Here is a 144179-nt window from a genome sequence, read left to right as displayed (position 1 = left end):
CTTGATCGTGGTGCACTATCTTTTTAATATGTTTTTGTATGCGATTTGCTAAAATTTTGTTGAGAATTTTTGCGTCGATGTTCATTAAGGATATTGGTCTGAAATTTTCTTTCCTCAATGTGTCTCTGTCTGGTTTAGGTATCAGGGTAATATTGGCTTCATAGAATGAGTTTGGGAGGGTTCCCTCCTCTTCTATTTTATGGAATACTTTGAGAAGTATTGGAATGAGCTCTTCTTTAAAAGTTTTGTAGAACTGGGCTGAGAACCCATCTGGTCCTGGACTTTTCTTTGTTGGTAGGCTTTTGATGACCTCTTCTATTTCATTACTTGAAATTGGTCTATTTAAATTGTGTATGTCCTCCTCGTTTAGTTTAGGCAATTCATATGTCTCTAGAAACCTGTTGATGTCTTCAAAATTTTCTATTTTGTTGGAGTATAGATTTTCAAAATAGCTTCTAATTATGTTTTGTATTTCAGTCGTGTCTGTTGTGATAGTTCCTTGTTCATTCCGAATTTTAGTGATTTGGGTTTTCTCTCGTCTTCTCTTTGTTAGTGTGGCTAAAGGTTTATCAATTTTGTTTATTTTTTCGAAGAACCAACTATTTATTTTGTCAATTTTTTGTATTTTTTCTTTTGTTTCAATTTCATTGATTTCAGCTCTGAGTTTGACTATTTCCTGTCTTCTACTACTTTTGGTGTTGGTCTGTTCTTCTTTTTCTAGGGCTTTGAGCTGTAGTGTTAGGTCATTTATTTTTTGAGTTTTACTTCTTTTATTAAATGCGCTCCATGAAATAAATCTTCCTCTAAGTACTGCTTTCATAGTGTCCCAGAGATTTTGATATGATGTTTCTTGTTCTCGTTTACTTCTAAGAATTTTTTATTTCCCTCCTGATGTCTTCTGTTATCCATTCATCATATAATAGCATATTGTTTAATCTCCAGATGTTGGAGTAGTTTCTGTTTTTTACTCTTTCATTTATTTCTAACTTCAATCCATTATGATCTGATAGAATACAAGGTAGTGTCTCTTTCTTCTTGTATTTGCTGACATTAGCTTTGTGGCATAATATATGGTCTATTTTAGAGAAGGATCCATGTGCTGCTGAGAAGAAAGTGTATTCGCTCTTGGTTGGATGGTATATTCTATAAATGTCTGTTAAATCTAAATTATTGATTGTGTTATTGAGATCTATGGTTTCTTTGTTCAATTTTTGTTTGGAAGATCTGCCCAGTGGTGAGAGAGGCGTGTTAAAATCACCTAGTATTATTGTGTTATGGTCTATTTGGTTTCTAAAATTGAGAAGGATTTGTTTAACATACATGGATGAGCCCTGTTTGGGGCATAGATGTTTATGATTGTTATATCTTGCTGATTTATGCTTCCCTTAAGCAGTATGAAATGTCCTTCCTTATCCCTTCTGACTGACATTGGCTTGAAGTCCACATTATCTGAAATGAGGATGGATACTCCAGCTTTTTTGCTGAGTCCATGTGCATGGTATGTTTTTCCCCATCCTTTCACCTTTAGTCTATGGGTATCTCTTTCTATGAGGTGAGTCTCTTGCAGGCAACATATTGTTGGATCTTTCTTTTTAATCCAATCCGCCAGTCTATGTCTTTTGATTGATGAATTCAGGCCATTAACATTCAGGGTTATTATTGAGATATGATTTGTATTCCCGGTCATTTGGTTCATAGTTAAAATTTTATTTATTTATTTATTTATTTTTTGACACATCTTGGTTCCTCCTTTATTTGACAGTTCTTTTAGGATAATTCCTCCCTTTGCTGATTTGCTTCTTTGTTTTTTATTTCTTCCTCATGAAATATTTTGTCGAGAATGTTCTGTAATGCTGGCTTTCTTTTTGTAAATTCTTTTAGCTTTTGTTTATCATGGAAAGATTTTATTTCATCGTCAAATTTGAAGATAAGCTTTGCTGGGTATAAGATTCTTGGTTGGCATCCATTTTCTTTCAGAGCTTGAAAAATGTTGTTCCAGGCCCTTCTAGCTTTTAGGGTCTGGATTGAAAAATCTGCTGATATCCGTATTGGTTTCCCCCTGAATGTAATTTGGTTCTTTTCTCTCACAGCCTTTAAAATTCCGTCTTTATTTTGTATGTTCGGTATTTTCATTATAATGTGCCTTGGTGTGGGTCTGTTGTAATTTTGTGTATTTGGAGTCCTATAAGCCTCTTGGACTTGATTTTCCATTTCATTCTTCAGATTTGGGAAATTTTCTGATATTATTTCATTGAATAGATTGTTCATTCCTTTGGTTTGTTTTTCTAAGCCTTCCTCAATCCCAATAATTCTCAAATTTGGCCTTTTCATGATATCCCATAGTTCTTGCAGATTCTGTTCATGATTTCTTACCATCTTCTCTGTTTGTTCAACTTTGTTTTCGAGGTTAAATATTTTGTCTTCAATATCTGAAGTTCTGTCTTCCAGGTGTTCTATCCTATTGGTTATGCTTTCTATGGAGTTCTTAATTTGGTTTATTGTTTCCTTCATTTCAAGGATTTCTGTTTGGTTTTTTTTCAATATCTCTAACTCTTTATTGAAATGATCTTTTGCTTCCTGAATTTGCTCTGTTAACTGTCGATTGGTGCGATCATTCAATGCCTGCATTTGCTCTTTCATCTCATCATTCAATGCCTGCATTTGCTCTTTCATCTCATTGTTTGCTTCCCTAATCATTTTAATTATGTACATTCTGAACTCCCTTTCTGTCATTTCTTCTGCCATGCTGTCGTTGGATTCTATTGATGTAACATGTAGATTTGTTTGGGGCATTTCTTCCCTTGTTTTCTCATATTGTTCAGGAATGAGTGGATCATTAAGATATTGCAGATTTCCTCTATCGACTTACAATGTCCCTGAAGATTGCTAGTATATCCCCTCTTATCCTTCAATAGCCTGAAGTCTTGGAGGAAGTTGATAATGCAGAGCTCCACGAAGAAGCTACCTCTCTAGGGGTGGTGACCTCAGGTGGGGATATTCCCTGCTAGTGGGCAGAGGTGTCTCCACTTGTTGACCAATGGTCATCCAACAGGGAACTAGGCTGTGGGCTGAGGCAAGGCCTATTTGTGCCTGTGTCTCTGGTTTAACCGTCCCTGTGGGAAAACCTCTCCCAGTAGGGAAGACTCACTCGGTGGGAACATCTCGCTGGTCAGTTCCCCTCTAGAGGTTCCCCTCAATCTACAACTACCACCTGGGCTGGGCTGTCTTCCTCTGCAACGTTCCCAGGGGCCCGGACCTACCTCCTGGGCCTGGGAGCCTCACCCTTCACAGGCGAGTCTCCTGAAGCTGCCTCTCCCAGATAATCTGCCCGCAGTCCTGGAAACTTCACTCCGCCCCTAGGCGTGTCTCTGTGTGGCTCTTCCAGCAAGAAGCCACCTAGCTCCTGGGACCCTACTCTGCACCTAATTGCCTGGCTATGCGGCCCCTCCTCTGAGCCGCCACCTGGAGCCCCGTACAATAGCTCCGATACCCAGAGACCCGCCACACACCTCCCCCACTGGACAGCAGCCCGGTTTCTGACGCAGTCACTAGGAGTCCAAGCAACTCACTTCGCGTTTCCTCCTCCCGCCAACCTCCAGTAGCCCTAGGCAGTCACTCCAAGCCCAAGTGACCCGCCCTGTTCCTCCTCCTCCCCCTCAGGGTAGCCCCCCGGGTGTTTAGGGGCAGTGACTCCGAGACCAAGTGACCCACCGAGCTCCTCCTCCAGGCAGGCCACCAGTGTTCAGGAGCGGTCGCTTTGAGTGCAATCAGCTCACCACTTGCCTCCTCCTCTGGCAACCGCCTGTGGCTCTGATGCAGTCACTCCTAGACTAAGCGACCCGCCGCGCTTCTGCTCTTCCTCCGGGCAACCCCCCGGTGTTCAGAAGCGATTACTCTGAGTCTAAACAGCTCGCCACGCAGCTCCTCCTCAGGCAGCCGCCCGGAGCCCCAGTGGTTGCTCGAGTCCAAGCGCTGTGCTCAGCCGCCTCCTCTACGATGATCCCAGTTGTCCGAGTTTACCGCTCCAGCGGGGGGAGGGGCGTCTCGCCGAGCAACTCTACTTCACAAAGTTCCCTGCGTTCTGGGGCTACCGCCCCATCCGGGACGCCTCCCCAATGGGAGAGACTCACCCAGCGGCTTTGAGTTGGTCCCAAGTCTCTCACTATCTCCTCTTTTGAATCCTGCGTCCTGGAGCAACGTGAAATGCAGCCGCCCTCTAGGCCGCCATCTTGAAACTCCGAGATACAATATTTATGTAGCTTTTATTATAGTGCATTATTATTGTTCTAATTTATCATTAGTTATTATTAATCTCTTACTCTGTTCCATTTATAAAATAAACTTTATCATATAAGTTTGCATGTGTAGAAGAAACAGTATATATAGAATTTAATACTTCCTGCAGTTTCAGGCAAATACTGGGAATCTGATAAGGGGGGAATACAGAATAATTAAAATTATTTGCATTAATTATAATTTAGGATATGTTCTTGCAGACTTGCAGTCATATATTTATTAAACACAAGGCTTATCATGGGGGAATTAAAAAGATTGAGGAATAACAGATTAAAGAGGTAAGGGCATGGAGACAAAATAGAGATGCAGAAACGGAAGAAACATAGCAGCCCTGAAAGGAAATAAAAATGGAGGTGGGTACTTAGACCAATGTTCATAAATTAAGAACTATTTCTGCATGTGGAAAAAATTGTCTATATAGTACCGTGTTCTATATATAAAGCCCATACAAAGTAAACAAAGAGAAGAGAGCTGGTCTTTGTTTAGTGTTGTTCTGGGTGTCTCAGCAGACACTTTGCAAATGGCCCAGAGACCTTTGGGATCCAACCCTGAACAAGCCTTCTCTGAACTGAAGGCCCTACCTCCTGGGTGTCACAGGCTGAGATGCGAGCCATGGCTGGTATCAGCCACTAGTCACATTGTGTTTATGTCGTCTCTGTCCCTATGGTCTGCTCACAATCTGAAAAACTAAAGGAGGAATTGGATCATGACTCAGTGACACTGTACAAACTCACACACACTCTTCTTTCTTACTGTTGTCTGAGAATTGTAAAATAACAGGATAATGATGTTGGATGCTGTTGGACCTGAGCAGAATAGTCTTTTTCCTTGACCTCTTTTTATTAATCAATTAATTTAATTTGTTTTTGGATATGGGAGTCTCACCATATCACCTAGATTGGACTTGTAGTCCTCAAGCCTCAGCGTCCTAAGTAGCTGGGCGCATGTCACTACTCCTGCCTGATCACTTTTGTTCAATATCATAAGGAACTAGGAACCTTAAGCCTGAGGCTCTGAATGAGTTGTGATTGCTTAGAGAAATATGAGGGCAATGGTGATTTTTCTTTTTGATTTGAAGCTTTTAAAGACTTTAGTCACTTAGTAGGTAATTTCAAGGCCATGTTTCAGTCAAAACCCCTTAATTAACAGGCTGGGATGGAAGGTACCCTAGTGCTGTGATGACAATGGAAATAAATATTACATGTCACCGTCCTGTGTGCTCTTTCTCCATCCCTACTCTTGGGAAGACTTTGCATTCTACAGAGAAGATTGCGTGGATGAGCATTTTTAACTGCCAGTTTGTCTGTTTAGCTACTGGGTTTGGGAGAAACTGTCAGTTAAATACACAGACAGAAATTTCTGTGCATTATTATCTCTGACAAGCTTAATATTAGAACTGAAAGCAGTTTCTTGAGGCTAATAGAAATTCATCAGACCAAATAATTTTGCTATATTACAAACAAAATAATTGATAATGGATTATAGCAAAATACCAACTTTGCAAATAAGGGACCAGTGCAGTTGTATGATTAGAACACTTTAAATCAAAATAATGGAGTTAATATTTTCTGCTTATTCAGTGAAGAACATGATTAAGTCTTTTTGTGAAATTTTAAAAAAAGGTGAATTCACTTTTATAAGGCACTATTAAACTAGTTTCAGCCATAGGTTGGAGGAAATAATGCTGTAGAGGACACAGGTTTAGTGTTGTAGGAATCATTTGGTGTAAGGGCACTTGCAATGTGCTGTATATAGAGAATGATTGAATGTCAGTGTGTGCTAGTTTAAAATCTAGATAATAGTTTTTGTCTCCAAACTGTTGGGTTTTCTTATTTGGGTGAGGCTTAAGGTTATGTTATTTATTTATTTATTCATATCAGAATTGAAACATACAAATAAGCATGGTTTCATTCAAGGTAGTCACTGGGAAATGATTCTAATGATGATGTTACTACTCAAAATTTTGGAATAAATATTTTGTTTTTAGAGTTTAATAATAATATTTTAAGCATTCGCACTGGTGACTGATCTTAATTCCTTGAGATGTTTTGCTTTTGAGAAAAAGTGAAAAACTAAAGCCAATTCTAAGGGAATAAAATGAGCATTCAGCATACAACAAAGGTAATGAGACCCTGAGTTTCTTGCATCACCTGTACACCTTGTTTTTCTCAAGTAAGACTATAAGAATTGCTTGTGTAGGAGAGATTTTTGGGCTGAATGTTTGGTGTTTCCTAAATTCATGTTGATATTCTAAGTTCCAAAGTGGTGGTATCACCAGATGAGGTCTTTGGGAAGTAATTAGGCCATAACCATGGAACCTTCATGACTGAGATTAGTGCCCTCATAAAAAGGACTCAGAGAGCTAGCTAGATTTCTGCCTTGTGAGGACATAGTGAGGAGCTATCTGCAGCCTATATTAGGCTCTTGTCAGAACCTGACCATGCTGGCCTTCTGAGTTTGGTCTTTCAACCTCCAGAGCTGTGAGAAATAAAGTTTCATTGTTTCTAAACTATTCAATCTATAGGTAAAAGTAGTCCAAACTGATTAAGACAGGAATATTTTTAGATTAATGTTATAGGATGTCTAAACCTACTTATGTGGAATTGTAAGGATATGATTTTTTTAAAGCATAGAGTGTTATGGTTGTGATTTGAACTAAATACATCTTAGTAAAATGGTTTCCTATGAGCAAAAATATAATAACTACAAACCTCTGTAAATAGCAGTTGATTACTAATCTTATATTCCAACTCTTACAAAACGTCTGTAAATGTACACATTGACTACAGAACCCTCTTTGTACTGTGGTGTGTACATTCAACATACAAAAACTATAATTCTACCTCATCAATTTTGACTTGCAACTAATATGGCAAATTTATAGCAACTACCACCATAAACGAATGTTATTCATAAGAAATTTCTGGAATGCTTTTTCTGAATTAGGAATTCTAATAAAGGTTTCTTGGAAGTTTAAACCAAAGCCATTTTTTTCTTAAAATAACCTTCCATGCAGCCAGCTATCATTCAAAATTATTGCATTGATTTTGGACCCATTTTACTAAAAATAGCTTGCAATTTCTCCGCACTTATTCCAGAAGGTAATGGTCTTTCCTTTATTAATAAACTATCAAATGGATAAAGATGACTGAAAATGAAAAAAAAAAAAGGTTTATTTTAAACAACTTGGAATGAAGTGGCACATGTTGAAATCTACCTGAATAACTTCTGTGGCAGTCACTTCTGAAGGATTTCACTCATTTGCTGCATTCATATGTTCTAGTATATTTGTTAAATCACTGTCATTATCACATAGTCACACCTCATCAATAGTTGAACTTGATGTCAAAAACTGCATAATCTCCCACAACTATAGTTAAGAATACTTTTTCTCTCCACCTACATACTACTGTATAATGATGTCCACATTTGCGTTTTCAAAGTTTCTGCTGTGACCACTGGCAAAAACAGCATAGCAGACCAGATGGTCTGTTGATTTGAGTAGAGAAATTCTTTGGCCCTTTTTTAATTCAGTAGTTCTAGTCAATCTGCTCAGGAGAGTCTAATGAGAGAACATAAGGATGCTGCTGTTAAGATGAGGTACATTGGCAACATTTACGTATTGTCCACCCTTGGCTGGGCATTGCTGTTAGTTTTCTTTTCTTTATGAAACCATTAAATGAACCACTTAAGTTATAAAGCCTTTTTCCATGTGGCATGGTATTTTAAAGAGGTGGCTGTAGGTTTTAAGTCCTGTTACCTATAAAGAGTTTAAGAAAAGTGGAAACACAGATTTACCTGTTAACAATTGATGAGAAGTTGACCATTCCATTTGGCTTAAGTATTTTGATGATCATCAGAGTTTTAATGTGGAAGGACAGGAATGAATGGGTTGGAAGGCCTAAAGGAGTGCAGGGATTCTCTTCAGAATTGGATTTTTATTTCAGAAATTGCCGTGACCAACACCACCTTTGAAAAGGTCATTCTGTGCTCTGCAAGTATGTGGACTGCAGGGATTTTCCCCACCCCCATGTAGCATTTTTACTTCTGTGAGAAAAGTTTTATGTCTAGTGTGATTTTTCTTTCCAATTGGCTCCTATATCTAGGGTGAAAATTGCTTAGGAGGGTAATCTTAAATGTCAGTTTCTGATTGGTAAGGTTTGTAGACTCTGGGGAAAATAAAAATGAGTGAAGATCTTTGTCTTGGACTCCTTATTGGAATTTAAACTAATTAAATTCCATCATTTCCTTTATTGGCAATAATGTTGTTAGTCTGCAGTATGAGATTTGGCAGATATACACAATCAAACTTTATGTCAATATCTGTATTAAAGATAATTCCCTATTTTAAAGACAATTACTATAGAGACATTGCAGTTGAACATGTTTGGGGAATATAACTCTCCAATAAACTGATTTTAAAAAATACTAACTCAAGGACTCCTCTCTTATGCAGAGAAACTGTCTTGGACAGAGTAATCCACCTGAGATAGTGAGTGCCTAGCACAGTGGCTGAAGTAGAGTGTGTTCATTAGTGATGGACTCTTTTTTTATAAGAATGTCTTCACTTGACTCTCACTTTTGTTTAATTATTTGGCTGGATATAGGATCCTCGGCTAAAAATAATTTTATTCCCAGAACTCTGAAGATATGAGTTCACTGTCATCCAGTATCTAGTTTTGCAGATAAAAAGTTTGTAATCCGATTCCTGCTTGTTTTGTTTATTAGTTTTTAATCTTCTCTTTGGAAGATCTGCTGTTTTTCTCTGTTGGTATTATGATGTTTCACTATAATATGTTAAAAATTATCTTATAAAAACCAAAACTATTCCTAGTTTGTACTTGGTAGGCTCATTTAATCTCAAACCTACATCCTTTTTTATTCAGCTAACAGAACATTTTGTGTTTCATTATTTTCTCTCTTCTGTTTTCCCCTTCTGGGTTCAAATTTTGCCAAGCATTATGTCAGCCTTGTGGTTTTGAGCAAGTTAACCTCTAACATTTTTGATCATCAATTGCATTATTATAAAGTGGAAATTATAACCCCAGGGACGCCAGTGCCCAATATGGTAATTATTTTCTCTTCTTCAGATGCTTTGCTTCTGTAAGCTTATCATTTTGATCAAAGGACTTGAATCTAAATATAGCCTTCTGGCTCTTAAAGTGATGGCTAGGCTGTTTTCAGCATGAAGGTTATTGAACAAGACTCTGGTCTTCCCCAAGGTAGCACCGGCTCATTTCTGAAACTTTCTTTGGATACTGTAGCCTGTGTGTTAAATGGTAAATACGGAGGTCAGCACCTAAAAATGGGTCAGAGTATATGTGGAAATGGAGATGGAATATTACATAAAAGGGTGACTCTTAGAGTTTACCTTAAGATAGAAGTCTGTGAAAGAAAACAGTGGCATCTACAATATTTCTATGTGGTTTAATCTGATGAATGACTTCCAAGTTAATCTTCCCAGAAAAATAGTTCTAGTCCTATCACACTACTTTTAAAAAATCTTCGGTGGATCCCAATGGTTAAAAAGTTAATGTCACATTCTTCAGCTTAATTTTCAAGTTGTTCAAAAGATTAGCTCCAGTTAAACTTTCCAACATTGTATCCCCTTCTCTACATACTCCTACAGTCTAATCCAAATATATTATTCTGTTTCTCAGATGTATCTCACACTGTTGCCTTAGACTGGAATTTTCCCTACCTCCTATTTACAACAGAAACATTCTTCTAAGGCCCAACTCCATGGCCTCTTCTTTTACAAAGCCTTTGCCAATCTGTCACTCCATATTCTACCTTTTTTTATGCCCTAAAGCACATGATTTGTGCATCTCTTATAGCAACTAACCTAACCCATTTAAGTGACATTAGGCAGGACCAGTGTCACACTCCTCTGTGAACTCCAAGACTTAGTAGTACCACATGTGTAAGCTGTGCTCAGTGAATATGGTTGAACGAATAAGGGAATGGACATCTTTCAGTCATTGCTGCATTATAGTGGTAAAGTAAATTTAGAATTGTTTTTGTTTTTTAATGGAGCTGACTGGTAATCCAAGTTACTTTGTTGACATTCTTGACTTTAAAGGTTTTTTTAACATTATAGTCACTTTCTGATATTTATTGTTTTCCTCTTTGCTGGGGCATAATTAACAAAAATTATATACACTTAAGGTATACAACATGATGTTTTTGTAAGTATTTATGGTGACATGTTTGTTACAACCAAGCTAATCCCATCATGTCACATAGTTATTATTTTTTTGTGTGTGACAGGAACCCTTAAAACCTCCTCTCTCAGCAGATTTTAAGTATTGATTTTTATGAATAACTATAAGAACTTGATAATGATACAGGATTACTGCCAGATATTTGGGAAATATTTGCTCAGCTTTCAGTCCTTTTCCTATCAAGTGTTAATATGAAACAAACAAACTGAAAAATCAAATACAATGCTGCTTGTTACTGAAAATATTGTGCATTTTGATGAAATTTCTTATACCATCTAACTTGTTATGCCCTGGGAAATAATTTGAAAATAAAGTGATATCACTCAGAATTGAAGGTAATAAATCTGAGAGTCAAGATCTGTTTCACAGTGTGTTGTCTATTCTACTTCTTTCCCACTGATGAAATGGAAGACACCAAAAGATCCAGTCTCTAAGTTGCAGAATTCCTGGTTAGGAAACATGTAGTTTTTATAAAGGCACTGGAAGTTTCTTGGTAGGTATGAAGAAGACTAGGACAAGACATTGCATGAAGGTTTGTTATGTGTGACTTTTAATATGTAAGAGAAGATCAGTCATAATTTTTTGTCTTCAGTCAGCAGTCTGACATTGATTTGGAGCCATTCAGTACATTCCTTTGTATTTTTGCAATGATGATGACATTTAAGAGAGTGGTACTTAAGCCCTCCCTCTGAAAAGAACTTTTTAAATTGTAGGGACTTACTGCCAGTCATCTGTCTATTAAATATACAAATATGTTCATTTCTTTCAGGAAATGAATGTCTTTTCAAGTTTAGATTAATTATTTATCCCCTTGTACATAGAAAAATTCTTAAAGATCATCTCATATAAAAACCCATGTTTTAGATAAGGAAGTCCTGAGAGTATAGGACCTGGGATCAAATTCAGTCTTCCCAAGTTAATACTAATAATAATAACAACATCAGTAATATGATACTAGCAGTTGGTTAGAGAGAGAGAGAGAGAGAGAGAGAGAGAGAGAAAGAGAGAGAGAGAGAGAGAAAGAAAGGTATTTTAACTTTTTAACTGAAGGGTAATTTTAGTGTTTTTTGTTTTGTTTTTAAATTGTGAGGCTTACATATGTTTAAATGCCAATGTGAGGAATCTTACTGGGAAAAGGTTAAATATTCAGAAGAGAGAAGACATCCTAAAGTGAAGCTTGCAAGAAGTAGGAAGGAAAAGGAGATATATCGTTTTCTACTGCTACTGTAACAAATTACAATAAATTTAGTAGTCCAAAACCACACATTTTTTTTTTTAATCTTAAATTTTGAAGGCCAGAAATGTTGCATCAGTTCACTTGGCTAAAAACGAGGGATTAGCAGGGCTTCCTCATTCATTCTGGCAGCTTTGGGTACTTGGTAGAGTGAGGGAGATTCATTCCTTTTCTCTTTCCCATATCTCTTCCAGCATCAGGAGGCTGCCTTTATTCCTTGGCTCTTGGTTCTAAATCACTCTGAGCTCTGCTTCCGTATCTACCTCTTTCCTTCTCTCTGTGTCCAGTGGTACATTGCCTTCTCTGACTCTTATCTTCCTCTCTGCCCCACCTCCTTTTAAGGATCCTTGTAATTACCTTGGGACTACTTGGAAAATTTGAGATAATCTTCCCTTATCAAATCCTTCACTTAATTATACCTGCAGAGATCCCAGGGAAGATAACATATTCACAGCTTCCAGGAATCAGGGCAAAGACATTAGGGTGGGGGTGTTACTCAGCCTGCTACAAGGACCAAGCACAATTGGAGGGATAGTCCTTGTGTTAAACAGTTTTGTTGTTGTTGCTGTGACCAAAAGACCTGACAAGATCAGTTTAGAGGAGGAAAGGTTTCTTTTGGCTTAAGGTTTCAGAGATTTAGTCCATGGTGATCCATTGCTGTGGGTCCAAGATAAGTTAGATCATCATGGCAAAAGGGCATCATGGTAGAAGAAAGCAGCTTAGAACCTGGCAACCAGAAAGCAGAGAAAGCTTCATTCACAGGGACAAAATATAAACCCCAAAGGCACACCTCCACTAACTTCCTCCATCCACACCGTACGATCAGGCAGTTACCACCCAGTAATCCATTCAAATGATCAATCTATCAAGTGGATTAATTCACTGATTAGGTTACAACTCTCATATTTTAATCATTCCTCCTCAGACCATTCCTGCATCATCTCACACATGAACTGTTGGAGGATACTTCATATCCAAATCTTAACAGTCATAGAAAGAAGGAGGGAAATCTTTCTAACTTAACTGGTAAGAAGAAAGGTGGAAGACATACAAAATAAGATGGCACTATTTCTGGTAATGCAAAGAAAATGTTTTTACTATTGCCTCTTTAAAATAGAGTTTTCTTCAGTTTCTTGAAGAAGTAGGCACAAGTAGGAGATTCACAGGAGAAAGAGCACACCTTTATCTAGCCAATGGAAGAGCCGCCATGTGCCAAGAACCCAGTGGTTACAGGGTACAAAGATCTCCAGCACAAGGCCATAGTTAACCTTTCTATTACTGGAAGTTTTCAAGGCATGTCAAATGGCCTTTTGACAGTTTAGGGAGTATGCAGTTTGGATACACAATTACATGAGAGGACTTATAAACAATTCTCTTATTTGTCAATTGTACAGGTGCTGCTTCTTTTGTAAATAGAAACATTTTTTAAAAAAAATGAGTACCATAGAATACTTTAAATGCCAATACCATAGGTAATTGTTTGGAAGCAAAGACTACAGTGAGAATTCCTAAGAGGTCATTGTTGATCATTTAGCAGTCAGAGCTCATGGAACTCTACTTTTATTAAGTACTTACCTTTTAACTTGCATAATCTTTAAACTTTTTAAAATTCAATTTTTCCATGAATAATAAATGACATAAAAATTATAAAAGTGAAAATAGATACATTAAATATATATATATATATCATGATCTTATCTTTTCTCAATCTCACTTTTTTCCCTAGGGATCAAGATTGTTAAAACTTGGTATGGATTCTACTAGCTGTTTTTCTATGGACTTATCTACACTTTTTGTATATATAAAAATATACAGTGTTTTGATTTTGCACCAATGATGTAATAATAACTATTCCTAATAATACATTTGATGCTCTTTTCTGTTAGTCTATCCTTAAATCCCTGAATTATCACCTAATATCCCACAGTTGGAGTGTTGTACATTTTATTGACATGTGCCTATTTTTAATATATTTGTTATTGCTAAATTTTTCTTCTGTAAACAATGATATGGAGAACATTATTTATTCCAGATACTTTTCTAAATATGATTGTTAGTGGGTTGATAAGAGAATCAGATAGAGTGGTAACATGAAAGGGCAGGGCTTCTCAAGATACAATACAGTTGCTGCCAAATTTCCTTCCATAATGTCTGTTGTAAACTTTTTATCAGTTTTGAAGAATACCATTGGCAGTTGGCACTTGGACTAGCTTTTAACATTATCAGTCATTTAACTTTAGTGCTAACTAGTAAAGATGCCTTATAATTAACATGCTTTTATCTTGTTACTAGTAAAATTATCTTTTCATGTGCATGTGTTTGGTGATGTATTGTGCGCGTGCTTGTGTGTGTGTGTGTGTGTGAGAGAGAGAGAGAGAGAGAGAGAGAGAGAGAGAGAGAGAGAGAAAGAGATAGATATTTGTCTGTTTATTGTCCATCCATTTTCCTTTTGGGTTAATTTTTTTCTGCACATTCCTAGGAATGTGTATATATTCTGATTATTAGTTCTTTTATGATCTGCTTTGCATTTGAATTTTATGTTTGGGATTTTTAATATTGTATACATTAAAATATTTATGAGTTAAGTTTTTGATTTTTAAAATATTTTTTAGATCTTAGATAAAGTGGGTAAGGATTTTCCCACTTTAAAATTATCAAAGAATCTTGAGTTGTTTCTTCTAACATGTTTATGAATTAGTTAATTTTTAGAAATTTCATTATAGTTTTCAAATATTGGAGACTGTTTTAAGTGTTTAGTGATAGGTGAAGAGTCTACAGCTTTTGCTTACTCAAATGGATACAGTCAGACTTTCTAGAATGTTTTATCATTTTTCCATTAATTTTCAGTACCAACTGTTGAGCTTATGTGTACACACACACACACACACACACAAACACACACATATACACTTCCCCCTCATCAACTTCCCCCTCACCACCACCACACAAGTCTGTCAGTAACTTTATTTTATTTTTTAAATATTTTAAATATTTTGATTGATCTCACTGACAAATTAAATTATACTTACCATGTGCATCATAATGTTTTAAACTATATATTTAAGACATCATGACTAAATCTAGCTAGCTAATTGACAATGTATTCTTTCATGTAACTATCATTTTTACTTAGAACACTTTACATCCATTCTATTAGCATTTATCAAGGATGCAGTGTACTAATTAACTCTCACTGTGTTGTAAGTAGAACTCTTGCCCTTTGATACCTATGGAATTACAATTTTGTAGACTTTGACCAACATTACATCTACACCCAACCAGCACAGCCCTGGTAACCATCAATTTACTCTCTCCATCTCTGAGGTCACCTTTTTCAGATTTTTCCTATGAATGAGATAAAGTAGTCAGTGATGCTTTGTCTGCCTTATAGCACTTAATGTAAACTCCTGTGTGTTCATCCATGTTAGTTTAAAAGACAAGCTCTTCTATTTTCTTTCCATCAACAAGAACTCATTTAGAGAGGATGTGAGGTGAAGTAGAAGAGTATGTATTCATTTCGTAATTGTGTAAATGGGTGCACTTTTCATTAAAAACAGGAGAAAAGGCAAATGTGAAAGCAATTCTTATTGGGTTACATTCTTTTGTTTTTCTAAAGTTTAATCTTAGTATGCTAATTGCTGATTGCTTTTTATTGGTGCATATTGATATACAGAGCAGTGGGTTTTACTGTGGTATATTATACTTGCATGTGACATAATTGATCATTTTCACTCACCATTACCACCCTTTTCTTCCCCTTCCTCGGCCCTCTTCCTCTCCCCTAATGATCTCCCTTCTACTTTCATTCTGTCCTCCACCCACCCACACACACAGCTTCCACATATAAACAGGATACTTGTCTTTCTGAGTCTGGCTTATTTCACTTGATCTGATTATCTACAGTTCCATTCTTTTTCCTACAAATGACATAATTTTGTTTTTCTTTATGACTGAATATTACTCCTTGTGTAAGTATAGCACATTTTCTTTATCTATTCATTTGTGATGCCTAGGATGATTACGTAACTTGGATATTGTGAATTGTGCCATGACTTACATGGATATGCTAGTATCTTTATAGTACTCTGACTTTAATTTTTGCAGCTAAATACTGAGTGGTTTAGTGGGATCATATAGTAGTTCAATTTTTAGTTTTTTGGGGGAACCTCTGTACTCATTTCTGTAGTGATTGTACTAATATGCATTACCCTGCATTCTCTCCAGCTTTAACTCTTTGTATTCTTGATGATTGCCATTTTGACTGGGGTGAGATGGAAATTCAATATAGTTTTGATTTGCATTTCCCTAATGATTAGATTATGGATAGTTTTCATATAATTGATGGGCATTTGTACTTTTTATTTTTACTTTACTTTTTTATACCTTTGTTTTATTTTATTAATTAATTTATTTTTATGTGGTGCTGAGGTTTGAACCCAGTGCCTCGCACATGCTAGGCAAGCACTCTACCACTAAGCCACAACCTCAGCCCTGTACTTTTTATTTTTTAAAATTGTTTTAGTAGTGCATTATAGTTATGCATAATATTGGGGTTCATTTTGACATAATCATGTGTGTATGGAATATTATTTGCTCCATTTGAGTCCCTAATACTTCCTCTTTTCCTCCCTTTCTCCCTCCCATTGTTCTTCCTCTACTCTACTGGTCTATTTATTGATTGTTTTTTTAATTGGTACTTTATAGATATTCATAAAGGTGAAATTCACTGTGGTATAGTCATGTATGTACATGGCATGATTTGGTCATTTTCATTCTGTGGTTCCTCCTTTATCCTGTCCCTCCCCTCTCCCACTTAAAGCAATTAATTGAATGACTACAGTCTCACTATATATTAAGCACATCAGGTAGGGAAATGCTTTTCTTATTGACCTTGCTTATCTAACTTTCTTGGTTATAATTGAACATTTTCTTTGCTTTGAAACAGTTTGGTATTGAAATTATCCGTTTCTTAAGGCTATGTGAAATTTCTTTGTAAATTAAACTGTTTGGACTGTGCTACTTTTGAGGGAAGAATCTCTTTGTCAATTTTCTCTGTATTTCTTCTATGGTAATTGGTGTCTTTGAATTTTCTGCTTTCTGGAATTGATGTGTATAAATTATATTGTCATGGAGATATCCATTTCATCAGGTTTTATTTGCATAAAGTTGGGGGTAGTAGTGTCTTATGATTCTTTTAGCTTCATTTCTTTGGTTATTTCTCATTTTGCATATTGGCACTTTCTCCCTTTCTAGGCCTCAGAGTTGTTGCAATACTTATCTGTTTTATTCTTTTCCCTAAAAAGGAAGTCTGAGATTTATTAGTTTTACTATTTTGCTTTTTTTCCTAAGTTTTAATTTTTATTTATACCCATAATTTCTTCCTTTTGTTGTCTTTAAGTTTAATATAATGATATTCTCTTAATTTTGGAAATAAATGGATTTATTTTCATTGTTGTTTAATAGATATGTATTTAAGGTTTTTAAAAATTATAGTTTTAGAACCATTTTAGCCATATAAAATATGATACATAGTGTTTGCATTATACTGTTTATTACATGAATATTTTATAATTTCTGTTTTCATGAACAGAACAGTTATTCAGGTCTTAAAATTTTCAGATGCAAGGAGCTTCCTAACTCCAGATTTTCTCAGTAAGTTTTCTTTAATTGCTTTGTATTTAGAAACTGTAGTAGCCTGCAATACTTTCGCTAGTAGAATTTACTGAGATTTTCTTTCACCTCAAATGAGACTAAGGTTTTTTTTCCCTTCCTTAAACTGATTTCTTAAAAAAGAAGGTATATTTTATGATTTCACCTTATAGTTCAATGTATATCAATTAAATCTATTTTATTATGTTAGCCTATTTATGTTTTTAATATTTTTTATCTACCTTTTTATCCCCTTGTGATTCATGCTTTGAGAGGCTTGGATAATAGTCGATCAATAATGTGTTACCATTTGAATCTCTTTCTACCTTCTCTGGAATTTGCCTTACAAATGTGTTTTCTTCTTTGCTTGTTTACTTCTTTTTATCCCGAGTTCAATATTGCATGATCTAGAATATGCCAGCCTCCCTCTCTTCCTCCCTTCCTCTCTTCTTCCTTTCTTCCTCCCTTCTTCCTTCATCTCTTCTTTATCCCATGTCTTTTTTGCCTATCCTTTTGTTTTCAAATTTCAAAAATCAGGTGATTATAGGGGTTTCTCCTTCCCTTAGAATAGAGTGGAATCTTCTTTGTGATGCAGCTGAGTGTGTTTCCTTTCAGTGGGTGAGTTGGGCTCTAACATTCTGAACAATAGAAGTTTGGTATTAGTACTTTATTTTAAATTCCATTCTCCAGTTCATAGATATTTCAACATTTCACAGGGCGTTCTGCTTTCTTAGTTCTGTATTTGCTTTCTTTTTTATTAGAATAGTCTCTATTTCCATTATAACTGTGGGGACTGTTTTAAGTGTAACTGTAGGAAAACAATCTCCTTATTGCTTTACAGATCATGCATTTTTCCTCACTGATGATCAATAATAAAACTAATATTTTCCACTTCATTTCCCCTTTTCTGCCAGCTGACGTATTAGCATTATAAAACAAGTTGTTTGAAATTTTCCTGTGATTTATCAGATTTAAATATCTTTGGTCTTAGTTACCAAGGGAGTCATCTTATATGCTGTATTCTGCAGACCATGTTTTTGCTCCTTCAGCTTTCCTGTTTTTTAGTAAGTTTTATCATTTCCACATTGTTATAGCTTAAATTACCTACATTTTTTTATAGCAACATAATTACACACTTGATTGGAATTTAGTACCATAATTAGTTTCAGTTTTTATTCCAGTCTTCCACTCATTGCTAGTGTTTATTTCAGCCATCTCTGGGATGACTGAAGTTTATCTTTTAGTAATTTACTAAAGAAGATACCATGAGAACAAGATTTTATACTTATATAATTTTGAACATTGTCTGTTGCCTTTACAGTTAGTGAGTTTGGCTGGGTTTTAAAATATCATTTGTATTTTCTTCCTCCCAGGATTTCATGAACATTCCTTCATCCAGTGGAGTAACTGAAAGGTGGTGGCGTCCACTGAATCCTGTTGTTGAGTGTTGCTTTAGATAAATGCAAAACAGACAATTTCCCTTCTGACCCATATGTTACTAGAACTCTTTTGTGCCTTGCTGTTCAAAGAGTTCTAGTAACTTTAATAGGACATGTCTTACTTTGACAGTTCCTATGGGGAACTGTGTGACCTTTCAGCTGGTCTTCTGCTGCAAAAGTTTTCTTTTGTTTTATCCTATATATTTCTTCTTTTCCAATGTTTTGGTTTTCTTCTATGATTCCAGTGACATGCACCTAGATCTTCTTTACTTGTTTTTAGATTTCTCAGTTATATCTAATGGATCTTAAATTGGAAGCAGTTTTTCTTTTTGTTTTAGTTTCTGTCTTATTTCTTGTATATATGCACCTTAGTTGGGATTTCCCTATAGAATTCAGTGTATGGTGAATGAATCTTTTGCTCTCTGCTTGCTGATGTTTCATTTTCTCTTTTGTCTTTTATTTACCAATCCAGGACTGCTATTTTAGCCTTTCAGAGTGTCTTTTTTGGAGGTCCTGGGTTCCCTTGGTCTCTGCATTCCTATTATTCTCTTCCTATAAGGCACCCTGTGATTGTTTTTAGAGAGGGGTTCAAGGGGACAGGAGAGGGTAGGGGGTATTCCTGCCCCCACCTCTCTGTCCTCCTCCTCCTTGTGCGGGTCTCTGTCATGGCCTGCCTCCCATGCAGGTTCTCTGGACCTGTCTTCACCATCATTTCTCACAGGTACAGGTTCCAGCTGTTATTCCACATATTTTTTTTTATATCAATCTAATCCCCATAACTTTCTAGTTTCTAGAAATTTTTTAAATTTATGGTCTACTCAGAGTATCTATTTTATCCCAGTCCAAAAGTAAAAGATGAGTTATCTTCTCTTTTACCAACGAAATGATTTCTTCTCCACCTCCTATTTCTTCCTTTTTTCTTCATGCTATTTTAAGTTTTGGTTAGGGGACATGAGGAAGGCAGGCACTTGTTTTGCTTGTTCTTTTGATCTAGTTTCTCTAAAATTTCAGACAATTTTTCTAAAGAATAGCCTTTAAGTAAATGAAATTTGAAGATTGAGAAGGCAGGATGTTTATATTTTTCTGGCTTTTGTGTTTATTAGTTACACTTTGTTTTGCAAGCTCACGATACTGGGATAACAAACCAATGACTTTTGTGTATATTTGACCACTTGATCCTGCTGCTTCCCCCTCCCTAACATTTTTGAAAGTTTGTCTTCCTGATCTGGTAATTTCCATTTCTCTTAGACCCTTCTCTGTGTTGCTGATCATTCTTGTTTCTATTCAGCATTCCTAGAAACAGCATGAATATCTTCTGCACTGAAATAAAATTCATCCCTTATCAAGTATCTCTACCCTCCAGGGCAAGGTCAAACTCTTCAGCATGAGGGAGAGTGACCTTGCACATCTTACCTCTTTCTCCATGTTTTGCCAGACTCTTTTTTGTACATAGCTCTGTTTGTTTTCTTTGTTTCTAATCGCCTTCATTCCTGAAACCTTTGTCCATTTGGAACACATATCTGATATCAATGGCAAAGTTAAGTTCTTTCTTTTTTTAGGGTTAGTTACAGAACTTAACATATTGTCGTAAGTATTTTTTAAGTATGCACCTGTCCTAGACAGTATCTACCATGCCTTAGTACTTCCTTGAAAGGCAGGCAAACAACTTCCAGTGTAGAACAGGTAGGCACATTTTAAAACAATTGAATGATATTGAATATATTGGTGATATCTATTGGTGATATCTATCTATTGAATATATCACCAATATATTGGTGATATCTATCATTACTGTGACTTAAAAATTATTCAGTAATTTCTCAGAAAGAAGATTAGATGTTAAATTGTTGAGATGTTCTAGACATTCTTGATGAAAGAAATACCATTAGGGTGAAGGGGAGAATGGAATAGCAGTGGATAACATCGTCATGTGAAGACCTACTTCATGCTGCGTTCTCAGGGAAGTAAAGTGTCTTAATAGAGTGACAGGAACTGGCAGAAACTACAGATTCTGAGTTTATATCTAATGATTTAGACTATATGTTAATTGCCACGACAATCTATTTTAAGTTTTTTTCTGAAACTGGTGATCTCAGGATATGTGATTTAGCGTTCATAGTAGTGACCACTCAATGAACTATGTCAGGTAGCAAAATAATATTCAAAACTTCCTGTAAAGAAGACCATGTACTTTTGTTCAGAATAAATCATAAGACTAATAGTTGTTAAGATGAGAAAGAAGGCTTGTCCGCTGTGTAACCGGAGTGACTAGTCTTTCCACATTGATTGTACATGAGCATAATGCCTACTGTGTACAGAGGGCTCTCTGCTAGGTGTTCTGGGAGAAGCAGAGGAAACAAGAGCCTGGGTTCCACCCTGAAGGATCATGTTCTTCTAGAGCAGAAAAACCAGGACCTCTCAAAGCACAATGTGGTAGTAAGTAGAGGTCAAAACATGAGAAACATAAAAGTTTCAGTCCCCCAAAAAGTATAAAACAGGGCATGATATAATTTAGATGAAAGGATGACTTCTTGATGGAGTGAATTTTGATCTGGGTGTTGGTTGGAGATGATGAATCTGGTAGCTTCCTCAGATGGGTAACGTAACACACTGCACAGGGATAGATGAAAAGACAGAGCAAGTTGTGTTTTGTGTAAGACAGCAATTGGTTTGCTAAAAAAATATTTGTAAGATTTGGTAAAAAGCATTCTTCTGCCTTATAACTTTTTTTTTTATATATAAAAGTCACTAAATAGAGAGTTTGATGGGTATAGAAGTTAGACATGTCCCCTACTCTCAATGAACCACATTCAAAATGACATAAAGGACCCACACAAGGGATAGCCACTAAAGTTCAAGTATGATGTATGATAAGGAGTAAAACAATAGTTGAGAAAGAACAGAGATGATTTGAATGTTAAATGATACCTACTCTGCAGGCTTGTTAAAATACAATGAAATCGCATCTGCGTAGTGCCTAGCTCTTCAGGGTCAGTGGACATCAGTTTGTTGTCTTTCCCTCCCTCTAGACACCTTTTAGTTCTCAGATTGCTGTGGAAAGGAGAGACCCTTGAAGTATGCATGAAAAATGAAACTTTCAGAAGAGTTGTGACTTGACTTGAGCCATGAAAGGTTTGTGGTGATCATTACAAACAGATGGGGATACAGGATGTGTTTGGGGGAACTGTAGGAAGCTTGCGTTGAACTCAGGTGGGTGAAGCAACTTGAAAGGTGGGCTTGGAATCAGAGATTGGCTGTGAATGTTCCTCATCTGTGGAGATCCCACCTGGAACCCTACTTTGGCTAATTGTTTACTATCACTATGTCAGATACTGTGGTAAACAGGAGTTAGGAGTTGAATAATTGAATTTCTCATAGCAAATAGCAAGGGTGCTTTGTACATATTAAGGCCCTCAATACATACTTGTTTAGCAGGTTAATGAAACAATTGCATAAGGCTGGATGGCATTTTATGCCAGAGTTGTATCTACTTATGTGGACAATATGAGGCTGAATATTGTGGAGGGGTAGATTGGAGTGTCTTGGAGAGAGGAGGCTGTCACCCTGGCTAATTGGCTTATAGACTTCAAGGACATAGGCAACATCTTTTGCAGTATGTGCTGAGCTCTGACACCATTTCTTAGCAGTCTTAGTTTCATCATTTATTAAATTGTCAGTGCCTACCTCATAACTGTGAGGATTAAATGAAAAATAACTCAGTGCCTGGCACATATTAGATACTCACATACATGTTAGTAATAATCAAAATAATGGTTATTTTTGTTTTTCTAAATTGAAACATCAATATGCATTTGAGTGACAAAATTTATTCTCATCCTATCAAAATATTGAACAAAACTCAAAATAATGAACAGTGCTATTGTACATACTTGGTAATTGACTGCATTGTATTAAACCCTTATTATGTCAAAACTTCATTTTTGGAGCGAAAAGACTGTCTAAAAGACTTTTAATCTATCTCTGTACTAAGAGTTTGAACATTTTTTTAGCACCTTCTTAGTCTCTTGTACTAACTTGATTTCCTTGATCTTTAAAAAAGTGTTGACCATAAGTTTTTTATCCTTTTTTTGGAGCTGAGGAAATTAAGGCTCAGGTGACAAGGCTAGTGAGTGACAAAGTTATTTATAATTAATAATGATTAAAAGGATAGGATGAGGTTTAATTTTGAATTTCCAAGTCAAAAATAACTTGGAAGTAAGGTAAAGCACACGTCAGTCAGTATGAGCACCTGAAAAGGATTACTGAAAAATGAGACTGCACTGGTTTTAACCATGTGGCCATGCCCTTAGTCTTGCAGTATGCAGAATAGCAAACTGTACATGTCAGTTTCATCTTTCAAAGAGTTACCTTTCTGGTAACATAGAGTTACAAAACACCAAATGTTCTTTGTGGTTTTCTCTGAAGATTTAGAAGCACCAGTTTTCAGTGGCTGCAGAGAGGACCTCTCACTCTTCAGAATTTAGTTGTCTGTCATCAGATGTTTTTAAAATCCTTAGAGAGCAGGTACGTTGCACCATAATGAATATGGGACCTGGGTGCTGTTTTGATATGAAGGATTCATTTTAGCGTTTAGCAGGTCCTAGAGTACAACATACAACAGCATTTCCAACTTCTCAATCACCCAGACTTTAAACCTTGGAGTCAGCTTTGAGACCTTCACTCTGTATACACATCAAGTTCTGCACATTCTTTCTCTCTAATCTACTTTTTCAAAGAAAATATAATTTTTTTTTCTTGAAGACTGCCTGGATCTTACCCTAATGTGTAGTTGTGTCTTCCTTGTGCACCCCTGGTAGTTGGCATTTGATCACTATCAATCTTTCAGCCTGAAAGAATGTGAATTTTTAATTTAACACTAATATTTTGCTATGACAAAACAGCCATATTTCATTCAACAGTATGATCTTACCATCTAACATAGGATGTGGCACTGAGTGGGTTCTTTGCTTAATGATTTAATGAAATGAATGATTTGTTTAGGGTGGAACCCCAATAAGATTTTGAGACCAGAGAAACCCTTAGTAATATTCAATCCTAAATGAGAAAGAAAAGAGAACAGAAAAAGTCAAACATTATGGTGGTAATTTTGTAGTTTACTGTGAGCTTCATCACTATTGACTGACAGTTAGACCACAGTCTTACTTCACAAATGGTAAACTCCATCCTTGTATGAGTAGATATTGTTGGTAATTTTCTTTTAAAAGGTCATGATAACCCTAATGGGATAAGGATCACTTTAATATCCCTGAAGTAGATCTTCTGTGACTGTTCATATTAAGCACATCCCACAGAACCACCATACTGAGGAAGAAATTGAAATTCTAAGTAGGGAACCAGGAGTTGACCTGTCTCTTTCCTCTGAGAAATGTGAGCACACCATGCATATAAAACACACTGAAGCGTAAAACAGTAAAATCAGCCCTGCCTAGTGCAGTATGGGTAACAAAATGGAAAGTTTGTGTCTGGGTTGCCCAGAATCTTCCTTTTCCCTTGTTACTACAACAATCACGCTATTCTCTAGAACTTGCAGGGAGTGCCTATCCTGCTGAAGCCTGGGACCATTCATGGGGTCAGGCTTGAGAAGCACTGAGTAGTTTCAGTAAAACTTGTCAAGGTGTCTATCCAGAAGGGATGTTACAATAGTAAAAACTCAGCTTAATTTTAACATGCATTATTTTTTGGTCATTTCTCAGTATTTTTTTTATTTAGAATTTATTGAAAATTTTCTTGCAGTGATCAATATGTTTAATTGTGAACTTCATATAATCCCCCCGTACTAGAATAAAAATTTTAGTGTAAGAAAAAATACAAAATGGTTATTAAAGGTTTAAGATACCATTGAACAGTGGCTTTTTTTTTTTTAACACTGGCTATTTTTAAGTGCTTTTAATAGAATGAAATATGTTAAATTACACAGATCTCTGCTTTTTAAAAACACATGCTTAAAAAAACACATGCTTAAGATTTACTGTACTTTAATGACCCCTTTATATCAAATTAAATAAAATTGATCTTTATTATCTAGTTTATTAAGATAATATTGAATAGGCAATATTTAATAGTGTGTGACCTTCAGGATGCTGAAGTGTTCATAATATAAAAATTTTAGCTACCTAAGACATGAAATGTATCAATATTTATTAAAAATCTTATAACATCTAAATTAATACTTTGTACCAATTCTAACTTCAGGATTATTTATTGTACCTCATACAGTGTTCCAGTTGATCCATTCATCAATTTTGTGAATAGCATAACTAAATTTATCTCACTTACATATTTATATACTTTAAATAGACCAATGTAAACAATTTCTTATCTGCCATATGTTGAAATGCTTTAGTGAAAACATAACTGCCTAGTCAACAAAGATGGCATTGAATTGCACTGTTTTGGAAAAAAACGTTAAGTGAACTAGATGCCTGTTAATCTGGTTCTTTAAATATCATAAACAAAAGTATCAGAATGTGTTTCCAAGGACAAAGGCAGAGTTTTCTCGGCTTTGATTGGTTGCTGCCCTGTCCTGTCCCGCAGCCATCCTTAATTGGCTTTGGGTAGATTGGAATCACATAAGCAGGGTGACATTTATTACTTCCCTGGTTGTTTCTTTGCACTGAGCCTTGAGATTCCCAAGGAGTAACCGTTAAAGATTTCTTTCATTTTGTTCATGATCTGCAAGAGGGGCTCCTTCTAGGAAGAGCAGGCATGAGTTTGAGTGCAAGAAGAGTCACTCTGCCTGCAATAACGCCAATCGTTCTGCAGAAAAGGGTACGTGGACTTCTCACTTTTTCTTTATTTTTCTTTATTTTTTTTTTTTTTTCCTGTTACTTTGTTAACTAATATGTCGGACACTTAGGTATTCTTAAGATAGACTGTGATTCATTGAGACTATTGGTAATTAAAGAACATGCTATTGGAATTCAACTGAAGGGAAAAAATGTTGTGCCAGAGCTTCGCTATAGTAAAACTACCTCTATGTGAAAACCTAGGTCTCAATTTAAGGTTGTTGTGATTTAGAGACTGTACTGAAGCTTTTCTTTCTCTTCTACTGTAACTTCAGGCCTTTTAATCTTTAATTAAATAGGAAATCTGCTGCTAACTATTACTTCTTATATTTGTTTACTAAGGAACAGTTTCTTTGTTCTCATATAATTCATAACGCATCCATCTTCATTGTTCAATGGATTATACTTGTTTTACTGTTTAAACATGTGGTACCAGTTTGTTACCAAGTTTCTACCCATTTCTGTTTGCTTAAGAAAAACTTTCCATTAAATTCTCCTCTGAAAGGGCTTTTCGTTAATTATTAACGCAGTTGATTCCATGTATGAAAATATTAGTTTTTGTAAAGACCACTTTCGTGTATTACTTGCAGTATTGCATTTTATAAGGCGAAATACACACCACATAATGTAGCCATATTAAACTGCTTTTGTAAATACACAAAATAAGGTGGATTGCACTAAACTCCTGAAAGAATTAAATCTGCTGCATTGAAAAGGAAAATACTAGAAAAGGAAAGCACATTTTTGGCAGTATGCTTTCTGAATGGTTTTGGTGACACTACAAACTGTAATGTTTGTTTCTCTGTACTTGAATTTTAACAGTTAACTGTTAACTATTAAGCCCTTTCCATTAAGTCAAAGGTCATGTTTTAATTTCTTTGAGACATGAGAGATCAAACATTTAAGATGCTTTATTTTTCAAGTGTCTCTTTTTTATTGCTTTTAATTTTTAGGTTTTCAATTTATTTTCTTATCCAGTTGACTAGTTACTTAACAGGGACATTTTATTTCACAATGAAAAAGCTATCTGGTAATTTTTGCAACATGTATTCTCTTTCTTGATGTCTTTCACTTGTCTTAAGTAAATGTAGTTGGAAATATTTTGCTTTGAGTTCCACTGATTTTGTTGAGTTGGATTTAACAGTGCATTAGTAATGACAATATAGGCCATCTGACTGGTAATGTAAAAAGGTATGTTAGCATGTATCAGATCTGTGTTTCTATGTTAGAGTTCTTCTTTATCCAGTTAGTTTTTGAAATTTAGTTTGAGCAAGAGAGTGTTATCATGTGGTTTGTTTTTGATGATACATTGGTATGAGGGAAAGCATACCTTCTGGACTTGCCATTTACCAGCTGTGTGACCTTGGACAAATTACTTAAACTCTCAGATTCTTCACATTCTAACTCGTGCAGAAATAACTGAGGAGTTTTCAGTAAATGATCTCTTCAGTAGTATTTGTGTCTGTAATTCTGTGAATCAGATAATACATTTTCTATTTTCATGGTCATAAAAAAAACTTAAATAATTTCTTGTGTTTTTTTTTTTTTTTTTTTTAATGCCATCGTTTTCAGGGACTTTGAGCAGTTATTTTCAGGGTTGAGCAGTTAGCCTAGGAGAAATTGGTATGAGTAAACATTGGCTGGGAAAGAGCTTCTGGTTCAGATTGGTAAGGAGAAAAACAAGATTACTTTGGAAAGCTGTGATTATCATCATTTATGTTAGATCTGAACTACCAATGGACACATCGTTATGATTTCTCTTATTTTCTTAATAATAAATTTCTTGTCAGATTTCCATTAGAATAATTATATAAGTCAGAATTCCCTAAGCTCACCTCCAAGTTGTTCCTCTTTGGTGAGTATACCATGAAATATTTATATAATTTAGCACGTTATTGTTTGCTTAAAGTACTTATGCTGCTTCTTTCTCTTGACATTTTAACCCTCAAATGACCCATTTGTCTATTCATTTTTTTCTGAATATCTTAATAGCTTTTATTTTAGGAATTGCATATTTTTCTGACTAAACTCTTTTTATGTCTACAATTTTTTTTTCTTTCGTGATAGGAAATTATTCCACAATTATAATTAACTTGTCATTTTCTGTATGTACCATAATTTAAAATGATCTTACAAATGCTAGCCTTTCTCAGAGTATTTGGGTGCTATGTATTTTCTTCCCAGGGAGGCAAATGCTTTTCTCAAAGATTTGGCATAAAGATCACTCATCCTGAATGAGTGACTCTTGCAAGGTAATTTGCCAATTGCAGTCTTAATCATTTAAAAGACCAAAAGCATTTTTGAAAATGCTCAATAGCAGTAGGGAGCAATTTTCTTATCAGCTGGTGTCTGATCAAAATGATTGTAAGATTCTCTTGGGAGTGATCAGAAAGGTGAATTTTAAACATTGTATTTAACATGGTTTGGGTCTTCTTTGTGGAAGACCAAGTTTGATCTTTGAGGAACAGAGTATTTTGGAAGTCTCTGTCAAGTAAATTGTAAATAATTTTTAACTTCATCTAATTCTATTAGGATCTGATTTCTTGGATTCCAGTGAATAGTGAATCAGAGTTTTAGTGAAGAAGGTTTCATCATATCCCTCACCAAAACACTCTGAATGAATCTGTTACTCCACAGCATTTTTTGAGATAACTGCTAGGTTCTAGCTTTTTCTTTTCTTTCTTCTTCTTTCTTCTTCTTCTTTTTTTTTTTTTTTTTAAACGAGAAGACTAAATCTCTTGGGTGTTGAGTGACTTATGCAAGGTCACCAAGAAGGTCAATGGCATAGCTAGAAATAGAATCTAGGTCTTGTGACTTCCAGTGTGTTTCTCCTAGATACATGTTACCTCCTGAAATTAATATGTTAATGAAATTGCCTTATGGTGTGAATAATTACCAACTTCAAGTCTGGAATTTGCTTAGGCAAATCCTTTCATCTTCCTCTGCATGTCCACCAACTCCCATATGCTCTAGTGTAGAAAACATTTTATGTAGAAAGCAATGGTGTGTAACTCTGTGTGTGTGTGTGTGTGTGTGTGTGTGTGTGTGTGTGTTTGAGAGAGAGAGAGAGAGGTGGGGTGCTTGTGGGTGAGTAAAATAGATCTGGGAAGACAATTTATACCTGGAACTCCAGATTGGCACATATTTTCAAGAAAACATTTTAAGGTCCCAGAGTTAACAACAAAAGATTCAAACACTGCAAAGTTTAAATTAAATACATTTTAAAATTCATATTCTTTTGTAGAACAAGTTCAGAAGGCCAGATGTCCATATCTTGATTCTGTGGGTAACCATGTTCCATGCCTCTATTATATTAACATTGTTTTGAAAATTATTTGCAAGCATATTTATGTTCTTTATCCACACTACATTTACACAAGATGGTCATAAGCACACAAGATCCTTAAGTATCTTCAGAAATCTAAGAGAAAAAAGTCAAATTTTTTATAGTAGATATTTTCTTAATATTTAAGTCCTTTTGAAAATCATATAATGCAGTGCCATTTATGAGATCTAATTCCCCATTCATATAAGGAAAATAGTTTATAACTATTTTCTTCAAATGATCAGAGTCAATGCTATAATTTTTCAAAAATCATTTTGAAGAGGAAAGAATACAGATCATCATATCACTCTTCTGCCCAGAAAATTTTAAGTAGGCACAAAATCTGTTCAAACCTGCTTAGTGCACATTGTGGGGCCCAAATGCCCCTCAGCCTGCCCAGCTTTATGTGGAGTCTCCACTTCACAGTTTTCCACTTGGCACTTCAAAACATTTAGCATTTGTGTCTCTAATTCTGATCCCAGGGCTGTACTCTGTGACCTATAGCTACTTCAGGCTCCTGTTTGCTTTTCCAAATGCTGTTATTAAACTGCAATTATCTAAGTCCATCTCAGGCTCTGATCTCATCCTAAAGTTTTCTAAGAGTCTTTTCACATTTGTCTTCGCAGTGTTTTAATTCAGAGTCAATGGACATGTCTTTGTTACTCATTTGCCAATTTAGGAACTACCTCCCTTGGGCACCAATTGTTAATATTACCTTTTATAATATTTGAATCTTATTTACCATCTCTGGGTGTGTATGTTATGCTCCTTGGCTTTTCACATTTGGCTTTCAGTATTCTCTGTGTATCTTGTTTAATTTTGTATGCTTTGCAATATTTGTTTTTCAAAACTTTTTTTTTTCACAATTACATTTTACTGTTTTTAAGGGAACAGAGCTCTAAATAAAGAGCTGTCAGTTATAGGCAGAATTTAATTTCATTTAACCAGAAAAGTAAAAGGACAGTAGATTAAACAAGGAAGAGATTTTTCTTTCACTTTACAAGAAGGATCAGGCCAAAGCTAATATAGCCGTTCCATAGTGTCCTTAGGCAACCAGGTTCCTTCTTGCTTTCTATTGTTTCTTTCCTAGTTTAGGTTCTTTTACGTTTTATAGTTAAATAGATGTATATCTCCCATCATCCTGTACACAGTCTTTGCATAAAGAATGGGAAGGAGTAAGGGTAGACTGGCTCGTTGTATTCCATGTTAATGTGATTCTCTGGAATAACCAGGAGCTTCTGCTTACATCTGGGATGTATCACACAGGGAACTCTGGCATGAAGGGAAGTCAGGAGATGTAGGCCTGAGTCCAGGACACAGCTGTCCTCAGCAGAATCAAGATTCAATAGGAAGGAAAAGGGAAGGGAGGCTGCTGTAGGCAACTAGCCATCCCCACTACAAGTGTCTTGGACATCTCATCTCTTGGATTTTAAAATCGTGATGCCCAGTATAGAATATGATTATGCTTTTGAACAAATGCCCTCCATTACTTGTATGGGAACAATAGGTGTGGTCAGGGGGAAGAGCAGATTTCCTGGGTGGAGGAGGTAATGGAAGTCCACAGGTTGAGTTTAGATGGTGTGCTTGCTTAGTAGGTGGTGGTGAAGGTTACTGAGCGTCATTACTGCTCTTCCTCCAGGGTTCTCATTCTTTCCTTGATTTCTTTCCTTCCCTAGGGAAGCCTAGTTGAGAATTTTCCCAGGAAGACTGCTGTTCAGTACTGTTTTTGTTCTTCACAAACTGTTTCCTTTCCTGAGAAGTGAGTTTTAGGAAGGGGGCCTTAGCGGGGATTGTGTTGTTGTGAGTTAGAAAGCCTCAGTTTGAGCTCAGCTCTGTCACAAATCTGTGCTGTGACTTTGAGCGTGCTCTTTTAAACCTTTCTAAGAATCAGTTTCTCCATCTTTAGAATAATCATGCATCCTCACAGAACACCTGAAGGGATGAAAGATGAATATGGAATTGTACTTGAGAAGCCCTCAAAGTGTGAATTCCTTCTTTCCTTCCACCTATGTAGTGGCATGTTTTTCTTATTTTGTAAACAGCTAATAGAACTCCCTATCACTAAGAATTTAAAATGTCCATGCCCTGTCCTGCAAAAGTTGATATCCAAAAGTTTTCTTGTAGCAAATGAATACAACAAAAAGTGGTCGTCTTTCATTTAATGCCACCACAGAAAGAAAGAAAGTGTAGTTTTCAAATGCTCATTCCCACTACTCCCTTTCTTTAACTTGAGACTCTAATATTCAGTCTAATTAATATATGCCGAGGAGTATTTATTTTTTAAATCAGTATGAGAGGTGGCTAGATTATTCCTCCTTCCAATATCCTGGGAAGTATTAGGGACTTCTAGGTTGTATACTTGGAGGAGAGAAAAATGTGCCTGGCATGAAGACTTGCTTCAGCAGACAAGAGGTGATATTAGAAGGTGAGCTTTTTGACAGTGGGGGCTGTATCATTTTTGGTCATTGATGGACCCAAGTGTCTAGCACTGAGAAGGCACAGAATTGATACAGCATCCCTAATCTGAAAATCCCAAATCCAAATGCTCCCAAATACGAAACATTTTGAGAACCAACATGATGCCACAAGTGGAAAATCCACACCTGACTTTATATGATGGGTCACAATCAAGACACAGGTGCATTAAAAATATTATACAAAATTACCTTGAGGCTATGTGTTTGTGTGTGTGTGAATTACAGATGAATTTTGTGTTTAGACTTGGGTCCCATCCCCAAGACATTTCCTAATGTATACACAGATTCTCCAAATTAAAAAGAAATCCTAATTCTGTATCATTTCAGTACTCTAGCATTTTGGACAAGGTATACTCAACTTGTTATAACCATTAGTTAAATAAAAACAGTTTTTGTGAAAACATGATTGGGCTCTTGAGATACTGACCTGCTATTGGCATATCCTTCTCAACATCTGTTTCCCTGTTGCTTTTCCTTCATTTTTCCCCTGAGTTTTATCCTTGGGGTAAAAAGCCGCCCACTCAGGTCTTTCCATCACCTTTATCCAGCTCTAGCTTGCTGCTGTGGGCAATTTGGTCCACTTACTGTGCTCCACATAGACCAATAAAAATGACAACAGCTACAGTCTGTGCAGGACTGATTGTACACTCTCTTTCATCCTCATAAGCTCCATACAAAGTCTGTGGCCAAACCCGCTTTGGATGAGGAAAATTGGCTTGGAGAAGTTGAGTGTCTTCCCTTTAAGCTTCCGTTAGTAAGTGGCAGAGGCAGAACTGGGATCCAGGTCTCTGGCTCACTAGCACAGGAGTCACCTGGCAGAGCTGTAGTAGTCACAGATGCCCCCCTCCGCAGTGTGCCTGTCATGCCTCCTTCTCTACCTGTGCCCTACTTGTGGGGCCAGCCTCACCTCTCCTGCAGTCTGCCTTTTGCCTTCCTGTTTACTTTTCCTTACCATGCCCTCAATATTGCCTCAAAGACATTGTGACTGAACCGATATATCAGTGTCTTAGAACAAAATGTATCTATAAGTGGTCTCTTGGAACTTACTCATAACTGCCTTATTTTGTTTTCAAAAATTTATCATAATTATCCCTAACATTGAATTTTATCAGTTTTCCAGTGTTTTTTCCCACTTTGCACTATGAGGAATCTAAGACTCCCCTCCCAGCTGATAATAAATCTGTGGTCTAGGATCGGATCACAGAGTAGACTCCAGAGGCTCCCAGCCACCATGGGCACCTAGACTGTACTCCATGAAAACAGGCACTGGGTCTCATATTATTTTGTAAACTAAAATGCCCATGCTTGGCAATGAAGGCAGATTAAAAATAGCTGGGCTGATGAACAGTCTCAGACTCTTGCTTGGGGCAGTCTGTGGGGCTGGCTTTCCTGGCCATGTCCCAGCACCCTAAGCCAAATCTTAAAAATAAGAATCTCTTTTTGGCAGAAGAAAGAAGCAAGACTTTTGGTAATTTCAGAAACTAAACTCCCCCAAAGGGTAAAGATTTCTACCCCGCTACAATAGTAAAAATGCTTATACTCTTAACACAGTTCCAAAAGAGAATTCAAAAATTGTTTTGGTGAAAACTGCATTGTCAGAAAGTAATTATTGCCTCCTCATTATTTGGATATGATATAGTCTCCTGCACATTTTTTCATACACATTCAACTGTATTTGAGAAAATATTAGGAATGTTATTTTTTATTTTCTAAAATAAAATCAGCTAATATAGTTCTTTCAAGATTTGAAAAAAAATTAGACATCACCATTCTAAATCCCAGGAGAACCTTGAGTTTTAGTCCTGGAAATGATTCCTGGTGAGGACACACACACACACACACACACACACACACACACAGAGACATAAATGTGTGTGATTCTATAAACATAAACTACATTATATACATGTTATACATATCAAAAATACTTATAAAAGTTTAAGGTGTGGAAATCATTTATCTTAAAAAGTCAACAAGCTAAGAATTTTTAAAAATATATTTCAACTTTGTTATAAGCTTGTGATTATATCAAACAGGAACTCCATAGGGTTAACAATTTTATGATTAAAATGTTCAAAACATTATATTCATTCTTTATTTGCACCAACTGAGAATAAAACCTCCCTCTGCTGGTTGTTTCAGTATTTGCAATTTTTCTGGCAAGATGCTGAAAAAAAGTGAAAAAACAAAGAAAAACTGCTTTTATTTTTAAGCATACCCCAAATTAAGTACTAAGGGACATACATGCATATTTATATTCTAGTGCTTAGTTATCTAATACTTTTACCCAAGATGCTGTGTAGAAGCAGCAACTTAAAGCAGCATAAACGTTACTGAGCAGAGTAGAAAGAGCATAGCGTCAGGTCAAAGTATTGAGGCCACGTTCCCTGGGGGCTATGCAGAGACCAGCTGGAGGTCCTTGGGCAAAGTGGACCCTCTCCAGCCTCAGCTTCTTTATTTATAAAATGGGAGGATTTCAGTGGATGTTCTGCAAGAAGTCTTCTAACCATTAAGGTTTTATGATTCTGAAAATATTGTTTCCCTTTCTTTTATAGGACTATACTCTATACATGTTTTGAAGTGATATAAAATAAATATTTGGAAAAATAAAGACTAAAATTACAAAATGTGCCTATTGCTATCACAACATGGTAGTGTTATTTACTGTGATAAACTTAGCAAGTAATACCCTCAAATGTCACAGAGACTGAACTTATTTAGCATGTTTGATTGGATACAACCTTAAATTACAACAAACATCTTTATTTTACAGTCTTCTGATTGAAGTGTAACATATGGTCGATAGCAAGTTATATCCAAATTTCAGAGAGGTTAAATGTGAAAAAATAGATCTTTAAAAAAATCAATTAAAAAAATAGTTCCGGAAAGTGCCACCATTGATGCCAGACAGCTCAATAATTGCAATCATCTGATGTGTCTTGGACAATTATAAATAGTACTTTTCCCTCTTCATGTTTTCCCCTTCTCTTGGCTAAACACTTTTCCCTCCACCCTTCCAATTTGTTCTTTTTCAGTTTTTGAACCCGTTCTTAACTTTTTCTCTTAGATGTATCTTATGGTTATTCTGGGAATAAACAATTGCTTAAAAGTTGAAATGAGATACTGGAATAACATTGCGTCCAACATAAGCAGGACCATTGGTTTTCTGCTTTAAATATGAATAAGCATTAGCACTTGTAAAGTTTTTTTTTTTTTTTTTCATTTCAAAGATGAATTAGTCAGCACTGGCATCTCAGCAGGAATTGCCTAAGTTTTAAAAACATTGATGCTTCAGAGAGCACTTCTTGATGAAGTCACCAGGAACATTAGTGCTGGATTTGTAATTTGACCTCTTTGTTCATATTGAATCTAGATACTTAAAAATTAGTGTGTGTGTGTGTGTGTGTGTGTGTTAGCACAGGATAATTTTTAACTTAGTTTTTAATATTTGCTTTTTTTAATAATGAAATTGGATCCGTTTCTTTTGAACTTAAAAAAAAAACATTTTTGGTTGTAGATGGACACAATACCTTTATTTGATTTATTTATTTTCATGTGGTGCTGAGGATTGAACCCAGTGCTTAGCATATGGTAGGCAAGTGCTCTGCCACTGAGCCACAACCCCAATTCCCCCTTTTTCGTTGTTGTTGCATAATAGAGCAAACTGAAAGGGCTTCCAGTTACTCTGTAAAACTGAATGCCCATTTGAGTTACGGTCTCTCTACCTCTTTCAGGGGACAATTCCAAGGAAGCAGCCCTCACCAGGGATCCCACCTGAGATAAGGAGATCAGAAAAGGCAAAGAGTACAGCAGAAAGAGGAAATTGAGTGGAGGGACTTTAAGGAGCTATTCTGAATAATTCCCATGACACCTCTGTAAAACCTTTGGCCTAGTATTTATTTGCATGTTCCTGTGTTTCAATAGGAAAAATACAAGGCATGCCTGGATAAGGAGCTATTCTGAGCCTCTACTTGCTTGCAGGCTTTCTTTCCTGGTTGGAAGCCTAGATGTGCCATGATTCTGCAGTGTCACTGACCCAAGCTGTCTGCTGTGGCAATACTAAATCCCTTTCCATGCCAAGTTTAGGGAATTTCCAGCAGTGAGGTTATACTGGAATCTTTAGCCTGATGCTGGATGGCAAACTAATAGTACACAATAAAACTCCGTCATTGCATTTGGAATTTATATCCAGAACTCCTGGAAACTCTCCACAGAGAGAGTTCCAGTTCTGAATCAGTTCATCTCTTTATCCAGGCATGCCTTGTAGTTTTCCTATTGAAACATAGTAACATGCAAATGAATGCTAGGCTGAAGTTTTTACAGAGGTGTCATGGGAATTATCCATCTGGTGACTTTAAGAATAAGAGGTTCAGGGAAAAACATAAAGAACCCTGATTAGTGGGAGCTACATGGACTTGCCTAACTAAACTCTGAGCTGTCTGCCTCTGCTTTCAAATGTGAGGAGAGATGAAAACAATTCAATCTGGTTAACCCAGGGTAGGGTAGACTTTCTTTTGCTTATAGCGAAGCCCTTTCCTAAATGATTAACATAAGATTATTTATCCTTATTCTCTTTCCACTTTGTAATCATATTCATGTAAAACTGTTATTTTAAAATTTAATTCTACATTGCCAACTGTTTTTAAAATGTACCCTGTAATTTTCTCATCTTAACAATGATCCCCTCCTGTGGCAGCCCCCTCACCAGTTTGTGCTGATGGAAACCAGTGTGCCCAACTCTGGGTGAAGGCCCTTAGGGCTGCTGACCCTGCACCTCCTCACCTGTTCTTGGTAACACAGTCCTCCCCACATCAGCAAAGTGGGCTGTTAACTCTTCCTGACACAATCGTTTTTCCTTTCTTCCTTGATATCTTTGCTCTTTATATTTGCCATGCTCAGATGTTTTCCTGCCTTCTTTTTAATTGTCATAGGATCCAAGACTTAATAGAGGTCACATAAGTCACCCAATTCACCCTTATTTGGTTCACAAATTTTATGAACAAGTCTTTGTTTTCTCTTTGGACAACATGTATCTTTTCTCCCCTAGCAGTTTTGAAGCCTTGAGGTTTCAATGCAGCTATTTTGGGAACCTTAGTATTGTTTCACCCAGGGTTATACATGATGATTTCTTTCCACACTGGAGCAATATTTTGCTTTCCAGTGTGTATTCCATGTTGTGCTAACTGCTGGGGATATCACAGGAAGCAACACTGCCCTGGTGTACTGCAGCACTCTGAAGAACAAGGGTCATGGATGGTAATTACGTGGTTGTACATGTGTGAACATGGGTGGGCCGAGATCTACACTTGGAGGGTCATTGAAAGCTCTCCCACAGATATAATGGTTTGTCTGAGATCTGAGGGAGGAGAAGTAGAAGGCAGGGAGATAGTGTTTTAGGCAGAAGTAGTTGCATATGCAAGGGCCCTATGTTGGGATGGAACATAGGTCTTTCAGAAAACAGAAAAAGAAGTGTGATTGGAGTGAGAGAATAAGGAAGAAATTGTAGGGAATAAAGTTGAAGGGTAGTCTAAGACTGTGAACCTGCTGTGTCAATCAATTCCTGTAATCCTGACACTGGTCACAGTATCAGTTTTGAATCAACTACTTACACAGGTTTTGTGCATGCTCAAGTAAAATGTGTTGTTGAGTATCTTCCTTGAAAGAGTGGATTTAGAACTTTCCTTGCTACCTGATTGTTCTAAACTATGTACTGTTTTGCTCTTAGTAAATATTTGACAGCTAACAAAATAATACAGAATGGCAATAAGAAAGCAACAGCTTTTCTTGAGCTATTAGGGTCTTTTGGAACAGTCTTTGTTTCTAAAATATAACATTTAAAAAACACTGTTAGAGATTTGGAATAAGTAATAAATGAATATATTACTTCCCATGCCGTTCAAGAGAACACACTGAATTGCTTAATTCAAAATATCTAAGAATGTCTCCTCTTATCTTAAGACACTGCATTCCTTATTTAGAAAAATATAAACATCCAGGGCTACTCTGACCTGGTTATAAAAATATTTCACGTTTTAGGTACATTGCCTGTCTGTTAAAAACAATAACAAAACAATATTGAAACATTAGAGTCCTACTTTATAATCCCACTTTAGTTGGATGATGAACTTTTAAGGAATAATAGAAAGCTCCACTTTGGAGCCTAGTGCATAGAAAGTTTCTGTGGGACTTGTTTCTAATTTTAAATTTTCTATTAATTATGTGTTGATAGTAAATATTAATAGGTATAAGAAATAATTAATAAAATTATGTTTTTGCTTAAAATATATACTTTTCAATATAATATCATATGTAAATGGTTTTAACATTATTTTACTCCAAATCTTAATTAATTAATATTAATTTAGCTTAAAATTAAATTTAAATTTTCCTAAAATGGAAACTTTGACACAAAGGATAAATAGAGCCGATCATGACCCAATCTTTTTCCTTCACTTTTGCTCTTTATTTTTTCTTTTCCTTCATTTCATCATATGGATTCTTACTCATTTTTTTCATGGTTAACCTACACTTATTTATTTATATTTTTTCCCTGCTGAATGATAGTGGGTTCCTGTTCTCTCCATTCTCCTCTGAAGAAAGAAGGATAATAGCAAACCTATGGATTATTAATTACTTTCCAGTTGTGGCAGGTCTGAAGCCCCCTTGTTGCTCCATGACATTGTTGAATGACCAACTGAGAACCCTGAGTTCATTGCAAATGTTCCAGAATGAACCCAGATTAACAGAGAGCTGCCTATCCCATTTCATATGGGAGTCATCAGGGAGGAGAAGAAAGCCTGATTGCTTAGTCTTTAATCATCTTTTCCTTACAGCTTCCCAAACAATCTGTTCTTGGAGTCAAAATTTCAGGACATTGTTTGTTACAGAGAGATACTGAGTATGCTTTGGGAGTAAGCCTTTGCTTATTGAATTGACTTTCAATTTCTCTTTTGCTTATTTTTAAATATTTTTTAAAGAAATGGCCTATGACTTACATTGTAAATATTTTGTGTTTTTAATCTAGAGGCTTTAGGGTCCTCAAACTTTTCACTGAACATTATAATCCCTTGTCTTCCACCTGTATGGTAATATTGTTGTCTTCTACTTTAAAAATAGGTTCACTTTTTTGTTTTTTAATATGGAATGCTTCACAAATTTGCATTTCATCCACATGCAGGTGTCACGCTAATCTTCTCTGTTTCGTTCAAATTTTAGTATATATGCTGCCAAAGTGAGCACAAATAGGTCCACTTTTGAGTCTTTTCCTCTACTTACTTTTTATGGAGGGCAGTCCAGGGGAGAAGTTGGTGTGTAAAATTCATAAAGATGCCTCAGTAGGATGTGTGCCCAAACGCAGATGAGTTCCACCCGTGTTCCAGCATATCCCTCAGGGGTTCCTGTGGCTATTAAATTTTTATTGCTACATGCCCCATGCTCCTAGAGCAAGTTTTGAAGTTGTAAACTACTCTGCAGGCCAGGATTGTCTTGATTGTAGCAAAACAGTGGCACAGAAGAATTTCTGAACATAGTTGATGTGTACCCTCCAGGCTTCCTTGGGCACCCTGTCTGTGTGCTGGTGGGATGTGATAAACATCTTACCGAGCTGTACGTCCCTTGTTAGTCACTCTTCACCATTGATGAAACAAAGTTCATTCTAGTTGTTATTTTGGGGCCAGGAGCATTTTCTTCCTGTTGGTATGCAGTTTCAAATGGTCTTATAGGTAAATTGACAAGAGTAGTATTCTCATCCCCCCAACACTTTATAAAGCAAACTGGGAATTTGAACTACTGAACTGGAAATATATAATGTCCCTTTATTAAATAGCATGATTATGTAAACTTAAATTTTTTTTTCTCTCTCAGTATGTGGAGGCAACGGTACACCCTACTTCGTTCTAAGAATTCTTATGAACAGGTCTTTGGTTTTTACATGATCATGAAAGTTAGGGTTAATACATATTAGTCACATAGCTTTTCTGATGAGTTGGCTTTTTTCCTAAAACAGAAAGGTTTAGCATGGTAATACTTTGTGCAAGAGGCATATTCAACTCTGCTAGAGACTTAAGACCTAAATTACTTTTTCTTTTTTCATATATTTAAGGGAGAAATGAATAGAAATAAAATAGTTTTTAACAGTGGTACTCCATTGTTAGTGTAAAAGGTCTTCATAATTACTGAATAGATCTCAGAGATGACAGGGGTTTATTCCTGTGAAATATTAACCAAGGTATAATTTCACCATTCATAGACAAATGTGTATTTTGGATAAACATCAGCATTAAGTAGGATTTTAAAAATAAGGGTTTGAAATGGAGTTCAAACAAAAGTCTTAAGTTTTTCTCTCAGTAGATTTTATTTATTATAAAAATGATTATGTGCACTTTTGCCAGAAGTGTAAGTTGGCCAAGGCCTTCTAAATTTGTGTCTCTCAATTCTTGGCAATTTGTTTTTTTTCAAATTTGCAGTAACATAGTCTGAACAAAATAATGGCATTTCCTGATTGGTTAGTTAAATTTTTCATTTTCTCCAATTTTACCTCCTTCTCTGTTTTTATTCTCTTTTCTATTCTGGCTGAGGCTTCAGAATGTCCTAGTTTTACATTTTCTTAGTTTCTTTAAAGTATAAGACAGAGCATGCAAATTAAGAGGCATGCTTCTGTGATTGCAGGTGATGAGCGTTTCCTGCAAGAGAACACATGGGCATAGTGAGGAGGTAAAGGGAACCTTTCCAGTAGCCTCTGGTCATTCCTGACCTGGCATGTGCAGCAAGGAGCTACAGTAGTGACTCACCATTGCTCCACCTAAAGGAACAGTCCAGAGTGGGAGCCTATTGTGGGCATCTTTGCATTGCTTTTGCCAGAAGCACCCACCATGCTTGGTTCAGTCAGTTGTGATCACAGTAGCATGAATATATAATGGGAGCTTACCTTACAGTGCTACCAGTTGTCTAGCACAGATACAATACTTGCAAACATAGTCTGCCCAGGTGTAAACGTGGGAGATGCTAAGACTACAGAAAGATCTTGACATCATAATGAACTACATGTGTTAGGTAAAAAATGAATGCAGAGATCTGAGATGGTGAACTAGAGGGAGGTTGCATTCCTTGTCGCTCCGTAACTTGGGTTTCAAGCAGAGGATAATCTGTTTCTCTGTGAGGCAATCTTTGCTGCTCATGGATCCCCTGCTGTTTACCCCATTTGTCCACCTCGATCACCTGTAGTCTGCCAGCATATTGACTTCTTTTTGAGTGCAGATCGCTCACTGACTGCCACCTATCATCCGCCATTTGCCCATTTGCCTGCCTCTTGCCTGCCTGTCGCCTGCCTTTCACCTGCTCATCACCCACAGCCCGAAGTCCACCTGCCAATCATCAGCTGGTAGCCTGCAGATCGCCAGCTGCCTGTTGTTGCCTGGAAGTCCACTGTCACAGTACCTGCAGGTTTGGTTACACGTGGCTACCGCCATTTTGGGTCAACAGCCAGGAACTCCAGAATCCCTCAGCCTGACCGACCCCGTCCTGCCTCCAGGACCCTCGGCTTGACTGACCGCACCCCACACAGACTCCATGCCCATACCCCGCAGCTCCCTATTGCCAACACGTTTGGAAGGCAGTGCAGTCATCTTGGATTATCTTGGAAGCAGAAGCTGCCATCGTTTGGTGGGGGCCAGTCCCATCCTGAAACGCCTGTTGGGACAGGAAGTTCCTTGTCAGGTACCTCTCATGCATCAGGCTACTGAAGACTGGGAGGTTTGAATAGTACGTGACTGTTATAGTGTAGATTTTTTTTTTCCTTTTTGAAAATTTTAAAAGTTTTTATTTCTTAATTTTTCTCTATTTTCCTTTTGTTTATCTGTGTCCTCAGAGTCTCTTTCTCCCTTTTCTCATGCTAACAACCAATTTCTTTTGATTCCGCTTTCACTCTTCCTACGATCTAGTACTTCTTTATACTCTTTTCTTACCCCATTAACATTTACTTCTGGCACCCCTCTCCATCCTCTTTGTCCACCACTAGAAATTGTAGACCTCATTGCAAATCTATTGTTACACTGTAGATAATAATTGAACTCATCCTCTCTGTTTATTATGACAATATTCTTAACGTCTTTATAGGGGCTATTTGGTTTAAGGCTGCATATTGTCTGTACTGGGTGCTGCTAATATTGATCTCCCCCTTAAAGAAGAGTTTTTGGAAACCTGCAGGGTCACTATAAGCCTATAGGGGGGACACTGCAATACCCCAGATCCGCACTGCTGGAGGGGAAGATACACAAACAACATGAAAAAACAGGGGAAGAAAGTATTCCTAACAAACTACGATTTGATATTAATAGAATCCAGTGACAACATGGTAGAAGAAATGTCATAAAGGGAGTTCAGAATATACTTAATTAAAATGGTTCACAAAGCAAAGGATGAGATAAAAGCAAATGCAGGCAATGAATCATCACTCCAATAAACAGTTGAAAGAGCAACTGAAGGAAGCAAAAGATCATTTCAACAAAGAGATAGAGATTCTGGGAAAAAAATAAAAACCAAACAGAAGTTCTTGAAATGAAGGAAACAATAAACCAAATAAAAAAACTCAATGGAAAGCATCACCAACAGACTAGATCACTTGGAAGACAGAAGCTCAGATAATGAAGACAAAATATTTAATCTTGAAAATAAAGTTGACCAAATAGAGAGGATGGTAAGAAATCATGAACAGAACCTCCAAAAACTATGGGATATCATGAAAAGACCAAATTTAAGAATTATCAGGATTGAGGAATGCACAGAGATACAAACCAAAGGAGTGAACAACCTATTCAATGAAAGAGTATCAAAAAATTTCCCAAACGTGAAGAATGAAATGGAAAATCAACCACAAGAGGGCACAGAACACCAGATGCACAAAATTACAACAGATCACACCAAGGCACATTATAATGAAAATTCCCAACATACAAAATAAAGACAGAATTTTAGAGGCTTGGAGAGAAAAGTATCAGATTACATATAGGGGGAACCAATACAGATATCAGCAGATTTCTCCGCCTAGACCCTAAAAGCTAGAAGGGCCCAGAACAGTGTATTTCAAGCTCTGAAAGAACATGGTTGCCAACCAAGAATCTTATACCCACCAAAACTAACCTTCAGATTTGAAGATGAAATAAAATCCTTCCATGATAAACAAAAGTTAAAAGAATTTACAGATAGAAAGCCTGCGCTACAGAACATTCTCAGCAAGAAATTCCATGAGGAGGAAATGAAAAACAACAATGTAGGTCAGCAAAGGGAAGAACTACCCCAAAGGAAAAACCAGTCAAAGGAGAAACCACATCAAGTTAGAAACCAAAAATAAGCCACAATGACTGGGAATACAAATCATATCTCATTAATAACCCTGATTGTTAATGGCCTAAACTCATCAATCAAAATTTTTCCATGTTTTGAAAGGGTTATGATTTTGTCAATCTACATGTTAGGAAAGATAGCTCTTTGTGATATGAGCTGTAAATATCTCCATTAGTTGTCTTTTTTAAAAGTTTGTTTTTGATGCTTCTTTCCATAAAAAAATTGATTTTTATGTAACAAAAGTACCAGTGAAATAATTTATGACTTGGGGATTTGAGTCATGAAAGGTTAGATAGTTCTTACTAACTCCAGGTTTGTAAAGAAAAAAATTCCAAGTTTTCTTCTTATTATTTAATGGTTGTGTTATTTAAAAAAATCTTTGGTACATATGGAATTTATGATGGTATATGAGGTAAGGCAGGGATATTACTTTACTTACCCTATAATATTTATTAACTACTTCTTTTTCCCAGTGATTTGAGATGTCCTCTGTATATATTCAATTTCTTGTATCTGAGTGTACTTACTGTTTTGCTAATAGACCAGTATGATATTATTAAATTATTTAGACTTTTAAAAATGCCTTAATGTGTTTTAGTGCTGGTCCCACTTCTATGTTTACCTTTTTCACTAAATTTAGCATCAGGTGATAGAGCTTAAAACTGTTAAGTTTTCATTGAGGTTTTGTTAAATTTACAAATTAATTTACATAATAATATGGTCCTTCTATTGTAGAAAGACTCTTTTTTTGCCTTCAGTGTTATTTTATTTTTAATAGGTCTCACATTTTTATTGACAAATATATTAATATATTTTTGTTACTATTATATATGAAATCTTTTCTTCCATTGAATTTTCCAAAAGATTGTTTGAATATATGTGAACAACTGATTTTTGTATGTTGATTTTGTACTTGGTAATCTAATTGAGCTATCTTACTGTTGTAAGATACTGTTGTAATAGCTGTTAATATGCATAAAAGGAGTTCTTGAAGAAAATGCAAACAAGAGAACAAAACAGATTTAAAAAACCATATTTCAATTACTTGTGCCTTAAATTGAAAACAAGATATGATCACTTAAAAAATAAATGCAGATTCAGAGACAATCATAACTGGCTTCAAAAGTGTATTTTCATGATGTTTTTCATATACTTTATGGCCATCTCAAAGACTTTAAAACCCAGAATTGTGACATTGAGTCAGTTTTTACCTGGAATTTTTTTTTTCCTGGAATTTTTTTTATGATGAAAAATTGCATGTCTCTTTCTTCTTGAGAAGAATTTTAATTTTCTAAGCATAGAAATTTCAAATAAAAATTACATATTCATGACAAATTTTTTTTTTTTTTTTTTTTTTTTTTTTTTTTTTTGCGAGGCTGGGGATCGAACCCAGGGCCCTGTGCTTATAAGGCAAGCACTTTATCAACTGAGCTATCTCCCCAGCCCATGACAAAATATTTTTAAAGTAAATGTTTTAAGTAGGTTTTGAGTACTTGTTATGGGCAAAATACTGACAGGTTTGCAGTGAGTACAAAGTTCATTCACTCTGCAGATTTTTTTTAAGGCAGTATTGCCCAGGCTAGTTCCCTTTGAGATGATCATATATGATGAATAAATGAAGATTTTCCTTGAAGGAGCTTGTTAGCGTGGCTGGGGAGAAAGATACGCAGACAGGTAATTACAAAATGAAATTACTTAAAAGGGCATATTACAAAACCCTGGGTAGTCAGGGTGGACTTTTTGGAAGGGATTGTATTGGAACTGTGGTCAAGGGTTAGTAGGAATTGGCCAAAGGAAGCACATTGTTGCTGGTGGGAACATTGAAGTTTATTCCAGGTGAAGGATATCACATGTGCAACCAAGAAGGAATGGGTTGCAAGTGTTTGTCAGAGTGACCTATTCCATAAGACACTAATCCCATCTAGGAGGGGCTCCACCCTCATGACCTCATCACTCCCAAAGGTCCACCTCCAAATACCTTCACGCTGGGATTAGAGTTTCAACACAAGAATCTGGGGTGGCACAGGCATTTAATTTTTTGCAGTGTGGTTTACATACCAAGAATGACGGTCATAGCTTCGGCCTATATCTGCCCAGGCTTACGCCCAGTAGAAAAGAGAGCCTGTTCTGTGGTTATGGAACAGATATCTTGATTGACTCTGGCTTTGAGTGCGTCATGTGCCTCTCTGCAAAATAAAAAATGCTGTCCGGGGGTTCTGGGTACTGATTGGTTGAACTGAGTAACACCTTCCACCATGGAGCAGAGACTGGAGCAGAGGCAGTTATGCACTGATAAACTAGTTTTAAAAAACAGGGGAAAAAAAGTTTTTGAAAAGCCTTATACTAAGGCTTCGCATCGTTTATTAGTTTCTTTAGTATGAATACTTCCATCATGGCTAATTTCAAGATGCCTGGCTTACACGATTCCTGAATGTTTACCAATCAGCTCCTGTTGGCCATTTCTAGCAGCTGCAGCAAACTGAGTTGAAGGAAGAGCTGCCAGAATCACAAGAACAGCAGGTGAGGGAGGGTGTGGTGCTCTAAAAGGAAATCAGAGTGCTGTCTTAAGAGGGGTGGGTGCCTGGTAGCAAAAGTCAACAAGTAAGTTCGTACTATCCCACTTAAGAATTTGCACACATTCTTAGGCAATTTCTTTTTCTTTTCTTTTTTTTTTTTTACAGTCTTTTTTTTTTTTATTGTATACAAATGGGATACATGTTGTTTCTCTATTTGTACATAGAGTCAAGGCATACCATTTGTGTAATCATATGTTTACATAGGGCAATGATGTTTATTTTTTTTTCCTTCCCCCCCACCCCTCACACCCCTCTTTTCCCTCTATACAGTCCTTCTTTCCTTCATTCTTACCGCTCTCCTTATCCCTAACCCTAAACCTAACCCTAAACCTAATGCTAACCCCTCCCACCCCCGATTATATGTCCTCATCTGCTTATCAGCGAGATCATTCGTCCTTTAGTTTTTGAGATTGGCTTATCTCACTTAGCATGATATTCTCCAATTTCATCCATTTGCCTACAAATGCCATAATTTTATCATTCTTCATTGTGGAGTAATATTCCATTGTATATATATGCCACAGTTTCTTTATCCATTCATCAACTGAAGGGCATCTAGGTTGGTTCCACAATCTGGCTATGGTGAATTGAGCAGCAATGAACATTGATGTGGCTGTATCTCTGTAGTATGCTGACTTTAAGTCCTTTGGGTATAGGCCAAGGAGTGGGATAGCTGGGTCAAATGGTGTTTCCATTCCAAGCTTTCTGAGGAATCTCCACACTGCTTTCCAGAGTGGCTGCACTAATTTGCAACCCCACCAGCAATGTATGAGTGTTCTTTTTTCACCACATCCTCGCCAACACCTATTGTTGCTTGTATTCTTGATAATCACCATTCTAATTGGGGTGAGATGAAATCTTAGGGTAGTTTTGATTTGCATTTCCCTTATTACTAGGGATGTTGAACATTTTTTCATATATCTGTTGATTACTTGTACATCTTCTTCTGTGAAATGTCTGTTCATTTCCTTAGCCCATTTGTTGATTGGATTATTTGTATTCTTGGTGTAGAGTTTTTTGAGTTCTTTATAGATTCTGGAAATTAGCGCTCTATCTGAGGTATGGTTGGCAAAGATATTCTCCCACTCTGTAGGCTCTCTCTTCACATTTCTGATAGTTTCCTTTGCTGAGAGAAAGCTTTTAGTTTGAATCTATCCCAGTTGTTGATTCTTGCTTTTATTTCTTGTGCTATGGGAGTCCTGTTGAGGAAGTCTGATCCTAAGCCAACAAGTTGAAGATTTGGACCTACTTTTTCTTCTATAAGATGCAGGGTCTCTGGTCTGATTTCGAGGTCCTTGATCCATTTTGAGTTGAGTTTTGTGTAGGGTGAGAGATAGGGGTTTATTTTCTTTCTGTTGCATATGGTTTTCCAGTTTTCCCAGCACCATTTGTTGAAGAGGCTATCTTTTCTCCATTGCATATTTTTGGCCCCTTTGTCTAGTATGAGAAACTTGTATTTATTTGGGTTTGTGTCCATGTCCTCTATTCTGTACCATTGATCTACCTGTCTATTTTGGTACCAATACCATGCCATTTTTGTTACTATTGCTTTGTAGTAGAGTTGAAGATCTGGTATTGCAAAACCCCCTGCTTCGCTCTTGCTACTGAGGATTGCTTTAGCTATTCTAGGTTTTTTATTCTTCCAGATGAATTTCATAATTGCTTGCTCTATTTCTGCAAGGTTCATCATTGGGATTTTAATTGGAATTGCATTGAATCTGTATAGCACTTTAGGTAGTATAGCCATTTTGACAATATTAATTCTGCCTATCCAGGAACATGGGAGATCTTTCCATCTTCTAAGGTTTTCTTTAATTTCTTTCTTTAGTGTTCTGTAGTTCTCATTGTAGAGGTCTTTCACCTCTTTTGTGAGATTGATTCCCAAGTATTTTATTTTTTTTGATGCTATTGTGAATGGGGTAGTTTTCCTAATTTCTCTTTCTGAAGATTCATCACTTATGTATAAAAATGCATTGGATTTATGAGCATTGATCTTGTAACCTGCTACTTTACTAAATTCACTTATGAGTTCTAAAAGTTTTCTAGTGGAATTTCCAGGTTCCTCTAAATATATAATCATGTCATCAGCGAACAGGGATAGTTTGAGTTCTTCTTTTCCTATTCGTATCCCTTTAATTTCTTTGGTTTGTCTGATTGCTCTGGCTAGAGTCTCAAGGACGATGTTGAATAGAAGCGGTGAAAGAGGACATCCCTGCCTTGTTCCAGTTTTTAGGGGGAACGCTTTCAGTTTTTCACCATTTAGAATGATATTAGCCATGGGCTTAGCGTAGATGGCCTTTATAATGTTAAGGAATGTTCCCACTACCCCAATTTTTTCTAGTGTTTTGAGCATGAAGGGATGCTGTATTTTATCGAATGTTTTTTCTGCATCTATTGAAATAATCATGTGATTCTTAACTTTAAGTCTGTTGATATGGTGAATGACATTTATTGATTCCGAATGTTGAACCAACCTTGCATCCCTGGGATAAAACCCACTTGATCGTGGTGCACTATCTTTTTAATATATATTTGTATGCGATTTGCTAAAATTTTGTTGAGAATTTTGCATCGATGTTCATTAAGCATATTGGTCTGAAATTTTCTTTCCTCGATGTGTCTCTGTCTGGTTTAGGTATCAGGGTGATATTGGCTTCATAGAATGAGTTTGGGAGGGTTCCCTCCTCTTCTATTTCATGGAATACTTTGAGGAGTATTGGAATGAGCTCTTCTTTAAAGGTTTTGTAGAACTCGGCTGAGACCCATCTGGTCCTGGACTTTTCTTTGTTGGTAGGCTTTTGATGACTTCTTCTATTTCATTGCTTGAAATTGGTTTATTTAAGTTGTGTATGTCCTCCTCGTTCAGTTTAGGTAATTCATATGTCTCTAGAAATTTGTTGATGTCTTCGAGGTTTTCTGTTTTGTTGGAGTATAGATTTTCGAAATAGCTTCTAATGATGTTTTGTATTTCACTCGTGTCTGTTGTGATGTTTCCTTGTTCATTCCGAATTTTAGTAATTTGAGTTTTCTCCCTCTTTCTCTTTGTTAGTGTGGCTAAGGGTTTATCAATTTTGTTTCTTGTTTCAAAGAACCAACTATTTATTTTGTTAGTTTTTTCCGATTGTTTCTTTTGTTTCAATTTTGTTGATTTTGGCTCTGATTTAACTATTTCCTGTCTTCTACTACTTTGGTGTTGGTCTGCTCTTCTTTTTCTAGGGCTTTGAGCTGTAGTGTTTAGTCGTTTATTTGTTGATTTCTACTTCTTTTGTTGAATGCGCCCTGTGAAATAAATCTTCCTCTAAGTACTGCTTTCATAGTGTCCCAGAGATTTTGATATGATGTGTCTTTGTTCTCGTTTACTTCTAAGAATTTTTTAATTTCCCTCCTGATGTCTTCTGTTATCCATTCATCATATAATAGTGTATTATTTAATCTCCAGGTATTGGAGAAGTTTCTGTTTTTAATTCTGTCATTTATTTCTAATTTCAATCCATTATGATCTGATAGAGTACAGGTAGTATCTCTATCTTCTTGTATTTGCTAACAGTAGCTTTGTGGCATAAAATATGGTCTATTTTAGAGAAGGATCCATGTGCTGCTGAGAAGAAAGTGTATTCGTTCTTTGTTGGATGGTATATTCTATATATGTCCGTTAAGTCTAAATTGTTGATTGTGTTGTTGAGAACTGTAGTTTCTTTATTCAATTTTTGTTTGGACGATCTATCCAGTGGTGAGAGAGGTGTGTTAAAATCGCCTAGTATTATTGTGTTGTGGTCTATTTGATTTCTGGAATTGAGAAGGATTTGTTTGACGTATGTGGATGAGCCACTGTTCGGGGCATAGATATTTATGATTGTTATGTCTTGCTGATTATGCTTCCCCTTAAGCAGCATGTAATGTCCTTCTTTATCCCTTCTGACTAGTTTTGGTTTGAAGTTCACATTATCTGAAATGAGGATGGATACTCCAGCTTTTTTGCTGTGTCCGTGTGCATGGTATGTTTTTTCCCCATCCTTTCACCTTTAGTCTATGGGTATCTCTTTCTATGAGATGAGTCTCTTGCAGGCAGCCTATTGTTGGATTTTTCTTTTTAATCCAATCTGCCAGTCTGTGTCTTTTGATTGATGAATTCAGGCCATTAACATTCAGGGTTATTATTGTGATATGATTTGTATTCCCAGTCAATTGACTCATATTTGTTTTTGACGTGATTTGGTTTCTCCTTTATTTGGCTATTCCTTTAGGCTAGCGCCTCCTGTTGCTGATTTGCATCGTTGTTTTTCATCTCTTCCTCATGGAATATTTTGCTGAGAATGTTCTGTAATGCTGGCTTTCTTTTGTAAATTCCTTTAGCTTTTGTTTATCATGGAAGGATCTCATTTCATCGTCAAATTTGAAGGAAGTTTTGCTGGGTATAAGATTCTTGGTTGGCATCCGTTTTCTTTCAGGGCTTGGTAAATGTTATTCCAGGCCCTTCTAGCTTTTAGGGTCTGGATTGAAAAATCTGCTGATATTCTTATTGGTTTCCCTCTGAATGTAATTTGATTCTTTCTCTCGCGGCCTTTAAAATTCTGTCTTATTTTGTATGTTAGGTATTTTCATAATAATGTGCCTTGGTGTGGGTCTGTTGTAATTTTTGTATGTTTGGAGTTCTATAAGCCTCTTGTACTTGGTTTTCCATTTCATTCTTCAGATTTGGGAAATTTTCTGATATTATTACATTGAATAGATTGTTCATTCCTTGGTTTGTTTCTCTAAGCCTTCCTCAATCCCAATAATTCTTAAATTTGGCCTTTTCATGATATCCATAATTCTTGTAGATTCTGTTCATGATTTCTTACCATCTTTTCTGTTTGACCAACTTTGTTTTCAAGATTAAATAATTGTCTTCAATGTCTGAGGTTCTGTCTTCCAGGTGTTCTATCCTATTGGTTATGCTTTCTATGGAGTTTTTAACTTGGTTTATTGTTTCCTTCATTTCAAGTATTTCAGTTTGTTTTTTTTTCAGTATCTCTAACTCTTTATTGAAATGATCTTGTTGCTTCCCATATTTGGTCTTTTAACTGTTGATTGGGTGCGATCATTTAATGCCTGCATTTGCTCTTTCATCTCCTCATTAGCTTCCCTGATCGTTTTAATTACGTACATTCTGAACTCCCTTTCTGACATTTCTTCTGCTGTGCTGTCATTGGGTTTTATTGATGTAGTATCTAGGTTTGTTTGGGACATTTTTTTCCCTTGTTTTCTCATATTGGTCAGCTGTCAGTGGGACCCTGAGATATTGCAGTTTCCGCTATTGGCTTATAGTGTCCTGGTAGATTTCCAGTGTATCACCTCCCACCCTTCAGTAGCCTGATGTCTGGAGGAATCTGATAATGCAGTGCATCCGAAGAAAACTGCCCCTAGCCCCCTACTGGTTCCATGGTTTGGAGCTGGCTCTGTGCGGAAATGCTCTCACTGTGGGCCTGCACCGTGCAGGCTGGCCGTGTGGGAGGAGCCCACTGCCGGAGTGCGCAGGGCTGCCTGTGGAAGACTCTAGCTGCCCTGCCCGGCTCCGATAAGCCACCTCTAATCTGGGCCTGCCACCCGGGCCGAGCTTTACCCAGTGGGCAGACTCACCTGTGGCTCTATTTCAGTCCGAGTCTCTCAATGCCTCCCCTTCTTAACTCCTGGGTTCTGGAGTGACTGGGGGTGCAGTCACCCTCTAGGCCACCATCTTGGATCGCCCCCTTAGGCAATTTCTTTGGATAGCAGTTTTAATGACCATATAATATCCCATTCTGTGAAAGTTTACCTTTCTTTTCCTGTTGAATATTTAGATTGGTTGAGTTATAAATAATATTTCACTGGACAAGTCAATGCCCAAAGCCATTTTCCATAGTTACCACAGATTTGTTGAGATAGTTTCTTATGTACAATTACTGTGTCCAAGAAATGGACCTTTTAATGCTTTTAATAATATTCTCTAATAGATGTTCAAAAGTTTTATCCCCTTTTATCACTCCCATCAATGTAGGAAAGTAATTATTTCATTATATTTTCATCAAGTATAATTAAAATAATTGATAGGACAAAATTGAATATCATTTATTTTGCATTCATTTGAATTACTAAAAATGCTGACATTTCATTGTTTTTATAATAGGTATATTTCTTGCATTGAATCTTCTTATCATTTCCCACTTTTGTGTGTTTGTGTGATCTTACCATACTATTGTCATAGGTATTATCTTCTTTTACTCAATTAATACATAGAATAATTAATATTGGAAGTTCTAGCCAGAGCACAGCTTGATACATGTTAATGGGTTATTTTATACAAAATTCTGATTCTGTATAATTTAGGCTAATTTGTAATTTAACAATTACAAATGTATAGTAGGTAAATCCTACTATACATTGAGTTAACACATAGTAATTTATTTCTTGCTCATGCTGGTGTTCGTGCAGTCATTTAAGTACTAAAGCTCATTTTGTCCATGGCTGTTCTTTCCTCTAGGTCTGGCCCCACAGCCATTTCCAATCAGTGGGGGTGGGTGAAAGGGAATAGGGAATGAAACTCGGGAGAATTTCATGGCATCCTGGAAGTGCTGAATTCCTTATGCACATATTACACTGACTCCAAACTCAATCCCCCGACAACACTAATTGCAAGGGAGAAAAGAAAAAGGATGTGGTGAGCATCTCACTAGTATTTGCCCAAACTTCTATCCCTGAAGTGGAGAAATGTTTGCATACCGTCTGATTCTGTTCCATGCTGCGTGAATGTTATCTAGGAATAAATCACTGGCATTACTGGGATTGTGTACAGGACTTGAATATGAAATGGGAAACTTAAAATATTGATAAGAGGTAGATAGATTTTTAAGTAGACCAGAGTGGTAGGGAAATAATTTTGAATAGTCATTGAATGGTCTTTAGACAATGCAAAAAAAAAGTAGAGGTTATTGGACGAAGTGACCTTGACACATAAATAAGTTTCAGATAGGTAGCATTCAGTGTGTAAGAAAATTAGTATAATCAACTCAACTAGTAAGTTTTCTGACTTCTTAGGATGTTATTTTAATTAAGTATTTTAATGAAAAGGCTATGGGCTGAGGAAAATATTTGCTAATCACATATTTGATGAAGGTTGATATCTAAAAGAAGAACCCTTACAACTTGATAGCAGAACAACAATGGGCAAAGGTCCTGGATGTCCATTTCTCCAAAGGAGACAGAAAAAATGGCCAATAAGTATATGGAAAGGGGCAGAATAGCACTAACCATCAGGGAAGTGCAAATGAACCCACTGTGAAATATCACCTCACAACCCTTAGGATGGCTATTCTTAAGACAAGAGAAGTATTGGTGAGGATATAAAGAAAAGGAAATGCTTATACTGTTGGTGGGAATTTAGATCCACTCAGGCATTTTGGAGAATGGTTTAAAGGTTTCTAAAGAAATTAAATATAGAATGACCACATGACCCAGATAATCCTCTTCTGGGTCAAAGGAAATAGAATCACTACCTCTTGAAGATATTTGCACTCCCTTGTTTATTGGAACATTATTAACAATAGCCAAGATATGGAAACAATCTAAGTATCCCATCAAAGGATGAATAATAAAGAACTGAATAGATGTATATATTCAGTTGTATGTTTACATAATAAATACACAATGGAATATTATTAAGCCTTAAAAAGGAGAACCTGTTGTTTGCTACAACATTTCTGAACCTGGAGGAATTATGCTAAGTGAAATAGACAGACATAGAAAGAAAAATATTACATGACTTCACTTACACATAGTGTCTTTTTTTTTTTTTTTTTTTTTTTTTTTGTGGTGCTGGGGATTTGAACCCAGTGCCTTGTGCTTGCTAGGCGAGCACTCTACCAACTGAACTATATCCCCAGCCCCATGTCTTCTTTTTTTAAGAAGTTAAAATACAGAAACAGGGACAGGGTGAGGAGGAGGGGAATGGGAGACACTGATCAAAGATACATACTAATATATGTAAAGATAGACATTTCCAGAGATCTAATGTATAACATGAGGACTATCATTAATCATATTGTATTTGGGATTTTTGCCAAATAAGTAGATTTGAACTGTTCTTGCTATCCACAAAAAGTGGGTAACCATGTGAAATGATGGATATGTAAATTCACATCACTATAATACTTTTTATTAGCTGTATTTATTTTAAAACATCTTGTTTGTAGACCTTAAACATGTACAATGAAATTTATTTTAAAAAACCAACCAAACAAGAATAGTTGAGCTCTCTTATTTCTCCTTACACAGGGATTAAAGTGTACAGTGAAGATGAAACCAGCAGGGCTTTAGAGGTTCCCAGTGACATAACAGCCCGAGATGTTTGCCAGCTGTTTGATCCTGAAGAATCATTACATTGATGACCACAGCTGGACCCTTTTTGAACACCTGCCTCATATAGGTCTAGGTAAGGATACAGAATCATCATCTCACCTCATTTCTCTGTGCCCTGTAGATCATATGGCAAAGATTTTCTTCAGATATAGAAAAGTAAACAAAAGGGAGTATGATTGGATCTTTACTTTTATATTTCATTGTTGTTCATTGGCAAAGAAAGTCGCACCAAATGGAAACAAGAATAAGAATATTATAAATTTTGCACCCTTCCTTATTTAAATAATAATGTATTGAAACTTTAAAACTAAACATAGAATTCAAATTCTTTTCTTTCTTTCTTTCTTTCTTTTTTTTTTTTTTTTTTTTTTAATGGGGATTCACGTGTTGCCCAGGCTAGGCTTGAACTCCTGAGCTCAAGGAATCCTCCTGCTTCAGCTTCAAGAGTGTAGGCACACAGTGCCAGGTCCAGGTCTGAGTTCAAATTGATGTAAAGATAAATTTCATAATAATTTTTGGAAACAGTGAAATCTTTTTTTTGAGAAGTTGACAAAACAAAATGTTATTTGAACTGCTTTTTTTGCATCGATTGCAGTATGTGTAATTACAGGTGTTCATAGTTGTTATTTTCTCTCTCTCCCCCAGTTTTTCCTTTCTTGTTTGTTTTATTCTTTTTGTGGAGCTGGGGATCAAACCCAGGACCTTGCATGCACTCCACCACTGAGCTAGACCCTCAATTCCCAGTGGTCGTTCGCTTAATAGTAACGCGCACCCTAAATTTTACTTTAAAGTGTAAAGAACTCCTTCACATTTCAAGGATGTAACATAAAGATTAACCTTTTCTATTCTTTTAAAAAATTTATTTGTTCTTATTGTTTAGTTATACCTGATAGTAGAGTCTATTTTGATACATTTATGCAAACATGGAGTATGTTTTATTCTACTTAGGATCCCAGTCCTTATGGATTGCAGTATTGAGATTCACTGTGTTGTATTCATATGTGTACATAGGAAAGTTGTGTCAGATTCATCCACTGTCTTTCCATTCCTGTCCCTGCTCCCTTCCCTTCATTCCTCTTTGTCTAATCCACTGAACTGTTTTTTTTAATTGGAAATGTGGCTTTGTATTATGAACCATGGAGAGTTTTTAAACTTATTTTAATAAGTTATAAAGAATTCCGTACTAAAGGGAGACAAGGTCAACAAGTTTTCTTCCCTGCTTTCTTATCTTTATAGATATTATTTTAAAAAACATGTTTACATATAAGTAGATGAAAAGGGAAGGAGTTTGTTATGGCAATACCATTTAACTCTTTGAACTCTATATTAGTTTCCTGTGGTTGCTGAACAAATAATCACAAACTTGGTTGCTTAAAACAACAGAAAATTTCCTTTCACACTTCTGGAGATCTGAAATCAGTAACACTGGGTTGAAATCAAGGAGTCAGCAAGTATGTGCTCCCTGCAGAGGCTCCGGGGAAGAGTACATTCCTTGCCTCTTGCAGATTCTGGAGTCTGCCAGCATTCTTTGGCTCGTAGCTATCTCACTAATCTCTGTCTGCATGGTCAGGCTGCCTTCTCCTCTTCTGTCTGCATCAAACATCCCTTTTTCTTATAAGAATAATAACATTTAGGGCCCTCCCAGATAGTCCAAAAAATATAATTTTAAAGATCCCTTAATTGATCACATCTGCAGTCTTCCTTCCTTCCTTCCTTCCTTCCTTCCTTCCTTCCTTCCTTTCTTTTCTTTCTTTCTCATATAAGGTGACATTCACAGGAATTCAGTTGGAGTTATTTTGGAGGGCTATTATTCAACCTACTACAATTCATTCCATTATACATTAAAAACTTAGTAATAAGTCATCAGAATCATTTAAAATAACTTATCATTGACAGCTCTATTACTTCCTTTAGTTTGTTTGAAGAATTGTGAAAGAAATTTCTAACTAGTCATTAGAGTCATTCCCTTTCTCATATGGCTGCCAATATACAAAATTGTCCCTTTGATAGATTCCAGGGTTTACACCCCAGAGCAGTGTTCCAGAGTAAGGTCCTATTCAGATGAGAGGTTTGCCAATCTCTTATGAAACAGAATTTTTAAAAATGATATTGGCAGAAGTGTGTTCTCAGGAGGATTCATATTGAATAGACCCTTGTGAAGTGGGTTTGCTTCATGCTGCCTGCATTCCCTGAAACCCTTAGAAAGTGTTGGTAGACTTGGGTTTGATGACTGCTGTCCCAGAACATGTCAGAACCCAACAAGAGGACAAAGTGAAACCTGTGGAAAAGAAGCTAAAATAGTTCCATGGTCTCCATAGGAGTTGGAACTTGAGCACCTCCGCAGTTGACAGCTGATGAGTTGCAGCAGTGCCCGCTGATCTTGACAGCTGAGCAAGGATGGTTACATGCCTGCCAGGAAGCCTGAGTTCTGAAGCGGGCTGTGGTGGCCAGCACGGCCTCCATCTCCTAGGACAGAGAAAGCTCAACGTGTATTTTCTTCTTCATCTCCTTCTGACTAACATAACTTCTTTTCATGATAATTAATCTTGCACACTATGATGCTAATTCTCAATAGAATACCTGTCTTATTCCAAATTATTTAATTTACCTATACTGACAGGAATATAGCTCTTATTTAGCATAACATATAGTTACAGTTATAGTATCTTCTCATGTTTTCTTGGGGGGAACTTTAAAAATTATCTTTTTGTTACAGCCACTACAATTTATCCTAACAATAACTTTGAAGTTCAGTAACATCAATCTGCTCTGTAAATTAAGTAGCAGTTTTCACTGAAACATTGAAAATTATGTATGCTAAAGAATGAAATGTACAAGTCTTTTAATGTAAAAGCTTAAAATGGAACATTAAAACTTAATTTGAGCTACATATTAAATTTAAACAAATAATAATGTAATGTGTTTTTCCATTACTGTATTTTCTAGAAATTGCTGAAATAAAATAAAGATGTGAGCATTTTATCTCCTGGTTTCATCAACCATGTTTTAGACCATACTTATGAGAAGGATTTTAGTTCTGGAGCTTTCTGGAATTCTTTTTCTTTTTCATTCGCTTATATTTTAGCAAAACCAGTTGCAAACATCAATTCTACCCAAATGCTAACATGTATAATAATATTTATAGCCAGTTCTTTGTCTAACAGTATATAGGAGAATAACCTCTATGGTAGTGCCGTGGTCTTCCTGAGCACCACATATAACAGATGGGTCTTTGAAATGTTTTTGTTGTTGTTGTTTTTGCTTTTGACAGTGTATAAATACTCTTGCAATATATATTTAATCAATATATGGTATTAAGTAACATTTTTTGCATTTTGCATATTAAAATGAATAAAAAGAAGTAGGATGAGGTTATTTATTTCTTCCTTAAATATGATATGCAGTGTCAGATGTCCTTTGTCAATAGAGTGAACTCCTGGACACCTCCCTGAAAAGTCTTTAATGAGTGCCCTGGATATAAGAACCAAAAGACAAATTCTTTATCAAAGGTTTGGTGACCAGCTAGTCAGCTCTGCATATTGTTCAGGAGACATCTTGACCTCTTTTTGAACAAAGCAAGTTTTTCTATGGATAGAATTTAGAAGGAGGGAGGTAATAGATTTTTTAAAAATTTTATGATGCTGGAGATCATACCCAAGACCTTGTGCAAGATAGTAAAGTACTCTGGCTACACCCCCAGGCCCTAAAAAGTATTTTCAACTACAAAAATAAATCAACTTGTTGTGAATATCTGAGAAATAAACAAAAGCTCAAGAATTAAACAAACTTATCCATAATTTCACAACACTGAAATAACTTGTTAGCATTAAAAATGTCTTTAATTAGTTTCTCTATTACAAAAATTTCCTTTTGTGCTCACGTTTTTAGACTGCTTCTTTTTTTGCACACAACACCAACACACAAAAAAAAAAACCTTTGATTTTGTTTTTCTCCCATTTCACTTTATAGATTCCACCATAATGTAGGAATGTAGGAACTCCCCTTGCCTCCCTTGGCTACCTTCCCTAAAACAGTTTAGCAAATATTTACAGACAGATTTATAACAACTTCTGTATAATTTTGTAGATCCTGGAGACACAGTATGTAGCAGGGAAAACAAGGAGAAGAAACAGTTAATATTTGTTATCTCTTAGGTGTTGATAAACTCCAGGGAAGGAAGACAGGGTGAGGGACAGCAAGTGCAGAGGTGGGTGGCAGAGATGTGCTTTAAATAGAGGTGCCTACAGGAGGACCTCCCTGACAGGGTACTGCTTGAGTGTAGACCTGAAGCACATAGCAAGCAGGCCAGAGGGAGGACTGTTGTGGACCCGGGGACAGAAAATGGAAAGGTCCAGATGTGGCAATGTGCTTGTATGCAGGAAGCAGCTCAGAGGCCAGTGTGCCTGGGATAGAGTACTAAGGTAGAACGTAATGACAGAACACAGAAACAGAGCCACCAGAGGGCCAGATCTTGTAGAGTCTAATAGGCATGGAATGGACCCGGCTTTTACTCTGAGAGAGAGAAAAGGGTGTCTGAACCCAGACAGCAATATGATCTGATTTATTTTTAAATATATACTACTGGACTGGGAATATAGCTTAGTGATAGAACACTTGCCTGGTATGTGTGGAACCCTGGGCTGGATCCATGAAAGAGGCCAGAATTCAAGTTTTGACCCTTGGAGGATAAGCAACTTTGCTTTGCTTTTATAGCAAACTGCCTATGGCTCACAGAAATTATCCCTGCCTCTCTCTCATTTGTGCTATTTGTGCATGACCATTGTGCTCCCTTTACATATGTTCTGCATATTTATGAATCTCACGTTTTTCAGAGATCCTGAGACCTCATAGGAAAAACGTTTAGATTTGCAGAATAGAAGAGAGTGGAGGGTTTTCCTCTCACTCTAGTTGGTCAAGCTCATGTTCCTAGGATTATGTGGTGGATTTGTCTCTGTCTCATTCTACTTCTCTGTCACTCAGGCATGCTGTAATTTAAATCTTGACTCCAAGAAACATTTCACATTACCTTTCTTTCCAAGGTAGTGCTGAAGTTACTAAGATCAACTGAGCCAATATGGTTCACTTTATAGAAAAGCTGATATTTATTTTGTCTGAACAACATGAGAAATCATGTTGAAAATTGCCTGCTCTTGAATTTGTATACCTGAATAGTAATATTATGTTGGAACTTTGAATTTAATAGCAACATATCATATCTTCTGATCATAATTGTTAATATATACTGCTGAGATTTTTTTTTTTTTTTTTTTTGGTGCTAGTGCTCAAAACCCAGAGCCTCATGTACGCTAAACTCACACTCTGCCATTGAGTATCCCCAAGCCTGATTTTGGGAACTTTAATAAGTAGAATAAATCTTTGAAAGCAGCTAAATATCCTGATATTGTTATGAATCTCTGAATTGTCTAATTTGGGAGTATGTTATGATATGACTCTAGATGTACACGCTATTTTATAGACATTGAGTTTTTGGCTTCTCACTATTTATTTATGACAAATATTTCACATTCTCAATTCTCTTCAGTCAAAAATAAATGTTGAATTTTAAATGTCACTGTATTGTCCCCTTCTTTAGTGCAATGTATCAGGTTTTTTGTAACTGGTGTGCTTTGCTTGACAGCCACTAGATGTCACTATAGCTCCTCAGATGGAGTCCTCTCCTTTTCTAATCACTATAAGAGGAACTTGGGGGAGTGGACTTCAGCTTCAAGTCCTCTGGAACTTAATGGATCCATGTTTGTCTTGCTCCCATTTTGATTCCTAATTGAAGCCATGGTACGAAGCAGTGGCAATTAGCACATATCTCTAGCACATACCTAAGATTCCTTGGGAAAGGAATTAATTGTATTTTAGTATTATTACTAGAAACAGCTGAGATTTCCATTGTGAATATCATTGTGAAGTGGCTTTAATAAGCAAAATGAATGACTGGAGGCTTTTAATGAAATCGTTTTTATGTGTGCAGCCACATCCACGTGATCTCTTTAAGACAAAAGCAATGTACAGTGCAGGGAGGGAATAGTTCACTGCTGCCTGCTTTCAAGTTGCTCCTTCACAATTTTTTTTTTTCCTTTTTAACAAAACAGGCAGTGTTTTTCCTGTTGTCTGGGGCGATAGGTAGTTGTGCTTTCTGTGCTGTGTATAATTTACCAACTCTGATTTGTGGTCACCTTCAACACCAGCAGAAAAAATCATGAAGCCTTTGGGATATGGCACTATGGCTCCTGTACAGTGCAACCATATGCCCCTGACCTCTGTAGCCTTGAGGAGACACAGCATCTTGGTGGCACACATAAGGCTGGAAATGCAAAATACTTAAGCAGCATAGAGTGGGAAGTGCCTGTGCCTGTGTGTACCTTCTATTCTGCCAATTTTCCTTCTGCGGGCTGTCATAACCTCTGCTGCTTGACTTCAGATCCCACCAACTTTCTCCTTAGGAATTAAGTTCCTGGTTCTCTTGCTTCCAGTTATACCAAGGTTATCTGTCTGAATGCAGACCTGATCCTCATTCCATGTTGGACCAAGTTCCTCCGTGAGGCTTGTAGTAGACCTGCCTACCCCTCCTATCTGCAAGCCCATGTCACACCCAGTCCTCACAGTTTCCATGTTCAAGAACCCGCCGGGAATTCCTGCATGCACTGGCAGTTTCTTCTCAGTGTCCTTTTGCTGTTATGATTCTCAGAAATCCCTTTCCTGCCCATCTTTATCTGCTAACTGTTATGCCTCTTCCAAGGCTTAGTTATTTCAGCTAGCCCTTTCTTAAACATACCTATGAAGGACTGGAATTGTAGCTCAATGGTAGATTGTAGCTCTCACTTGCGTAGCACTGTGTGAGCCCTTGGGTTCAATTCCCAGCACCATAAGTGAATGAATAAATAAAATAAAGGTCCATCAACAACTAAAAACAAAAAAAAATACCTATGAAAACAAATAAGCTGTTTAGGGTGAGTGACAGCTAACCTAGTACCATGGTCTGAGGAGGTTCAAAAGAAAAAGCAGTGGGAGCCTCTTGCACTGAGCTTGTGTAACAGTCACCTTTCTCATCTGAGAGTAGGTAGGAGACACATCTGTATCTTTTACAGATATGTCTTCTCCTGGGTACACACTACAGGTGCTCTGAAGCCGTTTCTTGGGAGGATCAGCACACTTGCTGGTACCACCCGTTCTCATACATCCCTTGGGAAATTGCAAATTCTGAAAAGCACAGAGAGATGCAGGAGGTACTCGGCAATGTTTTATGTGCTGGGAGGTGCTGCCCCCACAGTTAATGCTATAGGCAGGTGTGGGAAACAAGCACTTTGGACAAGAATTAGATATTAGGCTATTCAAAGCAAATTATTTACAATATCAATTAACCAGGAAAGTGAAGCCTAATGGTATAATATAAAAACGTTATAAATTATTGTATATTCATGAGGTACAACATTTTTTGATCATACAGCTTTTTGTCATGTTTTTGAAGTTCTTCTTTAAAGACTAATGATGATTAAATAAAAGCAGTGTATAAAGCTATAGTGTTCCTAAATTTTATAAAAAATATACACACATTTAGGCCCAGAGAAAAAAGACAAGAAGAGAAGAGGTTATTCCAGATTGACAGATTTAAATTGTGATTCCAGTTTTCTTTTCCCTAATAAAAATATGTCCTTTTAGTAATCAGAAAAAAAGACATAAAGATGATTTTAAAATAAAGAAATTTAAAAAGGCTTAGCTAAGATATCTTCCTAAAGCCTCAAATTGGCCCAAATCATATATATTTTTGCTACCTTAACATTTTCTACAACTATCTTAATAATAATCATTTATTAAAATTAGACAGTAATTCCATGGGAGCAAGGACTCTGCATATACATATACATACATCTTTGAACCCAGGGTTGAAGTCACGTAGGTGTTTCAAACTAAGTTGTATTAAACTGTAAAATATATCAAATAATTTAAAGACTGGATTGCAAAATACAGAAATAAAGAGGTCTGGAAAGGAGGCCAAGGAAATCACATGGCATGCCCAGCTGGAAATTTACTCTGAATCTTTAAGGATACACTGGATAGCTTGGAATATATGGAGTCTGTTTATAGAGCTTCTGATATTTACCGCAGTCATCTTGAAATAACATATATGCAAACATTTTGTGGAGAATAAGGCTTTCTATGAATATAAGTGGCGATTTTGGGGTCTGAGTTAATATAAAGTGTATTTCAATTCACTGAAGAACCAACTACAGGGCTTTTGTAGTCATCAAGCCAAAGTGTCACAATTTTCCTATTATCACACTTGGGGAGTTGAATCTGGCAGTGGCAATTTTCTGGGGGATCCTGGTGGTATTAAGTAGTATTCTTAGGTTAAGGAACCTTTTAGAAATTGAGCCCTGTTTTATTCTTTGCTTCTTCAGTTTTTGTTTTGCTTGGTCAGAGGCTGTTCATTTTTATCTGAAAATAAGATTGACAAAAATGTATGTAGTTTCTACCCAGTGCAGAGAAGTACAAGGACCATTTGTCTCCTGGAGTTTCCTGTAACAAAGGTATACAAAGAATTGTTTTCTGGGCGAATTAGAGGTAAAAGCCACTTTTGTTTCTTCTCTTATCAAGTGATGAGAAGAGTAGGGACTCAGGTTTCTATTTGAGCCCCACGCTGTACTTTCAGTAGATTCAGCGAAGAAATCCAGGCAGAAGGTCACAGGTGAGCACTTTCCATTCTTGGAGGATTGAGGTTTTTTAAAAGACTTTGAAGTTAAATCAACAGTTTCAGAAGAAACTTCTTTCTTCTTCTTCTTCTTTTCTTTTTGAAAAGAAAAGTTCCTGAAAATTAAACAGAATTACATGTAGTTATCATTATTTGGTACTATATTTTTCTGTTGCCATTAGATCTCACTGATATATTTGAAACAAAACTAAAACTTAAAAAACAGTACGAAGCTTTTGTTTTTGTTTTAAAGAAGCTGTTAAAACTCTTTGAAGCTTTTCTTTCCTTTTCTGCCTTCATAGTTGCTATTTTGAAGTAATTTAAGAAGACTTTCCTCCTATTTTCCTGCATACATATATGTAGTAATTGATCATTGTAATTCATTTTATAATGTCTAGAAATAATTCCAGAAAGAGTTTAAAAATAGAATTAATAAATTATTGGTTAGACAGTTGGGGGTAGGAAATAGGAGGTTAGGATTTAAATGATTAAAAATGTGTCTAATTTTTAATAATATTTTAATATAGTATTTTAGATAAACTGCATGAAATTTTAACAAAATAAAGTCTTTAAAATAATTATGTTGAATTTGTGTGATACCTACCTGGGGTCTTTTCTTAAATGGTGATGCCATGATTGAGTTCATTCTTGGTTTTGAACTTTGCAGCAAAGAGCCTCTGGTTGTAGAATTTATATGTGTCTTTTTGGTATTTAAAAAATACATTATAAATTACTTAGTAGGATTACTTGATTGGTTAAAATTTGTTGCATTTAGGATGACACTAAAGGAGGACAGTCAAGAGAAAGCTTATTGTAAGCCAGCTGGTCCGCCCTTTCCTTAGCTCTTGGTAATGCTGTTTTATGCCCATTTATATTTATGGGCAAATAAAGTTGGTCATCAGCAACTTTTCCCCTCCCTTTCAAGTGTTTTCCTTTTCCTGGCAAAGTAATCCATCTCATCATCCTGTATATTCCTGTTGAACTTCTTGCCAATAAAGGTCTATGTTTAGATGACTCTCTGTAGTAAATAGAAAATACTATTTTAATGTACATGTGACTTACTGATAATCAATTATGCCACTTGGGGTTATTGGATTATTGTAGCCTTAATATTTAGCATAGTGATATTGCTTGGGGGACAGTGTGTGACAATGCTTCCAAATTGAGATAATAATGTATAAATTTAAAAATAATATTTAATGTAATATGACTTTAAAAACCAGATTCTGAGGCAGGAAAATTTTATCTCCAATACCAGGCTGGTTATGAGGCAAAAATCCTAACTGCATTCAACCCTCTGGACTCTAATTTGCTTTCTCTATCTGTTATCTGAGTTTTCAGTAGGATAGTACCAGAAGTCTTTAAAGGTATGGAAAGTATATCTTTCACTTTCTTACATGTACTCTAGTTTATAACTTTTTTGAAGACATTTTTCTTCTTGATATTATGAGAATATTTTCCTGATGCCAGTAATTGCATTATTTAACATTCAGTGAAGTTTTCTGAAATACCTTATTCCTTATTTTTCTCTCCTAACTTGATATTCTGATGTTTATTTCCATATAGTCAACAACAAAAAAAATCCCCTGACTAGATTTCACTTCTTGGTAACCACGGGCATTGCATTATTATTTTTATTTTTTATTTTATTATTTTAGTTGCACATCTGTTATAGCTGTTCAAATGCAGCTTGATTTTTCAATTTTTTTTGTGTTTACTTTTTTAAAATCTTTTTTTTTTTACTATAGGATTGTAGTTCTACATAATATTGGCTACATTTTGACAAGCTGTATGGTGCATGGATTTTGATTTCAATCCCTGTTCCCTTTCCTTACACTCCCCTCTTTGGTCCCACTTTGCTCCTTTGTCTACTCTGTTGATCTACATTTTACTCATTTATCTATTTTTGATTGGTGTTTTCATGTAGGTGAAATTTCCTGTGGTATATTCATATGTGAATATAATGTGATTTTGTTAATTCATTCCATCCTTCTGTACCTTTCCCTGTCCCTCCTCCTTCCCTTTCAATGTCATTCTTCTATTCCACTGATCTTCCCTGTGCATTTATGATATTCATCTTCCCCCACTCCTTTTTTTGCTATAGCTTCCACATATGAGAGAAAACATTCAAGACTTGATTTTCTCAGTCTGGCATATTTCACTTAGCATGATGTTCATGATTTCTATCCATTTATTGGCAAACATGATTTTATTTTTCTTTATATCTGAGTAAAAGTCCATTGTGTATTTATACCTCATTTTCTTGATCCATTGTCTATCAGTGGACATCTGGGCGATTCAGAAGTTGGTTAATGTGAATTGTGCTGCTATAAACATTGAAGTATGCTGCTTTTAGTTTTTTTTTTTTTTTTTTTTTGATAAATCCGAAGGAGTGGAATATCTAGGTCATGTGGTGATTCCACTCCTAGTCTTTTGAGGTTACTCCATACTGCTTTCCAGAGTAATTGTACTAATTTGCAGCACCACTTACAATGTATGAGTGTACCTTTTCCCCCACATCCTTGCCAGCATTTATTATTGTTTGTGTTCTTGATAATTGTCATTCTGACTGGAGTGACAGAAAAATCTTAGTGTAGTTGTGTTTACTTTTTAATGCTGTCCAACGTAAGAGGATTTATAATTACTTTCATGGAAGGTTAAGATTGATGTAATTTGAAATGTTGCCCATTACTGTCTTATATCTTACATTTAAAATGTGGTTGTTTATTTTCAGCTAGTGAATATTTTGAATACATTTCAAAATAAAAGAAATTGAGGCAATGAAAATATAAAAACTGCAAGAAAATGAGAGATTGATTTTGGCTGATACAGAAAGAATGAGTGTGATATAAATAGACCCAGTGGAGGGGCAGGATTTGTCTCTTGGATGGGATCCTCCGTAGCAGAGGCAGTGCTATGCAGGGAGAGAGCATCAGCTGATGTCAGATGTGTTTCTGCTATCCAACCCTGGCAGGTTGGCTATTCTGAATCTCAGTTTTTCTCAGAACACATGGCTTGCTCATTAGATTATTGTATTAATTTCCTAGGGATGCTATAACAAATTACCACAAACTTGGTGACATAAACAATAAAAATGTTTAATTTCACAAATCTGGATGTTATGTTCCTACTGGGAGTTCAAAGGGGAATCTATTCCTTGTTCCTTCCAGACTCTGGTGACTGCTTGTATTCCTTGGCTTGTGGTCACACCACTGAGATCTCTGCTTCTGTGATCACATTGCATTTTCTTTTTCTGTCTGTGTTTATTCTCCTTCTGCCTGTTCCTTAAAAGGATGGTTTTGGTTGGATTTAGGGCTCACCTGGTTAATCCAAAATATTCTTCCAGCTCAAGGCCTTGAATAACATCTGCAAAGGCTTTGCTATGTAAGGTAACAAAGGTTCCATGAATTAGGATATGATATCTTTAAGGCCACCATTCATCTATTTAAAAGTATTATAAGAATCAAATATAGTAATGAAACAACTGTCAGACTGAGACATGCCGAGATGCAACTTTTATTTCACAAACTGCAGCTAATTTTGTACTGAGTCTCCTGCCCTTGCTGACATTTTAATTTTCTGTTGTTTGGTTACTCTCTGGATTGTTCCTAGACTTGTTGGGGTAAATAATTTAACTTCTATCAGTGAGTTGCCTATAGATCTAAAATGTTCTGAGTTGAACATTGAGACCCACCTTCACATTTCTGACATTGTGGTGGGGCATTTAAGTCCCAAACAAGGTATTTTTCTGATTCTTATCCAGTTGTTCTGTTTTGTCCTGGAAACTCTTGCCCCTTCCAAGGTTACTGCCTGAAGCATACAGACTCTTACATTCATGACCTTCTTTTAGCCTTCTGTGTTCCCTCTGGGGCACTTGAGATGGCCGCTCTCTTTGCTTAGACTTGACATTGATTCAGCCATTGCTTCTCACTGTGCTAGATGCAGGGCTTATTGAGGAGAGTTGCTTTGTTTTGTTTTGTGCTGCTGTGCATTGAACCCACCAGGCCTCACATGTGCTAGGTGGTCCATTTACCATGAGCTACATCCCCAGCTCTTTGAGAATAAATAGAGTTTTTTAGACTAAGGTTTTAGTCACACAATACATTTAAACTTGGGCTCTTATCACCCAGAAATGGTTCTAGTGCTGGAAAAAGGCAGTATATAGGGTCACTCGGGACCAGAACCATACATTTACTATCTAGCTCTCTGAGTTTCTCCTCTCCCCTCTCCTATATTAACCTTTTTATTTTGGTTCCTTTCCCAGGAACCAGAGGGTAGATCCCTGTAAGAGACAATGGAGGACTGGGCTCACTCTAATTCTCTCTAAGCAATTATATTTACCATAGATCAATAAAGTCTACTTTGAAACTCAAAAACCAAGAAAATCCCTCTGTCATATTTTCCTCTCTGTATGGTATAAGTTGAAGACTGTTGGGAGAAATCCTAGTTCTTGGCTCACAGCAGTTAATGTTTCAAGTGTGTAAACTTGCAGAGAGGAGCATTCTGCTCTGACCACCTAGGAATGTAAACAACTGCCCCCAAATTGACCTAGTGTTACCAAGGGAACGTGTCTAGGGGCCTGGTGGTCTGATCCCCCATGGCACATTGTGATTGGGCAAGAAACTTATAAAATGTATGGTTTTTCCTGCAATAAACAAGTTTGCAGGCTACTCGCCACAAGCCTGCTCCTACCCAACTCCCCGAGTCTTACCTGCACCTGAGCTGGCCTGGCACACCCTACAGAAGACAGAATAAAGGCTGTTTCCTTGCGGCGGAGAAATACAATGACTACAAAGAGACACAGGTCTGCAAAGCAAACAAGCTAACATCTTAATGAATACCTCATCATTCTCTTGCACTGTAGTTGCAAGGATCATAGATACAGTGCCCACCACTTAGAGTGCTTACTAATGCATACCTGTGTTTCATAAACTTTAAAATCCCAGCAGGGTTTGTGTGAGAAGTAGTGAAGTAAGGATTGTTAAGGACGCAATTTCCCATATGACATCTTAGTGATCACCCAACCTCTACCCAACTTTATTGTCTCAGTCTTCCTAGCTCAGTAGCTCAGTAATGGTAATCAGCCTTTCAAGTGCTTACACCAAGAACCTGGGATCTTCCTTGAGTACTCTTTCATTTACTTTTCATTCATATCTAATTTTTCAGCAAATTCTGTTGGCTCACCTTCAAAATAGATCCAGAGTGTGCCTATTTCTTTTATAAAATGACTATTGTTATGCTATTCTAAGCCATATGCTCTCTCTGGGATCATTGAAGTAGCCTGTGAAATAGTATTTTTGTTTTCAACCCTTACAACTTTCAAAATCAATTCTTCACTCAGTATTGAGTATGATCCAGTTAAAACATGTCAGCTCAGATTTTTCCTGTGTTTGGCATGATTTCTCATGTAACTCAGAGGAAAAGCTGAATCCTTACTAAGGACTGTAGGGCTCTGTGTAGCCTCCCATCTCATGCCCATTACCCCTCTAGCCTCTTCTCCTGGTGCTGTCCCCTGTGCTCACTTGGCATTAACCTCCTTGCCAAGCTCAGAAATGCTGGCCTTATTCTCACCTCAGTAGCTTTGTTTCTTCCTCTTCCTCTGAGTATCCCCTGGGCTCATGCTCTCTGTATCTTGGGTCTTGTTCAAAGACTTCCTTCTCAATATGCCCTTCCCTGGAAAGCTATTGGAAATGGATTCCTTCCCCCCTTATCTCCTTAGGACCAGCAAGTTCTGTCTTCCATGCTCCATTTTTCTCTGTAGAGTTTATTGCCACCTTTAAGATTTACATTTTACTACTGTCTGTTTCTTTCCAAAAGCCTCACAAAGGCATTTATTCCCTACTGTCTTATCCGCTACAAAAAACCTCAACTCCAAGAGGAGTTTCTGACGCATTATAGACCTTCTGTGAATTTTTGTCGATTGGATGGATGAAAACTTAACAGCTGCCAAACTACATTACCATTTTAAGTATTTGTAAATGTGCAGTTCAGTGGCATTAAATGCATGCATGTTGTCATGAAACCGTCACCACCATTTATCTTAGAACACTTTATCTTCCATACTGAAACCCCATATCAACTCAACCATAGCTCCTTGCCTCCTCGCCCCCGGCTCCTGGCAATCTAACTTAATGTCTCTATGAATTTGGCTGTTCTAGGTGTCTTGTATAAATGGGATCATTACAGTGTTTGTCCTTTTCTGCTTGTAGTCTTCACTTAGCATACTACCTCAAAGGTTCATCCATGCTGTAGCATGTCAGAACTTCACCCCTTTTAAAAAGTGACTATTCCATTCTGTTTATGTATTCATCCCTTGACGAACACTGGGTTGCTTTAGCCTTTTGGCTCTTAGGGATTATGCATCTGTGAACACTGGTGTACAGATATCTTTAAATCTCTGCTTTGACTTCTTTGAGGCATACACCCAGAACTAGAATTGCTGTATCATATGGTAATTCCATGTATACTATTTTGAAGAACCACCATCCTGACTTTCGTTTCAGATGAACTGTGATTGAGGTGGTGGAGAATCTCAGTGGGTAGGACTGGAGTATGACTGAAGGTAATTATAGGCAGAGATTTCAGTTCAAGGAACCTGACATGTGATGGAAAAGGGGAGGGGGTGAATTAGTTTGGGGAAGGAAAAAGGAAAGTGTTGAGCCAAGGACTGAGGTGTAGGAAAGAGAAGCAGTGAAGGGAGCCAGTCATGAGACAGAAAAGGAACAATCAGAGTTAGGAACAGAACCCTGAGTGTTGATGTACACTTAACTCGAACTCATCCATATTCATTGAGTACTCTGTCAAGAACTTCTTTTCAGATGAATAAGCTTCTATTTAAGGATGACATTACTTTCAAGGGTTCAGGTGCAGTAGGTCACAGATCACTACTGAGCGTTGAATTTCTGAGGCATAGATACTTTTCAAAAAGGTCCTAGAAACACTAAAAAAGCAGAGAATCTTATATTCCTTTGTTGGCGGTTCTCCATTTCCTCTTTTGCATTGATAATTTCATAGTTACTTTTTTTTCCCCCAGTATTTTATGGAATTATGACATACATCAAGAAAAGTGAGCAAGCCAATGTAGATAACTCCATGACTTCTCAGATATTGCATGTAGCTAGGTAACCAACATGCAAATCAAGAAACAGCACTGACCTTACCCTATAGGTTCTCTGCCTGCCTCATTTACCCTGTATCCATATTGTTTGAATTTCTAGCACGATAGCATAATTTTTCCTGTTTTGAACTTACGTAAATGGAATCAAGCAGCATGTACTATCTGTTCCTGACCTCTTTCACTTAATGTCTGTAAAATTAGTCCATATTGCTGGGAATGGTTGTAGTATATGCTTTTATCTAACTTACTTATTCATTTTCATGTCATATTCATATTTATGTTAGTAGGCTTTTGGGTAGCTTCTAGTTTGGGACCATTATGAATAAGACTATTACAGTTTCTTACTGAAATAGGAATTTTGTATTATGTTTTGCCTATTTAAGTTGCCATTGCTTCAATCATTCAAGTATCTTTTCTACCCAGTGCTTTCCCACCTTACCTAATTATCTTCATTGTTAATAAAAACTATATTTTCCTTAATATTAGATTTGAAAGTGCAAAGTACCATAAAGAATTGAGGTTCTTAAAAATCTGTATTTACTTTGAATAACATTTTCTTTTTAAAGCATCTATTTTAATTTTTTTCTCATCTAGCCAGATTATCCCTCCTAAATGTGTGTTGAACCTGTCAAAATTCTTCATCCCTTAATGAGGTGAATTGTTCAACCCTGAAACAAATATTTTAATTTTGGCACCATGATGAGTTGGAGGAAGAATAGCTCTCAGATCTTAATGCAGATTTGTTATCAAACTTATATCAAAATTTACATAGCAATAAAAGGAAATCGAGAATTAGCAAAATGTACATTGTGATATGTAATTTTTCTTTTCAGATGACTGCTTTGGTATAAAAATTGACATTACTAATTCAAAATTGATGAGAAATTTTTATCAATCTGGATATTTAAGAATTGAGTTAAAATTTTCTGTGCATAAGAGACATGTATACAATTTGTTTTGTATGTTTGTACAGTTATTTGTGTGTCTATTTATCTATCAACATATCACTGAAGCTTTCTTTACAGAAAGAACACTAGAAGACCATGAACTGGTTATTGAAGTGCTGTCTAACTGGGGAATGGAAGAAGAAAATAAGCTGTACTTTAGAAAAAATTATGCCAATATGAATTCTTTAAAAACCCAATGGTAAGTGAAATCTCAAATAAGTTAATAAAAATTAAATGAATCAGTTAAAATTTATGTGAAGAAGAGTGTCACTATAAATAAAATACTGTTCATTTGGTGAGTTGTAGTTTAGGATTCTGGCCTTTTAAAATTATACTCACATTACTTATTTTAACAATGATTAGTCACCATGATACACAGAAGTTCAGAAACATGTAAAACATTTCTTCAGTTTTACTGGCAGAATCTCAATTGAGATGAATTTGATTATTTAACTTAAAAATACCGATAAACCTAGTTTGGAGGAATTGTTGCTTTTTTTTTCTTGCCTTATAGGAAAACTAGACAAAGCAAATATACATTTGATTTAGAGATGAATTATTATAGGTCTTCTAGTGTATTCCAACATGTAGTTTAAGTTTTTTCACAGTATTTAGGAAACTTAAGTAAGAAACTTTTTAAAACAAAAATAGATTGGTAATCATTGGGAGTGTGTAGCTTAGCCAGAAGTTTAAGATTGACATGAATCTTGATGCTTCAAATTATTTTGGTTTTAATGCAATAATTTTTTAGCTAAATAGAAGTGAGATAAAGAGTAGTATATTATCTAGCAAATACTACTTTCATTATAATTCTCTTTAAAAGAAAATAAATGTATGTCACATTCTAATGAAGACTAGGGATCTAGAGAAGTCAGAATAGCCTCTGGGCTCATTATTTTAAATTGTTTTTGTCTCTGCAGCAGTAGCATATTTTTACACTAAGTTTTGGATAATTGGATTGAAATGATCCTTTATGAAAAATATATGATACACACCATAATAGAATATTTCCAAACCCTGAAAGACCTCTTACATTCGCTTTTATTTTAACCTATTAATAGAAACATAATGGGATGATCTTTGACAAAGAAAATAAGAGTTCTAATAAAAATTAAATAGATTTGAAGGGAAAGTGTTTTCTTGTTGCAAATCTTTATTAAAGGCTAGAATTTAAAAGTCGTATTTAAAGAAATATGGTTTAGAGCTCATTTCTGTTTTATTTATTTTGTATTTAAATAAGACTGGACATTCACTTGTAGAGTTGGAGCCAGTTGTTCAACTGGGGTGATCTGACAATGTCTGGATCCATTCTCGGTTGTGGGACTGGGAGTGGGGTGGGGGTCAGCAGGAGCAGCGCCAAAGCTGGAGGTTAGAATGCTGCTGAACGTCCTCTGAGGCTCAGGACAGCCCCACAACACAGGATTATTAGACAAAATGTTAGTAGAACTGCTGTTGAAAAACCCTGTCCTAGAGGAAATATAGTAGAATATATTTTTCCAAACTTGTCTGATCATAAAATTTACCTAAGGGAGTCCCAGTACTTATTAAAAACACAGACTCCAAGACCTGGCCAGACCTACTGAATCAGAAACTCCAGGAATGAGGTCTGGGAATTCCTATTTTAAACAACTGCCGTGGGTGAATTTTACGATTAAACAAGTTTGGAAAAACAGTAGGTAGAAAGAATTGGACTTTAACTTCCTCCACTGAATCCTGGTTTCTCTATGTTCTTGGCTATGACCCTGGGCACAGCCTTTGCCCTTGACTTCTGTGAGCTCTGACTTTGTAAAATGGACCAGTAGTCTTCTAGTACCTGGTAGAGTAGTTGCAGGACTTGGGGAAGAGATGTGGGAGCAGTGTTCTAAAACTCCAGGTCCGAGCATCTCTTGACATCATCATCATATGGGCCAACTCTGCCCACGTTCATTAAGAAGCCTGAGGGTGGAATCCAAGGACCAGTATTTTCTGAAGCACTTAATGTGGATTTTAGATTCATTGGCTTAATGATCTTCTGCTTTAGATTACTATATTGGTCACAATCGAATCTTTTCTAGCATGGGTTTAGCGATAATTTAACCTGTATTTTTTGGTCAGTATTTTTTTCCAGAGCATATGGTGTCTTTTGCAACTGAAACCAATGGTGAAATATCCCCGACCCAGATTTTGCAGGTAAATATATATGTTCATTAAAATATGTAAGAAATCACATAATAATGGAAAACTTTTAGGTCCTAGGCATGCTCACATTTTAAAATGTGAAGACTTGAATGTTTAATTTTTGCTGGGGGAAAGAAAACAACCTACTAAACAACCAACCAAACAAACAAGAAGCTGAGTAGAGAATGCCCTAAATCAGTACATCCCCTAAAAATACTTTTCTTCTAAGTTCTGGCCTGTTGTCAAAGAATTCTGAACATTTAGAAATGTGTGCTATGAAAGGAAACTTGAATTTTCTCTCTGTTATGTGTATAGCTTATATTAGTCTTTTGAAAAATCAAAATTTCCAGTAAATTGAAGACATTTTATCACCAGATACTTAGTATTAGCATTAATAATAAACACTTTCAATTCTATTTGTGATCAAATATTTAGCAATTAAATGAATGGAAGAATACACAGATATATCTATTTCATACACCAACATCTGTGATAGCTGTGATAGAAATACTGTCATAGAATTGTAAGATATTCTTAGTTGACTTATGAATGTTATCTAATTAAAAATCACCTTAGTCTTGTGTCTGTTAGACTCACTTCTTCCAAACCAGCAGTTATTCGAGGGTTCATTTTCTAAGAAATTGTCATTACAATAAATGAACAGTTTGTTATTTTAATTTTGATAGATTGGTTGATTTGTTATCGGAAGCTCTGCAGTTGTTTTTCACAGGTTAATGTTGAGCTGTGTCTTCATAAGAGTTGCTGTTTGATCTAAGCTATAGGGATTCCCAATCTCACTCAGTATTCTCTGGTATTTCATAAAGATAACTTTTAATATTTCCAATACAATATGATTTTAATATATTAGGCAGGTATATCTATCATAGATTTGTTTCCTGTGGGCTTTTCAGTATGGCATGCTTTATTTTCATGCTTCAGACTATTTTAGAAATATGATTAATCCCAAGAGATTTTTCTAAGGGCTGCTTCCATGCTGCTGGGTTTCATGGAAGCCCCCCTTCTGAATGTTAGGATAAATGGCAGCCCCAGGACTCCTGGCTCTCCGCTCCCTACAGGTTTCACCACCGTATTGTAACTCGGTGGTGGGGCGGAGGTTTTCTTCTACCTCCTTTCCCGAATCCTCCTCTAACATAGTTATATTGCTTTAATGCTAAATTATAAAAACAAGAAAAATTGTAAGCTTTGGAATTAGATCGTCCTGCATGTGCCCCTGACCTCTTCTCTCCACTGAGGCAATGTTTCCACTTTTTAAAAGGTTTCTTCTTTTTCTAGTGTGACCTCCATGACTCTCTTTTTAAAATTTAATTGGTTTGGTTTAATAACTTGGAAAGCACTCAAACTAAAAAACCTACTTGCCTGTTTTGCATGTCAATTAATTAATATCTGTGGCTCATTAAATTAAAAAAATTTAGTAATTTACTTTAAAAAATGTAAATATCTACTATCTGCATTTCCCTGAATAACCCTTAAAAATAAATTACATTGTTTTAGTTAATAATTTCTTTTACTTTCAGTTCTTCCATTTGTTTATTCATAGGGATTTCTATTTTCTGCTTTTAATGAGACACTAATGCACTTCCAGTGTCTTATTAAGGACACTGAACATGGACACTCAACAGGGTGACTCCTTTCCATTCTCCTTTCCCTGACCAACGTGTGCCCACTCTCTCAGTTAATTACTACTGTATAACACAGTCTTCCAAACCTTAATGGCTTAAAGCACCCACCTGCATTTTGCCAACAATTTTGAGGGGCAGGAATTTAAGAAGAGTTTGCTGTGGGTCATCTCTGAAGCACTTTGACTCAGTGGCTGGAGAAGATTCAGGGTCCCCTTCTAAGCTGGCCTTTTCACTACACGCACAGTGACACTTATTCCTGGCCCCTCTTTCTCTTTCTGTGTGGTGTTTCATCCTCTAGAGCTTTTCCAGTTTCATTGAGCTTCTAACCCAGGGTAGTTTCAGGGTAATCACATTTCTTGTGATAACTGGCTTGCAAAAGTCAGGTTGTTTAGAAAGCCATCAGGCTAAGATGTATCTAGAACTGGCAGAGTATTACTTCCACCATTTTATATTGGTCCAAGCAGTGACAGGCTTACCCTGATTTCAGCGGGGTGGAGAAACAGACTCCACCTCTTCATGGTTTAAAGCCAAAATGACTATGGAATGGGGAAGCATTGTTGCAGTCCTCTTTGGGAAAAAAAAAAACAGCCTGCCATACTGCCCCATAACAGAACTGCAGAAGATAAGAGATTGTATACTCTCATCAGCAAAGTGAACTTTGCTGAACTTCTTGTCTTTAATAATTGAAGGCAGGATTGTGGGCTTATATACATAATGAAATTGATAGGTAAACCTGTCATCTCAGGGAAAATCATGGGAAAGGATAAAAAGTATAGAATTTCACCCTATAGATGATATCCAACTTTTCAAGTAGATATTCAAATAGTTTATAATTTTGATGTTTGATATTGATAGTTTGGTTTTTCATATTTACATTTGGTTGGTAAAAGGCTACAAAATAATTTTTTGCATAATATTAGGGGACAGTCTAATTTTTCTTTCAGATGTTTCTAAGTTCAAGCACATACCCTGAAATCCATGGCTTCTTACATGCAAAAGAACAGGGAAAGAAGTCTTGGAAAAAAATTTACTTCCTTCTAAGAAGATCTGGTTTATATTTTTCTACTAAAGGAACATCAAAGGTAAATTATCTGTGATGTGTTATATTAGTTGTGAATTAAAACTTATAAAAAGTTATAAAAAATAATAACTTTGTTATATGGATTACTTTATTACCTGAGGTCAAGAGGTGGTGATTTTTTTGCATTCTAAAACTTATCATAATCTGTTTAAAAATTGTTCAGTTCTATTTCATACTAGTTTCTATATATCATTTAAATTTTTTTGTTTTAGATAGACAGAATACATTTATTTTATTTATTTTTATGTGGTGCTGAGGATGGAACCCAGTGCCTCACATGTGCTAGGCAAGTGCTCTGCCACTGAGCCACAACCCCAGCCCTAGTTTCTGTATATCTTTGATGATGTCCAAATATTCTTATTTCAGTAACACATAATATATTATTCATTTTCCCTACCCTGAGTTTACTCCTTTCTACTAATCTGAGGCTGCATGTTTTGAGGTCCAGTGTAATTTATACCTTTCCTTTCCTCCAGGATCCCTCTACCCTTCTTTCTTTCTTTTTTGGTACTAAAGATTGAGCATAAGGATCCTACCACTGAGCTGCATCCCCAGTGGTTTCATTTTTTAATTTTGGGATAGGGTCTTACTAAGTTCCTCAGGGTGTCACTAAGTTGTTGAGGCTGTTTTTGAATTTGGGATTTTCCTGCCTCAGCCTTCCAAGTTGCTAGGATTATGGGAGCGCTCTACTGTGCCCAACTACAACTAGTCGTAAGGACCTTCTCTTCATCAATATCAAAAACAGTTAGTAACACTCAGCTGAGTCCTTTATTACTCTTTAGTTATTTTGTGTGTGCTGTTTTGTTTCCTTACCTATATGATAAATTCCCAGAGGAAGTTATGATGTTATGATTGGGGAAGAATTGATGTGTACATGTATGTTGGTGTGTTTGGACCCACACACATTGATACATAGATATATGTGTGAAGTTACTCATACTCACACACATGGTCTCTTAGACATGCCTAAATTCCACAGTATTTAGCACTATCTATTCTATGTTTCTGTGTATAGTTTGTGTCCCCCCAATAGTCTGTGGTATAAATGTGTTGATATTTTATGCAATGCATTGATATTTTTCAAGTGAAATTCCTTAAAAGGATTTTCATAAGAGGGTATTTTACTTTTGTTTTCATGCATTTATTGTTGTCAGTGACAACACTGTTCCTTCTTTGTGGATAAACTGTTATTTCTCTGTAACATTTAAAAAAATATTCTTATAATAATTTGTGTTGAGCAATTTCTCTGCTATATTTCTAGGTGTGTTGAAATTAGTCTCCTAAATCTTGCCTGATTGTCTGCATACACATGCACTCTGCAAACTCATATTCTTCTCTTATACTGGCAATATTCATTTATTGTTTATTTGACAATTTTTCCCCATTCTCATTATTTGACCTTTTAAATTCTCAGTTGTAGCTCCAGATGTACCTTGGCTTGTGACTAACTCCAATCTCTACCTTCGTTTTCACTTGACCTTCTCTTTAATTTTTTGTATCTCTTATATGGACACTAGTTATGTTTAAAGCTCACCTGAATCATCTAGGAGGATCTTATCTTGATATCTTTATTTTAATTACATCTTCAAAGACCTTTTTTTTCCAAATAAGGTCCCATTCAAAGTTCCTAGGATTAGGATATGGGCATATATTTTGGTCTTGGGAGGTGCCATTCAGTCCATCACAGGAAGCCCTTGAAATAGTGGTTAACAAAGAAGAGAAATGATCATTCCAGTATCTTTAGAAGATTAACATATTTACAAAGAAGAGTTTAAGATATCAAGAAGAGAAAGTGAGAAAAGGAGAGAGAAAAAGAGGGGACAGAAATGGGAGAGGCAGTGAGGAAGTAGTGGAAGAGAGAGGAAGAGAGAAATTGATCAGAGGCATGAATGCTAATTAGATGATCATTTCAGTAATCCAGTGGAGGTGATAGAAATTGACCTAGGATAGACAGTGTTGGAAAGAAAAAGGAATGACTGCCAGATTAAATGGCACATGGCCAGACTGATATAAACGAAGGGGAAGCAGTTAATAATGTTCCTAGAGAAAGAGATAAAGAAAGGCATAGAGAATAACAACAAAAAAGTAATCTTTGGAAGGTCACTCTCTTAGAAAACAGTAATCTTAGTTCTAGAAGGATGAAACCATTTTTCTCTGATCATTTTTTCTTGGGCATTTTTTAGACTAGTTTACAATTTTTTCCATTATAGTGTTAGGATGAATATTTGTCTGTTTTTATTATTAAGGTTTTAAATTCTCTCTTAACCATTTCATTGAGGTTTCTCTTTTCCTGATGTTTCCTAATGTAAGCAGTAACGTAATAAGTATATTTTAAACAAATGTGTTCTGGGGTTGACATTGTGCTTTTAACACATGAGAAAAATGGCTTCTAGAGCTGGGCCTGTAGCTCGGTGGGGGGCACTTACCCAGCATGCATGAGGCCCTGGGTTCAATCCTCTGTACTGCAAAAGAGGGAGAGGAAGGGACTGAGAAAAATGGCTCCTCAATCCAATCATGTTTATCTCATTCTCATTCCAGTGATTCTTGACTGGAAGATGTGATAACGTCTCTGTAACTCCTGTATTCTTACTTCTTCAACAGGTTTCTCATTAAAATCCACAGCCCATTTTATTTTTACTTTACTCTTCATTTCCTTTCCCTCCCAATCATTAATTATATAACAGAACAGGCCGTATTCCTTCTACCAGATTCAGGGTCTGACTTTGCTATCCATCAGTACATAATATTCTTTTAATTAGCTCATGTTTCAGTCGATATATGGAAATGATTTTATACTCTCTGCCAAAGGGAAAATGTGCAGATGTTAAATCTTCTCAGTGACTGTGATACAAAATATGTAGGTTCTCCAAAGTTGAATATGACATTTTTACCTGGCATGGATGCTGGGTCCTGTTCTTCTTATGAGGAGGTTTTGGTTGTTTTCACTTTCTAAAGATTTAACAGCTGCTTGAGAGTTAGTAACCTCCACTGTAAGTGTTGAAGATGGATCTGTGACTTAATTTTTCAGAAAAACCTCTACCCATCTTTCTATCTCTTCCCTTATATACTCACACACATGTTTCGATACTGTTAACCATGCCAACCTAGCCTTGGTAGTCTTATGCCTTAAATAGAAGAACAAAAATTAGTCAAGACAAAAGATTCATCATGCTTCTTGTTGCCTTCCAGTGTTTCTTAGGCTTCCTTTTTCTTTCATTTGAGTGATTGAGCTATATCGACTTCTACAGTATCACTGGACAGGAATGGTTTTATTCCATGTTCATATAAGTCAGACATTTTATTAGCAAATTAGTCTTCTAAGGAATACATTTTAAAAAATGACAATAAGAGTACATTTCTCCTTCCCCATTTTTCCTATGGCCCTACGCTTGGTCTTTGTTAATAACTTTCTTTATGCTTTATTTATCAATGATCTTAAGAACTGCAGTCATTCATTAGATTAAAATGCTTAAGAACAGTGACATACAGAGAAATTATTAGTTGCCAGAGTTGGAAAAACCTCATTGTAAATGACATTGAAATTTCTTTGTATTTAGATAGGGTTGCTAATATTGCTGAATGCTTTCTGTGTGTGTATGTGTGAGTGTGTGTGTGTGTGTACTCCTGCTAAATTTTAGCACATATGGGATCATCTGGGATCTTGTTAAAATGCAGATATTGATTCACTAAATCTAGGTTGGGTCATAATAGTTTGCATTCCAACAAGATCCTAGATGATACAGATTTTCCTGGTCTGAGACCATACTGCTAATGGCAAGGTTTTAGAGAACAGATGCATTTTGGCCAGTTTTGATTATACTTTCAACCTCAGAATTAAGTACTTTTCCAAGTTATTAACCTATCACAGAATAATATGACCCAGTGATTTCCCATGACCAGCTCTAAATCTCATAGATTTCCCAGAGAAGAAATAGCTGTTCATGATTCCACTTTGCCTTAAAAATCAGACACAGTCCACTGCCAAATAATTTCCCTGAACTCATCCATACAAGCTTCCTTCTTCTTGTATAGCACAATAGTCACACAACCCATCTTTGTTTCCTGTGGTGTATTATACTGCATACAACTGTGAGGCATGGTTGTAGCCTCATGAAGTATCATCTCTTTTTCCTCTCTAACTGCTACAGAAGCTCAAACATACCTTCTTCCCTTCGTGGTGCTACCATAATTTGAAACATGGATTAGGAAAACATTTTCAAAAGTCATTGTTTTCTATCTTCTCTCTCTCTGTGTTTGTCTCTCTCAGTCCTTGAAATGATGGATAAGGAGAATAGGAAGTTTAAAGTAGAAATGTATGTGTGTATGTGTGTATAAGTTACATTATAAACAATTTGTCATTTGTCAATTTAAATAAAACTGTATGCACTTCCTGATTATTTAAGGGTGTAATGACATAGGGATTTTTTTCCTTTTCTTTTTGTCACATTATACTGAAGTTGTGTTTAGGTATTATTTGCCCAAGCTCTACATTATGTAACATAATAGAAGTGCAAAAAGAAATATTGCAAAATATGTATCCATTTCAACACTTGTATATATTTTTTAAGGAACCACGGCATTTGCAGTTTTTCAGCGAATTTGGCAATAGTGATATTTATGTGTCACTGGCAGGCAAAAAAAAAACATGGAGCGCCGACTAACTATGGATTCTGCTTTAAGGTACAGGCTTAATATTTTGATAGATCAATAAAGCAATCCTCAGCCTTTTAGGTAAGCTTGAGTTTCTTTTAATTTCTTTTTAAAAAGAGACAGCTTTCTCTTCTATATAGGAGAATTTTAGTGGCTTTTATTTCAACAGGTGTTACCTTCAAGATATGCATTAACGATAAACAATGTGCTGTGGCCTTCTAGCCTAACAAAGCGGGAGGGCCCCGAGACCTGAAAATGCTCTGTGCAGAAGAAGAGCAGAGTAGGACCTGCTGGGTGACTGCGATTAGATTGCTTAAGGTAATCTCGCTGGGAGGCATGAATTTCTATTAAAAGCTGTGAGTACCATAAAAGTTTAAAAATATCTGTATTTCAAAATGCCAAGAAAGAGTGAATCTTTACTATGAATCTCTGTGGCTACATGAGAAAGAACAAAATTAACCACCACCAAATGTATGCATTTTTTAACCTAAAAGACAAAAACATTTGCAGAGTAAAGTGGAACAACCTAATACTTTATCTTTTGTTTATAAAGTAATATTCCATTTCTAGAAATTCTCTTTTATTTTTGTAAGTCTTATATACATAGCTAGTATAACTGAATGGATGTCTCTTGTACACAACTTAGTCTACATTTGTACAACATTACAATCCAGTGTGAATGTGTTTTAAAATGTGTTTGCCTGGATGTGTTTAAGGCAGTTGTGTTATGTCCATTTATATGTTTTATAAATTACATTCTAGTTTAAGAATTACAACTTACTTCTAGTAGAGCATCAACAAATTATTACATAAATTTTTCTATGAGCATATTTTAAAATCATCCACTTTGGTGTTAAATGGAAATTACAAGTTCCATAAACATAATTTGTGATAAGCATTTGGAAATGAGTAAGAATGTTCTAAAGGTAGATACCTGTAGGAAAGAGACAAAGAACTGATTCCTTTCAGAATATATTGAAAGCACATGTTTATTTAATTTATTTTGAAACCTACATGCCAGTAAACTTACATAACTTTACAGTATAAAAATGATCAGCCATTTCCTTTTAGAGATACTACTTTGATAGTCATAATTGGGGTAAAAATCATGAAAAATTTTTTGCTGTTGTTGAAAAAGTAAAATCCAAAGAGTATGTCTGTGCACTTTATTCAGTATCATTTACTGCCAAAGTTGACAAAATACACAATTTAGTATTACTCTTAACTTCTTTATTTAAAATAGAATCTTCAGCATTTACCTATTCTTTATAATTCATGCCTAATCACTAATATAATTTACTCACTTATAGATTTCACATTCTGTGTATAGCACATATGCACTATCCACTTATTGTCACATAAAGATTTAGATTATTAACAATGTGCATAATAAAATTAGCTTCTTAATATATTTAGAAGTTAACATCAGAGAAATGGAGTCTTATAGAATCCCTTGGTTCTGCCCTATCATTAGGCTGAAGAATGTGCACTTCACTTCCTGATGGAGCGCACTTCACTTCCTAATTGAGGTTTCAGTTGTGTATTTTCTAGGTCCATTGTTTTTCTTCTTCCGTTGCCACATTTACCACTCTAGTTCATCAACACTTTACTAGCATCCTGGGTAAGTGAGACATCAGTGTAAAGAAGGACAGAGCAATCATTATTGGATTAGTGGTCAGACTACTCCAATTTAGAGGAAATTTTTATTTTATGTTTTAAATTTTTTTAAGTTGAGGTAAGATTCTCATATTAAAAATTAATCAAATTATTTTTACTGTGAATAATTCATTGACATTTACTGCATTCAAAATGTACAACTATTACTTCCATCAAATTCCAAAACCTTTTCATCCCTGCAAAATGTACCCATTAAGCAGTATCTCAGTGAATCTCCAGTGCCATTGATTTTAATAGGATACATTTTCTGGTATTATAAAAAAGAAAATAAATAATGCCAATATAATTATGACAGGTTACTTTCACATCACTTTTGCCTTTTATTTTACTTTTATTTAAATAGTTATTATAGACTTATTTTATAGATATTTGCCATTTATCACTTTTGCATGCACAGACTTATATATACATGTACATATATCTATATATATGTAGACATAGATATATGGATATGTGTATATTATATATGAAATGATAAATGAAATAAATTAGTTGAGATATCTGTAAAACTTCTTCCTGTTCCAAGCCTGGCCTTCCTGAATAATTTTCGTCTCAGAGTCCTGGATACCTGTTACCTTTCACAGAATGTCTGACTCTGTGCCACCTTTGGAGAGGCAGATGTTATATTTTGAAATGCAAGTCTAAGAATCAATGAAATATGTTAAAATTCCCTTTAATTCTTCCATTTTGGGTATGCTTAGTTTCAGAAAGATTGTCCCCTTCTTGCTTTTTCCCCTCATCTGACTATTCTCAAAGATTCTTTCAAGTCACAAGTTTCCCAGTTCAAAGATACTTCATTGTATTAGTTTTCTATGGCTAGTGCAGTAAATTACCACTAATTTAGAGGCTTAAAACAATGCAAATTTATTATCCTATATTCTTTTTCTTCTGTCTCTTTCCTCCCTGCCCCCCTCCTCCTCCCCCCTCTTTCTCTCTCTCACTCTCTCTCTCTCCTTTCTTTCTTTCTTGGCAGTATTGGGGAATGAACTCAAGCAGTCTACCCTGAACTACACCCCCACCATTTTATGTTTTATTTTGAGCAAGGGCCTTACTGAGTTGCTAAGACTGACCTCAAACTCGTGATCCTCCTGTCTCAGCTTCCCTAGTTACTGGGATTATGGGCATGTGACATTGCTCCCAGCTATTCTGTATTCTTTTAGTTCAAGTCCAGAATGAGCCTTACTACCTCACAGTCAAGGCTTCACAGGGCTGCCTTCCCTCTTGTGACTTCAGGGGAGAATCCATTTCCCTCATCCTTTCCAGCCTTGAGAGTCCACTCATATACCTGGGCTGGGGTCCACTTTCAAAGATAGCAGCGTCACACCAAGTCCTTCTCATGCTGCCATCTCCCTAGTTCTGTCTCTTCTGCCTCTCCCTTCATCTTACAAGCTCCTTGTGATTGCATTGGGTCCCTTTGGACAATCCAGGATAACCCTCCATCTCACAGTCAGCTGGCTAGCAACCTCAGTTCCCTTTTGCCACATAGCCTAACATATTCACAGAATTGTAGAAAATCAGACTTAGAAAACAAGATTGCTCATGTAGAATGTCACAGTTTCATATTCTCTTTCCCTCCCTTTAGTTAGAACTCTGCCAGCTTCTCTGTCATATTTCATTCTCTTATCTGCCCCTCCATAGGATAGGGAAATGTTAAAGTGGCCCATGTCCTACCCTTTGACAGGGTTAAATGCCTACTAAAGGTCTTCAGTAGCACATAGGCACCTAGCTAACACTGCAGGTATCAGGAACAATACATCTTTGAAGAAAACCAAAAAAACCATCTTATTAGTAGGTAGCAGGTGTTTCAGTGAAGATAAATAAAAGGTGGCCAATCATCATGTTTCTTGTGAAAGCATGGGTTTGAGGTTATTATCTATACTACAAAATGATCTTGACTAGGAATTAAGCTCTTCTGTCTTCTTTTTAAAGTTATTGTAGGCTTAGAGTTGATTTAAAGTGAATTTCATTAGGTCCCATTAATGTCAATCAAACCTTGAATTAAAAAATAATTTTTAGAAGTTGGGAAATAATTGGATAAAAAAGTCAGCACAGAGAATTTTAAATGAGTGTGGGTTTGTATTCATGTTAGAAGCAAAATATTCTAACAGTGATTCCCCTAATCCCCTCTTCCCCCATTTTTTCCCCCTAATTACCAAATATATCCACTTTGCTAGAATTGCTTTTAGGGAAATAGTAGAGAATCAGCACTGTTGGAATGTTTAAATGGAGCTTATCCTATTGGTAAGATTTGATTCCATGGTGTTGCTCATTTTCTTCTATATAGTACTGTGTGTGTGTGTGTGTGGGTGCCTGTGTGCACACATGTGGAGGCCCATGCAGGAAGCCCATTTAATGTGAACACTGAAGTTCTGGGCAGAGTAAGCGTTGCCCAGAAGTTGTGTAGACAGACATGTGGGTCACAGGCCTACACCTGGTGCCAGAAGGGGATGCAGGGCAGTAGGTTCTGGCCCAGGCAAGCCAAAGGGAGTGCCAGAAGGGGTGGCATGGGCAGGCAAACCCACCAGGGAACCCTGAGCCAGGTGTGAGTGCCTAGGCCAGAGCCTGACCCAGGAAGAAGTGTTGTGGCCTGTTTGGGGTTTCAAAGAACCTGAGGCCTGGCACCTTTAAGGGCCTTTTAGACCTGCCATTGAACTGCAGTGCTTACCTATCAGCTGGACTCCAGCAACCCCTGGAGGCAGATATGGAGGTGGTCATGCTCCTCCAGGTGATACGGATAGTTCATCAGGACCAACATGGAGTTGATGGCAGCACATTCTTCTTCCTCAAAGCCATCCTCCTCACCTTCCGTGTCTGCCTCCACTCTCAGGCCCATTTGAGACCCAACATTGCTGGTACCTGCTGCTGGAGCCTTGAGGTGATGGAACACAGTGACCGCTATGCCAAATGCCAGCCCCAAGCAGAAGGTGGAGGCAGCGGATGGAACAGGGCCACTGAGACCTGACTTTGAAGTTCATTATGGCTTCATGAAATGGAGAGGATTGTAGAGTGTTGCCAAAAAATTATTTAAAAGCTGCCCATATCATTTTTTTCTTTTTCCCCCTAACCCAACCCCTCTCTCTCTCAACATAGTAGCTTAAATCTAAGGGAGTAGTTTCCAGATTCATACGGAAATACCTTCAGGACAAATTTGCTCATGGCAATTGACAGTCTTAATTTTTCTCAAACTAATAATCCCATTGGAATCCAGACCTACTTTCCCATTATGGCCAGCTGGCTCAGTCTGTAAGATGCTACCTCCTGAAAGTGAAGACCCCACAATTCTCATCTGCTACATTGTCTTTTGAAACACTGAAATAAGCTTGACTCCTCACTATTTTGGTTTTCTGAAGCCAAAAATTAGTGTTATAAGAATATTTACCCAAGGATGATATAGTGCCAAGAATTTTCCACATAGGGCCAAATTTATAGATTTACCAAAGAGACAAATTAATTTATCGGCTAATCATCAGAATGACAGTGAATTTTACAGTGTTGCTTAGGATGTATGTGAGGTTTTTAGAATCTTTGGAATGTACAGCATGACACCTTTCCCAAGTGAATTTTCTCTTCACTAGACAAGGTACCAGTTCAAATGGTTTTGCTGAAGTTTGATGCAAAGTATGTAAGTAGAAATGTATATGTCCCAGGACTTTATACTGGTGAGTAGACCTTAATTTTTGAGTCCCAGGAAAAGAAACAAATTAAACACATCTTTTTAAATGCATCATTGGAGGGCATTAAAAAGTTTTCTGTCAAAATTTTGGTTGTTTTACTTATCTGTTTTCAGGAAAAATCATATAATTTTTTATGTTGATAATATATGATTAATGAAAGAATATTTTACATGAATTACCAGTGTAGTAAATGTTATAGGATTGTCTTTTTGTTTATTCTGCAGTATGGCATGCAGCTGTACCAGAATTATATGCATCCATATCAAGGCAGAGGTGGCTGCAGTTCTCAGAGTATATCACCCATGGTGAGTATCCATTTTTTGAACCTATAGTTTTATTTTATGTTTATATTGCTAATTTACTCTTGCATTACAGATATATATATATACTACAATACATTTACCATTTCCTTTTGGTAATGTTATGCTTTGTATGCATGATGTTATAATTATATTGGATTTTGTATACTTGGATATCATATATGTGCAGTCTGTGTGATCAAAATCATAGCACTGTATATGAAGTAGTCAATTATAATACATAATACTATATGTTAGTGAAACATTTTAAATATTTGAAGGAGTTACATGAATACATTCTGTGTCATTACATCATTTGAGGATTAGATCCTTAATAAGATAATTTATAGAACGTTTTCCTTGGCATTGTATATTTTCTTAATTGACTTTAATTGTGGATTTGTTTGTTTTACTTTAATACTGATTCTGGGGTTGTCATAGCCTATTATCAAGATGCCAATGTTATGATATACACATGTGAATGCTTTTACATTCTGACTTTGTAACAGTAATTCTTTTTTTAAGTTCCAGGTCCTTAAAAAGCAGACTGCTTTCCAGGAAGCTCAAAAACGACAAGTCAAAATATAGGTCATGCATTATATTAACTATGCACTGCTTCTCAGATTTTTACCAAATGTAACTTGGATATTTATTTGCAGACACACACAGGCGCATCTTTTACCTTCTTGGACCTAATTTTAATTTCCTGTGCATTAACACAAGAAATTTATTTCTGAACTTAAAGTTTATGTTCTGCAATTCTTGCTGCACTCCTTAATATTGAGTATATTAGAAATTCAGATGTATGTGCCTGTGTTACAAATCAGTTATAATGTGCATTTTTGAAACCTGTGTTTCCACTTAGGTTAAGAATATGTTCTTCCTGGCTGTTACCAACAAAGGCACATGTAATGTGCCAGATAAAATGCTCAGTTCTAGGAATGTGGCATAAAATAATGTCATTTATGAAGCCTGATATATTATATAGAAAAAGAAGCCCTATTTTGTAGTTATGTTGCTTTAAATTATGGAAGAATAACTTTTCATCTTTGTGTTATATTACTTTTAAGCCCTAAAATAAGAAACTAAGGAATGTAATGAATTTTTATAATAGCAATCACTTTAAGGTGAATATTTTTTACAGTTTGTCAGCTTACTCTTATCTTTCAATCCATCCGTATGTAAAAAGAATAATGAATTTTATTATCTTAATCCTTTCCTAAATCCTTCCAAATTTCTTTTCAAATCTAGAGTTATTAGCATGGATGTTTTAATAGCAGCCAACCATTTGGAAGCAATTATTATTTAGTGTCCTTTTTAATCATAAGAAAAAATTATTATAAATAAAGTACTTTCCATTCTCATCACTTTTGTTAGCATACAAGTATGGCATTATTCTTGCCTTTTCCCATTGAAAATGATTCTGCTGTTGATCATGGTGTATCTGAGCCTGACTACTTGTTCAACCCCACTTGTAGGAAGAGCTCCTTTGAGTGAACTGGCTGGAATCAGGGGTGATAGGGGCAAGAGGTTCCAGTGCCTCTGTGGTAAGGACTTGTTCTACATGGGAGTTGTGATCATAGAAGGTAGCACTTGAAAATCCGATCTATGCTACTCTTAATGTCTGTGGAGGAGACCTAGGTGTCTGCGGAGGTATTTGCGTTTACTTTTGTGGCTATGGAGAGTCCCTCTTTTCTAGGTTATTATAGAGGAATCAGTGACCTGAACGGTGCTGGTGCCCCTTCCCTGTCTGCTGCTTTCCACTCAGGAACTGTTTTCAGTGAGTCACATAGAAAAGTTAGGATACTTTAGTTACCTTTTTAAAGTAAAGGCATTCTCTTCTAAACTTGTCCATGTATATGTTTTGAGAAGGGAAATTCTCCTACCATCAGGAGTATCTAGCCATAATATCATGTGACAGCCACTCATATCAACCTTTGAAATGAGAATCGTCGGCCAATATTTTAGGAAGCTGAGTAGATTTGGTTCATCTTAGGGCAAATAAAGGATTCATTGAAAGGAGTGTCTGTTAATATGTTCTGGCTAGAGTGAGGCGATGGGGAGAAAATGTCTGCTCAGTTCTTTTTAGTCTTCACTTTTGACCCTGGGCTAGACATGCAGTTTCTTTCCTTTACCTCCCACAATGTGGCACATGAAAGAACCCTACATGGGACATATTGGTTGCTATTTTTACCATAGGTTGTGTGATCTTGGTCGAATCTCTGGTGTCCTGCAGTGTAAAAGAAGGGGGTAATTGCATAATCTCCTAACTGTTACATCTGGGGTGTCCTTTGGCTCTGTATGAAGCAGATGAGAGAATGATATCTGGGGGAATTCTTTGCCCTCTTGTTCGGTCTTTCTGAGCCGCAGGTTTATCAAGATCCTTCAAATAGAATGACAGAGAAAGTGCAGCTAGTTGCCATCTAGCTAAATTGTCTAAAAAACATTTTACATGTAAACCTCACTAAGAGTTGGTAGATCCTCAAAGTGGGGCCTTGGGTAATCCAGGGTACACCCAGGCTTTCCTTCTTAGAAAGGCTATGCAATTAAAATCATGGATAATTGTGCTAGGGCCTGCCCTGTTCATCCCCTAAGAAGAGCTAGAAAAAGGAACAGATATTTGAGAAATATAGACCTGAACGTTATCAGCATTGCTTTCCTATGTGAAAGAAATTGAGCTGAAAACGACCTTTTGAGTTCGTCAGACTCTGCTTTACTTCCATTTCTTTGTCCACCAAAGGTAAACTATTACTTTTTCATTTACCACCTGCCATTCAATAGAAAACATTTACTACATTCCTGTTTCCTCTTAGTGTAGTTATTGTAGCAAATGAAAATTTTAATTGTCTTGTATTCTCTCTCTGTCAAATAATTATGGAACATGGGATCTTATTGTATATCTGGTCCCCTGTATTGGGCAGGGAGAGAACAACGGATTATGTTTATTTTTTCTTTCCTAACAGTATTTTTATGTTATCATGAACTCCTCATTATAGAACCCATCTTGGCATGTGAAGTTAAAGATGTTATACGGATAAATCTATCATTAGGATCAAGGCTAGTTACTCTGGTTTGGGCAGGTGGACACATTTCATTAATGCCGGGAAAGCAAAAGTATATCCGCCTGGTCCACAGCCCAGCTCGGAAGATCACGGGGTGAGAAGGGCAAACTAAGGTGTGACAGCAAATAGAGATTACTGAGACAGCATCTGTCTGGAAAGAGCAGCTGTCAGTTATAAAGGCTTCTCTAACAAATGGAAGATTGCATGCCAGATCTCTAGAAATATAGATGAACCATAATAAGATTGTGGGCCACTATTACATGGTTTCAATAGAAAATAACAGATGCTAATAAAATGGGATGTGTGAGGCAGTGATAAAGGAACCTAAACTGTTTCTTGGGGATAAGGTTTTGTTTGAAGTCCACATTTGACTATAGTCTCTTTGACCAAGGTACAGAGAGAAATAGAAAGTGTGAAAGCCACAAGTCCTCAGATACAGGTTGTCTCATAATTTAACAATGTAAGTTCACTTTGGGTTTTGTTATTTTATTAATTATTGAAGAATAACTGATACACACTTCCATTTAGTTTTTTGTTTTGCATATTTTTAACTTATCTTCCTAGTGTATAAAACATGTGAGACTCTTTTTTTTTTTTTTTTTTTTTTTTTTTTTTTTTTTCAATTTCTTTTTTTTTTTTTTTTTTTTTTTTTTTTATTTTTTTTTTTTAATTTTATTTTTTTTACGTTTACATAGGGTAATGATGTTTATTATATTTTTCCCCTCCCCCCCCACCCCTCCCACCCCTCCCACCCCTCCCACCCCTCTTTTCCCTCTACACAGTCCTTCTTTCCTTCATTCTTACTGCTCTCCTTAGCCTAACTCTAAACCTAACCCTAAACCTAATGCTAGCCCCTCCCACCCCCATTATATGTCCTCATCCGCTTATCAGCGAGATCATTCGTCCTTTAGTTTTTTGAGATTGGCTTATCTCACTTAGCATGATATTCTCCAATTTCGACCATTTGCCTACAAATGCCATAATTTTATCATTCTTCATTGCGGAGTAATATTCCATTGTATAAATATGCCACAGTTTCTTTATCCATTCATCAACTGAAGGGCATCTAGGTTGGTCATGTGAGACTCTTGACTAGAGGGTTTTGGTAATTGTCTCTTTTTTGAGGATTCATGACTCATTGTGGGAAGGCATTCTTTTTTTCGAATGATGGTTGCAAAGTAGGACATAATAAAAAAGAAAATAAAAATAAGATCCAAGGTTTTTGTTTTACTTTCACTTCAGAGAATGTAAATATGAGAAGTAATTAGCAAAAATATTGGCTTTATTATTGTTTAGATTACATTTGTTTAAAGATGTCTTCTTTTCATGTCTGTTCTGTCATTCAGAGTTGTTTTTGTAGCTCTCACTTGGTCACCCACCTCTTCACAAGAGGAAAAAGTGTTCATATATTATATCATAGACATTTTAATATGAAATTTAATATTATGAATTATTATTCCACTAAATTTTATTTTCTAGGTAGAATGAAACTTGACATGCTAAGCCTTCAAAATTTTGCTCCATTATAAAATATGAGTACTATTTCTAAGGAGATGTGTGTCAATCTAAGTTACAGCTTTTGCATATTTGAATCATAAAATAGTTGCTTCATAAGTTGGTGGATATGACATTTAATTGATAATCGATGAATATCAAGTTTAATACAGAGATGAGTTCAGAAGTGGTAGTTCTTTGTAGCCAGTAAGAAGGGTTATTTCTTTCTCAATTGGAGTTTTGCCATTTTAGTAGAGAATATGAAAAGAGGTTTGTTTTAGGAGAAAGACATGCTTTCTTTCAAAGATTTCCATCACATTACTCAGCACTCTAGTTCAGTTATCCTAACAAATAGCCATTGAACATATTTAGCCAAAATACTCCAGAGCTTCATTTTATATTGAATATATACTTTTAAAATTTTAATTTCCTGATAACCACTTTTGGAATCTCAGTCTAGAATGGAAGCATATTTTCAGCAAAACAGTGAATGATGACTTTCAAAGATTTTCATGACTTGCATGTGTTTTTGTTTTGTTTTGTTTTTAATTTTTTCCAGAGAAGTATATCAGAGAATTCCCTGGTAGCAATGGACTTCTCAGGTCAGAAAAGCAGAGTTATAGAAAATCCCACTGAAGCGCTTTCAGTTGCAGTTGAAGAAGGACTTGCTTGGAGGGTACTCATAATTTCACTTTCTTAAAAGCATTTCTGATTTGAGTTTGTTTCACCCCCAAAATTCAGATTTGTTTTCCCCTTCCTTGCTCAGAAAAAAGGATGTTTGCGCCTGGGCAGTCATGGTAGCCCCACAGCCTCCTCACAGAGCTCTGCCACAAACATGGGTATGTCTGCTCCTAGCCATGGTCACTGAGCTGATGGGCAACTTGATGTCTTTAGATGTGGTCACTGAATGATGGGGGACATGTATATAGCAAAATTGCAGGCACTGCAAGCAAACCTTTATGTTCATCCATTTTATTTCTTCAGCCATCCATCGATCCCAGCCATGGTTTCACCACAAGATTTCTAGAGATGAAGCTCAGCGATTGATTATTCAGCAAGGACTTGTAGATGGGTAAGTTTGATACTTTTAGTGTTGAGTAGCAGTGGTTTGGATTTCTGCAGTAAATAATAATGATGTATTCAATATGCACCAAGTGTTTTTAATTTTGGCTTATCATAACACAGAAATGACTTTGTTCTATAAGGGTGGCTATCACTGAATTCTAGCAATATCAATACAATACGTGGTACAGAGTAGGCGTAGTATTTGTGTATAAATTAACAGAGAAGAGAATAGGATTCTTTGTTGTTCACTGATGAGCACTAATATTATCCATTCTGTACCAATTCAAGCATTTTAGATATTAATTTGTGAGGAAAAAGCAAACCTTGTTTTTGAGTATCAACATTTCAATTTGAACAAGTGATTAATATGATCCTAAAATATGGTTTATATTATGACGTTATCCTATACATTGTAATTTTGTAGGTATAATGCAGGGTGTATTAAATAGAAAGCTTTTTCTTACATTTTTTGAATGTTTGATTTTAGTACTGTGTATATCCTGTTGCTTTTTCTCTAAATACTAACAGCTTAAAATAATAAGAACCTATGAAAAAAATACTTTTTGTTGATTTTTTTTGTGTTATCTTTTAATGGGGTACCATGGAGTACACAAGAGAAGCATAAACTGTATTATGAGAGATTTATAATCTGAAGGATTTTCTCCTCAAATTTACTCAGTTTCAGGTACTTTAATACAGCTGAGTTCCTTCCTAAGTGCAGTACAAATGAGGAGAGGAGGTTCTATTGAGGATTGGAAGAGAAATGAAAGCAGTGTCAATTTAAACAAGTGGATATGGAATCTTTTATCTTCAAAGGTTGACTTAAGATGATGACAAGGGTTTGAGGAGATTTAATACTGACATTTGGATAAAAATGCATCTTCACATGGAAGATTATTAATAACGAGTCAGCATTTTGCCAGACTCTAAATAAGAAAGGATTTTAATGTGCTTCTCTGCATGGAACATAGTCTTTTCTGGATATAAATTTGAACAGTGAGCAGAGTTACAATCCAATGAGGTCAAAAAAGAAAAAAAAATCACAAAGAATGATTTAAATGTTTTAGAGGATTATAATTCCCTTTATTTGTGAATTTGTAAACTGAAGGAAGTAACTGTATAAAGAGTAAACACGTCTTTATTATTTTGGTATTCCTTTGGAAAGTTGTGATGGTGCCAGGCGGTCCACCAGGTGGTGGTGATCTTCTTGGGAGGGAGAAGAGAATTGCTGCTTAATTTCCCCGTGAATGCCCTTTGTCTGGTCTCCCAGTGATGTAATGTCAAAGTCTCACAAGTAAAATGGATAATTTCATCAGACATCTGTGATGCCTCAGATTTGGCTGCCTCTTTGCCCAGGCACAGTGAGATTAGTATTGGAGTCACCAGTGGGGACCACTTACACAGTGTGTTTGCCAGTAATTAATACAAAACTGGCTTTGCACTGCATTGCCAGTAAATATGAATCCATGCCCGGCATCCTTTTTCTCTGAGACTATTAGGCCACATCTTCTTTTTGTAACCTGACATTAATAAAGGCTTTTTCACTGCATTCTTCAAGGTTAAAGTGAACATTGGCTTTTTTTTTTTACTTGAAACATTTTTACTTAAGCATTTAATAAACACTTTAAAGGATGATTTTGAGAATTTAATCATTTCTTACTTTCTGTGGGGTGTATAACAACAGCAGAAGCCAGAATCAAAAGAAGAAAGTGGATTGAGTGTAGAAAAGGGGGTAAAAAAATATTTTATTTTAAATAATTATGTCTTTTCATGGGCCTATCATGATCCATAATCTAAAAATGTTATGTACTAATTCCGTATTCTTTCTGATAGTTAAATGGGAATACCCAATTTCCCAGTGGAAAAAGGACAGCATGAACTGTTGATGTCAACAGAACGTTATGCTGGATATTGTAAGCAAACAATGTGACAAATAGATTGTGTATTTGTCCTATTAAAATTACATTATCACTGATGACAGTTTTATAGTATGAGATTATGTTGTAACACATCGTTCACCAAGTTGAATTATCATACCCATTAAATACACAGTTAAGGAGTTCCTACATACAGCTTTTATGAGTACACATCCTGGGTTTGTTACATGCTAGGTATCTATGAAATTCATAAGTAAATGTAGAAACATTGAAATTCCTTCTCTCTCTCTTTAGAGTTTTCTTGGTCCGAGATAGTCAGAGTAACCCTAAAACTTTCGTATTGTCAATGAGTCATGGACAAAAAATAAAGCACTTTCAAATTATACCAGTAAGTAATTTGTGATTTCACATTCGTATATTAGACATGATCTTAATGCATAAGCTTTTGGAAACTTTGTTTTTCTGTTGTTCCTTTTATTAAATATAATGTGGGAGCTTGTACTTTGACCAGAGTTAAGTTTGGCAGAAATGGTTTTATGAGCCTGAATTAATATAAGAAATACAGGAATTGTAAAAATTAAATTTATCTTTTTCCACGAAATATGATTTAGCAATATTGTATAGACCCCATGCCACCTATTGTTAAAAGGCCACTAAAGATTCTTGCTTCTGAGTTCTAATGGTTCCTTAAAAAACATTATTTTAAAACCCTTTCCCTTCTTTTCTTTCAAAGACATTTTTTGTTGTTATTGTTACTAGTTTTTGTTCATTTGTTTTAAATTATTATGTATAGAAACAGAGGAACTGTAAACTGGTGGACATTTAAATAATCCTGAGAACATTTTTAAAATGTCTGTGACTCTGTTTCTGACTGTCATAACTTGCTTTGGGATTTTTTGCTTCAGTTGTTGTGTGTCTGCATGTGCACGTATGTATTATATGATGTGTGTATTGGAATCAGGCAGAGTAAAACAGATTCAATCTACTTTCAGGAAGGTCTTATCTAAGAGTTTTAAATTACTAGTGCTTTCCTTTGAATTGCCTCTTTTTGAAATCATCCAAAGGCCATATAGAGTATCAACCCTGCTTCTTTGATTATTTGATCAGTGTCCCCAGCAAGTATGAGTGTTTAATATTAGAAGACTTCACCTCCAAACAAAAAGTCAACTGACATTCTGTTAGCATAATACTTGATTGCTTCAGAATGGATTTGCTGATAAAAATTATGTGAATATTCATTTTAATATACTGAGGCATTAAGTAGACAATTTTAGAAATAGAAAATAATTTCTGTTAGTGGGAGCATTAAAATCTTCTACTATTATACTGAATAGTATAGATTTCTCTCTGTTCATTGATTCAAAATAAACTATCCTAACTAAACATAACTCTGGAAGAATTAGATGTAGAGAAAGTGGAGCCACATTTCTTATCCAAGGATCAGATGATACTTCTTTTAAATATAAGTGAAGTTAAGAAAAGAAGTGGGAATGCCGATGTTCTCCGCACTGTCTTTGGTTTCATAAGCTTGTCATTTTTGGCATGTGAAGACATAGTTTGCAGTGGAATACCATCATCCTTCTGGATTCTACCCTCCTTTCCATCTTGTTGTTTTTCCTCTTGCAGGTAGAAGATGATGGTGAAATGTTCCACACACTGGATGATGGCCATACTAGATTTACAGATCTAATCCAGCTGGTGGAGTTCTATCAACTCAACAAGGGTGTTCTTCCTTGCAAGTTGAAACATTATTGTTCCAGGATTGCTCTATAGCTGAACCAGAAGTGACCTGTTAAACTATTGAAGAAAAAAGACTCAAGGGGAAATAATTTTAAAAGAGACCATAAATAAGGGTACAAACGTACCATGGTGAAAAGAATGTATTTCACCTGCGAGTTAATAAAAAAGTAGTTCTTGCATTGCAGATAAGCAAAAACTTGGATTGGCATTACAATGATCATTTAAAATTTCTAAGTTAAAATTAAACCTTAGGAAAAAATGACTTGGAGTGTTCTTGTGTGATTTTATATTACTATATTTTCTTCAAATATGTATACTTCAAACATTTATCTGCACTCCCCCCACCTTTTTTTTTTTACTATGACAGTACTAGAATTCTGAAACATTGGATAGGAAGGAGAAATCAGGTTTCAGAATTACTTTTTTCAAACTGAATTCCAATTATACTACTTTTTTAATATTAAGAAGCATGATAAAAGCTTTAGTTACTGATTAAAAGAACTACACACCACTTTTTAATAAAACTAAAAACAATTTTGAATGGTATGTTTTCTGGTTTTATTGTAACCAAAAGATCAAATCCTACTTTGGGGTAGCAGCTTAAAATTATTTTGAAGTAAATTGTTTTTTTTTTTTTCTGGAAAAATTTTATTACGTTATTGAATTTCTAATTATACCATAAAATCTATATTAGTATTGTACTTATTAGTGGCATGTTGTTAATCATAGTTTTTTCATTTTCTTAACAATTGACTTAGATAATCTATTTTTAAGAAAATGACCAGCTGGGCGCCTGTAATCCCAGCAGCTCAGGAGCCTGAGGCAGGAGGATGGTGAGTTCAAAGTCAGCCTCAGCAACTTAGCGAGGCCCTAAGCAACTCAGTGAGACCTTATCTCTAAATAAAATATAAAAAAGGACTAAGGATGTGGCTCAGTAGTTAAGCACCCCTGGGTTCAATATCCAGTACCCAAAAAAAAAAAAAAAAAAAAAAAATCAAAGTATAGAAAAAAATTTAATAATTTACACACACTTCATGATATATAACTATGATAACATGATTTTGTCACCTTAATATTTCACATTTACCTCACGTTCTAACTTTCAGAACACTTTTTAGATCCTTTCACTAATACATCATTAATCAAAATAAGTTGAAAGATTCAAGACCTATGAAGATCCTAATAGGTAAATCTTTGTTCTTCTCTTTGTACCCCTTTTAGTTTCTTAGCATGACAGCATCAAGATGGAAGCCAAAAATTTTGAAAACTTGAGACAGTAACCTCCCTGTCACCACTCCAAGACAATTTGGGATGTTTTTACATTTTACTTTTATTTGGTTGGCTGGGTTTTGTTGTTGTTGTTGTTCTGTGACTCTTGTTCTAAGTTGGGTGGGAAGAATAATCATTGTTCTTTAAATTAAAAAAAAAAAAGGAGAAACAAAACATCAAGTAAATCCCAATGTCATACAAAATAATTGCCCATCCCCTCTAGCTCAGCCTTATAACAATCTTGTGAGAAAGACAAGAGTTTTTAAACAATATTTCAAAACTGCATACTTCACTTTTAGATAAAAAACTGTATTTTTATTAACAAAGCATAGAAAACCTTCATGAAATATGAATATGATCAATCATCACTGAAAAAGAATTATTTTTTGGATTTTTAATATTCATTTTACTTTTCAGTACAAACCTAACTCCTAAAACACTGAAACTTAGAACATTAATCTACTGTTATAAATTACTGGTCTGGTGTCCACAAAGCCTGGAGGACCTATAGGACCTGCAGGTAGAACTGTTGGAGGTAAATATCCTTGCCTCTTTCAACCTTTCAGTACTGACCTGAGTATTTCTGATTTGTTTCCAATTTATAGAAACATTTTATGTTATGAATTGGAATGTTGTGTCCAATTCAAATAGGTATCATAAAATATAATTTTAAAGACTAAACTCTTATAAATTGATCAATTTGTGCTTGTGTTTGTTATCTGTGTTTCTAACTTCACTAAAGTTACTATTGGGGAGCTCAGATTTTATATGTAATTGCTTACTTTAATTTTAAATCAAAAGTCAAATTATTGAGAAAAGATTCATGGAGTGTTTTAGCTTTTTCACTGTTGCAACCAAAAGACTTGATGAGAATAATTAGAAGAGGAAAAGTTTATTTGGGGCTCACAGTTTCAGAGGTCTCAGACAATAAACAACTGACCCTATTCCTGTTGAGTTGAGCTGAGGCAGAACATCATGGCAGAAGTGTGTGGTGTAGGAAAGGAGCTCAGGACGTGGCCAGCAGGAAGCTGAGAGAGAGAAAGCTTTTCTCACCATGGAAAAAAGGCACGCCCCCAGATACCCACCTTCTCCAGCCACACCTTGCCTGACTGTAGTTAATCCCTATCAGTGGATTGATGCACTGATTAGTGTAAAACTCTCATAACCCAATCATTTCACTCTGTGTTTCTTGCATTGGTTCACACAAGAGCTCTTGGGAGACACCTAATATCTAAACCACAACGTGTAGGCATTATTTTCTTTAATTCCTTTTGAAAAAGGGTTTACTTGCCTGTGTGTGTGTAAATTTATTATTATGTTGAATTTGAGAATGTCAGACACATTCACAGTCTCTACAGTGTTAAAATGCATTCCCTAGGACATGTAAATTACCTTTGGATTCTTTTCCATTTTGATTTAGTCATGTTAGATTATTTTGCGCCAGTTTGGATGGGGGTGAGGATAGATTAGTTCTGTTTTCTTCTATTTCTGTTCATAAATTGGAGTTGGCACGCCTCACTCAAAAAAAAGGGAATGCAGCAACCATCTAATCCTTCTTGTTCTTTTTTATTTCCATATATTGAAGGAATAGGTAATTATTTTGAAACATTTGGAAGAGCTAATCAAGCAAGATTAAAATTATGAGGAGTACCTTAATTCAGAATAATTACTTGTTTCACATGTATTAGAAAGTCCTGACAGATATGAGTTGAATAGATGGACACTTTTATTTCTCTCTGTTTCAGGGTAGTCAGCATCAATTAATCAAAGCTCTATGTGGAGCCAAGTGTGGTGGTGCATGCCTGTAATCTCAGTGGCTCGGGAGGCTGAGGCAGGAGGATCACTTGAGTTCAAAGCCAGTCTCAGCACAAGCAAGGTGCTAAGCAGCTCAGTGAAACCCTGTCTGTATATAAAATACAAAATAGGACTGGGGATGTGGCTCAGTGGTTGAGTACCCCTGGTTCAATCCTCGGTAATACCCCGCTCCCTACCACCCCCACCCCCACCCCCCGCCGCCAAAAAAAAAAAAAAAAGCTCCATGTGGTCTCTGTCTTTTGAACAAACAAGGATAAGTCTACATGTGGTGGTTGTATTCTGGTCGGGAGATCAGGTTGTTTCCTGGATCCTAACTACCCTAAGGGGGAATGATTGTCATTGGCAATGGTTACAACTTGGCATTCCAAGCTGGCTTCACTGTTTTAAAGCTGTTCCTTTGCCAGAAATTCCCATACTTTGTGGTGCATTGGCTCTATTCAGCAACCTAGTAAAGCCTATGGATCCCTTTCACAGAATGTCTTTAAATACATAAAGTAAAAATGTAGAATTTCAACACACACTAATTATACAGAAACATAACTGTCAATGTGGGTGGAAACCCTGCTGTGCCGTGCCTTGCTGTGTCTACCTCTGGCTGTGTTGACTACTACCCATGTAAGTCCTCCAGTTTGCTGTCTTGTGTTCATTTGGGACCAGGTGGTTCACAGTGTTACTCATACCATTAGTAGGGCACAGAGTAGTTTTCTTTAAATATAGGGTTATTGTAACAGTCACTGAACATTCCCTCAGCCTAACCTCCATGCTTACCTCTTGGAGAGTGTGTCACATTGTGACAGTCCTGGATCTCACACTTAACACCTTCTGTGACATTTAGGAGTGCTCATAACTGCTTAGAATGTCTCTAACTGCATATTTCTTAGGCCACAAAGTAGAGGTTTTTATATATTACTGAAGACTTTAGTGATGGCTTAAAGGCAGGCCAGCCTCTTGGCTGAGCACATCACAATAATGACCTAAAAGCTTATAGCAGAAATCCCCTAAATGAATTTCTCACTGTCATAAATACTTGTTTCTCAGTTGGAGTATCAAGTGTTTAGTTTTTTGCCATGCCAATATCCTTGGTAAGTATAAATTACCACCTTCTAATTCAGCCCCACACAATACACAAGACACCAGGAACTAGAGTTGAGATGATAGCTCTGTCATCATACTTTGTGGATTTGAATTCCAACCCATTCTGTGTAGCTGTGTGCTTAAGTTATGGAGTTTGTTTTTGTTTGTTTGTTTGTTTTCACTAGAAAGGACCATCACTAAACACTGCCATCTCCATCATCACCACCACCACTTTTTAAGTTATTTTGGCACTTATATAAAATCATTCAAATAAAATACTTAGCACATTGTCTAGATTCCTAATATATATTTTTATTGCATTAGTGGTTGTATGTTTAGGTCCTTCACCTTTCAGGAACATTCTTCTTTCCACACAGTGTGGTTTTTGTGCTACCTCTCATCTGCCTTTCCTGCTAGGAGCAATACCTTGTACTTTCCCTTGTGCCTTTCCTCTTGGTTCGGTCATTGTGATGAGTCTGCTTTTATTCAAGAACCCATGAGCACTGCAGCAGGGTCCTGCCTCACCCATTTGTGAGGACTTGAGTGGACAATCAAAGTGTGCACACCTATACCAGATCCCACAGATGCCCATGGTTTCTTTCACCTGTGGTGAAAAGCATAAAGTGTGATTTGGAAGTCTTATATTACCTTCTCTCTTCAAATTATAGTGGTTGATAGGATGGAAAGTATAGAAGGTTGAAGGCTTCCTTTAGAGTAATTGACTGGGCAGTATGAGGAAATTGAAAAGAACACTCCCCCAGTGATTGGTTCATACTGGAGGAACTAGCAAACTTCTATGTGAATGTGCCCTCCTCTGGCTGATGTTTGCTTCTTTTTTAAATCTTAATTTAAAAAATGTTGTTCTTATTAGTTATACATGACAGTAGAATATATTTTGATGTATCATATATAAATGGAGTATAATTTCTCATTCTTCTGGTTGTACATGATGTAGACTCACACTGGTCATGTAGTCACATATGCATATAAGAATAATGTCTGATTCATTCTATTATCCTTCCTACTCCCATACCCCCTGCCATCCCTTCACTCCCTTCTGCCTGGTCCAAAGTACCTCTATTCTTCCCTAGTCACCCCCCTTGTTGTGAATTAGCATCTGCATGTCAGAGAAAACATTTGGCCTTTGGTTTTTGGGGATTGACCTATTTCACTTGGCCTGATATTCTCCAGTTTCACCCATTTATCAGCAAATGCCATAATTTCATTCTTCATTAAGGCTGAATAATACTCTATTGTGTATATGTATCACATTTTCTTTATTCATTCATCTACTGAAGGGCACCTAGACTAGTTCCATAGTTTAGCTATTATAAGTTGAGCTGCTATAAACATTGATGTGACTGCATCACTGTAGTATGCTGATTTTAAGACCTTTGGGTATAAACCAAGGAGTGGGATAGCTGGGTCAAATGGTGGGTCAATTCCACGTTTTCTGAGGAATCTCCACATTGCTTTCCGTAGTGGCAGCACTAATTTGCAGTATGAGTATACGTTTTCCCTCACATCCTTGCCAAGACTTGTCATTGCTTGTATTCTTGATAATCGCCATTCTGACTGGAGTAAGAAGAAATCTTAGAGCAATTTTGATTTGCATTTCTCTAATTACTAGAGATGATGACCATTTTTTCATATGTTTGTTGATCAATTATATTTCTTCTTCTGTGAAGTGTCTGTTCAGTTCCTTAGCCCATTTATTTGTTTTCTTGGTGTTAAGTTTTTGAGTTCTTTATATATTCTAGAGATTAATGCTCTGAGGTGCCTTGATAAAAGATTTTCTAGTATTCTGTAGGCTCTGTCTTCACACTGATTGTTTCCTCTGCTGTGAAGAAGCTTTTAGTTTCAATCCATCCCCTTTATTGATTCTTGATTTTACTTCTTGTGTGTGTCTTGTTAATGAAGTCAGATCCTAATCTGACATGGTGAAGATTTGGGCCTACTTTTTCTTCTAGTAAGCACAGGTCTCTGTTCTAGTGCCTAAGTCTTTGATCCACTTTGAGTTAGTTTTGTGCAGGGTGAGCGATAGGGGTTTAATTTCATTTGCTACGTATGGATTTCCAGCTTTCCTAGCACCATTTGTTGAAGAGGCTATCTTTTCTCCAATGAATGTTTTTGAGATAACTGTTATTTATGTGGGTTTGTCTCTGGTTCTTCTATTCTATACCATTGGTCTACATGTCTGTTTTGGTGCCAATACTATGCTGTTTTTGTTACCATTGCTCTGTAGTATAGTTTAAGGTCTGGCATTGTGATGCTTCCTGCTTCACTCTTCTTGCTAAGGATTGCTTTGTCTATTCTGGATCTCTTATTTTTCCAAATGAATTACATGATTGCTTTTTCTATTTCTATGAAGAACTTCATTGGGATTTTAATAGGAATTGCATTAAATCTGTGTAACATTTTTGGTAGTACCGTCATTTTGACAATATTAATTCTGCCTATCCAAGGGCATGGGAGAGTCTCCATCTTATAAGGTCTTCTTTGATTTCTCTCTTTAGTTTTCTGTAGTTTTCATTGTAGAGGTCTTTACCACTTTTGTTAGATTGATTCCCAAGTTGTTTTTTTTCTTTTTTTGTTTTTTTGAGGCTATTACAAATGTGGTAGTTTTCCTAATTTCTCTCTCAATAGATTCATCACTGATGTATAGAAATACATTTGATTTATGGGTGTTGATTTTTATATCTTGTTACTTTGCTGAATTCATTTATTAGTTCTAGAAGGTTTCTGGTGGATTTTTTTTTTTTTGTATCTTCTAAATATAGAATCATGTCATAGGCAAATAGTCATAGTTTGAGTTCTTCCTTTCCTCTTCCTATCCCTTTCCTTCTTCTGTCTAATTGACCTGGCTAGAGTTTCAAGAATGATATTGAGTAAGTAGAAGTGGTGAAAGAGGGCACCCTTGTCTTGTTCCAGTTTTTAGAGGGAATGCTTTCACTTTTTCTCTGTTTAGAATGATGTTGGCCTTGGGCTTAGCATAAATAAATTTTACAATGTTGAGGAATATTCCTACTATCCCTACTTTTTCTAGTGCTTTGAACATGTTAATTTTATATCCTGCTACTTTCCTGAATTCATTTATTAGTTCTAGAATATTGTACTGCATTTTTTAAAATGCTTTTTTCTGCATCTATAGACATGATCATATGATCCTTGTCTTTAAGTCTATTGATGTGATGAATTATGTTTATTGATTTCCATATTTTGAACCAACCTTACATCCCTGGGATGAGCCCCACTTGATCATGGTGCACTATCTTTTTAATATGTTTTTGTATGCAATTTTTCCAGGACTTTATTGAGAATTTTTGCATCTGTGTTCATCAGGGATATTGGTCTGAAGTTTTCTTTCCTTGATGTGTCTTTGTCTGGTTTTGGTATCAGGGTGATTCTAAACTCATAGAATGAGTTTGAAAGGGTTACCTCCATTTCTATTTCATGGAATAGTTTGAGAAGTATTGGTGTTAATTCTTCTTTGAACTTTGCTGAGAATCTGTTTGGTCCTGGAATTTTCTTGATTGGTAGGCTTTTGATGGTGTCTTCTATTTCATTGCTTGAAATTGACTTGTTTATTTTGTGTTATGTCCTCTTGATTCAGTTTGGGTAGATCTTATGTCTCTAGAAATTTGTCGATGTCTTCAAGATTTTCTATTATATTGGAGTATAAATTTTCAACATAGTTTCTAATTATCTTCTGTATTTCAGTAGTATCCATTATGACATTTCCTTTTACATCATGAATTTCAATAATTTGATTTTCTCTCTTTTTATCTTCGTTAGCATGGCTAGCAGTTTATCAATTTTATTTATTTTTTCAAAAATACAACTTTTTGTTTTGTCAATTTTTTGAATTTTTTGTTTCAATTTCATTGATTTCAACTCTGATTTTAATTATTTCCTGACTTCCGCTTTTGGTGTTGATTTGTTCCTCTTTTTCTAGGATCTTGAGATATTATGTTAGGTCATTTATTCATTGACTTTCTATTCTTTTAATGAATCATCTCAGTGCAAGGAATTTTCCTCTTGGCACTGCCTTCATAGTGTCCCAGAGATTTTGATATGTTGTATCAGTGTTCTCATGCACCTCTAGGTACTTTTTATTTCATCCCTGATTTCTTCTACTATCCATTCATCATTCAATAGGGTATTATTTAGTCTCTCTGATTGATTTTATACTCACAGTGGACCCAGATCCCTTTGCAAGCTTGTTTAATGTTAGCAATCTGATTAGGACCTGAAAATGATATTCTTGCCTTGTGTGCTTGTTACATTCACTCCAGCATGTACTGAGTGCCTATTATGTGAAAGACACTTTTAGAGATGCAAAATTGAATAACGGTACAGATGTACAAGTGCCTATCCTGGAAGGCGGACTGGGTAAGTGTTCTACTATAAACACAAAAGGAGAGGGACATTGGTTATACTTGCTGAAAGATGGGAGGAGGAAAGTGGGTTCCTGGAAGGCTGCAGGAGTTAGATTTACAAAGCACTGGAGAAAGGACTGTGCAGTGTCATCAAAAGGAGGGGCAGTGCCAGCCAGCATGGAAAGGACATAGTTTGGATTTAAAGAGTTTTTCAGCAAATGACAACTTCATTGTAACTGAAGTGTGTGGAACATTATAAAAGAAAGGGAAGTCATGGCAAATAAAAGTATTAGGGGTGAGCTCCTGCTTATTAGGGGGAATTCCAATGCTAGGCAAAGTAGTTGATACTCCAGTTATGTGAAACCATAGGCAATCACTTCAGTATTTTACCCTGCACACTTCACCTGCTTGAAATCTTTGGCGGGCTTTATTTATATTTTTATCTCTGCCCTGCACATCAGAAATTCTCAAAATTATTTATTGAATGAATGTGTAAACTTATTCTTAGAAGGAGTCTGATGACCTAGAATGAGAAGGGCAACCAAGGATACAATGACTAGGGTGGGGAAGGGAAGCAGGGGAAGAGAACCCAGCAGGGAGCTATTGAATGTTCTTGGAAATAACCAGAAGAGTCTGCAACAGAGCATGGACATGAAGAGGGGTTTTGTGTATGAGACAAAACCACTGGATGAGAGCTGTGAAGAGGGAGCAAGGGAGTCGTAGAAAATAATGAATAGGTTTAGGGCCTGGAAGACTAGGAGAATGGATATTCATGTTGGTGAAAAATTGATTTTAACAGATATCATGAGAATTCTTAGAGCAAGAATTGCCTCTGTTTAGAACCTCTTTGTATAAGAAGGTGAGGCCTTGAGGCAGATGCTAAAGGAAATAGTTAAGACTTGACAACTTGTTTTGCACAGGAAGTTAAGTATTGGAGCATAAAGATGAAGAAGGGAGACAGAGACAAAGAGCCCAATAAAATGGTGGGAAGTTGAACCTGAGGAGAAAGATGGACACTGAGAGATTAAAGACATCTCTGGGTGAAGAGCTTGCTTTCTTTATGGCACTGGGGACTGACCCCAGGGATATTTTATCATTGAGCTATATCCCCAGTTCTTTATTTTTTATTTTGAGACAGGGTCTGGCTAATTGCTGAAGCTGGCCTTGAACTTAAATCCCCCTGACTCAATCTCCCAAGGTAGAGAACTTTCTAAGCAATGGAAAGAGCATGTGCAAAAAGCCCCAAGGCAAAAAATAATATGGCACATTTGAGGAATGAATGAAGATCAGCATCAGTGGGCATACTGGGTAAAGATGGTTGTGAAGATATAGGGAACATTCTGATTTTTAATCCACAGAAAGGAGTTTGAGCTACTTTTAATGGTAATGAAATGCCATTAATGACTTTTAAACAAAAAAAGAAAAAAGTTTTATATTCAAATAAGATCCCTCCTGAAGTTTTGTGGATCATGGATTAGAAGTGGGCAAGAGTAGATGTTTCCCATAACGTCATTTATAATAGTGAAAAATTTAAAAACCAAATACTTATTAATAGGGATCACCATGAGTTGATCATCTATCTGCATACACTGATAAGAAAAATTTTCTACTACTTTTGATAAAAAGAATGTGTGGTGTGTGTGTGTGTGTGTGTGTACATGTATGCATCCATGCTAGAAAAATTTGCACAAAATGATAGAAGTAGTTCGTCTGGCTCTTACTATCACATAAAATTTGTGGGATGTTGAGGTGTCTTTATAGTTTGCTTTAACTTGTCTTTCCATGTGGCTTTCTTGTGAATGGGTGTGCTTTTTATAATTAGAAAAAAATCTTTTCATTTTAGGAAAAAAGACAAACTCACCTACACAGGAGGAAATTATTTAAGTTATTTTATTCTCACTACATTCCTAAATTTCACTACATTTGTGAATGTGACCTGGCATTCTTTCTGGGTAAAATACACATTTTTATCATTGGTGTCTTGTCCTACCAATCTGGTATTTTAGCCTGAGCATGTTACTTTTCTGCAAAAACATGGAGATTCATTAGTTTCCATTAGTATCCATTTCTAGCATGGGTACATGTGTGTATACACACACACACACACACACACACACACACACACACACATTCTTTTTATCAAAAGTAGTAGAGAAATAAGCACACATGTTGGCAGTTTCCTTCCTATTCCTTAAGGAAAAGAAATCTAAATTTAGACTCTCTCCCTAGGCTGTGGTCTTGGTAACTCAAAGGAACCAGAGAATTTTTGTGCAAAGAGATCTGTTTTTAACTTCTGAAGCCAGGCCGCTCCCCGCTTTTCATCTGGGAGGCCTGGTGAAAATTACAAAGTGGCTTCAGCATCAAACTCCCCAGTCATCTTCCAGCGCCATTACCCTGGACACAAGCATTCTACACAGGTCCTGGGAGGCTGAGAGGGTTATTTGAACATGTTTTCTGAAAGGATATTACTTTCTTGTTGCTGCACATTGTAATTTTTAACACTTTACTACAGGAGAAGGAAGTAGCTTATCTGGAATTGCAATCTACTTGGCTAATTTTCAGTTCCTTTAGAAAATAAAAAAATAATTGTTTTCCTCCCCTCTAAGTTCTAGATGCTGTCTCTCCAGTTCTTGCCATTTTATAACCCCATCCCTTTAATACCTTTTCCTTGGTTTCTCATAGAAAATAGCTTAGCCTTTGTGCTTTCTTGCCCCTGTGTCTCTCAACTTCTCAGTGCTTTTCAGAATTGTCCTTACTCCATGTCACAATTATTAACTGAAGGTTATTAAATCACAGCTTCCGAGTAAGTACCCAAATTCATTGTGCAATAACTCAAATCATCCATGAAGCTTCTGGTTAATTGAGAACTTTGTTGTGGGATTTAGAGGGATGACGATGATGGTGATGGTGATGATTGGTTAAATATTGTAAGAATGCTGAATGCAGCATTGAGTCCTCTCTGACACCCCAATATCCCCAAAACTTGTAGGCTGTTTACTTGAAACAAATCACATAAATAGTACATATTCATTACAGAAAAATTAGGCAACACTGGAAAAAACATCAACTGTAGTTTCATCACCTGCAGATGATGCAATACTGCTGGCACAGTAGAAATATTCAGTGAGAATACATTCTGTACTATCTTTGAACGTTTCAAACTAGTTATACTCCATTCACTTTTAATCTTATCTTTGGGGTGCATCTGACTTTTACTTATAAGCAATCACAAACTATTCCTGTACTTATATGCACTGCCTGGAAAATCTGTGAAAACATTTTTGTAAGTTTTGATTGATTCAATGATGAAATTTTAGGAAGTGGCATAGTACAAAACACAGTATTTCTGAAGAATTTGTCCCCCTGATAAATTTGAACCTGTTCCCTAGGTTGTCAGTAATAAAGAATACAAAAGAGCATATGGTCTGCATGTATATGAGATTCCAAAATCGGAACACTGAAGATAATAGGGTCTATCAGTGCTGTGTTCCTCAAAGTGTTGTTAGTGAACCAAATGCACCAAAATTGTCTCTTGAAGATTCTGCTACAGTTATGTCAAAGGGCACAGGAATATGCATTTGTATTAAGCATTCCAGAAAATTCTGACACCTACTAAACTTTGGAAATTCCTGTTTTAGTGTGCTTGACAAGTCCTGTCCAGGGCTTGTCTTTTCTACATGCATCAGTATTTTCAAAATTATAGTAGGAAAGCAATTCACCAAATTTCTGGTCATGTAAATTGACCATATTGATTTTTCACAGGTTATATAACCAGTAAAGATGCAACTACATTTGACATGAAGCAAAGGCATAAATATGTAGAACCTACAGATTCTTTTTTACAAGACTTACACTAATAGTCCAAAGAATCTGCACAATATTAAGGGACAGCCAGTGGATGTCACTACTGCGCCATGAATTTGTAGAGCCAAGGTTGTTTTTGCTGTTACCTCTCAGGAGTAACTGGCTGGTGGTCTTATACCTTCATAACATCCAACGTGTTTTTTCCTTTCCTTATAAATTATTGACCGATTCTGTACCAATTAGTTTTACCAGTTGGTAGGTTTGTTATCAAGTTAAGCTTCAAGAGAAGAACCTGGACTCAAATGATTAAAAATTTAGAGCAGTTGATTAAATATGCAGATAGTCGTTGAATGTACTTCTTGAAACTATTATATTGCCTTTTAAAACTCATGATTTGTATAATTAATAAAAGAAAACCTTGAATGCATGTAAGGAAAGTGAGATTTTAAACAGAATCAGGCTAAATGCCAAGAAGTAAGAATATTGTTTCATTAAAACACACTTGCCCTATAACAGAGTGATAGCTATTTTTTTTTAAGAAAAAGATTCCATTTTTCGTAAATTTTATGTTATAGAATTCTACAATTTATTTTAGAAATTGTATATTAAATAAGTTAGTGGTCTGAGGGCTACTAACTAAATACATTTTGTGAATTGTATACTTTTCCCTCCAATTAAAAATCTTAATTATTACGGTGAATTTTGCAATTTGAAGGTTTGTTGTGAAGTATAAGCAGTGAAGCATAGATGGCCAGATCAAATTGGGGCTGCTGCAGAGATCCCTTGACTTAAAACAAAGCTATTTTGAGTTAATTGTAAATTTAAGAAATTGCACTAAGCAACTCTGACCCCCAAATTCTAAGCTTTAAAATGTTCTTTTCTTTATATCATGGATTCTATGGATTCTTTTCTGCTATAAGCAAACATTTGGAGTCAGTCCAGGTTTTTTTCACTGTGTAACAGCAGAAGACATTTAAAGCCCTTATATATCTTTTTTTCTTCCCTGTGTTACAGGGCAAATCAAACAATACCAGGAGTTGTTGTTATTTGGGGCGGAGGGATCTGCTAAATGTGCATAGACTCTGCTTAGTTTATCTCATTTAATCATTGAAAAATATCCTATAAAGGAAACTGTATTATTCTAGTATCACAGAAGAGAAAACAGAAACGCTGAAGCTTATTTTCAAATCATGGGGTGTCTGATTCAATTGTCTAAGAATTTTTAAAAGGGCTCTTTTCAGTCAATAATGCTGTTGCCATGCTTTCTAAGGTCCAGGTATTGCACTGAATCGCCTTCACCTCCAATGTGTTGGCTAGGAGTTGGCAGTGCATGCCTCAATGTGAGCACAGAAAGTACCTGCTAAGCCTCTTCCAGAGCCTTTGAAGTGGGCTCTGTCTCTGCTGACCCATAGGATTGAATCTAGTTACCTACACTTTGGAGACTGTGGAGTCAGAACCAGTGGAACATTAACTTTATACATTAAGCTTTGAAGAATTATCATAGAATACAGGGAACTGCAGAAGATGGAAGAACCATGGTGAATATAAATGTTGGTCCTAAGGTCATTTCAAGAGTCTGGACTTACCCTTAGGGTTGAACAGCTTTTCTCATGTAAGGGCCCTGGATATCACCTGCTTGAAGCTGATTATTGAGCCTGCCTCTGATGTAGAAATTTTTCTGAAAATTGTTTTCATAACTACAGTATTTGCTGGGTAATCATTAACTATGAGCTCTAATATCATCAGCATGACACAATTATGTTTGTGGATAAACGTTGTGGATGAATAGCAATAATAAAATGGTTTAAAATAGGTTAAATAAGAAAGTAATAATCTGGATTTTTAGAACAAATATGTTGGTGGAGTAATTTTTGACTTTTTCATTCATATTTCAAGATTGATTTATTTATGAAATGTTGAAGAAGCTGCTTTATTTTGCTATTGCTCAAATGTGCTGTTTTTCAATTGTCTAATGGGGATCTATCTCTCATGTATCTCTTTATCTTTTTTATTAAAAAAAAAAAAAACCCAGGCTATGAGCTCTTTGTGTAGAGGAAGCTTGTTGGTGAATATTTCAGTGGGAAGGGAATTGTGGGAAGCAGCATAAAATGTGGTGTGTGGCATGGACGAAAAGACCAGAAGTTTTAGGCACAGAAAGATAGAGAGTTCAAACCCACTTAACTATGACTAAGAGACAAATAACATCTCTTTACCATAGTTTCCCTTTATAGAAAGAATTGTCATAATGATTGAGATAATATAAACAAAATGTAAGGCCTCACACCTGGAATAAAATGGATAAAATAAAATAAACAGTATTTTAAAAATCCTTTGTTTATTCTTTCTCTTTGTGAACATAATAATCATTCACTAAATTTTGGTTGTGAGGATAAATTAAATTAATGCATAAACAACTTTTAAACCCACTACAGATTTATCATGTCTATCCTTGCCATAATCTTTCACTTATATTCCAAATTTTACAAAGATTTTATTAGTACATTATAATTATACACAGTAGTGAGGTTCTTTGTGACATAATCATACATGCACATAACATTATTTGTTCTATATAATTTCCCAGTACTTCAAATATATAATTGTATGTATTATATATGTATATAATTATATATATATATATATATATATATATATATGTAATTGTATTAAAATGCTTAAAAGTGGGATCGGATCACCATGATATATCCACACTGTATAGAACATAATTTGATTAATTTTATTCCCCAGTTTTTCCCCTTTTCCTCCCCTCCTCTCGCTACCTTCATTCCCTACTTCTACAGATCTTCCTTCTAGTTTGCTGAGATCCCCCTATCTTTTTTAAAACTTCCTCTTTTTCTCTCTAGCTTCTATATAAGAGAAAATTCAACTCTAGGCTTTCTGAGTCTGGCTTATTTCACTTAGCATGATATTCTATAGTTCAACCCATTTACCAGAATATTATATAATTTCATTCTTCTTAATGACTGAACATTCAGACAACTAGGCTGGTTCTATAACGTGGCTATTGTGAAATGTGCTGCTATAAATATTGGAAAGCATGTATCACTATTATATGCTGATTTCAGGTTTCTGGATAAATTCCAAGAAGTGGAATAGCTAATAGATTAGCCTTCTGAGGAATCTCCATACTGATTTCTGCAGCAGTTGTACCCATTTGAAGTCACACTAGCATTGCATGTTTCTTTTCCCCCACATCCTCGACAGCAGTTATTACTATTTATATTTTTGATGGTTGTCATTCTAACTGGGTCAAAATTATATCTCAGTGTATTATTGCTTTGCATTTCTCTAATTGCTAAGGATGGTGAACATTTTGCGGGGTGGGTGGGTACCAGGAATTGAACTCAGGGACACTTGACCACTGAGCCACATCCCCAGCCCTATTTTGTATTCTATTTAGAGACAGATTCCCACGGGGTTGCTTAGTGCCTCACTTTTGCTGAGGCTGGCCTTGAATTCATGATCTTCCTGCCTCAGCCTCCTGAGCCTCTGGGATTACAGGTGTGTGCCACTGCACCTGGCTGGATGGTGAACATTTTTTCATTTATTTCTTGGTCATTTGCATTTCTTCCTTTGAAAAATATGTTAGTTCTTTTGCCTACTTGTTGATTGAATTATGCATTTGTGTGTGTGTGTGTGTGTATGTGTGTGTAGTTTTTTGAGTTCTTTATACATTTTGGATATTACTCCCCTGTCAGAAGAGTAGCAGATGAAGATTTTCTCCCATTCTGTAGGCTCTCTTGTAAACCTCCCCACATCTCTCTGAGCCACCCTGCGCTGACCCCTGTGCTCATTCTAGGCAGGTTCTAATGCCCTGTCTCACATCCACCCCTGGAAGGCATTTTTGTCTCTCAGGGTCTCCTTTAGTTCACACTTTGGCTATACTTCAATGCACAACTTAAAATATACCTTTCCCATGAAGCCTTCCAAAATAAAAAAAAAAAAATAGATTCACGTAGCAAATAGCTCTCTCGAAATTTTACATTTCTGAGGACATGTTCAAGAGTGCCTTGTCAAATTAGCATGTGTTTGAAACATACTATAAGGTACCCTTTAGGTAGACTCTTAGGGAATGTGTTTCATGTCATCGTCCTCTCAATGCTACCTAGTAAGGTAGGCAAGTAAATATTTGCTGATATATCTCCAACCAAATCATATCAGGGAGAACATAAAATAATCCTTTTCAAGATTGCAGAAATAATTTTGCTTTTTTCTCTTTTTACATATTTAACCATTTCCCCTTTTTAGAATTATTAAAATAATTTTAAATCAATTTGTATTTAAAATTTTTTACAGATTTTTGACTGTTTTTACTACCTCCATTCATCTATTCAACATTTATTCAACATTTCCTCCCACTTAGTACATGGTTTTATTGCTAAGGAAATGAAACATAAGAAAGACAAGGTCCTTAGTCTCTAAAAACTCATAAGAAATGAGGACAAACCTATTAACATATAAGTATGAAAATATTGTTGGTGTATTTATAGGACTGAGGTTCAATGGAAGCACTCCAAATGGGTAAAGTTAACCTGCTTTTAGCTGCCATTATTTTCAAAATAAGATGTTCTCCTATACCTTGCTCATGAAGGTTTTAAGTGGGTCTGTACCTCTACCTGACATCCATACTTTTCTTTCTTATTTGTTGAGTTCAGAAAATATTAGTACTTTGATAGTCCACTTTGAAAAGTTCATATATGACACTTTTTCAAGACATGTTCATAGAGATCTTTGTCTTGGAAGACACATTCTCCAGGACAGATGTACTATGTTCATTGCAGAGTAAATCTGGAAGAATATTTGACAATTCTTTCCACACAAAGGCAGTTCAAAATGTATAAAGAATTCTCAACATTCAATGACTGCAAATATATCTCATGTATGACTGGTGATTTTTAAAATGATTTTTTCCATTTTCCATAGCCCTATCAACAAACATTTTATTGAATTATATGTGAAGCCTTGATAAGATACGTCTTGTGGAAAGTGAGTTAGCTGAAATCTCACCATTTCATCATGATGTGATTAGTCTAAGTGTGGTGGAACCTGAAATGGTGGGCTTAATCAGTCTGAACATTTGTACAAAGTAATGAAATTTAGTAATAAATAATTCCAAGAGGACTTGTTAAGCCGGAACATTACTACCAAATTAGATATAAATGTTGACAGCTGTACCAATAAATTTGAGAGCTGTGAACAATCCTACATAAAATAATGAAGGTCCTTAAAAGGCCCTGCTGCTCTTTTTTCAAGGGAACAAAATTTCCATTTTCCTTGCTTTTCTTTCTTCATTAAAAAGGGAGAAAGGGAACACTTTTGGGTTTGCTATCAGAAAAAAGTTTGAAAAGAAATGCAATGGGTCTACATTAGGTGTAATAAAAATATTCCTGAAGAAGTTGATAAAATTATCTCTGCTGTCAAAATTAAGGCTACAGATCTAGATGGCTGTAGACATTTCCTTGAGATTTTGCATCTTAAAAAGTTGATAATAGTGCTTTGGATTATAATTATGAATAGGAATGTAAAAAGATCACTTAATCCCAAGATCTTACTTCTGAATGCAAAATTGAACACAAACTCATTATAGTTGCTCCACTAAACTTAACAAATTATGAGTCAATAAATAAATATTATGCTTGAAGAGAGATTATGTTATTTTTGCAATTACCAATAGTTTTTTCAAAATATAAAGAAAGCAGGCCATCTCTGTTAGGTTTGCTCTTTACAGGACATGAATATATTTTGACATTAAATTGCCTTGGATTTAAAAGTACCTAGTATTCAACTTCCCATAGAGAACTACCAGCATAGATGATCCCAATTTAGTCAAACCAGAAGAGAATCAACTATATTATGGAAGCTATAGTATAATAAATGAATTGGGTAAAAAGACTCATCTTCATGACATTAATATTAGATGTAATTGTGCAAATTCTAGCCATCACTGGAGATAAACAACACAATTCCCTCAAAAGATCTTTGTAAAGACTCTTACAAAGTGTTTATGGCACTTTAGCAAATTTTCATTTTCTTAATAGTAAATTCAGTAAAAAGAAGCAAAAGAATGACAATGAGTTACCTTTCTTTGATTTTGTATTTTCTCATGAGCATATCAAATTATAAAAGACTTAGCATCTATTTGTCAATTGTAGCCATCAGCAAGATAAGACTTCTGACTTAAATTGTCTGAGAAGAAAAAAAATATACTGAAAATATATGTCCTGTATTTCACTGAAGTTCTACACGAAAAGCATTGGACTTCAAACCGTTTTTTTTCCTAATTTTTGTATGTCAATAAAATATTTGTATCTATGATATTTTAAATTGTTTGAAGTATGATTTATTTGTATTTATGATAAATATAATTATTGGGGTAGTTTGCTTTCTGTGCCTTCTCATTTCTCATTTGACTTTATCCTTACCTCCTACCTGAGGTCTCTAGCTGCTTGGGTGCACCTTGGTGGACATCACTAGCTGTCCCCAAAATTCAGTTTTCTCCCTTGCCTGGCACATGGCAGAGAGATTTCCTGGGCCCTGGACTTCCTTCAACCAAAAGAAAAAGCAGGATGGTGAAAGGCCTGCTCTTTTACACTTGCTCCTGATCTGACAAATAGACTGAGAAGGTTGCATCTTCCAGATGGCACAGCTGCAAGATAGTGCAGCCTCTGTCACCTGTGTCCCTTGGTGAAAGAAAGCCCTCCACCAATCTGCTTTGTGCATATGACATGAGTGAGATACATTTTTATGTAAAACCAATTAGACTTTTGGAATTATTTTAGAACTCTTCTCCTCCAAGCAAAACCTAGTCCAACATAATTAATAAATGCTCTGGCCCAGGTTATTTCCCAATCCTACACTTTTTATCAAAATTGTCTTTGTCGTAGCTGGTTGTTTCATTGGATTACAAAGATGTTTAAGAAATAAATTTAAGACATAAATCAATTTATGTGAAAATATTAATAGATATACTACCCCTTAGTAGTAGGAAAGAAAGCAATGGGAAGACAAGGCTAGAGTATTTTAAGGTAATGCTACTCTTACCCAAGGAAATGAACTGTTGGAAGAATATCCTAGCTCTATGGCTGATTGACAGGGGAGGATAATTCAGAGTGAGAGCTTTTCCCCACTTTTTCTGTGGTACCAATAAAATACTGTGCTTTCTGAAGACATAATCCTCTCCCGCTAGCTTTTATCTATGTGAACTCACAATCAGTTTCTTCTTAAATTTTAAATTTAAGATATTTTAAATTGTTTAAAGTATGATTCATTCAAGAACTAATGTAAAAAATAATCATAGCTCTAGTTCAGGAAGGCAAAACATGCAATAACAGAGATATAAAATTAACTCCTCAATTGTGTAAGAAGCAGAAATATACTCCCTCCAATTCGGTTTTATTTTTCATGTCAGATATTTTACATATCCTACAGAATTAATAAATAACATTTTGTCGTATTTGTTTCATGCCAGTTTTTTAAAAAGTAAAGCCTTCAACCTCCTTTTTCCCCCCCAAAGTAATCACATTCACAAATTTTATTTGTTGTTTATACCTCTACATCTGTAACTATCTATGAATGATGTTTTTACTGGGTGTTTGAAAAAAATATGTAATGCTGTCATATTGTACATATAGCTCTATAACTTGATTTTTGAAAAGAAAACAAACTAAATATTATGTTTTTCAGATCTACTAATGTCAATTATCTATTTATCTATCATTCTATCTACCTGTGTGTGTCTATGTGTGCATATTTCATTTTTCTGTTTTTAAAGATTATATCAAATTTTACCCATTTCTTTTATGATAGTTACTTGGAGTTTTCCCAAGTTTTAACTATTACAAACAATACTGAAAAATTTTATGAGTCATATCTTCTTACAACAGTCTTGTTAGTGTTTTTTTGAGTGATTTGGTTTAGACTATTTACCTAGGAGTTGAATTTCTGCAATGTAGATTTTGCATATTTCCTGTATTACAAGGTATTGCCAAAATGATTTTTGTAATTGCTCCTAATGCTTTATGCCACTACCAGCAATACATGAGAAGTACCTAAATCCTAATCAACACTTATTTTTACTGACTTTTTTATTTTTTGCTAGTCTTACTGGTATATGATAGTATTTTACTAATACTAATGGGTGTGAACATCCTTTCATGGGATCATGTTAATTAAAAATTCTTTCTTCTTCTAGTGATTGTTCATATCCTTTGCTCATTTCACTATCTGGCTGTGTTTTTATCACATACAAGAGTTGTAAAATTGGTTTTTAAACCAATTCCTTGTTACACGTGTATCAAATATTTCTCCCTGTGTGTGACTTGTCCCTAACTTTGGTTTAGTTTTGATCTGGCTAACTTAACTCATCTATTCTTTTATGACTCATAATTGTTTGACATCTTAAGACTATAAATATTTTTTTTGTTTTTATATGTAAGTTCCAATCCCCTCGAAATATGTATATATAAAACATATAGATGTATCTGCATGCATATATGTATATACATGTATTTGAGTCTGATTTTATTTTTATTATTATTTAATATGAAAAGCCTTTTCTTTTTGGTGCTGGAGATTGAACCTAGGGCCATGTACATGCTGGGCAAGTTCTCTATCACTGAGCTACATCTCCAGCCCAGAAACCATTTCACGAATAGTTTGTTCATAATGCATTTTCAAAGTCTCTTTTATCATTTAATAAATTCACCTACATGTGTATTTGTTTCTGAGATTCTTATTTATTTCCATGAATCAATTTTTCATTTTCTATTCTATAACATTATATTAATGACTGTGGTCTAATATTAAAAATATTCATTTCTAGTAAAGCAAGATCTGTTTGTTTCTTATTCTTTTCTCAGAAATGTTTGTTAAGTCTTAGAGCTTTGTTCTCCTATTTGGAGTTAAGAATCAGTTTGTCAAGGTATATGAAAAATCCTATTTTGGTTTTGATTGGAATTGTGTTGAATTTATGGATGCCCATGGCATTTTGATTTGTCTACATAATGCTAATATATTTGCATAAAGAATCAGTACTACTCTGGCCTTTAAAGCTAAGCTAGAAAAAGTATGAATGCATCACTTCCAAATCTAATGGGACTCTCAAGAAATGTGAACCTGTGCTGGAGGTACTTTAGCAAGAAGAGCAGGTGGTGTTTAAAAATGGAAAAGAATTTGGAGAGGATTCAATTTTAAAAACAGAAATAGAGAATGAGCAAAAAATGTAACCATGGCAGAGAATGAAATGACATTTTATCAGGTATGTGGATGGGGGAAGCGGGTGTTGGAAAGAAATCATACAGAGTGCTAGTTGTATTGTTTGACTCTTCAATGTCCTGAAATTGGAAACTTTCTGAGTGTGTTTCAAAGTGGTAACCCATTCCCGCAAATAACAAATAAATTAGTTTCAAAAACTGTTGCCAAGTTCAAGCTCTAGAATCTGCCAGTTTAAATGGTCTGTGCCAATGCATTCTTGTACACCCCACTTCCCTCTGCCAACTTCATTGCTGATTGGAAACTGATGGATGGCATTGTTCTGTTCCACTGCAGCACTTTATAAATAACATAATGCAGTATCCACAGCACAATGGCAATCCCTATTTTTTTCAGGAATTGAACTGACTGGAAACAAATGATTTCCCTATTAGCAATGCTTTGAATGGATATGAGGGGTTGAATCTCCAATAAAAGAGTCAAAAGGTATTAAAACAAGATATTTATGAATTTAGGTTGAGTGTTAACATTTTAAATGTAAAGCAAATTTACTATTTCAATGTACTAGCACTATCATAAGTGGAAAAAAAAACCCTAAATAAAATAAATTGATACCAGGAGAAATGTCAAGCACACTGCACATATTTGTTAGATAAACATTACTGTTTGGCATTAAATAATATTAGTATTTTATGTCCTCAGTGTTAATCTCTATTATTATTTCTGAAGAGTATTTATAGCTTTCTCACAGACTTATTTAAAAAAGATGCCATGTCAAAACTGACAGCATTTTGGTGAGAAAAAACTTTGTGACTGTTTTAGTCAGCTTTTGCATTGCTGTGACCAAAATACCTGACAAGAACAATTAAAGGATGAAAAGTTTATTTTGACTCACCATTTTAGAGATCAGTCCTTTGTCAGCAGGCTCCAAAGCTTTAGTTCCATCATGGTGGAAAGACATGACAGAGGAAAGCAGCTTAGACATGACAGCCAGAAACACTCACTAGGGACAAAATATAAACCCAATAGCCATGCCCCAGTGACTGACTTCCTCCAGCCACACTCCACTTACATAAAAAGCTACCACTCAGTTAATCCTTGTTGGTGGACTAATCCACTGATTAGGTTACAACTCTCATAATTTAATCATTTCATCTCTGAATCTTGCATTGTTTCACACATAAGCTCTTGGGGGGACTCATATCTAAACCATAACTATGACCAGAAATTTTACAAAAATGCAAAAGTCACCAAAATATCAAGATTATCTTCTTACAGGGATATGATCATGACTAAACTTGATGATATTAAATGTTAAGTCCACTATTTACATCAACTGAGTAAGGATTCTCTAGTAAGAATGCCCAGTGGCCAGGTAGATTAGAAAAGACTCACAAATCCATTCCATTCACTTTTCAAAAGGGTGCAGGAATTATAGATTTTGGTAATTATTAGAGCTACAAGGGATTACACTATCATATCATCAAATCCTTCACTGATGAAAACACTAAGTACAAATTCTTCTTTAATTTGAAGGTCTTATACTGTTGATGTTATGGTACTACCTCTCTCTCCTGTCATGTAATGATATCTCCTTCCTCTACACACAAAAACCCTAAAATTTCAACCTGCAGATGGTCTCAAGATTCTTTGTAACTTCTCTTCCTTATGGGCATTTGTGTTTTTTCACTCTAGAAGGTCATTTTTGCCAACACTTAATCCACACTAATAACCTCCTACATTTTCTTAGATAAATAAAAAAGGATTAATGGCAGTTATTGCATGCTAACTATATGCCAAACTCTGGTCTAAGCACATGATATGATTTAGCTCATTAAATCATCAAATGGCCCTGATATAATACATGTTATTATCATTCCATTTGATAGATGGAAAAACTGAAATGCTGAAATATTGCATCATGTTTTTGAAGAAGTCTGCAACAGATTGAAGTATAGACAGTGTAACTCCAGAGCAGGATATTGAAAGTTCCATGTTACATTGGCAAGAAAAGAATTCAGCTATAGCTTTCCTGGCTCTTGCAATTTTTCTCCCACACGGAGAGTCTTTTCTGAGCATCTACGAGATCATTGTTGTGATCCATGTGATCCATGTGATCCATGGTGAACATTAATAGATTTCATTATTGTCTTTTCCCCTGTGAGTTTCTTAAGGCAATAAACAGCTTTATATATGATTAAGAATTTGGACCTGGGATTGTACACACCTGGAATTTCAAATTAAGGTCTGTCATGTAGTCAAAATGTGAACTTGGCTTAGCCTATGGAACTCACTCAGATTTTCTCTTATGTAAAATGGGGATAGTTGGTTCATCATTATGTTATACAGAAGGATTAGGTATATGAATTGCTCAATGTAAATTATAAACATTATCATCTTTATCCCCTAAGTTTAGTAGTATCCTAGGGATGAATGCATGTTTGTTGCATAAATAAGGCTAGGAGGGGCACAGATGAACCACATTGTACTCTGTATTGACCAATAGTGGCATGTTTGTTTCATGAATTCTAAAGTTTAACCTTGACTATAGAGAAGTATACCTCTTTTAACTATGTAAACTTGTAGCTTAGGGTACTCTAGGTAATTCTCTGTCATCTTAGTTGACACATCAAATCAGGTTGCCTAGGATATTATTTAGAGTACAGAGAATGGATGCTTTTTATGTGCTGGTGTTTTCTGAACTGAAGGAAGGATGGACATAGAAAGAATTGAGTCCTTTAAATAGCTCTTCAAGCAGAAGGAAGGAGCTATTGTAGAATGGCGATTTGAGCCATCAAGTGGCTACGTGACCTTAAAGTTTTTATTCTAGTTTTGTCCTTGAAAAAAGGAAAACAAGACTACAAAACTTTTGGTTCCCTTCATCCACTGCCCCGAGTGTGTATGCGCATATGTCTGTGTGTGCAGAGTGACCCATGCGTCATCTTTGTCAATAAGGAGTGGGAGAACTAGCTGAGCAGTATGTTGGGAGCTAGGTATTAAGTGTCTGAAATTTCTGCTTTAAACATGTGACCTTACAGTTATAGAACTCAAACCTAGGTAAACAAGCCTAAAATAAAATAAACATGAAGCAAGCAATCAAAAAAGGATGACCTCCTCTCAAAGAATGAAGTACTTCTGGAGGAAATCCATTATAGATCCAATGTCAAGGCAAGAGGGACTCGCAATATCCCAGCATCTGTGTCCCTGTGCATGCAGAAGCTAGGATGAGCGCAGTGGTGCCATCAGATACCCTGATAAATGAGGCACCCCCAGTGGAGATTTCTGAGACTTTAAAGGAGGTCACATCAGTCAAGAGAAGATTTTGTTAGGTACAATGTCATGTTGGCAAGTGGCAGAGAGACTTGTAAAATTGCTATCTTTGGTCATTCTCCACATATCAGCCAGAAAAAACTTTTAAAACAAGAAGACAGCCTGTGGTGCCTTTGTTTAAACACCTTCAATGAATTTCCATTGCACTGAGTAAACCAGAAAGTTATCACCATGACCGATGAGAACTCCTGGACACAGACTCTGCTTCCCTCTGCACTGTCATCCATCTCTTCTCTCTAAGTGTCTTCCAGATGCTGGGGTTTCTGAAGCTCCCTCCATGCGGCCAGAGTCTTCACACCTCAGGGTTGTCACACATGCTGCTTCCCGCCTAGGACACTTGTACTCCAGATTTATGCATGAACATTTCTTTCTTATCTTCAAAGTCTCCTCTTTAATGTTGTCTCGGAGAGACCCTTACACATCTTATCCTTTTTAATTTTTTAAATTGACATAATTATACATTTGGTGAGGTTTAGTGTGACGATATGACACATGAACACTATATAATGAGCAAATCAGGGAAATGAACAAGTCCATGATCTCATACATTGATCATTTCTTTGTGGTGAGAGCATTCAAAAGTATGTCCTCTGCATATTTTGGAGTATACAATGTGTCTTTGTTAACTGCACTCACCTAGTGTACAAGTAGAACACTAACTTTAACACTTACTTGAACTTCTTGGAACTTTATTCTACCAACCAATCTCTCCTGGAACCCTCCAGTCATTGCTCTGCTCCCTAGTCTCTGGTAGCTATTTTTCTTCTCTCTCCTCCCATATGGGCAATCACTTTAGATCCTATGTATGCGTGAGGTCATCTTATTGTTTACCATTAATTGTGTTTATATCTTCATAAAGTCCTTTATGGGTTTTGGTTAGCTTGTTTATACTTGCTTGTGGTTTTTCTCCTGTTTTAGACTGTAAGATTTAAGAAGGATCCTAATCTGCCTTTTATATCGTGCTGTAGCCAGCACCGATTGCCCACAACACAGTGTGTGGGTAGGTGTTCAAGAGAATTTGTTAAAGGAAGAATGAGTGAATGAATGAATTGATAGTCCTGCTCTCTCTCATAGAGATCTGTTAGAGGAACCAGTCACCAGTCACATGGATTGGAGCTCCATGACAATAGCTTCATATGTGTTTATGAAGGTCATCAGTTAATGACTCAATTAATGATGAATGTGAAGTCATTTTAGAGAAAAACTTCAAGTGACAAGGTGTCTAAATTCTGATGAAGGTGAGAACTAATTAAGTATTTAATGTGTATTTATTATGTGCAAGGGATGCTTTGGAGGGGGCAAAAATCAAGCAAGGTGTGATCTCCTTCCTAGCACATCTTCTAATTTAGGGCATGGGAGTGATCCATAAGCAGGTAAGGATAGTGTGGGTGTGGCAGGTAGATCAGCACCCTCTATGAAGTACCACTGTGCTACAGCGTGCTATAAGTGCAATGGGGGAATGTAGACAAAACTCGACTTTTTACAATAACTTTTGAACTCCATAATTTTACACTCTTTTTAATTTTACCTGTTCTGTGTAAGCAATGGGTTTTATATATCCTTAGGTCTGTATGCCATTAAGAATCTAAAGTGGTGCTTGTATATCTATTTGTTTACCATTCACTCATTAAATCAGGAAATATTTTTGATCTCCTAAAAAGCAACAGGAACTATGCATACTGTTCTAGGTGCTGGGAATATTGCTGTGAACAGAGAGATGAGTTCTCTGTTCTTACAATGCTATTACATCCATGAGAAAGACAGGTGTTTAATAAGAAAGATAATGTCCTAGTGTGATAAGTATTGTGATAGGAAGAGAGTGGTGAGATAGAGCCTCTGGAGTGGTGGGGTCAATGTAGTTGGCTGATAAGAATAAGAAGAGGCTTCCAGAGAAAGGTGAAGTCTGTCCTGAAAGCTGAAGGATGCGCATAAGGGGTCCATTGGAGAGCTAGAGGAAGAGTGTTCTGTTCAGAGAGGCACAGTGCAGGCTGGAGGTAGTAGGAGAGGGGTGTGCGCAAGACTGAGGCAGGCAGTGAGGCTGAGCCTAATCCAGATGGAAGTGAGAGGTGGTCAAGCAGCTATGTCATGTCCTGTGGCCTATGCACAGGAGTTGGGGATTTATTCTAAGAAAAACAGAAATCGTTGAAGAGTTATAGGCATAAGATGATAAGATCTGGTTTATATTGTTAAAGGGTTACTTTAAATACAATAAGAAGGGGATCATTCTTTAGTCTAAATGTGTCCCTCCAAATTCGTGTGTTGAAACTCAGTTCCCTTCATGGCGGCATTAGAGTTGGGGCCTTCTGCGGTGTGACTAAATGATGAGGGCCTTGCTCTGGTGGAGGTGGATGGGTTAGTGCCTTGTAAGATGGCTGGAGGGAACCAGTAGGCTCTCTTTTGTTCTTCCACCACATGAGAACACCTTGATGGCACGGTCTTTGAGGAAAGGACCTTGACCTGACTCTGAACTTGCCAGTGCCTTGATTTACCTACCTCTCAGACCCCAGAACTACGAGAAATAAAATTTTATCTTTTATAAATTACTGCGTCTCAGGTATTTTGTTACAGCACAAATAGACCAAGATAGGATGGGGTGAGAGCATGAATAAAATCCTAACAGTCCGCACAACTATTAGGCACAACTTTCCATTTATAGGGCACCATTAAGCCAAAGCATACTGAGTACGGGCCATGTGCCAAGCACTGTGCTGAGCAGAACACTGGGACTGCTGGACTTCATCATCAACCTTACTGGGTTTCCTACAGGGACAGAACTGCCATATTTTTCAAAATTGATTCCTTCATTCATTTTCAATTTCCTTTTCATGATTAGTTAAATCGAAAGCAAATGTTTGGGGTCCTTTTAACCTGCTCACCTTAAACCCTCTTTCTCTTTCTGAACAGATCTGTAATTTCCCAAAGTAGTGCGTGGCTGTGGCATACAGTACTTATCCGGAAGAAGCAGGTTCTGCTGGGGGTTCATGCATGAGTCCATTTTTCTTATCTTTCTCAAATGGCCGAAGTTAACTGATTTGAAAGGGCCTCATTTTAAATTACATTCATTCAGTGAAAACAGAAATTAACACTTAGAGACATCTATATGCTAATGATTGTAGCTCAGGGAATTCACTTCTAACCTTTTCAAAAGGCGCTGGTAAAGAGCCATTTCACTTGAAAGCAACTTAGTAAAACTGGTAGATTAATTAAATACCATAAAATTTCTTTAAAATCTTTATTTCATTTATCATTTATGCCAGTATTTTTTTCTTTTTTAATGTGAACTACCTTGGTTCAGATTGCTCTTTCTAGGACACATTATTTAGCAGGTTATCTGACATGAATAATACAGAATCCAAAGTGGTAATGTAAGGCCAGGAGTTTGGAAGACAGGGAAAGAAAAAAAGACAAACAAAGGAAATCTGTTCATCAAGGCCACTCCTGGTTCATGTCGCAGCTCTGTGCAGATGTTTTTAGAGAGTGCCCTTTCCTATGTCAGCAAAGCCTTGGGCAAGGGTACAAGTCCAGGGGTGGTAAATGGAGTCGAGTACATAATCCTGTGCATCCCTTCAGCCCCAAGTCCTTGTCCAGTGAATGAATTGCACAACTGCCCATGCCATCCTTTAGTGGCTCTGTGTCTTATCTTACTGATCTGTATTTATTTATCTCTACTTATTTTTACTCACAATTTCCTGGGTCTTTACATTACATTTTACTACCAGGGAAAAGCAAGTTTTCTGAGTCTGATCAGGCCTTAAAGAGTGCAACTCTGGTAAGCATTTTGGAGTAGGATGCATTTTGGTGAGCTGTATGAAGAGGGGATCATGCATTTGGACAGGGAAGCCTCTTCAGGGGATAGATTCATGAAGTCAGAAGAATTTCATATTATTTTCAAATCCAGTGTAGTACTCCTGTCTTCTGAATAATCCAGGAAGAACAGCACATTTGGGGGCATGGAGTTTGGCAATCAGACCTGCTTGTGAATCCTGGTTCTGCCTGATACTTGATAGTTGTGTGACTTCCAGGGTGGTATTAATCTCTTGGGTTCCCTGTTTTCTCATCTGTAAAGTGGGTGCAAGAATGCTTGCTGGGAGGATTAAATGAGAAAATGCAGTAGAGTGTTTGGTAAAATGCTAGGTAGAGAGTAAATGCTCAGTAGAGGGTAGTGCTTGAAGTGGGGAGAACAAATTAAAGAAACAAACACGGGAAACAATTGATGTTCTAGGAAGCTTTACTCCAGAACCTGACTCACAAGTGAAGTTGGAATGAGGACACCAGTCTCCTCAGCTGGCAAAATTGTGTAATGCCTTTGCTAAATATTCTTTATTCAGGCTTCCCTCATACTTCACTTCTCCTTGACCCACATCCTCAAAAGTGGCACCCTGTCATCAAAGGGGATCATATCAATAAATGAGTCCATGGTATGGTTAGCTATAAAATCGGATGTTTTGACATACACTTGTACCTGTGAAACCTTTACCACAGAGTAATGAAGTTACCATCACTCCAAATGTTTTCTCCTGCTCTTTCAATACCCCCCCTTCTTCTCCACACCTCCCCTCCCATTGTGCCTTCCTATTCCCAGACAATCCTCATCTGCTTTCTGTCACTATAGAGGAGTTTCCACTCGCTAGAACATCCAGTACCTACTCTTTTATTTATTGGTACTCTGATCTGCTCTCTTTCACTCCACATTATTATTTGGAGGTTTCTTTTTAAGGCAAACTTTTTAACCCTGTGAGGCATTATTTCTACTGATGCATCCATTTAGTTGTGTGTATCAATGATTTAATTCTTTTTCTTGCTGTGAAAGTTATTGTATACATTTAACAGGATGTATCTTTCCATTCAAATGTTGATGGCCATTTCAATTGTTTCCAGTTTGGGGCAAATAAATTTGCTCTAAGCATTCAAATACAAACCTTAATAACAGACACATGCTTTTGTTTCTTTTGGGGAAATATGTAGGGGTGGAGGAGTGGATCATATGTTGCCTGTTTATCTTGTGGAGTGATTGCTAAATTACTCTCCAAGGAATTTGTGCCCCTGCCTTTCTCTTCAACAGTGTGAGAGAGTTCTAGTTGTTCCACATGCACCACAACACTGGGTATGGTTAATCTTTTTAATTTTGGCTGTTTTAAGAGGGACATAGTGATATTTCCCTGTGATTTTATTTTTAATTTCTCTAATGACTCCTATGTGCTTCTTTTTCTCTTTGTATCCTCTTTAGTGAAGTACTTATTCAAATATTTAGCTCCCTTCCTTTGAGTTCAATTGTTTCATCATCACTGATTTTTCAGGGTTATTTATGTTTTGATTAAAAATCTGTTATTGGAAACATGATTTGTAAATGACTTCTCCTTTCTGTGACTGTTTTCATTCTCTTCATGGTAACTTCTGAGGAGAACTTAATTTTGATGTGGTACAATTTGTCAGTTTTTTCTTTTATGGCTCTCTTGCTAACTCAAGATTACAAAATTTTCTCCTATGCTTCCTTTGAGAAGTTTCACAGATTTAGTTTTTATGTTTAGATATATGATTCATTTCGAATAAACTTTTTCATGTGGTGAAAGGCATAAGTGAACATTCATATATTTTTTTGGAATTGATATATTCAATTGCTTTAGTACCATTTGTTGAAAATCTGGTTCTTTCTGTACTGAGTTTTCTTAGCATCATTTTCAATAATCAATTGCTCATTTATGGGTGAACCCATTTTCAGACTCTCCTCCACTCTACTCCTTTATTCTATTTGTGTACTTTTAAGGCTCTGGTATGTTTTGAAAACTTTTAACTCTTGAGGCAGCTTGCTGTCTGTCTTTCCATCCATCTCCTCCTCTTTCCACGTTGCTCAACATGGCAGCTCAGTGTAATTTCCTCTTCTAGTAAAATTCAGACAAAATGAATTTAGCCAGTTATCACAATTACTCTAAAATCTCTTCCTTCCTGCCTTTTGCCAGTTTTGTTCCCAGTTTTCATTTTATTTGGTTTGTGCTTGTTTTGAGAGGAAGTGAAGGTGCCTCTGAAATACTTTGGTAAACTATTTTCTATTGCAGACAAACACAAATCAGCATAAATCATCAAATTACTCGTGGGGTGAGAAGCGGTGGTAGAAACATTATGGACAGTACCCAAAATAAACACGAAAACCCCTCTAAAGATTTCTTGCTAATAAGTATGTCAATTTCTGAATTATACTCATTTCTTCTCTGTCCTTTGCTTTTTTATACACAGAGGGAAAATGTTCACTTTCACTTTAGACGTGGCATCAGGGGATCTCAAAAGCAGAGCAGGCCAGAAATCCCAGGGAAAGATGCAGTTGAGCCTGCTTGAGAACAAGGCTTTCTCAGGTAGGATATCACTTGTAAATCCAGCTGTCAAACTGTGAGGGATGTGGCTTCAGAAGAGGAAAGAGCCAGCCTGAGGGAGGAGTGGGAGAGTGGATATGTAGCAAACTGCAAGGCAGGGAGGGCAGTTATCAGCCCTTTAATAGGTCCAAGCTGATTGGCGGGCTCCTTGTTGATGCTAATGAGGCTATTTTTATACTGATAGCGATATTATTCCCAGCAATTGTCATGGTTACATGGACAAAAGGAGAAGGCAATGGTAAACTTTCTGAATAAAAGAGATGGCATGAAATTGGAATCATTTAATCATTTATTCTAACAACAAAAACAGGTCCTTTCTAAGATGAGTTAATGAACTCTGGTTTACCCCTGAGGCTATACTCCTCCACTGACATCAGTCTCCTCATCTGTTAAAATGAGGGGGTTGGACTAAATGATCTCTAAGGTCTCTTTTAGCACGGAAAATTCTATGATTCTATGATTACTTAATCTATTTCTTAGATACTGAAGGTTTTGCAATTGCCAAATGTAGAAAGGAAGCAAAGGAAACCTAACTTGGAAAGTTTGAAATTTTATTTATGTCATAAGCACAATTTTGAAAGGGAAATAAAATATAGATGTTTAAATTAAGTAAATTGATTTCTAATATATTTTGAACTACTTATAGTAATCTGCCCACTTAGTGGCACATTGAGGCTGTTGGTGGGGGCATGAAAGTATTTTTAAAAAATGTCTCTGGTCCTGGTCAGAGGTGCAATTTTATGTTTATGTTAGGCTAGGTCTTTGCTCAAGGAGAATAACCTGACATCTGTGCTAACTCCAGTCTTCTTCCAAAGTGGTTTTCAAGTACAATTTGGCAGGAACAAATCAGGCTAATATGGTGGATGTGGGTCTCATTTGCCATTTGTCAAAGCTATGCCTGACCATATCAGGACTCTCATCTCCAGACTTGAGCAGACCCTGCTGAGACACTGAAAGCATGAATCAGAATTTTGACAGGAATCCACAAGCAGATTTTTAGACTGTTACATATCTGGGTTATAAATGGGCAGGATTTTTTATTATATAACTTTATATCATAGCCCCTATGGAGAATGATTCTATTACTGGGTCAACTGCCTGAAAATGTTAGCTCATTAATCCCCTATTTTCATTCATAAAATCAACTAAATTCCTTCCAGTCTATACCTACCATTTTAGGAAATAGGACAAAACACTGAGATTGTAGGTATAGGTTTAGCCTTAGTATAAAGAAACTTCTGTAGCCCTGTATTCAAGAGACTTTCAACTTAGTTGAACAGAAAAGATCTAGTTATCACTACATGAACAGTGTGGATAGGGGCCCAGTGAATAAAAAATGTACATATATTAGATGCTTACCTTGTACCAGATGCTTGGTATGCATTGCACTGTGAGGAGGTTCCACCATTTCTGTTCTAAAGATTAAAACCCTGTGTCTCAGGAGATTAAAAATAAAAAAGCAAAAACCATAATTGTACTTTTTATAAGCTTTGTTCTGGAGTTTGAATCCCAGTTGGTCTGATACTACAGCCTGTCCCATAATGCCCTCAGCATTGGGAACGGAAAACAGACTTCATCCCATCTGCCAATGCTGAGTCATTGGTGGAGTTATGTTTTAGTCAGCTTTTTTGCTGCTGTGACTAAAAGACCTGACAAGAACAATTTTAGGAGGGAAAGTTTATTTTGGGGTTCACAGTTTCAGAGATAGTCCATAGGTGACTGCATTCTTTAGGGCTCAAGATGAATCTGAACATCATGACAGAAGAATGTGGTGGAGGAAAGCATCTCAAGACATCGCACCAGGAAGCAGAGAGAGAGAGAGAGAGAGAGAGAGAGAGAGAGAGAGAGAGAGAGCTCTGCAAAGACCTAGCCCCAGTGATCTACCTCCTTCAGTCACACCCTACCTGCCTTCAGTTATCACTCATACTCTATCAGGGGATTAGTTCGCTGATTAGGTTAAGGCTCTCATAACCCAAACATTTCACCTGTAAACCTTCTTGCATTGTCTCACACATGAGATTTTGGGGGACACCTCACATTTACACCATAACAAGCTAATAAGAGAGTTGATTGAGAAAATTTCTCAGAGCTCAACTGGTACCTTGAACTATTTATGATGTGACATGGATTCTAAAAATTTCTTGTACTTTCCTAGCATCTGTTGACTGCATGAGTGGCACATGCCTAAATTATTGGAAAAAATGAAAAGGAAGGAAAGCTCAGTAGAGTCTGCAGTGTCTAGGGAAAATTTCTCAGAAAAACTGCCAGATGAGTCAGCCTCAACTGATGGATAGAATTTGGACAAGTGGACAGAAAGCAAAGCAGTAGTCCAAAAAGAGTTTTAAAAGTAGAGGCAACAAAAGAACAGACTTTTAAGGCAAAGATGGTGTAAGTTTTATGAGGCTGAGACACTTGCCTTCACGCCTGTGTTAACAATGGGGCGATGGAATAAGAGTGGATCATTTAAAACGGTTCAAAGCCCTTTCGCATTTACAACGCTTGAACAATCTTCCTGTGTTTCATTAGTTGCCAATAAGTTATCTCTTTGTTTCTGCGTTTGGTTTTATGGATTCTATTGTTCTAATGATGAGAGCACAGGGAAACCATGTAATGACAGGGAGAAGCGCTCGCTGGGGGAAAGAAAAAACACTTTGAAGCACTGGGGCTCCCAGGCTGCATCTGGGCACAATGCCAACTTTGCTGCAGCTGAAGAACTTGCCACAGAAACAGCTGGCAATGACTACAATTCACCTGTAATAAAGACAACAGATTCAGACCACTCAGCACACTAATCAATGATTTAATAATTGTGTCAATGAAACAGATTATTCAATTGGCTTCAGGGCACTCGAGCCCCCCTCCGCAGTTATATACCGCCTTGGAGAATGGCCTAGTCTTCTTCAACAGACTCACACATCTCCCTCCAGTACTTTCATTTTAAGACTCTCCTGGTTACAACTTTTATATCAGAATATATGGGAACATCATATGCCCCTAAGACCAGTGTTTATTGACATTTATGGAAGTACTAGAAAATTCCAGTGAGCGAATAGAGCCTTTCCCCACCCTGTCTGTCTAGGTTTGTAGAATCTGTCCTTGGTGGCCACACTGTCCCATTGGGGATCATAAAACATCTTTTGTCCAAAGGAGCTGCTGCTTCCTGGGATTCATCACAGTCTGGTATGACTGAAAGGGTTTTGCCAGAAAGAGTATTTATTAGACTCCGTTCCTTTTTGCATTTTCACTACCATTTCCTTCATTCTTTGAAAAATGGTGAGGGGTTTTTAAACTCAGACAACGTTTTATTTACTCATAAGTGGAGTTTCTTCTTGAGGATCTGGGGCAACTTTTCCTCTCCATCAAAGGAACAGATGCAATAGAGAATAGAGACATTCATTCTTGGCTCTGCACAGTAGGCTGTCAATAGCCCCCAGCTCTCTGCCACCACCTTGCTTATTTCCCTTAGACCATGGCAGTGGGAGGCATGTGGGAGTTTGTGAAGAGTGTGAAATGACTGTGAAGAGTCCTCAGACTTCTCATGATCACTTTGCTACCACATCTTCCTCAGGAGGTTTTCATAGTGCCTGTTTTTCCACCTTATCTTCTTAATCTCAATAGATTCAATGGATCTTCTAATGGTCACATAATAGTTAAACCAAGTATATTTTAGAAATCCAAGCATGAGTAAAATGGGGTCAACAAGAGTCAGGTATTCCCATGTGGTGATCTTGTCATGAATTTAATTTTCCTGAAAGGAAAAAATAGAGAGGTATTCATAATTGCATAACTGCTCTTACAAATCATTGGTAGGTATATAGGATTTCAAACAGGAACTCACAGGGGTTAAAAAAGAACAGGGCATTCTCACCATCAGAGGTAGATTACATTAAAATTTTTTATGGAGGATCTTTTGGACGCCCTTCCAGAAACCAGGCTCCAGTTTATTTGTTAAGAATCCCAAGTTCCTGCGGTCTTGGAGTCAGGCTGCCTGGCCCAGAGTGTTGCTAATTTTCTCTTTAGAGTTTAGGCATTTTTGTCATTTTTTTTTTCAAGTGTGGACCCTGGTGCTCATTTGGAGACAATCAGAGAAGTCCCCTTCAACATTCTGATATGTATGATGGCCCCAGGTCAATTTTCCTTATATGGAAATATATTTGCTTACGTTGCATTATTTTAAAAACTCCTTCTACTATAACTTTCCTTATTCTTGATTTATTGGGTCCCCATAAATTAAAGGCTTGATCTGAGAGGAGATTGTGGTTGTGCTATGGGTTTATACATTTTAATGGATTTGATTAAGGGCTTAAAAAAAAAAAAGATGCAATGCACAAAGGAATGAGTCAATAATGGTAGGATTTCAGGCAGTGTGACAGATATTGAGGGATATACTTTTGACCAGAGGCCCTGCCTGACTCCATTCAGATTTCAAGGAATAAATGGTTGTCTACTCCATAAGCAAATGGCAATATCTTTTTCTCCTTTTTCCCTTCATAATTTTGACATCATCTATGTGGTAGAAAGCAGATACCTACTGGTAGTATCCATTATGTATAGGGGTCAATTTTATTAAGGATCTAGGAATTTCCTCCATTGGTGTCGTATTTAGAAAGTACTATTGGCATCCCGTCCTTCTGTGTTACCAGTGAATGACATGTCAATGTCTTGATGCCTGATCTTAATGATTCACTCTCTGCCATTTCTAGAGCCCTGAGATGGCTTTCATCTATGCTGACACATGGAAAATGATAAAGAGCATTAGTGAATTCCAAATATGAATATGAGTACAGAGGGTATGCCAACACACACACACACACACACACACACACACACACACACACACATTCGCATACATATAAAGGTTAATTCATCAAGCCAAATAAGTGAAACCTAGCACAGGTGGTGACAGCACCATTTCATTCATCCATCTAAGAAGCCCTGGTGACTTTCTTTTCTCATCACCACCTGAGGAAAGACTTGATTATTTAAGTGTTGTCTATTATATTTATATAATGTTTTCTATTGTGTAATTTGTGGAGCACTCTTTCAAGGACAGAATGAGGTGATAGATATGTGAATATTTTGAAGATTATAAATTGGAAACTGGCAGATATATTTCATCATAATTATGGCTCTGATTATTTTCATGTTATTATTTGCTTTCAAGTTTTTGATTACAACTTTCTAGGAAGTAGGGCAGATATTAGTTGAAGTTCCGCTGTGAGAACCAAAATGGCACAATCATGAATAAGGCACAGCAGAAGAGCAGCAGAAATAGTGATTCAGGAGCCCAGGAGCTTGAATTTTATTCCCAGTTCTTCAAGTAACAAACCCTGTGCTCTGGGAAAATCACTTAATCTTACTTGGTCTTTGAATCTTCATCTGTAAAACGAGGGGGCAAATCATCCAATGTTGCTTCCAGGTCTAATTTTCAGATACTTGTGGAGTTTAAAAAAAGTACATCAAAGTCACTCATCAGAAAAATGTTTCTATTCCAAAAATCTTTCCTTCAATATAAAAATTAGCTTTGGTGTAGCCCACATAGCATGTGAGGTTGTAATAATTTGGGAAAACAAGTACTTTCTAGAAATTGTTTTAATGCCAACAGACTGTTATCAGTTGTATTGCTGCCAGGATATTATAATGTGTGGGAAGAACTTGAAAAAAATTAGCATAAACAAAAACAAAAGCTTGAGGGAATATGCTTCACTGCTACTTCATTATTTTTTTTAACTGATTGTTTGACCACAATAAGTAGTAAAGTTTATTTTCTTTTTTAAAATGTTTTTTTTTCTTTTCCTTTTCTCCCTTTTCTTTCTTCTTTTCTCCCTTCTTCCTTCCTGAACCATGTAAAAAAATAGAGCAAATCACACCAATGTAGAAACTGATTGAGAGTGGTATAAACCATTTCTATCAGTTGCTGGCAACTTTCTGAGAACATTTCTCCTTCATTCTCTTCATATGTGGAAGATGAAAGAGAAGAGACAGAAAGACAAAGCAGTGGAAAAAGCATTTCCAGCAGTTCTCTCCTAGGAAGCCCTAGCATTTCCATATAATGTGCCCACATTATGTACCCAAACTATGTCAACTTCTGTATTTTCCTCTGACATAGTGATATTCAGCAAAGAGCTTAAAACTCTAGGATTTCTCTATTATAAAGTTGCTTTGATACATTAACTGGATTAAAAAACCAGACTGACACAACTCTGGAGATCTTATAATAAGGTGATATTTGAGCAGTAATGCGAAGAGAGTGAGGAAGCAAATCTTTATTTTTGGATCATCGTGGAGGCTGAGGAAAGAGCATGTGCAGGCTTTGGGGTGTTTCTTGAGACAGTGAGACAGTGTTTGGTTAGGAATAGCAAGGAGACCAGTATGACCAGAGTAAATACAGGAGAGAAAAAGTGGTAAAGAATTATATTAAGATGAGAAGGTACTTGAGATTTCGTAGGCCATTGTAATAAAATGGGGAATCATGAGAGGGTTCGGACAGAAGAATGACTTCCAGCCATGTGATGTCACAATAGGATGGTTGCAGTGATAAATAGGGGGTGCTGTTAAGAGACAATTAGAACAAATCAGGGGATGGAGGATGATAGTTCAGAACAAACTCCTGGTGATGGAGATGGTGAGAAATCGTCTGGATCTATTTTTACAGGCAACTTGACACAATTTGTTAATGAATTGGATAAGGGGGATGAGAGATAAAAAGAATTATAGGATAATGCAGAGGTTATAGCCAGAAATTAAGACTAGAGTTGCCATCAACTGAGGTGGGAAGATTAGAAATTTGTTTGCAGAGACAAGTTTTTAATGCTGATATGAGAAGGAAATGTTTTATAAATTTCTAATCATGATACTTTATTGAGCAATTATTTTCATTTGTGAATGCTTAAATTCAAGAAAGAAAATTGCAAAATGGGTAAAAATCCAGGATGAAGCCATTCTCTTGGTTTTTCATTTATTAATCAGGTAGTATGTACTATGACCTCTTACACATTAAAAGCACTCTGCTAGGTGCCCAGAGAGGTAGAAAAATGCTCAAATGTGAATTATGCTATCAGCACACATGATCATGTTACCTGGTAGAGGGTGGAGGTGGGATTCATTAGAACAGATAAGGTGCCATGAAGTTTGGGTATAGGAAAGTGATTAGGAGGGGGTGGCGAGTGACATGGCCTTAAAAGTGGATTGGCATTTTATATTCCAAGATGAACAGTCATATCGCCAAAGCCAGAAAGTCCTTGGGAGAGGGAAGGCATGTTCTTATTTGTTAATGACTTTGTGAAATTGTTTAAATAATCTGAAAGAACAATCTAGACTAGCCTTTCTCAAACCCTTATTATGTTCAATGATATAATGAATTCACTTATCTCTATGTATGTAGAATGGCACTAGCTATTTACCATCCTTGGGAGTACTGAGAAAATAATTCCATGGTGAGAAAGGATGATCCAGTCTATAAGGGTCCTAATACAAGGTTATATTTGTATGTAACCTAAATTCAAGGTTATATTTAATTAGAATAGTAGAGCTCAGCTTCTTGTCAAAACCTTCATATCTAACTCTGTAAGCAAATAAGATGGGTGGTAGATGGATGGTAGGTCTGATATCTGTTGAGCTTGACATCAGGTGAGGGACTATAGGTAAGTGAAAATAGCAAAAGAAATAAAAGGAATTGCTTTTACTCTTGAGGGTTTCATAATCTAATTGGGAAGACAAACACAAGGACAAAAACATGAGAGCAGCTTCACAGCATGATCTAAATACTGCCCAGTGATATCCTAGTCTTTGAATGTGGACAAAGGGTAGGGAGATGATTTGCATTCAAGAATAATCAAGGTTGGCTGGGTTGAATCAGAGAGGACATCCTTGAGGGCCTGGATCTTAAAACAATATTGGCAATTCATTGACAAGTCGATTTTTAAAAATCGACATTCAAAGCAGGGATTTTATGAGCTAAACAATTGAGACTCTGTGGGAATGCTGATACTCAAATATCATCCCTGATCTCCATGTTCATGAACAAAAATTTTGCTTCACTCAAATTTGTATTTCTCAAGTATGCAGGATTTTCCTTTCCCGAAGGCTGACATCTGTCTAATACTCAGACTGTGAAAATGTCTTTTTGGATAGGTTCTTTTCATTGACAGTTACAAAATTTCCTTTTGGAAACCACTGCATGCTGCTGTTTCAAAATAGAACTCTAATATGGTGAAACATGCAAGGAAACACCAGAGTCCATACAGACAAATGCCCCACCCTCTACATGTGGGTAACTGACTGGCAAAACTTTGTCTCTTGGGATGTGGACTTTGAAAGGGTTTTGGAGGTACCACTCTTTTGATTTAGCAGGGGTCAAACCTTGGAGCTGAGCTCTGTGTGGGAAAACCTAGAGATTCCCTATCAACATTTTAGACAATGGGCATTGCACTGGATTGTTCCAGCGCCCACTTGGTATAGTATGTTGCTGAAACCAACAATTTGCAATAGTAAACATCTGAGGTGACATGTCAAAGGACGAGCACTACTGCACCAGGGGAGGGAATGGCTGTGTGCCTTCTGAGGGCACGTTGAGGGAGGCTGGGAGAAAGTGATAGTGCCCTGCGATACCTGAGCTGGGCACACTGAAATATCACATAAGTGATGCATAGCATTTAATGAGTCGGGACTGAAAACTTTAATTAGCTTGTAGGGCTTTTTATTATTTTATTTTTTTGTTCATTATATTTTCTGCTCAGTCTCTGTGGATGTTCTGCATTTTCATCATCAAATGACTGCCTGGCTATTTTTGTCAAACAAGAAGCCTGAAACCATCAAGTCTGAGTGTGGAGACAGTCTGCCCGCTCTGTCAACAGGATGAAAGTGAGTCTCGGGCTTTTTTAATTACAAGGATAACATGTTCGCTCATCTAATAATGAAGATGGTTAGCAATTTTAAATTTTAATAATCAATTACTGAAAGTAATTCTCCATTAAACCACAAGAGAGCCATTAAATCTCAAAAGATGGAACATGCTGTATGTAACAGTAGCAAATTTTCTATTTTTAAATATCATTAGGGAATATCTGATTGTTTCATTTCTCTGCATTTCTTCTACCTTTTTCCTCATGCAGACCATCTCATTTTCTGCAGGAAGACAGCACATGATCTTATAAATAATAAAAGAAAACCCTTGCAAGACTTGATCCAGGGGTGTGAAATATGTGCTAAGAATGTAATTTATTTCAGTCTGGCATATTTTGACTGAATAATAAGGAAGGTGACTAATTAATATTATACTATGCTGTGGGCAAGGCGGCACAGTGGGCTAATCCACGCTCCTTTCACCTCTGGAGACCTGTACCCAAGCCTTAGAGGAGACACAACTGTGGAGCAGGGTGTGGGGGAGGGGAGACGGATGTATCCGATGTCTTTTCCTGGCTGTGGAGACCCCCGTCGACATTCTAGAGCAACCCTGAACATCAGCCTCCTCTTTGAGGCGATGAGGGGAGAGGCAAATGATAGCATGTTGGTTATGGCAATTTGGCAGACCTGTATGTCAGAGGAGAAGCTCTGACAGAGCTTTTAACCTGGCTCACTGGCTCACTTTCATCCCACTAAATACTTGGAAATACACAGAATAAGAGGGGTGTGTGTGTGCGTGTGTGTGTGTGTCCGCGCGCGCACAAGCAGGAGCATGTTGGATGTGGTGACCAGAAAGAAGTGAATGATTTGAGTCAAGTCAGCCTCTCTCTTTTGGAAGAAGCTGATTCCACTTCCTCAGTATTGAAATCTCAAAGAGTAAAAAGATACTTGTGATTTATTTTTAAGGTGTTTGATTGGCTTTCACACAATGGGAAGATTATCACTCAGCTCCAGTGACTCCCCGTGTGGTCTGTGGGATACAGGGAACTTGATTGTTTCCAGCACTCTCTGTAACATGGCCAGAGATGAGGTTCTTATTATCTTATCTTCTATTGTTTTTCTGATGGGGAGCCTGCCTGATTTTCTGCATTGTGTTGACCTTTCCATGAGTAGTTCCCTGCTTCCCTCATCAGGGATTAAAACAGACTCTATGCCAAGCCAGGCAGAGCTGGGTGAGGTGAGATGAGAGATAGGAGTATATAAGGGAGACTTTGTGGAATGGATAATTAAGATGCAGGAAATTTCAAGCATCTGGATGCTGTAAGGTTCCTATTGCTTTCTCTCTGCTACTTGGAATTTAGTCATCATTTGAATCTTCACCAGGGAGAAGCTGGCTTGGTGGAGATAAGGAATGTGTACTAAGCCTTGTATATATTGATCTTTGCGGGCACATCTGAGGAATGACTCAGTGAAGGAGATTAAAAAGAAATTACTTGTTAAAGTTCAGGTTCTGCTGTGGTTTCAATGATCTGGTTACGAAGACTAGTCCATGATCTACCTATCTACAAGTGGTATGTGTAAGTGGGATCTGTGTGTGAAAGTGACATGTTTCAACTAGGGTAGAAAGACCTATCACCTCTGGATTAGGCAGGTTTCAAGAGTCAGAAATCCTCTGTTAATAACATCTGTAGATGCTCTTGGGAGTGAAATCCTGATTCGAGGGTTTGGTTCTACTTGATATCTTAGAGCATTCTTGTATGTTATTCCCTATCCCATTTTCCATAGAAAGAAACCTGGTCCCTCAAAAGGGTACATAAAAGCAAGCAAGTGTTGCTTGCTTGCTTTATTTCAAATCTATGCTTAGAGACAAATTTTAGCTCCTGTTGCTGTAGTTTAGCAAAGTTGCTGTTTTGGGGATGAGTGTGTTACTTCTGTAATGGGTTTAAAAGTAAAGTAACCCAGGGCATAGGGAATCTAGGTGCATGCTGACTGCTAGCTTTGTTAGGCTGTTTTGAATTGGTCCCTGGGGAATGTTCAGGTTACTGGGCAACATGCACCGGGCTCTTGGCTATCTGGTTTGGGGGTCAGGTTGTGGATGTCCTCCTCCAGGAATTTTTACTACTATGCAGTGGTTTCCTTATGGAATAGCTGATACTATACTGGAGGCTGGAGGGAAAGGACAGTGCTGAACCCTCTTTATTTCCCTAGTGGTATAGGGGTCATTCCCTAGAGTTGAAAAATGTCCATGACTTCACCAAAGGAAGGATTCCATTCTACAGAGAAGATGGAAAAGGCAGCAGGGGTCCCTCCCGGGAATCCTCTACTTCCTGGTGAGATGCAGGTAACATTAGGCAAAACCTTAGGGAGGCCTCATCCACACCATGGAGGAATGGAGAGGCAATCAGGTAACCTTTCCAGAAGGTTCATGACTAGAATCATAGAAAGTTAAGAAAAACAAGAAAACTCTAGCTATGGGCTCCCAGTTTGCTGTTGAGAATTTGAATGCCTCACGAAGATTAGGTGGGTAAAGAACAGCCCTACCTACCTACACCAAAACAGAGGAACTCTGATCCAAAGCACATGGTTTGCTGCTTTATGGAATTGTGTATAGTGAGGTACATGGATAGTGAGTTGCAGTATAGCAAGGATCTGACGTGGTGCGAAGAATGTAGGTTTTGAAGTTGAACTGTGTTTTGTTCGAGTTCCAACTCCACTATTTACTGCCACTGTGATCTTCTGCAATTTACTCTTTAAGATTTATTTTCTTTTATCTGTTAAATGAAGATGAAAATAAGGCAGGGTTTGTCACCCTCTGTACTGCTGACATGTTGGATTGGATAATTCTTTGTCCTAGGGGCTGTCATGTACATCGAAGGATGTTTAGCAGCATCCTTGACCTTTGCCTCTCAGATGCCACTAACACCACCACTGCCCCAAGTTCTGACTACCAAAATGATTCTGGACGTTGCTCGATGTCCCTGGAAGCAAAATGGTGCTAGAAGAAAACCACTACAGAAGTGTTTTAGTAAGAATACTGAGGTCTACATAAAGGATTCAGCATTGTATCTGGTATGCAATTATTACTCAACAGATAATTAGATATTATTTTTGCCCACTGGTAAAAATGTGAGTGGTGTTTTTATCATATATTGAATAAGGTAGATATCAGAGAATGCCAATCACTCTCTCAGTTATGTGTGAATACTCTTAGTTCAGACTTTCAACTGGCTCTGCTATTTTTGCTTTGAACAGGGGGGAAGCAGGTTCAAAAAAAGACATTGTTTTTGTGTGTTCTCATTCTTAGTTCATGTGCACTATGCAGATACTCTCACAGTTCACCTGGAAGAGGTTTGCATGATAGCAGCTGCATGATTAATTGATTAAACACTGCAATGTTGATAGCATATTCTGGAAGAACAATTACAAGCTCCCCAATGTAATAGATATCTTGATGTTGCTTAACTGTTCACAATATTCTTATTTAGAAAGACATTTGTGACATTTATATGTGGGCTTCCATTAAAAATCCTCTATGTTGTTTTTTCACCATAGAATTATTTACTTGTTTTCTTGACATAATCTAAATAAGAAGGATGGTACTCATTTCTGTTTATTATGTACATTAATGTATTTATCTTGTTTGCTATTATATGATAGCATATACAATCACAATAATTTAAAATGCCATTCTGGCTTCTCCTTGAATTCAGTGATTAAAAAACAAACCACACAACATGATCCACAGAGTTTGGCTTCACATCAAACTCCCACCCGTTCTTCAGTAAAGGCAAACTGCAGGCTACTAATAAGAACAGGCATGACTAACCAAGGTAATTTCTTCCTGCATTAATCTTAAAGTCTTTAAGAGTCATCAAGGTTTTATTTCTATGGTTCCAGATTGAACTGTTGAATTTTGCAGAAAGCATTAAAAGTTACACAAGGGAGATTAAATTGAAACAAAAGACACAACTGTCATTAAGGTAACATTAAAAGAATGGAGGAAAATGTATAGTTTAACTCTAAAATTGTAAAAAATGATTTGTGTGTGTACAAATCTGTGTGTGTGTGTGTGTGTGTGTGTGTGTGTGTGTGTGTTTTAAACATTTTGGCTAAGAAGAGCTACCTTTCAACTTGCATTGGAAATATTTGGGTTTGGTTGTCTCATTGGATATGTTTAGAGTGAAACTGGTAGAGTAACTTGTAAAACACCTATCTGACAGGTATTTTAGGCAAGTGCTTTGGGCAAATGGCATTAAATATAAAGCATACTGTATTAGATTAGATTTTTTTCCCCTAAAATGTAAAGCAATTTGAAGAACCAAATAAAAAGCAAGTTGTGTTTATTTCATCTAAATCTGTGTTGTGTGATCTTCAAGGTCCTCTGTCAGTTGCTCTTCACCTACTTTCCCACTCTTATTTCCTCTAACTTTAATAGTTTCAAATATAAATTTTCATGCCTTCCTCCCTGTTATGGTTTGGATATGAGTGCCCCTAAAGCTCACATGTGAGGCAATGCAAGAAGGTTTGGAGGAGAAATGACTGGGTCATAAAATTAACCTAATCAGTTAATCACTGATGGGGTTAACTGGAGGCAGGTGGGGTGCGGCTGGAGGAAGTGTTTCATTGGGGGTGTAGCTATGGGGTATATATTTTGTATCTGGAAAGTGTAGTCTCTCTCCCCTCCCCCTTCCCTCCTCCCCTTCTCCCCTTCTCCCCTTCTCTCCTTCCTGATCACAGTGTGAGCTGCTTCCCTAGACTACAATCTTCCTCCATTGGTGTTCGGTCTCATCTCCAACCACAAGGAATGGAACCATGCTGTTCATGGACTGAGATCTCTGAAACTGTGAGTTCCAAAATAAACCTTTTCTCCTCTACAATTTTGTTGGTCAGGTCCTTTAGTCACAGTAGAGAAAAAGCTAACTAAAACTTCCCCTTTTCTCTTCAGACAACCATTTTCATCACTTTTTTGATGTTCTAGATGAAAACCCGTCCTTCCAATCCTCTTTCTTGGCTATACCTATGCACGTTACTTAGGTCTTTATTTCATATGCTCTACTTTCATAGGTGAATACTTTATTACATTATTTTGCACTGGTTTGTAAATCGCTTACCAATTTTAGGCTGAAAGCATGTGTTTTGTGTTAACAATTATACGTAACTTTTTTTTTTTTGGTACTAGGGATGGAACCCTGGGCACAAAATATATATCCCATAGCTACACCCCCAATGAAACACTCAACCACTGTGCCACATCCCCAACGCTTTTTTGTATTTTTTATTTAGAGACGGGGTCTCGCTGAGTTACTTAGGCCCTTGCTAAGTTGCTGAGGCTGGCGTTGAACTCACAATCCTCCTATCTCAGCCTCTTGAGCCGCTGGATTACAGTCATGTGACCTGGCGTATTTAACTGCAATTTTTAATATGCCATGCAAGTAGATTGTTGTATCATGGAAAAAATAGACTATCTTTGACTTTTATTTTTCTCAAAGTACCTACAAGGTGTTTTGACTGTATAAAAAGTATGTGTTGGATGAATTAATGCATATTATTTTGAACTATTTTAAAGTATGTCTTATGAAGAATTCTTTACTTAAATGATTAAAATTATATGATGAATTTACACAATAATCAATAACAACACCAAAAATACCATTTCTGTAGAATGATGCACTTGTTTAATCTAGTTTAATTTTCATTTAGTATGTAGACAAACTGAATGGAGAAATTACGAAGTTGGTTTAATCTCAGTGTCAAGTCAGAAGAATATTTGATATTTACCCCTTCTCTGCATTTGTGGTACCCCTCCTTCATTGGTTAAATTTTTTTCAATTAAAATATACTAATCTAATATAAATATTATGATATGTGGTTGCCTTTGATTTTCACAGAGCATCAATATATAGCATGCTGGATTTAAGCTCATGTTTTGGAGGTTTGCAATTGGGTGTCAAAGTCTGATTTACTATTCCTTAGCTGGGAGAATTCAGATTAGTAACAAACCTGAGTTTTGTTTGTCTGTTAAATGACACTAATAATTTTATCTATATCAAAGTACTTAACACATCTGACATATTTTCTATGGCATATAAAAATTGCTAATAAATGTCATTTATAAATAACATCCTAGAGCCTTTAAAGAAATTTTAGTTATGTTAATTTAATTTCTAGATTTACCAAATTTATACTAATCACTAAAGCACTGAGCCACATCCCCTTTTTTATGTTTTATTTAGAGACAGGGTCTCTCTCAGTTGCTTAGGGCCTTACTAAGCTGCTGAGGCTAGCTTTGAACGCAATTCTTCTATGCCAATGGAATTATGGGCATGGGCCACCAGGCCCAACTTAATCCATATATTTATAGTACACTGTAAAGAAATGTATATCCTTCTATTCTACCTTGTCAAATTCCACTCCCCTCTGCCCCGCCCTACCAATTTCTTTTGATCATATTTTTTTTTTTTTTTTTTTTCTAAATAGAGAGGAAAATTCTTTTGAGTATTCAGTTTGGAAATTTTGATGTCATCGATGTTTTTGCTTTCATTTTCAGGAAAGCACTCATGATCGTCACTTTGAATATAACTGTCAACATCCTTAAAAATTACTTATGGTTTTAGTTGTATACCTCCTTAAATAACTTCTTTTCTTTCAGAAAGTGAAATGATGAAAAATGATACTGAAGGAAATTGCTTACCTTATTCTTATGTAGCACATTGCCATTTTATAGCTCTATCTTCTAAAAATCATAAACATCATAAGCATAAAATTCACATGAAGACCAAACTGGAGTTTTCTTTAATTATTTTATGTTTTTATTTTAACTTATAATCCCTTTTTTCAAATGACTAGAGAAAAAATATATTTCTGGAAATAAGTTACATAACATTAGTATTTTGAGACACATTCTGTTAGCTCAAATCAAACTAACTCAAGAGCCTTTTCTTGGTCACAAGCAGGCTTGAAGTATGGCCGTGCCAGGGCAAACTCCAAGTACCTACTCTACATTAATTAATCTCCCAAAGGAAAATGCATTATGATTATAATTGAAGTTTTCATTTCTAATACCACCATTAATGCTGATTGAATCTTAAATTTGTGTTGGGATCATTTATTTGAAGACACTATATCTCTTAAAAATTCATGTCAAGTACAGCCTATAAAGGTTAATCTATAGTCTTGAAGCTATTTCTTAGACTTTGGCAACTTGGAGAAGGTCAGATTACAAGTCTATGCAAAAATAAATGCCTTTATTTTATGGATTGAAAAAGATACCTATTTTATAGATAGATAGGGATTGACAATTTAGCTTAAGGGTTTTATTTTTTAAATATAAGAGTTGATAGCTCTGTTAACCATATTACCCTTTAAAAAAAAAAAAAACACCTCATTTTCATTTTGCTAAATCAGAATTTTCATTTTAAAGCATTTCCCCTACTCTACATATAGTGAGTTCTTGGAGTAAGTAAACTCCTCTGATCAATCCATTTCTTTACATTCTCCTCTGGGTCTTTTTCACCTCTCTTCCTACATAGAAATTTGGCCTAGCCATTTACATAGTTGCTCTGTTTAGAAACCTCTGGGAAGGGTCCCTCTTGATACCTTCTTTTCCCTCCATTAGCTATATCCAGTCAGTCTTCAAGTGCTGTTTTCTCATAAATAGGTCCTGAAGGGATAGAAAGCTTCTAGATCTGTCTATTCTTCCTTTAGTGGAAACAACAGCTGCATAACCATTAGAGTAAACCATGTGAAATTGACACTTACATCAGACAAAATACTCATACTGATGATCCATTTAATCCCATCTAAATTATTTTACTCTATTTTCTTCAAATTCATTTGTTTCATTACTGTACTCAGAGAAATCTTTCCAAAATAATATTTTTCTAGACAAACCCAAGATCAATTCCAAATTCCTTTCAGGTCCAAATTTCCTACAAGGTCCTGAATGATCTGGTCTCTAGTGATTTCTTCAGTACCCCTTTTGAAACTTTCCATTCTAATAATATTGCTTGTCCTATATCTGACCTTTGTACATATTGTTTCTTCTACCAGGAGTTTTTCCGTAGCTTATTTTAATTTTTCTTGTAGTGCTGGGAATTGAGCCCAGAGAGGTGCACATGCTAGGCAGCATATCCCAGCTACTTCAATGATTTTTTTTGATTGGCTAAATCCAATTCCTCTTTTTTAAAAATATATTTAATTTAGTTTTATACAGTGCTAAGGATCAAACACAATGCCTCGCACATGCTAGGCAAACATTCTACCATTGAGCTATAGCCCTGGTCACCCAATTCATCTTTCTATCTTGAGATAATCAACATTTTCTCTAACCCCCACCCCAATCCCCACCCCAGGTCACAGATAGGAATTCTTTTAGGCACTTCTGTAGCATGTTAGTTTAATCTCATGCTTGCTCTTTTCTCTCTATTTAATATGCACTATGAGGGCAAGAACCATGTCTTTTTGGCTGAACCTTGGGCTTCCAGTGCTAAGGCATGGAACATGCTCACTGTATTCTTGGGTGAGTTACTTAATCTCTTTAGGTTAGTCTCAGTTTCCACATATCAAAGATGAGAATAGTTTCCAAAGGGGGGTAGTGACAGGCTACTCTTTTTTTTTGTTTTGTTTTAATTAATTAATTAATTAATCAATCAATCAATTTTTGGTACCAGGGATTGAATCCAGAGGCACTTATCCACTGAGTCACATCCCCAGCCCTTTTTATTTTTATTTTGAAACAGGGTCTCACTAGGTTGCTTTAGGGCCTCATTAAATTGTGAAAGCTGCTTTGAACTTTTGAGTCTTCTGTCTCAGCCTCCTGAGTCACTAGGATTACAAACGTGGGCCACTACACCCAGCAGGCTACTCTTATTTTAGACCACTGTACTTCCCTGCACCATCCTCTCCCCCAGTACTTATTTCCTTTCTTTTGGGAGCTTTATTGTCTCACTGATAAAGGAAAGGATTAATGAATGATATCCACAGGAGAGAAGAGAAGGAGAAATGAAATGGAGTCACTTCTGCAACCTTCCAGGCAGCTCATGTTTCTGGGACTAGGATTAGGTGACTACAGAGAAGGAGGCAATAGTGGTTGAATGCTTCAGCACAGCACTGTCCCTGGGTAATAAAGGAGCACAGAGCTGGGGAGGAG

General features: G+C 36.3%; 1 protein-coding gene and 1 non-coding gene across 2 annotated transcripts; one reads left to right on the top strand and one right to left on the bottom strand.

Moving 5' to 3' along the window:
- Positions 1–25495: 25495 nt before the first annotated feature.
- On the top strand, positions 25496–95019 carry Grb14 (growth factor receptor bound protein 14). The gene is given in 16 exon segments (XM_047546838.1): positions 25496–25635; positions 53656–53738; positions 53740–53812; positions 70583–70675; positions 70678–70703; positions 72599–72673; positions 75246–75383; positions 79951–80016; positions 80018–80062; positions 80255–80350; positions 85608–85688; positions 90798–90914; positions 91005–91077; positions 91223–91310; positions 93475–93568; positions 94807–95019. Coding segments are annotated over 16 exon segments (1362 nt in total). The 5' UTR covers positions 25496–25568; the 3' UTR covers positions 94954–95019.
- On the bottom strand, positions 38583–38689 carry LOC124981475 (U6 spliceosomal RNA). Its single transcript, XR_007107999.1, has one exon. It is a non-coding gene; the product is annotated as a U6 spliceosomal RNA (small nuclear RNA).
- Positions 95020–144179: the final 49160 nt, after the last annotated feature.

Source organism: Sciurus carolinensis, chromosome 3 (genome assembly GCF_902686445.1).
Source record: "Sciurus carolinensis chromosome 3, mSciCar1.2, whole genome shotgun sequence".
NCBI classification, from domain to species: Eukaryota; Metazoa; Chordata; class Mammalia; order Rodentia; family Sciuridae; genus Sciurus; species Sciurus carolinensis.
Note: the sequence above shows the minus strand (reverse complement) of the source record. Positions and strands in the feature narration are given on the sequence as shown.